Consider the following 144,179-nt stretch of genomic DNA (forward strand, 5'->3'; position numbering starts at 1 on the left):
ACAGTTGAGCCTTTAGATAGGCTGATGAAAGATGAATGTTTCACGATAAGAGAGCGGTACAATACTGTATAGGATATTAGAATACTGTTAAAATATTTCCTTATAAAAAAAAAAAAGTGTCCTGTGTTTCTAATGAAGTCTCTGCATTTAGCATTAGCCTCTGTTTTTACAGAAAGTTACATGTTGGTAATTAATCTCAAGTTCATTTCCTGCACATGTAAGACAGCACCCTTTGTTAGGGAATGATAAGACACTTCTAAGAATAGTAATACTAAGAGTGTCAGCTTTGTGAGACATTACAGGAAAAATACAGACTCCAACACCTGTTTTTCAGTTTTCACGGGCTTCAACATAATTTTATCCTTATTTACTGCCAAATTCGGACTTTGTTTATGCTCACAAAACCTAACTGAGTTCATGGGGTACAAGCGTGAGGCCATGTCTACACTTTATGGGTGATACAGCGGCCCTGCTACAGTGCTGTAGCTATGTCGCTGTAGCTCCCATATTGTAGACACTTCCTACAGCAACTGAAAGGGGTTTTCTGTCATTGTAGGAACACCATCTCCCTGAGTGATGGTAGCTAGGTCTAGCTGTGTCTACATGGGGTTAGGTCGGCATAGCTACAGCACTCAGGGGTGTGAAATTTATACCTTTGAACGCCGTAGATACTTTGACCAAACTTTTAAGTACAGACCAGGCCTCAGCGAAGGCAGGCTTTCACCTTTAGGTCCTTATCCTGCAAAGACATACATGTATGCTTAATTTTACACACTGTAAGTAGTCCCAGTGACTTCAGTGGGACTACTCACAATGCGTAACATTAAGCACCTGTAAGTCTTTGCAGTGTCAGCACACTAATGCGTAAGTTTGAAACTGAGGGTCTATTCCCTTTCCCTCAATATACCTTTGCTCCTTATCCCATTGAAATCACTGAGAATTTCCCAATGGCTGCAATGGGTACAGGATTAGGAACCATTTGTGTGTATAACAGGGAGAGTACCTGACCCTATGTGGGCCTCGGCCTGTACTCAGATCAGTATAAACTGGGAGCAACGCCAAAGAAGTCAGCTGAGTTACTCTAGTGTAAAACTGGTGCAAATGAGCGGCATATCAGACCCATGTGTTTACAATTTGCACACAATTTTTAAAATCTGTGAAAGCTTCAGTATCAGAGTATACATTCTGACAACTGGGCACAAAGAGTGGTGCAAATCTTTGGGATTAGTGTATGGTTTCTATCCACAATCACAGCCTACAGCATTCTGCAGTAAATGGTTTATACCCCTCTACCCCGATATAATGCTGTCCTCGGGAGCCAAAAAAATCTTACTGTGTTATAGGTGAAACCGCGTAATATTGAACTTGCTTTGATCAGCCAGAGTGTGCAGCTCCGCCCCCCCAAAGCGCCGCTTTACCATGTTATATCCGAATTCACGTTATATCGGGGTAGAGGTGTACTTATACCTACAGACGTTAATTTAAATTAGTCGTTCTTTTAGCAGGTTTTTTTTTTGTCTTTATATCAGAAAATTGTGGTGATGAAACCATAACAGAAAAAAAAATTCTTCTAAAGTGCTTTGAGATCTATGGCTGAAAAATGCCATAACTAGATATTATTATTATTACCAAAAATTACTTTATCACTCAGATTACACCACCCACACTCTAAGGGGCGGGGGGAATAAAAGAAAGGATGTTAATCTTTGCTGTATTTAGAGCAGATTTGCTTCTGCTTTACTGTGAACAAGGCGGTAGTTTATCCCATTGACCAGAAAACAAACATTAATCAAGAGAAATCTAGCTAATCTAATTGCTCAGGTTTGAGGAATAATGTAGACTCAATTCCACTGGGGTTTGTAATGCAAAATCTAGGGGCAGCTTTTGCAGACTGCAGCTAGTTTTGTGAGCTGATCAGTGCCCCTGCTGCGACTATTATCTTGACTGTATAATGGGGGCTTTCAACTCCCAGCTTTGTCACATTCTGTTTTCTCTTCCTTGCCTTTTTACGAATATTGAGTCATCAAAAATAGTTTCACTGACAGAGTTTCTAATCCTACCAGCTGGATGAATCAGTGGTTTATACACTGCTGCAAAACAGTCTTAGTATGCTATTTATTAAAGAAAATACTACCAAAAAAATAGATTTCCCTATTTATATGCTGTTCTCTCAAGACAGATTTCATGGGTTATTTTAGTTAGAAAATGTTAACTGAACAAAGCAAATTTAAATGCACTACCCTGGTTTGAGAGGAGAAACTGATGCTTTGAATAAGTTTGACGTCAATTTTATCATCAGTAAATTACTCCTTTTCTAAAAGCAAACAAAAAGTCCATTGCAAAAGAGCTGTGATTTTATTCTTCAGAAGACAGAGTGATTCCCCATATTACTAGGAAAAAAGCTAGCATCAGCAATCCAGAAAAAAAAATGCTGATAAACCCACGCAAATATGACAAATGATGTAAGCCATGTAAATGGCTACAAAATTATGATAGAAACATATGGTGGCATCCTTCTAGTCTAGGGAAGTGCTCTAGGGCAAGATAGATGTAAAGTGCATTACTTAAGTGAACAACACAAGGTTCCAAAAGACTGAACAATAACACGCCTGGATAAGGATTTTTCATAAACGTGCATGCAAAATGGCCCAAGATGGGTTTAAGTTTAGTGCTGTTACAAGCAATTTTTTTTTTTAAAAAGGTCATTTACTTCTGCCTGGAATGCCTTCCTTTGCAGCCCTGCAGTGATACAGTTTCCTATGTTTGTACACACACCCTTTTTTTTTTTTGCAGAAAAACAGGCAGACAGATAGAAAATGAAACAAGGGGGCCCCGTTGCTCAGAATGCCATTGCTGCTCTCCAGGCTTGGAAATCCTGGTTTGTTTTGTTCAGTCCATTTTACCTTTTGCCCATTTGGAACTTTACAGCAAGGCATCTCCTCGCACTTCTTTATGACAGGCAAAAAGTGTAGCTGAGTAAATGCAACTGGAATGTTAATTTGGTAAACAAAAATATCACAGGCATTGGCATTATCAAGTGTCATTGCCATTACATTCGCGTTTTAGCAAAACATGCCACCCTAATTCAAGCAAGGAGTTAAAAACCTTGGGACAGTAGGTTCTTCTTAGCTTCTGAACAAGATACCCCTGAGTGACTGTTACAAAACTGTTATAGTTATGGCAACATTAACTGAAATTGAGATGTGGTTTAAACCTAAGCTCTGTTGCATAACATACCATTTAAGTATTCTGACCTTGTGAGCCTCAAAGGTTCCTTTTAAAAGGCACAAAAATATTACTGAAAATTAAATTGCTTAATAAGTGCATCGACTTTTCTCTTATTGTTTTGGTCCCGACAAAAGCTTATATCCCCGACACATTTCAAAGCAAGAGTTAGACACGGAGCAGATGCAAAAATGCTCCTGGATGGAACAATATCAGGAGAGTCGCTTTACTTACATATCTCTTCAGTTTCTTCTCGGGGGGTGATTTAATGAGCCATCCAGTGCAAACAACGTCCCCCGAGCTCATCTTCCCCCCCTCTCAAAGAGAAGAGACACGGAATCCAGTGTGTGTGTATTGTTCCTTCCCAGCCAATTTGAAACTAGCAGCAATCGGCTTCCTTCAGCTGTGTTTCCAATGCTGCTACAGCGCAAGGAGGAAGTCACAACATTGATCACGGACACAGGCAGCTCTCCCCCCCCCTCCCACGGAAAACACAATGCAACACACAGAGCACGTGACGGGGCCGAGAGGACAGGGATAAACAAAAACAAGCGTGTGCAAAATACCCACACCCACTCTGATACTGACACGCCGCCGGTTATTCTAGCAGCTCCGGCGGGCAGAGCGAGCTCTCCCACGCCCCACGCCCACACTCTGGTGCAATAGTGTCCCTGCTGTTTAATCACCCCGGAGCAGGCGGCTTGGCACTGGGCTAGGCAGGGCGCTAACAAACACACACCCGGGGAAGCCGGTGCGAGCCGCCAGCACAACGTTCGGAGAAGGAACCTGCTGCGGATCAGGGCGGGTCAGGGCTCTGGCCGGGGGCGGCTCCGAATTTCGCTGCATTGATCCGCACGCTAAGCAGGGTGTGGGCTTGATACACAGCAAACACCGCCTCCCTCCCAAACCGCAGGGCACCGGGTGGCGACAAGCGGGGCGCTGGAAGCCCCCCTGCCTCGCAACGAACTGCCAGCAACGCTGACCACAAACCACCGCCCGGAGCCCTGGAGGTGTCACATTGGACAGGAAACGAGGGTGAGGGCTCTGTCGCTCTTTGAGTGAAATGAAGGGTCTCTTCTGGATTGGAAATGAAATATTCATCTATCCCTTTAATAGCGATCATCCCTGCAGCCTCCGTGTGCTTCCCTGGTCTGATCAGGTATCTAGTGGACTTCAACATAGGGGCTGGAACTAGGGGTGCTGCAGCCCCTGACTTGAAGTGGTTTCCATCATCTACAGGGTTTACAGTTTAGTTCAATGGCTCTCAACACCCCTGCTATAAAAATTGTTCCAGCATCCCTGGGCTTCAGGAGTCTTCTGCTCTTCCCCGAGACAGAGGTTCCCAAGGGCAGTGGTTTTCACATTTTTCAGGCCACGTACCCCTTTCCAAATAAAGTAGTCTAGCGTGTACCCCCAGCTGGTCATAAAAGACGTGCGTTGTCCTTTAGTACAGGATTTTTCTTATGTACCCCCTGGCAAGAGCTTGAGTATCTCCATGGTATGCATACCTCCGTTGGAAAAAAACCCAGTGCCCTAGAAATATATTCACCCGCACACTCCCCTGAGTTTGGTTCTGGTGGGAAAGAGAGGAAGGGTCTGTACTCCCTGCCTTGAAAGTGATCAGATGCTGGCGTAGTCTGAGCTTCTCTGGAAGCTCTCACCACTGCAAAGCCCACTCACCTGGCAGCGATTTGTCCCCAGCTTTCAGACTCCTGGTTCTGGATTTTGTGAGCAGAACTGACCCAGCGGCATGCAGCTGCCTTGGTGAGTCCTAGATGACATGTGGTCATTATAGCTCGGTATTTGTACATGATGATCAGGGGAGACTGCTAGGAACAGCTGAACAAGTGAAGGTGAGGTGGAAGGTGAGAATCTTTTAAAGAAGGCAAACCCCTTTTTGGTGGATTTGCCAACACGTGATCTGAATGTAGGACATGAATCTGACACAGTGGAGGAAGAAGTGAGACATGCAGTGCAGATTTTGAAGAACAGTAAGGCAGCAGGACCTGATGAAGTGACGGCACACCTGGTGAAATCTTAGGCGAGAGAGGCATAAAATGAATGAGCAGAGTGGTTAAGGCCACATGGCAAGACAAGAGAATTCCCAAAGACAAGTTCAAGTCTATGTTGGTCCCAATGCATAAGAAGGAATACCTAAAAAAGGGAAGCATGCACCCACAAATGCAGAAACTATGGAGGGATAAAGTTAGTGTCACATGGAATGAATATATTGCAAGATATCTTAGATGCTAGGAGTGGGAGAATGGTAAAAGCCCTCCTTGAACAAGAACAGTTTAGCTTTAGGAAAGGACAAGGAACCACAGATGTGATGTTTGAAATTCAGAAAGTGATAGACAAGTGACTGGAGTGCCAACAGGATAGCTTTTACAGCCCTGTAAAAGGCATACAACAAAGTGGATAGAAGGATGCTGATGCCAGTGCTGAGGAAATACAAAGTGTCTCAGAATTTAATAACTATGGTGACTGTACTATATAGATCACTTAAAACAGTGATCCAAACATGTTGTGGAATTACAAGCACCTTTGAAGTAAGAGTCGGACTGCATCAAGGGTCAGCCCTCAGTCCGCTGCTGTTTATCATGCTGATGGACTACATCAGTAGGAAGGTCCCAATGGGAAAAGGTGGGAAACTGCTATATGCAGGTGACGGTGTGATGCTTCCCGGGGATCCCAGGGTTGTAATGCACCTTTCTACCGCCTACCCTTAGTGCGAGCAAGCCTTGTCTGTGCCCACCAGGTGTCAGCTCCCCCAGACACAGGAAACATAAGCACTCCTCTTTCAGCCTACACAGGCTCTGCAGTCCTTCTGCAGGTTAGTGATAGGTGCATTCCTACCGCGGAGCACTCTGAGCCTCCCCCTGGCATGTTCAGCCCCTTTTCCACTGGACACTCACTGAATTCACAGATCTGCTACTCCAGAGGGACCGTACACAACAGGCTATCCGTTTTACCTCAGGATCACAGCTCCACTCTACTCCCAGCACCTAGATTGGTTTATAGTGAAAACAAGGGAACGTTTAACTAAGAACAGCAATTGCAGAAGCAAATAGAATTAATGGAAACAAATGGTTATATATAAAATAAAATCACAACACACTTTCTAGAGCCTAAACTTATCTAGCAAGACATTCTCCTATCTCATAAAGAATGGTTCACCCAAAGTTTTTCTCCCAGTGCTGATCAAACAGACCATCCGTTCATAATACAAGTTAGTTGAAAGCTTGTCCTCTAGGTGAAGGATACCTGTGTGTATGTTTGCACCCTCAGATATAGTTTCAACCATCCATTACTTTTACTTGTAAACAGGGTACCTACTGATGCTTGTTTTTTCCTGTATATGCTCTTCCCTGGAGACTTTGCAATCACTTGATTAGTGTTTTGCTCAGACAGTAAACAGGCATTCATTGTGACATATACAATACTCCATTTACATATAGCCTGACAGAAACCTGCTTATCACCTTCTGCTGACCAATCCCAACTCACAGACCTTAAGAGCATAATTTTCAGCATATATACACATGCAACTCCTTACATACATACATTTCACAATGATTATGATGATCAGTGGGACACAGGCTTTCATTAGAGACTTTACATGACACCTTTTGACAAACTATGGAGGCCAGACCCACGGGATCCCTGTAACCCTGTGCACCCCGGTGCCCTCTGCCAGTGTGCACCAAGAGGTCCTTGGGTCACACATGGCGATAAGAATGTCCTCAAAAGAAGATCTAGATGAAATAGTAAACTAGTGGTATGACCAGCTAAGCAGGCCTGGGGTGAAAATGAACATGACTAAGACTGAAGACATGTGGGTCAGTAGAGGTGTCATCGGGAAACTGGATATAGAGATTAATGGGGTGTGACTGAACCAGGCTGACCAGTTCAAGTACCTTGGCAGCTGGGCTATGGAAACAGCGAGCTTGTATGAGATACAGTCCATACTGGGGTGTGCTGGAAAAGTGTGGAATAACATCTCAGGTGTTGTGAATGACAAGTGTCATGAGACTAAGCCCAACAGTACTGAACAGTGCTGTGCCTCTCAAGGCTGTATGGTTCATAAGCATGGGCAGCAAAGAGGCAGCAGGTTCAAAGCATACAGGTATTTGAGCTGAGATGTCTTTGAGCAATGAACTGCCTTACAGAGTTTTGTGGTTAAGATTTTCTGCAGAATATGATGAAAATGGTTTATATTAGTCAGTAGTTTAGTCCGGTGCCTGCATCACTGTCTCAATTTACTCACTGCTTCCCTATGAATAATTTTGCTGGCCATGATTTTGAAGCTGTGATGACAATGGAGTAGAAGGCTCTCTCTCTTTCCATTACAGCAGTGGCATAGCCCTGTAAGTAGTTGGTGATCTTGGCAGATAGATTCCAAACAGGTTTACACCAACCACATTCTAGTCTACTGCCTATCCACTTCATTCAGTATAATTCATTTGTGAACCCCATTGAGCTTTCCAGTCAGTTCTAGAGAGAGGCTGTCTCAGGGACAGGCATTGGTGGCGATGGTCACTGGGAAATTATAGTGTTTATGAGCAAGTAGAAGCCTTGTATGTGAGTAGTAGGCCTGCCTAAGGTGTGCTGAAAATATATGGGATGAAGCAGTTCTTGGCTGAACCAGCTTTGTTGCTTCCTTTGCCTGGTAGAGGAAAAGGAAGGCCATAATCTTTGCCTGGATGAGTGTCCGTTGCTGTGTCCACACCCAGACTAAATGTCAGGTACAGAGTGTGTCTAACTGAATATGTGGGACTGGAAATGGTTTGCATGAATTCCATGGTTTTCATACAGGGGAGGAGTTTGGAAATTATGGCATCCTTGTATTGTCTACATGGAGGCTGTAGTCATCAGGAACAGTGAAACTGTGGGATTCCAGCACCGTGCTGCTCTGTTAGTTTCTCCTGAAGTCTGCCAGATCTTTGTCTGGAAATCTCTAAACCACTGAAAGCCCTAGATTTTTTTGTCTTTAGTCTCTGACCACATGGATGCATTCAGAAGTTTTGGTCATGTCTCTGTGTGCTTTTATACCCCCTCATCTCTGTAGTATTTTGAGTATCTTGTCTGTGGATAGAGGGCCAAACCCTACTTGCCTTATTATGGTAGTAGTCTCACTGAGTTTAGTTATACATTCAACGTATGCAGGATGTTTTGGTTCTCCCCTGAACATTACAAGCTGTATTTTGTTTGTTTTTTAAATTAGATTTATTAACTGGAACTGCTGCGTAAGTTTGATTTTTGTGAATGATCACTTCTATTGCCTATGTGTATGTTCAACAGACATAAAAATGAGAGAGAGATCCTGCAGTATAAATAAGGCATAGTTATACTTATCCATATAGGTGTGTCATATGGGTGATGGGGTGTGTGTGTGTGTGTGCAGGGAATTCAGCAATACTAGAGACCACACCAAGGGACAATCCTTAACAAACTACTTCAGAAATTCCCCTGCAGAACATTTTTGTTCAGTTTCAAGTTAATGCAGCATTTCTACTGATGGTAGACTTCTCAAAAGCATCTATGTGACTTAGGAGCCTAAGTCCCATGAGATTTAAGGGGAGGAAACACAAGAAAATAGGTCAAGGCTAAAACAAACCTAAAACCATACCACAATTATGATGTTACAGTTGGCTCACTTACTTCAGTTCCTTACAACTTAGTCATGCTTAAGCCCCTAAATCACTTAGGTGTTTTTGAGAATTTTGCCCTAAGAAACTAGTATTTGCTAGTCTCTTGCTAGTTGCTTGAAGTGAGTTTCAGTATCATTCATCAGTGGTACAATGGGCAAATTTTTTTAAACCACAATGATTTGCAACAAGGGTGAAATTCTTATAGCTGTTCCGTTATTCTGAAAGGGGAGGGGAGGGAAGCAAGCCTTATTTCAACTAAAATATCTCCACAAAACTAAACAGTCTCCAGTGACATTATGTGAGCCTCGTTCTTGGAATATACTAATGTGTAGGTAGGTGTGTGGAGGCACCAATAGATTAAAGAAGAGTTAGGGTTTGTTTTGGTTTCTTGTTTTGTTTTTTTAAAGACAAATTAATCCTAGCTAGCAAATCCATGTTTAAGGTTGCAACAGAGAGAGAATAGTGAGTGATGTTTTGACTCAAAGTGGGAAACATTTTGCTGCTACCCTTGGAAGAAGAGTTAGTCTGGTTTTAATAAATGTTTAAATGACTAATAGATTTCTGATGTATTGCATATGATAAAAGAGAAGTATATTAAGAGAGCCTGTTTTATAGATGTGGCCAGCCATCACACCACTCATGAGAAAACTGGGCCAAAATTATCCATCTGATTTTAAGAACGTCTTTCTGTATTTTTGCTGACACTAGCCAGGATGAAAATGTATCCTGTGCATGCAGGTTTCCTTTGAATTTTTGGTCTCAAGTTTATCCATATGACTAAGTTCACTCAAGGGTGAAGTTTTACCTTACCTCACTTTTCCTGATCCAAAGGAATCCTACAGAAAGCTTGGGCTCATTAGGCCTTTGTCATAGGGATTTTTTCCTTTTGTAGAGAAGTCAATAACTGGGCAGAATGTTTTCAGTGCTGTTGGTGTTTTGGTCACTAACTTGAGTGGGCACTAGTAGATCTCACTAAACTGATTTGCTGCAAATAGTACAATAACTCTTAATGTCGCAGGTATATTGTTTGGAGTAATGCTTCTTCAGCAGTGTTTCACAGCATTACTTTATTTTTATTTTTATGAAATGCATCCAGTATCAAGGTCTGAACCCATGAGCATTGTTTTGAAGATGCTGACACCCACAGAACAAGACTCTTACCCAATTCCCCTTTCCACCAGTCACAGGCCTGAGAAAAAGAAACCACAATGGTCTGAAGAGTAACCTGACAGGAATCAGTACCCTGACAGGAATCCGTCAGATGTGGAGGGGAAAAAATGAATGCCTATTGAAGGGCCCTGTGACAGAACATCCTTCCCGAAGCTCCTAGACATTCAAATCTATGGACTTGTTGGCACAGATGGCTCAGTTGATCTCAGCTGCAGTAGGATTGCCCAGATGTGGTCTCTCAGGTGACCATATAGGACTCCATAGATCAATATCTAACCCCTGGAACTGCACCAATGAGCAAATAGGAAACCAGTGCTGTTTTGAGAAAACTAATTCAGCTCACACCTCACCACAATTATTCTTATCTTTAACCCTACCTGAGTCTCAGAAATTACAGGATAAAAATAAATCATGGCAAAGTCAGATTCGGCTCCTGTATCTGGAGTCGGAAAGCAGGCTGAGCCATCTCAGAGATTCTCTCAACTCATGCTACATAGAGCAAGTCTGGAGAAAGCTGAAACTAACAAAAGGGTTAGTTACATAAACAAAGTCAAAGGCTTTACCCATGATTTAATCATGGATGGAAGATACCTTATTAGCCACCCCAGCCCTATATTTAACATGAACAGATTCCCTGTCAGCCAACTCCCACAGATTCAGAGAAAAGATCCATGGGGCAGTTGTCTAAAACCAGGGCTCTAGCTGATAAGTGGCCTCATGGGTAAAGGGAGACAAGACATGTGCCTATCACAACAAAAATGTGAGAAACCCAACTGATAGGAACATTTTTGCTCCCACACCCTCAACTGCATCTTTCCATTGTCCTCCTCTTCCTTAACCTTCTTCATATCCCCAAACTGCAGCATTGCTGTGTTATTCCAGCCTCTTAACTGACTAGGAAGGGACACAATGACCATAGCTGAGTGTCCAAGGCAGGTACATTTCCCTAAAGGTGAGTTATCAAAAATAAATACACAAATAAAATCCCATTTGGCAACATCTAGAAGTTCTGTAGAGAATAAAGTGTTTTGCAATAGCCAGAATGTATCTGTCATATTCCACCTGTACAAATCTAAACTGAGCTTATTGGAACAACGTTTGAAGTGTCTAATTACAAAGCTGCATCCTTGTTTAATTACTAACCGCCCTCACTGGATAGAGGTAGGGAGGCATGCAGAAGACAGCCAGTGCCATGCCTTTTTTGCTCAACTGGTGACTGATCCCTGTTTACATAAGGAGCTGGTGCCACACTTACGCAGCAAAATGTAACATGCTTCTGCAGCATTCCCACAGCAAGCAGAAAAACCCAGTCGCACAAAAAAGAAATGATATACTAGACATGTTCCAGCTGTCCCTGACAGTCCCCACTCTAATCCCTCCTACAGACTAAATATTTCCCTGCTTTTCCATTTGAATGAGGAAAGTTAGAGGGGATTTGTCAGCCCCTGTGCCTCCCACTTCCTTGTAGTTGTACACCCCAGCCTTAGGAATCAGGTTTGGTAGAGGGAAGCATGCAGATTAAGAGCAGCAGGATTTATTCATTGCATAAACTGGAGTGTAACCCCTGTCTGCTGGTGAGCACAGCAACACACAGCATATGTTTGCATCTCTCTGCTGGGTTAGCAGATGCATTCCTGAAAGCACAATGCCGGTGAAGAGGCATCCAGTCATTCTGTGCCAACGGCAGTGGGGCCAAATGGCCAGCTACCTGCTTTTGAAAGACGGAGCCACTGTAAAAATAAAAGATTAAAGCAGACACTTGAACTTATGTCCCCATTGTGTTTGTGCTGGGAGAAACACGTCAAGCTGGTGAGCAGCCTGTGGGTGGTGTCCATTGTTGACACAGACAGGGAAGAATCTCACTTTGCCAAAAGCTGGCTCATGCTATCATAATACACAGACATGCTTTTGTCAGTTTCTCCCCCCCAGCTCCCAGAAGTGGGAAAGCCAAAACTACGCACTTAAATACCACTGATCCTCTGGAGAGTAGCAGCAGGTCTCCCAGGTCAGACTTCCCGTTCGGAACAGAAATTTGTGACGAAGTTGGCGTTTCTTCATGTAATCAGTTTATTTACAGATGTGTGAGTCCTGTTTTCTGAAGCAGGGGTGGTAACAAACAGTGCACAGGCAACCCCCTTTGACAAAAATCTCTGACCCTGCACTTCTGTCTTGTCCCAAAAGATGGCTCTGTCTCCTCCCTCTCCCCCAGGGATCCACAAGCCAGAAACTGTCTGCTTCTCTCCAGCTTCTGATTCCTCATGCCAACTGCTTAAACACACATGGAAACAGCCCCTCCCTTCTGCTGCAGCTGTATGGCTGGCCAGGAGAACCTGGGCCTCTAGCCTTAGAACTGTCCCTTAGGTTCCCTCTGTACTGTATGTGTTTGTATGGGCTCGCCACTTTCTGTGGGGAGTTTTGCTCTGGGGTGACTATGTCAATGACCTTTGATGGGCAGGCATTACCCACTTTTATAGCAATACTGTGGTGATGGGGACCAGAAGAGGTTTTTTATTAAAACTATTCTTTGACTTGCCTTATTTTTCTTTCAGGTTTAGACATTAGATCCAAGGCTGGTTATGTCCCTCTAAGTGGTAGATGGCAAGAGTGGTCTTAGCACAGTTCTCAGGGATCCATTAATAAACCATCACAGCTGGATTTAAGTAGCACCTTTGTCAGCAAAAGTACAGTAGAGAAAGGAAAGAGATTAAGTAGGCCATGGACAATGAACTGTTTCAGCAGTTCTGGTCTGAGACATCACAAGCTCCTTTCATCATCATTCATCAGCCCCAAAATTGCCTCAAACTCCAGATGAAGTTTTTTATGTAAATATAAGACGTAACTTCTCTGGTTATTTTTTCTTTAATAAAAACATGTCTGTCCCCCAATGAATCACTTGCTATGCTTTGCTAGGGGGAGGGGGAAGGGGTGCTGCATGTATTTATAGGGCAGCAGCATTTGTTAAAATGATTGGGAGCATCCTGAGTTTAACCTATATGCATTATACACTGCGCAACAAGTGCTACAAAACAGAGGATCACCCCCATAATACTGTTATGTTGGGGGATGGGAGAAGCTGGCAGGCTTAACAGTCATTGTCCAGTCAGGCTAACTGAGGGAATAATTAAATGCCCCTTTGTTTAGAGATAGCTGAACCAATGGGAGACACCACGTAAAACAATGGCCACAGGTAAAGCTGCTTAGAAATCTGCCTTCGTGGGAAGAGAGGTTTCACAGTGGGCTGAATGGAAACACAGGGAGGGAAACTGATTTTGATCGCAGCCGCGTGTGTATGAGAGAAAGGGCAGCTACATCACAGAAGCAGACAGAGAAAGAGCGAAGCCCCAAAGGACAGGTCTACACAGCAAAAGAAAAAAAGCCAACTTGGCTTGTGGGGCTCAGGCTGCGGGGGAGGGTCGCAGAACTCGGGCTCCAGTCGGAGTCAGGAAGTCTACATAGCAGTGAAACAGTCCGAGCCCCGCAAGCCTGAGTAAGGTGGCACAAGTCAGCTGTGGATATTTCTTTGCTGTGTGGACATACCCAGAAACTGCCAGAGAAGCCCTGGTAGTATGGCTGAGAAAAAGCCTAGCAAGAACTTTTTGAGTAGAGTGCAAGCTGAAAGAGCCTTAGAAATGTCAGCTAAGAAACTTTCCTGCTGTTTGATTCCTCCTGTGTTTAAGGAAATATGACTTTGTACATTTTGTATATAAAGGATTGCATCTAAGAAATAACTGACTCCATCATCAATTTCTCCTCCTAATGGAAACAACCTGCAAGACCCCCCCAAATTAGCTAAATGTTTGGGTCAAAAAGAGGGTAACAGTATATTTAATTCATGCAATAGATTCCAGAGAAGAGATCTAAGCAAATGGTCAAATCATAACTTAAAGCTACAGAAGAAAGTCCAAATCCTTCCCTAGTATTGTTTATGACAGGAGGATTTCTAGTCTAGTCATCTTCCAGAACTGTTGTTTCTGGTCTCCCAGCCCCCTGGCATATAGGTCAATTATTGTTCTCCATATTTTTTGTAATGGAAGATTTCCATGCAAATCTTTATAAATTTTTGCAATACCTTGGAGCTATAATTTCATTGACCTTTTTCTATCTGGTTCTAGGCCTGAGATTGCTTGGAGACTGTACCAGTAGATCTCCCTCTGCATCCTATTGGGTCCTCAACTGCTTTGAGACAAAGAGAGCTTCCCACGTCTTCGTACATTCCTATGGAGTTTGTGACATTTCTTTTGGATATAATCTATGTCTGTGTTATTTTTGGACTAGACTTTGGCAATGCACCCTACTTGAAGTGACCATTACAAGCCCCTCAGTATGTCTTCACTGCAATTGGTCTGGGCTCTTACCCAGGTTTTGCCTCTAATTCCCCTCCCAGCCACACATATAGTTCTTACCAGAGCTAGTGGATTTTCAGCTCAGGCTATCTGGCATGCAGATATACTGTAGGTTAGAACCCAAGTTCCACTTTCATTTGGAGTGGTAACCCACCCTCATTGCACTGAGGATGCAGGCTGAATCACTTGAGTGTTGATAGTCCTCCAAGGCCTTCCCACAATTCCTTTATGTGCCCAGAAGGACAGATAAGTTCTCCACAATTCACTGGGAAAGAATCATAGAGCAGCTCGGGTTACTGCAGCACAAAGAATTACAGGCTATGCTCCCAGAAGTCCAGTGACATACATGGGGGAATAAGCATCAGAAGGGTGAAGAAGTGGGTTTTTTATTCATGAAAGCTTATGCCCAAATAAAGCTGTTAGTCTTTAAGGTCCCACCAGACTCCTCGTTGTTTATATCGGGGAATGCAGCACCAGTGAAGACACAGTAACTCTGTTAGTGCTTTGCAGTGTGGCTACTCATACTGGGCTAAGCTAACCTGGGTGCTGATCATCAGGAATAGTGCTGTAATGAAGATAGACCCTCAGAAATCATCTGCTTTTACAGAAAACAGTGGACCATTTACATAGCAGTACTTCTTGGGGACTGCCCTAGCTCCTGCTTTGTTCTCAGATGCTATCTGAAGTGTTAGTTTTGATCTATCAAGCTACTTATGGTTTAGGGCCTGTATATTTATAGGCCTCCTCATGGTTTAACTCCACAGCGAGAGCCCTTGAACTGATAGTCCCTAGTTCTGTACAGATAGGTGTTGGGCCACCGCATTCAGTGGAAGGCCTCTTGAATCTGGAATTTGCTCACCCCTTGGTCCAAAACCCAAGGGCTTGTCTTCATGTACAGCATTACAGCGGCATGCCACTGTAGCGCTTCAGTGAAGACGTGTCTATGCTGATGGGAGGGCTTCTCCCGTTGGCGTAGTTAATCCACCCCACTGAGAGGCGGTAGCTATGTCAGTGGGAGAAGTTCTCCTGCTGACATAGTGCTGTCTACACGGGAGGTATGATAGGGTATTCACCCCACATTTCCCTGAAAGGGTTAATGAAGACAAAGAAGCGGGGTAATTAACCCAAGAGGCCTCAGCTGAGAGGAATCAGGTGGCTAAGTAATCCCCTGACTGAGTGAGGGAGCCAGCTGAGAAGGAACAAGGTGGGTTGGGGCTATTAAGGCAGGGAATTCGCAGCAGTCACTCCCTGGGAAGACGGGGGAGGAGGATTTGGAGCTGGTTCACTCAGAAAAGCGGGGGGGGGGGGGGGGAGTGCAATGACCAAAAGTTGTAGGAAGCAGTGGGTGGGCCTTGGTTCTCTTCCTAGCCACTGAAGAAGTGGCAGCTGAGGTAGTGAATAGGAAGACTGCCTAAGAAGAAAGGACTTTGATATACCCTGGAAGGGGGGAATGCTGAGTGACCTGTCCAGAGCGCTGAGTCACGAAGAAGATGCTGCAGTTCCTGGAATCAGAGAGGGGTTGCAGAGCAGAGAGAGAGAGAAGTGATGGTGTGCAACAGCGGGACTGGGCATTGCCCTGATGAGCTAATCCCCAGAGTGGTCAGAGGCGGTGCCAGACTAGCAACGAGTGGAGCATCCTGTGATGGGGGTTAGGTCAGTTAGCTGGACCGATGCAGTTGTGCTGTAGCACGTCTGGTGAAGAGGCATGCTCTCCCGTTGGCATAATTACTCCATCTCGGTGAGAAGCAGAAGCTATGTCAGCGGGAGAGCATCTCCCGCCAACATAGTGCTGGTGTGGATAGTGTGAAAGCTGTGTTGCTTGGGGCGGGAGAGAAGGCTTTTTCACACTCCTGAGTGACATACGTTATTTTGACTTAGGCAGTAGTGTAGACATGCCCTGAGTGATGACTGCAGTACTAGTGCATTTACAGTGTATTTAGGTAAGCAATCTTTTCAGCAAGCTCTGGAGCTCAGCAGGTAAAACAGAGTTGAAGTATTGCAAATCACCACCACAAAGGCAGCTATAAGAGAGTTTACTTTGATACTAAGAGATGGAGGTCATTCTTAGCATGAAACTGGGAGTTTTATATTTAGGACCAAGTAAATAGATTATAGTATGACACTGCTATCTAGTGGCAATTGAACAAAATACTACTCAGTGCTATATTATCTAAAGTGAAGTTAGGTGCCTAATTTGCGGGTCCAAAGTTTGAAAATGTTGGCCTTAATGTACAGTTTTGCCAAACATATTTTTTGCAGTATATACTATGCATGTGCAGAGTTAACGCATGGATTAAGATAGGATATGTTTAATTGCTGGGGAGTGGGCAGCCTATCTAGTGGGTGGAGCAGGACCTTGTCTAGTAGTTGTGGTGGCAATTCAGCGTAATGGTGGGTATAGATCCAGGAGTCAGGTACTGGGCTGCGGGTAAAGCCAGAGTCAGTGTGGAGGAGCCTGTAGTGGAATGTTACTCTGTATTATACTGTTCAGCCACTTGGTGGCATGGTGCATAAGAAGTACATGACAGAGCCAAGCCAAAGATCAGAATGGGAGACAGGAATGGGAACACAAAGCCAAAGGGTAAGCCAGAGCCAGGGTCGAGGAGCCAAGCCAGTGGTCAGAACCAAAATCAGAATCAGGAGCCGGGCAGGGTGCAAAGACTAGACTGGACTGGAGTAGACAGGAGTCAAGGCTGGAATGGGACTGGAAGCAGGCTGGAGGAAGGGGCTGGAAGCAGGATCAGGGCAAGCACAGCTGCAGGCCTGGTATGCACTGGGCAGCCACTGTGCTGCTGTTGGTGCAAGGCCCAAGGCCAATCAGGGGGCACAGCCATTTGGAGAAGGCGCATTGGGCCCAGTTGAGCTTGCTGGGTTGCTTAGCAATGAGGCTGGGAGCCAGCTGTGCTCCTTACAATACAGAATAGTGTTCACACTAAATCAGAAGTTCATTCAGTGGCACTGGGCTTCTTACCAGAGCATTGTCCCAGAGCTTTGCTGGTGGAAGGGCCAGCTCAAGTGTCATATTTGCTTCTGACTAGTAGAGGTCTGGTACAGGCCTCTGTGGGGCTAACTCAGGTTAACCCGTAGAAAGAACATAGGGTTCCCTGCTGCCTCCAGAGTCCACGAGGAAGCACAGAACAGGGATACAGACTTCTACAGCGCTAGCTCAGATCAGTCCCACAGAGAATAGAGAACTCTTCACAGGCCCCAAGCGTCTAGTCATGGCCATCCTTAGGATTTATGGGGTCCTATGCAGTATTATTAAACTGGTGCCCCTATGCCCGACTTGAGGCAAGCCACCACCCCCGCCCGCGGACCCCCCAGAACCTCTCCATTGCTGACACAAACCGAGCTTCGTATGCAGCAGACGCTGCATCAGCCCAGGGACAGGGCAGAGGGAGGAGGCAGCAAAGGATACCGAGCTACCCGGCCTGCCTCATTGGGGTGGAGAGTCACAGTTCCCCACAGAGACCCCCATAACTCCTCCCTCACGCTAAATGCGCAGCGCTGGCGCATTCAGCTCTGTGAATACGGCCCCTTCCTAAGGAGACTGCAGCGCGCGCTGGGTGTGCGGGAACCGACCCACTCTTACCTGCTGTCCCGCTGGTGCCCCAAATTTTCGGGTGCCCTACGCAGCCGCGTACGCTGCATATGCCTAAGGACAGCCCTGCATCTAGTCTTTCTCTCCCTTATTTAGAGGGGAATCTGAACTGGGGCTGAACCTGGTGTTAGCAGCCTTCGAGGGTGCATCTTTGTGAGTGGGTGATATCAAGTGGGAATGGGTTCAGAGGTGGGATGTTTCTGATGGGGAAGTGTCAGGGGTAAGAAGTGGAGGGATTCTCAGCCTGGGGGCAGGGACACAGCAGTGTTTGAAAGGGTAGGTATTAGGCAAGAAAAGGTAGGGAGATGAGGTTGCTTGGGGGGTGGTGGTTCTGAGCAGTGATAGGAATAGATGGATCTGAATGTGTGTGTGGGGGGAATGGTACTGGAGCTAGACTGGATGGGGAGAGGGTGGGACTCAGTACAGGGAGATGAGGTTGCTTGGGGTGGTGGTGGTTCTGAGTTGGGATAGGAATAGATGGAGCTGAATGTGTGGGGGGAATCGTACTGGAGCTAGAGCTAGACTGGATGGGGAGAGGGTGGGACTCAGTACAGAGGGACAATCAACCTTTGAAAAGGTGGAAGTACGCATACCAATTGTAAGAGGCCAATCAACTGAGATGAGCTATCAGTAGCAGCAGAAGAAAAAACTTTTAATTTACTTTGTGTGATCTCCATAACAATAGACACGTTTATGAAATTTCACCAACTTTAAAAAATGTTTGCGAAGATTTTAGGCATAACAAAGGATTTTATATCTTACTAGGTACTGATTTTGCTGGAGGGCTCTGTTAAAACAGATAGAAGTAAAGAAAGGGAAACTCTTTGTTCAGCTATCTGGAAGGAAAGGGGTGTTGTCCCTTTATGGGCTCTCTTAAGGGGGGGCGGGGGGCGTTGAAGGGAGAAAGAGATGGAGAGAAAGGACAAGACGACTTTGGAAGCAAGTTGGGTTTTTTTTACTATCGTAATTAAAATTAAAATGTGTATTTTAGATAAGGGTGGTGTTTTAAAGGATTTATTTTAAAAACTGTATGTCTGAGGATCGAAGCACTTAAGGCTAACGATGACTGTGCATCTAAAAATCTATGCAAGGATTTTTTAGCGATGTGATTTTATAATCTTCACCAACTCACTAATGAAATATTTTAAAGCAAATTTTAAACTAAGGTCCTGTAGACTAACATGTTCTGAGTTATTATGACAGTAATGCACAACTATTTTTGACAGTAAATTCAGAAACTGACAGTGTATACCTGGTGGTTGGCAAATGCCTGTTAAATGGCTTCATTGCCACTTGAATGGCTCTTTAACAGTTTCAATGTTGTGCTAACAGGTCTGGCAGGCTGGAAGCCTTTTCACTTTTAAGTTACTAGATCCCCTCCAGAGTAAGAGCACTAGGCTGCAGCAGCCAGCTGTGGTGGGAGCCTGCAGGAAGGATCAGAACAGGGATAGGAAGAGCCGGGAGGGTGGACACTAAGACCCAGTGTTGCCCCAAATTTTCAGGTGCCCTACGCAGCCTTGTATGCTGCCTATGCCTAAGGACGGCCCTGTATATGTGCAAAAAGAAGAACAGGAGGACTTGTGGCACCTTAGAGACTAACAAATTTATTAGAGCATAAGCTTTCGTGGACTACAGCCCACTTCTTCGGATGCATATAGAATGGAACATATATTGAGGAGATATATATACACACATACAGAGAGCATAAACAGGTGGGAGTTGTCTTACCACCTCTGAGAGGCCAATTAATTAAGAGAAAAAAAACTTTTGAAGTGATAATCAAGCTAGCCTAGTACAGACAGACAGTTAGATAACAAGTGTGAGAATACTAACAAGGGGAGACAGATTCAATGTCTGTAATGGCTCAGCCATTCCCAGTCCTTATTCAAACCGGAGTTGATTGTGTCTAGTTTGCATATCAATTCTAGCTCAGCAGTTTCTCGTTGGAGTCTGTTTTTGAAGTTTTTCTGTTGTAATATAGCCACCCGCAGGTCTGTCACTGAATGACCAGACAGGTTAAAGTGTTCTCCCACTGGTTTTTGAGTATTTTGATTCCTGATGTCAGATTTGTGTCCATTAATTCTTTTGCGTAGAGACTGTCCGGTTTGGCCAATGTACATGGCAGAGGGGCATTGCTGGCACATGATGGCATATATCACATTGGTAGATGTGCAGGTGAACGAGCCCCTGATGGTATGGCTGATGTGATTAGGTCCTATGATGATGTCACTGGAATAGATATGTGGACAGAGTTGACATCGGGGTTTGTTACAAGGATAGGTTCCTGGGTTAGTGGTTTTGTTCAGTGATGTGTGGTTGCTGGTGAGTATTTGCTTTAGGTTGGGGGGTTGTCAAGCATTCTTAAAACTACAATACCCACCTGCTGAAGTGAAAAAACAGATTGACAGAGCCAGACGAGTACCCAGAAGTCACCTCCTACAAGACAGGCCCAACAAAGAAAATAACAGAACACCACTAGCTGTCACCTTCAGCCCCCAACTAAAACCTCTCCAGCGCATCATCAGATATCTACAACCTATCCTGAAAGATGATCCTTTACTCTCACAGATCTTGGGAGACAGACCTGTCCTCGCTTACAGACAACCCCCCAACCTAAAGCAAATACTCACCAGCAACCACACATCACTGAACAAAACCACTAACCCAGGAACCTATCCTTGTAACAAACCCCGATGTCAACTCTGTCCACATATCTATTCCAGTGACATCATCATAGGACCTAATCACATCAGCCATACCATCAGGGGCTCGTTCACCTGCACATCTACCAATGTGATATATGCCATCATGTGCCAGCAATGCCCCTCTGCCATGTACATTGGCCAAACCGGACAGTCTCTACGCAAAAGAATTAATGGACACAAATCTGACATCAGGAATCAAAATACTCAAAAACCAGTGGGAGAACACTTTAACCTGTCTGGTCATTCAGTGACATACCTGCGGGTGGCTATATTACAACAGAAAAACTTCAAAAACAGACTCCAACGAGAAACTGCTGAGCTAGAATTGATATGCAAACTAGACACAATCAACTCCGGTTTGAATAAGGACTGGGAATGGCTGAGCCATTACAGACATTGAATCTGTCTCCCCTTGTTAGTATTCTCACACTTGTTATCTAACTGTCTGTCTGTACTAGGCTAGCTTGATTATCACTTCAAAAGTTTTTTTTCTCTTAATTAATTGGCCTCTCAGAGGTGGTAAGACAACTCCCACCTGTTTATGCTCTCTGTATGTGTGTATATATATCTCCTCAATATATGTTCCATTCTATATGCATCCGAAGAAGTGGGCTGTAGTCCACGAAAGCTTATGCTCTAATAAATTTGTTAGTCTCTAAGGTGCCACAAGTCCTCCTGTTCTTCTTTTTGCGGATACAGACTAACACGGCTGCTACTCTGAAACCTGTATATGTGGTATCCATCTGCTGACCTGACCTGAGATCCGGAGGTGTGCTGCCTGCCTGGAGCCCACATCTGAGATGTCACAGAAAGGTTGCTGAGGCTCATCTATCCCTCTGACCACTACCCCATGGTGCTCAACCATGTTGGTATTAAGGATACTGTCGGGTATGACCCTGAGCAGATCAGTAGTGACTACAGGGCACTAGGAGCAAGGGGGAAGGAGTTGGGGGTGTGGGCAGTGTTCTTCTCATCCATCCTGCTGGTTGAGGGTAGGGGCTCAGGTAGGAACAGACACCTGGAGGTGAAGGAGAGCTTTGGCTCCCTTAACTATGAGATGAAGGACTGCTGGGAAGAGATGGGGTCTACCTGACCAAGAAGGGGAACAGCATCTTGGGACATTGACTCACCAACCTAGTGAGGAGGGCTTTAACCGAGGTTCGAAAAGGGCAGGTAACAAAAAAACACAGGTTTGCATTAAAAAAAGACCTTGTGAGAGGGGTAGATGTTGTGGCAGGAGGATGGAATGGAAAATTACAGTAGGATCCTAGGAGTAATGAGAGAAACAGTGGGGGAATCTGCTTAACATAGATGTCTGTACACAACTGCAAGGAGTATAGGGAATAAATAGGAAGAACTGGGAGTATTAGTACATAAACTAAATTATGACTTAATTGGCAACTTAATTGGCATTGTTGGGATAAATCTCATGACTGGAATATTGGTATAGAGGAGTATAACTTGTTCAGGAAGGACAAGGGAGATCTTACATTATACATCAAGAATATACACATTTGTTCTGAGGTCCAGAAGGAGGTGTGAGGCAGACCAGTTGAAAGTCTTTGAGTGAAGATAAAAGGGGAAACAACAGGGGTGGTGTCATGGTAGTGTTTGTGTATTTACATATGTATGAGTAGCGTCAATCAACGGTCCCTGTCTATGCTGTATTCTGAACATCCTAGAATTTAAATGAATTGTAAACATGGGATATCTCGGTATTTATATCTCTTTGAAATGTGCTGTGAATGGTGGAGGAACAAGCAAATTGCCTTATGTTAATTCTGTATCTAAGTACCGGTGATCGATCTCCTTCAAAGTCATCCTAATTACCTTTTGTTCCCGGAGGAAGTCCCAACTTATCAAAGAGGACATGAAATTGTATAAAAGATCCTTGGGTCCTGATTCTGTCATCTCAGATCTGCTTGAGGCTTCATACAGGGGAAGCTTAGGCCATAAAGACTGAGATCCCAGTCCTAAGCTGGAACACCCTGCAATGACATTGGACTATAACCTATGAACTATTTCTGAAATAATTCTTTGCAACTACAAAGCTCACCATCTCTGCTATGAATCTGAATCTTAAGAATTGAACGCATGTCTGTATGTATATTGATCTTTTAACCATACTCTCTCTTTTGTTTTTTAATAAACTTTAGTTTAGTTAATAAGACTTGGCTGTAGCAAGTATTTGGGTAAGATCTAGAATATTCAATAACCTGAGAGGTAATGTGTCCGATCCTTTGGGATTGGTAGAACCTTTTCTTTTATATGATGAAATAAGATTTTCAGAAATCATCATATTTGACTTAGGTAGCTGGATGGAGACCTGAGGCTGGATCACTTTAAGGAAACTGTGTTTGGACTTTTGAGTAACCAGTAAGGTAATAAAGAAGCTGCTTTAGGCTGTCTTGGTAAATCTAAGTATTGGAATATCCACCAGCTTTATGGGGATTGTCTGTCCCATTCTTTGCAGTTCACCCTAATTGAGTGACCACGACTGGCCCCCACTAGGACCCTGATCACAGACTACTATAGACCACCAAATTAGGAGGAGGAGTTGGATGAGGTATTTCTAAAGTAATAACAGAAATATCCAAAACACAAGACCTAGTTGTCATAGGGGACACTAACTACCCAGACATCTGTTGGCAAAGTAATACAGCAAAACACAAAATCTCCAATAAGTTCTTTGAATGTACTGGGGACAACTTCTTGTTTCAGAAGGTGGAGGAAGTAATCAGGGGGACAGCCATTTTAGACTTGATTCTGACTAAGGGGCAGGGGCGGCTCCAGGCACCAGCGCAGCAAGCGCGTGCCTGGGGCGGCAAGCTGCGGGGGGTGGTGTGCCGGTTGCCATGAGGGCAGCAGTCAGGCAGCCTTCGGCGGCATGCCTGCAGGAGGTCCGCCGGTCCCGCAGCTTTAGTGGCAATTTGGCGGCGGGTATGCCGAAGGCGCGGAACTGGCTGTCCACCCGCAGAAACGCCGCCAAATCCGCGTGACCAGCGGACTGGCTGCAGGCGTGCCGCCTGAGGCCACCTGACTGCCGTACTTGGGGCGGCAAAAAACATAGAGCCGCCCCACCTAACGGGAGAACTGGTTGTGAATCTGAAGGTTGAGGGCAATCTGGGTAAAAGTGACCTGGAAATGATGATTTCATGATTCTAAGGAACAGAAGGAATGAGAGCAGCAGAATAAAGATAATGGACTTTAAAAAAGCAAACTTAATAAACTCTGAGAAGTGGGAGGTAAAGTCCCATGGGAAGAAAATTTAATGGAAAAAAGGAGTTAAGGAGTCAATACTAAAGGCACAACTGCAAGCTATCCCAATGCAAAGGAAAGATAGGAAGAATAGTAAGAGACTAATCTGGCTCCATTAGGAGCTCTTTAATGACCTGAACATCATTCAAAGGAATCCTTCAAAAAGTGGACACACTGCTAAAGATGAGCACAAAAGGACAGCACAAACATGTAGGAACAAGGCTATAAAAAGCAGTAAAAAGAAAGTCTATAAGTACATTAGGAGCAAGAGAAAGATGAAGAAAGTATGGTCCTCTACTTAGTGGGGAAGGAGAGCTAAAAATGGATGACACCAAGAAGGCTGAGGTGTTTAATGCCTATTTTGCTTCAGTCTTCATTAAAAAGGTTAATTGTGACCAGATACTCAGCACAATTAATATTAATAAACAAGGGTGAAGGAATACAAGCCATAATAGAGAAAGAACACTTAAAGAATAGATAGACGTATTCAAGTCAGCAGGGCTGAATCGCTTCCCGGCTCTTTGAGCTCTGGTCAAGTGTAAAATTCCCTAAGTTCATCCAAGGGTACTTAAAAAACTAGTTGGAGCAATCTTGGAACTGTTCATAATTATCTTTGAGTACATGTTAGGTCCCAGAGGACTGAAGAAGGGTAAACATAGTACCTGTCTATAAAAAGGGAAACAAGAGGGCCTGGGGAATTATAGACCAGTCAGCTTAACTTTGATACCTGGAAAGGTACTGGAATAAAGTATTAAACAATAAATTTGTAAGGACTTAGAGGATAATAGAGTAATAAATAAGAACCCACATGGATTTGTCAAGAACAAATCCTGCAAAACCAACCTAAATTCCTTCTCTGATCATGTTACTGGCCTAGAGGATGGGGAGAAGCTGTAGATGTGATATATCTTGAGTTTACTAAGACATTTGACACAGTTCCACATGACATTCTCATAAGCATGTGGTCTAGATGAAATTACCAGAAGATGGGTGCATAACTAGTTGAAAAATTAGAATTCAAAACTACCTTGACAAATTGGAGAACTGTTCTGAAATCAACAAAATTAAATTCAATAAAAACAAAAAGTACTACACTTAGGAAAGAAAAATCAAATGCACAACTATAAAATGAAGAATATCTGGCTTGATGTTAGTACTGCAGAATAGGATTTGGGGGTTACAGTGGATAACAACATGATGCAGTTGTGAAAAACCCTAATATCATTCTGGGATGTATTAACAAGAATGTCATATGTAAGACACGGGAAGTAACTGTCCTATTCTACTCAGCAATAATGTGGCCTCAGCTGGAATAGTGTGTCCAGTTGTGGGCATCACACTTTAGGAAAGATGTAGACAAATTGGAGAGAGTCCAGAGGAGAGCTACAGAAATGACAAAAGGTTTAGAAAACCTGGAAAGGCTATGAGGAAAGGCTAAAAAAAAAGGGCATATTTAGTCTTGAGAAAAGAAGACTGCGGCGGGACCTGGTAACAGATTCCAAATACGTGAAGGGTTGTTATAAAGAGGGTGATGATCAATTGTTTTCCAAATCCACTGAAGGTAAGACAAGAAGTAATGGGCTATTCTGTAGCAGGGAGATTTAGGTTGGATATTGGGGGAAAAACTTTCTAACTATAAGGATAGTTATGCACTGGAATATCCTTCCAAGGGAGGTTGTGAAACCCCCTGGCTTTGGAGGCGGTTAAGAAGAAGTTAGACAAACACCTGTCAGGGATGGTCTAGGTTTACTTTGTCCTACCTCAGCACAGGGGGCTGGACTACATGACATCTCAAGGTCTCTTCCAGTCTGCTACATTTTTAAGATTCTCTGATTAATTTATCTTCACAATTGGGGAATTGAGGCACAGAGAGATGAACATTTTAAAAAGAAAAATATGAATGATAATTGGGAACTGTTTAAGAACTCTTTACTGGATACCTAAAAAGCCACAATTTCACAATTGAGAAAGAAGGCTACACCGGTTAATAAAACAAGTTGACTCAGAGGGGAAGTAAAAGCAACTAATAAATGACAGACACACAGACAAAACAAATGGAAAAAAGAGGAATTTGATTACTGTGAATATAAATTAGAAGCTAGGAATTGTAGAAAATTGAAACAAAAGTACATAAGGAGAAATCTATGGCCAGCAGAATTAAGGACAAGAGGAAAGAATATTTAAGTATATCAGTAAAAAGGGAATCCCAACAATGGTATTGGCCTATTATTAGAAGGTATTGGAAATGGTAGAATTTCAATAATAAGACAGTAGTGTTCTATAAATAGTTCTGTTCTGTTTGGGAAAAAGCCAGCAGATGTATTTATATCTGATGATGAAATAACTTAAATTACAAGAGTCACTCAGGAGGATGTTAAACATCAGCTATTAAAGGTAGATATTTTTAAATTAGCAGGTAAGGATAACTTGTATTCAAGAATTTTAAAAGAGCTGGCCAAGCAGCTCTCTGGACCATTAATGCTTATTGTCAGTAAGTCTTAGAACACTGTGGAAATTCCAGAGGACTAGAAGAAAACTAAAGTTGTGCCACTATTTAAAAAGGGTAAACAGGATGAGCTGAGTAATTATAAGCCTGTCAGTCTGACATCAATTGCAGGCAAATTAATGGAATATCTGATGCCAGACTCAATTAATAAAGTATAAAAGGATATAATTAATGCCAATCAACATGGATTTATGGAAAACAGATATTGTCAAACTAACTAGGTATCTTTTTTTAATGAGATTACAAGTTCTGTAAGGCATTTGACTTGGTACCACAGAACATTTTGTGTCATTCTAATTTCTTAAACAAAATCAGCATAGCACCCACTAAATAGATTAAAAACTGGCTAACTGATGGGTATCAAAATATATTTGTAAATGGGGAATCACCACTGAGAGGACATGGTCCCATTGTTGGCCCTATGCTATTTAACATCTTTATCAATGACTCAAAAGAAAACATAGAATCATTACTGATCAAATTTGCAGATGACACAAAGATTGGGGGAAATGATAAATAATGAAGATGATAGGCCACTGATACCCAACTGATCCCGATGGCTCTATAAGCTGGGTGCAAGCAAACACTATACATTTCAATATAGCCAAATGTAAAATCAGACATCTAAGAACAAAGAATGTAAGCCATACTTACAGGATAGGAAATTCTATCCTCGGAACTCTGAAAAAGACTTGGGTGGGAAGGAAAGGGTGGATCATGATGGATAATCAGTTAAATGTGAGTTCCCAGTGTGATGCTATAGCCAAAAAGGTAATATGATCCTTGGATGTATAAACAGGGGAATCTTGAGTAGGAAGGTTATATTACCTTTGTATTTAGCAGTGGTGGGACCACTACAGGAATCCAGTGTCCAGTTCTGGTGTCCACAATTCAAGAAGGATGTTAAAAATTGTAGAGAGATCAGAGTAGAGCTATGGAAATGATTAAACAATGGAAAACATGCCTTATATAGAGAGACTCAAGAAACTCAATTTGTTTATCAAAGAGAAGGGAAGGGATGACTTGACCACAGTCCACAAATACCTACATGGGGAAATTTGGTAATAGACGGCTCTTCAGTACTGCTGTCAAAGGTGTAACAAGACATGCTCTATTTCAGACAAGAATCAATTTAGGTAAGTCCAATGGCTTATGTTATGCAGGTGGTGATCACAGTGGTCCTATCTGGCCTTTTAATCTACAAATAAGGCCAAAATTATCAAAAGTGTCCACTAATTTTGGGTGCCCAACTTGAGACTTGCATTCCCAAGAAGGAGCAAGCTCAGGTTACTCTTCAGGGCGGTGCTGCACACACCCTGGTCAGCCCAGCAGAGGTGAGAGGGGATGGAGCATGCTCAGGTCACTCTGCGGGGCGGTGCTACACACACACACACACACCGGTCAGCCCAGCAGAGGTGAGAGGGGATGGAGCATGCTCAGGTCACTCTGCGGGGCGGTGCTACACACACACACACACACCCTGGTCAGCCCAGCAGAGGTGAGAGGGGATGGAGCATGCTCAGGTCACTCTGCGGGGCGGTGTTGCACACACACACACACACACACCGGTCAGCCCAGCAGAGGTGAGAGGGGATGGAGCATGCTCAGGTCACTCTGCGGGGCGGTGCTACACACACACACACACACACCGGTCAGCCCAGCAGAGGTCAGAGGGGATGGAGCATGCTCAGGTCACTCTGCGGGGCGGTGCTACACACACACACACACACCGGTCAGCCCAGCAGAGGTCAGAGGGGATGGAGCATGCTCAGGGCACTCTGGGGGGCCGTGCTGCACACACACACACACACCCTGGTCAGCCCAGCAGAGGTGAGAGGGGATGGAGCATGCTCAGGTCACTCTGCGGGGCGGTGCTACACACACACACACACCGGTCAGCCCAGCAGAGATGAGAGGGGATGGAGCATGCTCAGGTCACTCTGCGGGGCGGTGTTGCACACACACACACACACCGGTCAGCCCAGCAGAGGTTGTGCAAACCGAGATCGCTGCTGAGGTTGAGAACTGGACCCGAACTGGGTGAATGACCAGGAGGATGCACAAGGCACATCCCAGACCCCCCCCGCCACGCCCCATGTCAAGTCCCTGTTTGAAAGGACGAGCCCTGCTCCAGCGTCTCAACAAAGCTGGTGCGAGGTTGTTTTCTTAACACGGACAAAACCGATCTTCCCCAACTCTCCTGTTCAGACAGGCCAGGACTGGAGAGCGGGACCTGCTCCTCCCGCTCCCCAGTCTGGGCTCGCTGCACCCGCTTCTCGCCCCGTTCTCCGCCTCGGGCCCCGCCCCCATTCCCGGTATTTCGACTCTTCTGCTCCCGTCCGCTCCCCTCATCCCGCAGGGGACAGCGGCTTCAGCAAGCGTCACGCGCATGCCCAGTAAGGGCCGATTAGCCGGATTCCCTTTCCCGGGCTGTCCGCCGCTCTCGCAGAGCCTCTGCCTCGGAAATCTCGCGATCTCTGCTGGGAGCGGGAGAAGGGGGCGGGGCCGTGCGGTGTTTTGGGGGTGGTGGGGCCCCCACCCCGCGCCGGTACCGCCACAAGATGGACCCCGGCCCCGCCAGCTCGGACGGCGAGGAGCCATCCACCTCTGCCGCCTCCTCGCGGGAGCCCGGCGCCGAGGAGGTACCGCCTGGGGGAGCGGGCGCCAGAGTCCGCGGGGAGGGGGCGCCGGAGCCCGAGCCCTGCTCCTCTGCCAGCCCCATCCCAGTACCCCGGCCGGCTGCTGCAGCCCTCTCTGCCCCCTGCCCGCCCGGCTGCAGTCCCCAGCCCCCTCCGCCGCGCTGCCCCCGGTCCTCTTCTCCCCCCACCCCGGCCGGCTACAGACTCCTTGGGCCCCCGCCCACTCTGCGCACCCCAGCCTCCCTGTAACCCGAGTCTATCTACAGATCTAGCTACCCTCCCCCTCCCCCGCCCGTACCCCCTACCGCTAGCCCTGGCTGTGCCCTCAGCCCCATCCAGATATCCCCCACCCATCTACACCCCTTCTCCCCGGTACTGCCTGCCCCCAGCCCAGCTGCAGCCCCATCTACCTGTCCGTAACCCCCTGTGCCCCCAGCCCCATCCAGATATCCCCCACCCATCTACAGCCCTTCTCCCCGGTACTGCCTGCCCCCAGCCCAGCTGCAGCCCCATCTACCTGTCTATAACCCGCTGTGCCCCCAGCCCCATCCAGATATCCCCCACCCATCTACACCCCTTCTCCCCGGTACTGCCTGCCCCCAGCCCAGCTGCAACCCTCAGCCCCATCTATCTGTCCATAACCCCCTGTGCCCCCAGCCATCTACACCCCTTCTCCCCGATACTGCCTGCCCCCCAGCCCAGCTGCAACCCTCAGCCCCATCTATCTGTCCGTAACCCCCTGTGCCCCCAGCCCCATCCAGATATCCCCCACCCATCTACACCCCTTCTGCCCGATACTGCCTGCCCCCAGCCCAGCTGCAACCCTCAGCCCCATCTACCTGTCTATAACCCGCTGTGCCCCCAGCCCCATCCAGATATCCCCCACCCATCTACACCCCTTCTCCCCGGTACTGCCTGCCCCCAGCCCAGCTGCAGCCCCATCTACCTGTCCGTAACCCCCTGTGCCCCCAGCCCCATCCAGATATCCCCCACCCATCTACACCCCTTCTCCCCGGTACTGCCTGCCCCCAGCCCAGCTGCAACCCTCAGCCCCATCTATCTGTCCGTAACCCCCTGTGCCCCCAGCCCCATCCAGATATCCCCCACCCATCTACACCCCTTCTCCCCGGTACTGCCTGCCCCCAGCCCAGCTGCAACCCTCAGCCCCATCTATCTGTCCGTAACCCCCTGTGCCCCCAGCCCCATCCAGATATCCCCCACCCATCTACACCCCTTCTCCCCGGTACTGCCTGCCCCCAGCCCAGCTGCAACCCTGCAGCCCCATCTACACGCCAACCTGTCTGTGTCCCCAATCCTGGCTGTGCCCCCAGCCCATGTAGATATCTTCCCCCCCCCCATACTGCCAGCCCTATCCACTCCCTGTTCCCAGCCCATCTATAACTTGGTAGCTGCATCTACACCCCACCTATCCATACCCCCCTGTACCACCAGCCCTGGTTGTGCCCCTAGTCTGTCTAGTACCTTCAGCCCTATCCGTCCCCTACAGCCCACCCAAACAGCCAGCCTATTTGCTCACCCTGCCTTCCACCTCTGTGCCCTCCCACCCAACCCATCTGTTACCACTGCACACAGCCGTCAGCCCCTTCCATATCCACCTGTGCACAGTCCATCCATGCACCCTTATAGCCCCTCCCTATCTGTCAGCCTTCCCCTTGGGTACTACCAGTTCCATCCATAGTCCCCCTCCCTGCGTTAGAGCTGGGTGAAGAGCTGCAGTTGGGGAGGGGGGCCTGTCTGCCCATGTGGGAGGGGAGCAGTGATAGGTAGTTAGGGTGCTGTGTGGCATAACCAAAAGCTGGACATTTGGAGAGTGGCTGGGTTGTGGCTGGGAGAGTGAATTGCACCATTGGGTTTAATTGGAGGCGCTCAATGATAGCGATACACCAGGGTGTGAGGGAGAAGGGTCCTAGCTGGCCCCACCTGGTGGGGAGCAGGTTACTTATATGCAGAGCCATTTAGCTAAGCTTGTGTAAACAGTTAGTGCCAGGGATGTGGGGAGATTTGAGCTGTTGGGATACACTTCCTACTCCCCTTCAAAAGTGTATGATACTTCAATCCTCCCCCACTAATTGCTTAATGTATCTGGCTCAAGGGGATAGGGGGTGGATTGCCAGTGCCTAAATGCTGTTTGGAGGGGTGAAAATAGCAATAACCGACTGGCGGGAGTTTGTTTGCTGATGTCTTGGTGCTTTTAGGTTTTTCTGTTATTCCTTCACTCAGAGCTGCTCTCTTCTGCACATGCAGTTTAAATTGCTTCCATGATCCAAAACAAGATGCTCAAGAGAGCATGTGTGACTGTCTCTCTCCTCTTCCCTTCAATTTTCTGAAGAGATACTAAGCCAGGACTCTTGAGAGATCATTAGGAATGTCAAAAGTGACATTTTCAGGTGTCATTGGAAAACAGGATTTAGTCATAAGAATGAATCCCTTCAAAAGTCTTTTAGGATTAACCCTGAAGGGCCAAATCTCTGTTCCACTGAATGGTAGCAGTTTTGATTTCACTGTGACCAGAATTTAGCTCCAAATGTTGAAATTTCACCTCTGGATGTATTGGGTGAAAGAATTAGGCTGATGGAGAGAAGTGAAAAAACATGATGTAGTAGTAGTTAGTTGGCTGTGAACTGTGCAATGTGTAATTGTAGCATTAAGACTAAGGAACAGTAAAGGAGTTAGAAATGTGAGCAAGAATTACCTACAGGGTACAATTTGTGCTATAAAGTTTTCCATCTGTCAACTGGCAAAAAAAACCTGACACAATGTCTAGACGGAACAGGAGAAGTTGACATATGCTAGTGAGTGGATTAAATATTGTATTAGCATTGTGTATATGTCAGAAGGTCACACATTTCTAACAAAACAAAGCTGGTTGCTGCTGTTTAGTACTAGTTCAGCTGGAATCATGAATAGCTGAGAAATTGAAAGCTACATCTCCTACAGATTTCACTTTAGCAAAGTGCCCCCAGGGCTGGGTTGCAATTCAGATGCACAAGCGACATTATACAATGCACAGGTACATGTTAGTGTCTGGAAATCCTAGATAATGATAAGCTGTGTCACTATGCTATTACACCTTGTGTTATTTTAATGCTTTGTTGTAAACAGCCAGTTGAATGCTTGTATTAATTTGATATGTTTTCATTAGTTCCTTGGAATAGATTTTTTTTTCCTTATATATGAACTCTCTACCAAAGGGCACCTGGATGGATGCTCTTTACATATGTACATACAAAAGCTCAACATAGGAAAGACAAAGTAAAAAACAACCAAAGCAGCAGTACTTCTTACTCCCACCCATTGCGTGCCAGACATATGACTGATTCAGTTTAGGATGCACCGTTGCACTTTCCCATTAGCTGGAATGCCTTCCCATAGCCTAAAGTTAGTATCTTTGCTTAATTAGTGAGCAGAGATTGTCAGAGAAAATGTTTTGGATCCCTGGGGTTACTCAAGCTATACTGTTAAAATTGTGACTTACTTGGATAGTCCTCCGTGTTTTGGGATGCTTAAACTACACAGGCTTTGAATAGATTCTCTAAGGCAGTGTTGCTTAACCTATTTACCATTGTGGCCTGCATATGCAGCTCTCTGTGTGTTATGTGGGCCACATGCGCACAATATATATACTGCCTGAATGGCCCTGAGGATGGCACATGGGCTGTGTGCTGATTGGGCCGCAAGTGGCCTGCGGGTTGAGAACCAATGCTCTAAGGCTAATCTACAAGACCAAGCTTGCTGTTATGCTATATAGCAAACTCTCTCTGTAGAAGGTGCATGCTTGTATTGGCATTCTTTTTCTGCTATGGCTTATACCAGTTCCCTGAACGAACAGCACTTGTTTGCTAATATATTTGTGTCTACATTAGGACTTCTGCTGGTATAGAAATGTGTGTTTTTTTGTTTGTTTTTTTTTTATAAAATCAAACCTGTAATCTACGTTACTGTACCAACAAAAGTTTCTGTGTAGACTTGTAAGAATACATTCTATACGTAAGAATATAAGCTCATGTGTTTAAGTGACTGATTAGGGTATGTGCTTGGTGGTATAAGAGGAAGTATTTTTACTTGTATTCTAGTAAAATAGCAAAATATAAACTTGTATAACTCTAAATGTTACCCACAGGCAAGTACAAAATGATCCTCACCTCCACTCTCCATTTGTCTCAACAAACAAGGAGCAATATCCTTATGAGAGGTATTGCACCCTCTGCACCCTTTTAAGCTTCCAGGGAGGGAAAGGGTGTTGGAATGTTAGCAGGTACTTGTCCCATGAGTCTGCTCGGGTTCTTTATCTTCCACATCAGCTTCTGGAAGGCATAATGTGCTGTGCATTTGTTTCCAAAATTACACTCCTTACATGTTCTCCCCATTATTTCTCATCTGTCACACTTGCAACTCCCAGCTCTTGTTTTGAAGCCTACTTTCACAGTTACCCATAAGGATCCAAAGGGACACTGAAATGAGTTTGGCAAATTTCACTATGCCGGTGGAAAAGTTGAATACTACAGGCAGGTACTGGAGCCATCTGTCTTCAGATTTGGGATGGCAGTATTGCATTAGTTTTCATTTGTGGGGTTTTCTTTTACAGCCATAAAGGCTACAAGCTATTTCTAACAAAGATCTAGAATTCTTCCCTTTCCAGGAGAAGTATCCTGCTCACTGCAGGTAGATAGACAAGTCACTTGTATTTACCCATTTCATTTGTTCCTAAAAGAATTGCAGGAACATCTGACATTTGATGCTGTCATTTTCACTTTCTTCTGTTAGAAGCAGTACTCATCTTCTGTAACAAGAAGCTTGTGTCCAATATTAGTGTTGACAGTAGTCTTCTCTCCAAAGTAAAGCTGAGTAATGTTGTATTTACACTTTGTGTTTTAATAATAATAATTCTATTTTAATTTCCTTTTCCCTAAGTGAGCTGTCATGATGTTCAACTGTAAAAAGCGACAGAGTCCTGTGGCGCTTTATAGACTAACAGACGTATTGGAGCATAAGCTTTCGTGGGTGAATACTCACTTCGTCAGATGCAACTGTGTTATCTCTGGCAGGGGTTCTCAACCTTTTTCTTTCTGAGGCCCACCCAGCATATAAAAACTCCAAAGGCCACCTGTGCCACAATAACTAGTTTTCTGCATATAAAAGCCAGGGCTGGCGTTTGGGGGTAGCAAGCAGGGCAATTGCCTCAGGCCCCAAGCCACATGGGCTCTTGCAAAGCCACATCGCTCAGGCTTCGCCTTCAGCCCCGCATGATGGGGCTTCAGCTTTTTACCCTGGGCCCCAGCGAATCTAATGCTGGCCCTGCTTGGGGGCCCACTTAAACTTGCTCACAGCCCCCAGAGGGCCCCAGACCCCTGGTTCAGAACCACTGATCTATGAGACTGAAAAAAAGTAGGTCTTTTATGCTAGATAAACATGTTACAAATGACTAGCATTAAATACCTGTCTGGGCCCTGTAGCATAGAAGTCAAATGTTAGTGGTTTATGAAGCAGCATTTAAAATCTTCCTTAGCCACCCTCTACACATACTTATGGCATGCTGCACTCATGGGATTTTTGGTAAATTTAATAAAACAATAATATACCCTCCTAAGTACTGTAGCTGATATACTGAACTCAAGCATAATGAAGTAAGGCAGAGCAGTCCTACATTATGACCAAACCAAAAAAGACATCCTCTAGCGTAAATATTCTGATTCTCCGATTTGTCCCTAAAAACAGGTGGGCATGTTTAGCTAGCTAAGCTTTTTCAAGAGCTGAATAAATTACCAGGCTACCTGAAACCAAGTGAAAATGGCTCATTGAGTTCAATGTTTCATCATCTCTTAGATTTCAGTATTAAATTGGTTCCATTTACAAGTTTTAGGATTTTTTAAACTGTCAGCATAGTTTTGTCTAGTTTTAGTACCTGAACTTATAAGAATGGCTATACAAGATATGACCAGTGGTCCATCTGGCCCAGTATCCTGTTTTCTGATAGTGGCCAATGCCAAGTGCTTCAGAGAAAATCAACAGAACAAGCAATCGTTGAGGGATCCATCCCCTGTTATCCACTCCCAGCTTCTGGCAAACCAAGGCTAGGGACACTAAGAGCATGGGGTTGCATCCCTGCCCATCCTGGCTAATAGCAATTGATGGACCTATCCTCCATGAACTTATCTAGTTCTTTTTTGAGCCCTGTTATAGTTTTGGCCTTCATAACATCTCCTGGCAAAGAGTTCCACAGATTGGCTGTGTGTTGTGGGAAGAAGTACTTCCTTTTGTTTGTTTTAAAGCTGCTGCCTATTAATTTAATTGGGTGACCCCTAGTTCCTGTGTTATGTGAAGGAGTAAATAACGTTTCCTTATTCACTTTCTCCACACCAGTCATAATTTTATAGACCACTATCATATTTCCCCCTCAATCATCACTTTTCCAAGCTGAAAAGTTCCAGTTTTTTAAATCTCTTCGTACAGAAGCTGTTCTATACACCTAATCATTTTTGTTGCCCTTCTCTGTACCTTTCCCAATTCCAGTACATCATCTTTTGAGATAAGGCAATCAGATATGCACTCAGTATTCAAGATGTGCATTTACCATGGATTTATATAGAGGCATAATGATATTTTCTGTCTTATTACCGATCCCTTTCCTAATGGTTCCTAATGTTCTGTTAGCTTTTTTGACTGCTGCTGCACATTGAGTGGATGTTTTCAGAGAATTGTCCACAATGACTCCAAGATCTTTCTTGAGTGGAACAGCTAATTTAGACTCCATCATTTTGTTTGGATAGTTGGGATTATGTTTTCCAATGTGCATTACTTTGCATTTATCAACATGGAATTTCATCTGCCACTTTGTTGCCCAGTCACCTGGTTTTGTGAGATCACTTTGTAACTCTTTACAGACAGCTTTGGACTTCACTATAGTGATTAATTTTGTATCATCTAGAAATTTTGCCACCTCACTGTTTACACCTTTTTCCAGATCATTTAAGAATAAGTTGAACAGCACTGGTCCCAGTACAGATTCTTGGGGGACATCATTGTTTACCTCTTTCCATTCTGAAAACTGACCATTTATTCCTATCCTTTGTTTCCTATGTTTTAACCGGTTACCAATCCATGAGAGGACCTTTCCTCTTACCCCATGACCGCTTACTTTGCTTAAGAGCCTTTGGTGAGGGACCTTGTCCAAAGCTTTCTGAAAGTCCAAGCCACTGAATCACCCATGTCCACATGTTTGTTTGACCCCCCTGAAAAAGTATAATAGATTGGTGAGGCATGATTTCCCTTTACAAAAGCTGTGTTGACTCTTCCCCAACAAATTGTGTTCATCCATGTGTCTGATAATTCTGTCCTTTAGTATTGTTTCAACCAATTTGTCAGGTACTGAAGTTAGGCTTACTGGTCTGTAATTGCCGGGATCACCTCGGGAGCCTTTTTTAAAAAACAATAAACCTTCAGATATATTGTTTAACGTTTATATTGCAATAGTGCTTTGAGGCCAATCAGGTCAGGACTCCATTGTGCTAAGAGCTGTACAACACATGGTTAATGGGATCATTGTGCATGGAGGACATACCGCATCAAATATGAATATCTTAGCTAACTTTTTAAAAGCCTTTTTTAAGCAATTATTTGAAATGACACACGCCCTTTCAAATATACCTTTTCTAATGTTAAGACATCAAAAAGGCCAGTACTTAAACTTTTTTTGGCAGGTGAGCCCTTTGTTTCAGGAGCAAAAGACATATTTTAAAAAAGATTAAATTAAGTTGGAAAAAACCTGCCAGATAAGAATTCTTGTATCTTTTTTAAATAACAGATTGAAAGTCCATACAAGTTCCTAAATCTGCAATCTTTACTCAGGCAAAAATCTCATTGAAGTTAGTAGAAGTTTTGTGTATATAAGGATTGTCCAGTATTTTTGTGAATATCTGCAAACTGTGTGAAGCATGAAAATGAGCAGTTGCGAGTACAATGTCTTAAACTATTTGCCCTGAATTACAGACTTTTTTTCCTTACATGGGTGAATGTGTCCCATGGAGGGGAATCTATGAAATTTAATCTTTTTTTTTTTTTTTTTTTTTTTTTTATGGGTATGGTGGAGGCAAGTTAGGCCTTTATCTCAGACCTTGCACTGTTCTCTTGCGGGGGAGGGAAGGAGATCAGTGTCCAGCTGCCAAAAATGTAAACAGTTAGGAATTTTATATTTAGGAATCAGGCTGACAGTTTTGTAAGCCATGGCCTTTCCTAAGGGTAAACAAACCTCCCACTCCCAGGATGAATTGAGGAATTATTTGTGAGGTGATACATGGGAAGTGATAAGGCTAATCCTAGGTTTTTATTTGGTCATATCTGCCCTTCATTGGCTATTTCTTCATGGATTTCTGGCTCTGATTAGGGTGAGATGGTGCATTTTCTTTCAGTGCTTATTTTCTTTTTTGTTTGGCATTTGGAATTTTTTTTTTGTCAAAGAATTCTGATACTGTTTTTGAAGTCTGCACACTTTTTTCAATTTGGCAACTCTCTTGCTTCAGTAGCTCACTGTATTGATATTAATAAATGTTTAAAATTTGAATTTCAGAAAAATGATCCTCCATTTCAACTCAAACTTCCGCCCAAGGCATCTAGACCTGAAAAAGAAATTGATCCAGAATATGAAGAGAAAATGGTAAGTGTAGTTTCATAGCATAACAGATGGCTAACTTTTTGTTTGACTGAGCTTAGTAGAGACAATGGGAGGAAACAAGAAATTGCAGACAGGATGTCAGTGGGAGGGAAGGAAAATGGAATCAGGATAACAATATTAATTAAATACAATTCTTGCTCTCGAAGTACATCTCTATGTGCACAGGAATTTTCAAAGCTGGGAGATAGTGAATCATGAAACTGACTTGTTTGCCGAGGATTGAGGTATACACTTTGGGTGGGGTTTAACTTTCCACAAATCCATCCAAGATATTGCCCTCTCTGTATACTTTGGTTACTACTATGTACGTGGACATGTATGCATCCTTAAGGATTTTTGAAAGAAAGCTGGGATACATGAGATGGCAGCTAGAGTGTGTTTGTGACCTAGGGTGACACATGGGCACCGCTTACCCACACTGATGTGAACATCCAGAATCTAACAAGGGCACATGGAGGATGGACAAGACAAATGAAATGCTTGGCACGTTTTTAAACTAGGCCCAGAATCTAAAATGCACATGACAAAGGGGAGTTAGGTTTGGGAGAGAGAGAGAAAAGATATTAGCAGCATATATAATATATATTTATTTCTTTTTGATTTTGCGTGGCCTGAGTCCATGCAAGAATTTTGTACTGCTTTCAGAATGCAAAGCAAATAACTTCATAGCTCTGCATTCTTTATACACAAATTGAGAGTTTTCACTTCTTAAATGGGAGAAAAACAAGAAGCTGGTGTTTGCACACTACGTCTCCGAAAACACCACATAATTCTAAATCTGCGCAGCCTCCACAACATACCACGGCAAACTATGATCCATCAGGTCAGGTTTCGGGAACAGAGAATGCTCTACAGGAAAGGGAGAAACCCATAGCAGAACACACAAGGCCCACTCTTGAATGTCACTCACAGGGTCAGATTTTGGTGGATGCCAGTGACCAATGGCCCGCTACATTTTCATTAATGCTCTTCTAGAGAGTGGTGGAATCTGATGGAAATGCCAGATGAGATAGGAACAGGGACAGAGGTCCATTGCCAGAGAGGCTTAAGGAAATGATTGCTTGGCTGAGTGAATGCTTCATTTTAAATGCTAAGCACAGGTCAATGGTTAGAAAGAAAATCAATGTGCTATGGTAATACAAATAACTGATCCCCAAAAGTGCCACCTGTGTTTTGCAAGGATATGTGGTCCGGATCCAGGCTTCCCTAAATAGTACCCTTCTGCTGCTTGGAAGCAGAGAGGGAATAGGCATCAAATAGCCTGTATTTTCAGCAGTCAGGCAATAAAGCAATAGAACTGTGATATTATTTTCCAGGGTTCACTCCTTAATATCCTCCTAACCCAGGGGTCTCAAACACGCGGCCTGCAGGGTTATCTTCTGTGGCCCGCGAGCCCCTCACAGCCCCCCCGCCCTCCCCCAGTGTTTACCTAGAGCGGCTCTGGCTGGACCTGCACCAGGGGCAGGGCATGCTCCCTGCTTGCTTGCCCAGCCCTGCGCCGCTCCAGGAAGAGGCTGGAATGTGGGGAAGGGGGGGCAGAGGGGCTGTGTGTTGCTGTTGCTTTTCAGGCAGCGCCCCCAGCAGCTCCCATTGGCCGGGAACGGGGAATCGCGACCAATGGGAGCTGCTGGGGCCGGTGCCTGAAGCAACAGTAACACACAGCCCCTCCCCCCCCCCTTACCCATGTTCCAGCCTCTTCCTGGAGCAGCGCAGGGCAAGGCAGGCAGGCAGGGAGCCTGCCCTGCCCCCGGTACGTGCCGGGCCAGATCTTGCCCCCCGAACTCCTCCTGCAGCCGAACCCCCTGCCCTGAGCCCCTTGCCGCACCCTGTACCCTGACCCCCTTCCCTGAACCCCCTGCCTCACCCTGCACCCCTCCTGCATCCCAACCCACTGCCCTGAGCCCCATGCAACACCCCTCCTGCACCCTGACCCCCTGCCGTACCCTGCACCCCTCCTGCATCCCAACCCACTGCCCTGGGCCCCTGCCGCACCCTGCACTCCTCTTGCACCCCAAACCACTGCCCTGATCCCCCTGCCGCACCCTGACCCGCTGCTGTACCCCTCACCCCTCCTGCACCTCACACCCCAATTCCCTGCCCTGAGCCCCTGCCACACCTCTCCTGCAACCCCTGGGGGCAGGGAGGGGGAGAGTTGGGGTGGGTATTTCGGGGAAGGGGTTGGAATGGGGGCGGGGCCTCATGGAAGGGGTGGAGTGGGGGCAGGACCGAGGGCGGCGGGGGGAAGGTGTCAATAATGCGGCCCTCGGGCCAACGTACTAGTCCTCATGTGGCCCTCATGGTCATTTGAGTTTGAGACCCCTGCTCTAACCTGTAAAATTGTTGCCTATAAATCAGGTGTGGCTGGCTATAAATCCGGTGTGGCTGGCTTTGTTCCCAGTCAGCATCGTCATCTGTCAGTTTGATTTAGACCTCCTGACCCTGGACTGCTTTATTTCCCTCTCCTCTGTTGGAGGTGTTATCTGAGTTCATTGGAGGTTCATTTGGCCCCTCAGACAAGGATACTCCACTGGAGGTGATAGTATGGTGCAGCTTACTTCCCTCTGCCTGTCTGACCAGCTTTTCTGGTTAGTGTTAGGCTGAACATACATAGCCATGGCCCTATCTCTCTTCCTGACCTCCCCTCCCTTGGGGCACCATGTTACAGCTCCCCCAAAGACAATAGGGAGGAAGCCGTCTCAGATCCCTGAACCCAGGCAGGCATTCTGATTGGCTTTTATGTAGGCTGCATGAACTGGGGCGGAGTATCGTTGTGCCCTCTTCCTCTGTGTAGGAGGCAGGCAGAATCTAGCCCTTAGTAATATATTGTCTTATCTCTACTTAGGCAACGTTTTCAGGCATGTTAGAAGTTTATAACTGTATTTACTCACAGGACAGGCATGGGCAGCAGTAATACAAGTTTATCTACATCATTCCCACAGAGAGTCCCAACCCTGTTCTGGAGAGACCACCTCTAGAGGTTGAGATGGTAATATAATCTCTGTTCAGTTTTTAGCTTGCTCCGGGTGCCAAGTAAGCAGTTTCCCAGCCCAGTTGGGCTATTTCTAACTGACAGTTTCAGATTATTTTTGCAGCTGTGGGTTGTGGTATTTTGGGCTATTTCGCTGCCCTGCTGCTGCTGGCCACGCCCACTGTCAGTGTCTCACTTGCACTATGTCTCACTTGCACTGTCTCACTTGCAGCATGCACAGAAAATACTGCTGCTGTTGCCCCTTAGTCCCTTAGCACCACTGCCCTGCTCCTCTCCGCTGTCATCAGCTCTGCAGTTGTGTTGTGCTGCCCTGTTCTCTGAGACTGTCAACAAAGAGGCCAAAAGTTGTTATAGTTATAACAGGCAGCTGATCCCTTTTGTTACCGGCTCATTTTTCCAAAGTCACCAAGGGTACGTCCACACAGCCCACAGTAGCAAGCCTCCCAGCCTGGATCCATTGGGTTAGTAGGGCTCTTCCTATTGGTCTAAAAACAGCTGAGATGGGGATGAATCACTTTGACTGCACGTTGAAGTTGTGGCTTGGGCTGGAGCTCGGTCCCTGAAGCCTAGGCAGGGTTTTGGTCTTGAAGCCTGAGCTTCACCACAAGCCACGACTTCAAAGCACTAACTGCATGGCTATTTTTAAGAGCGCTCTTGTGAGCCCTACAAACGCAAGTCTGTTGACCCATGCTGGGAGGCTTGTTGCCCCAGGCTGTGTAGGCATATCCCAAATGTCCATGCTAATATCACTGCTGACCTGGGCTGGATTTGAACCAGCAAATAGTCTGTATCACGTTTTTCATCCTCTGAGTTGTCCAGCCTCCCACAAATGTGATGTTTCAATGAATTGGGGAGAGGAGAATGGAAGCATACATTTGGGGTCAGTACATTTATATGCCTTTTGTGTGTCATGTACTGTTTATAAAACACATCTCTTTAGAAAGGTTTCAGAGTAGCAGCCGTGTTAGTCTGTATCCACAAAAAGAAGAACAGGAGGACTTGTGGCACCTTAGAGACTAACAAATTTAGAAAGAAATCATAAAGTCAGTAAGAGAAACTGTCAGAACAAACATCTAAAAACCTTAATTTGATTTTTTTTATTTGTTGGGAACAAATACTTGTGGTTAGTTATAAAGTGGCGTTATTGTTGTTTGCACATTGTTCATGCAGTGCAGAATAATATTGTATGTGTATTTTTTTTTCTTTAAAAGAGGTTATATGAAAGTAAGCCATATGTATATGAAAACTACTAAAATTGTATAGGCCAGCAATAATAAAGACCTTTATACAAAAACAATTCAGTAGCTATAAATTCAAGGGGGAATAATAACTGACTATAATGGTATCTGTACTGAGTTTTTTTAGAAAGACTTGTTCTTATGTGATTGTTAAACTGTGCTTGCCATTGAGATTTGAAGAGTTTGTGTGAAACTTATATTGCCCTCATGTGGCAAAAAGGATGTATCAGCATCTTTTCAGCTTAATCTTTGAATCTTGCTGTCTTGCCACGGATAGACTGCTGTTGTTTGCATCTAACAGTTACCCAGCTCTTCTTTAGAGGAATCTTCTGTAGTTTATGTATTGCTTAAGAAAGTTATGATACTAATTTATGTTTTTACTTTAGTGTTTGAAACAAACACATATTGAGAGGTTAACTTAAAACAATTTCTTTGTGAAATCCTTTATGTAATATTGCACAAGGTTGTGTAAACACTGTTTAAGAACTGACAGGAAAATAATATGGTGTTTTTAAAGAAGACAGCAACTAACTGTTATAGCTGTTATTTATAGTCTATTAAAGACAGTGTAGCAGGTATGACTCATGGACTTAAGAAACATTTAGAGCCTGAGCCTGCTCCAGTGGAAGTCCAACAGAAAAATTCATTCACTTCAGTGGGAGCAGGACTGTGTATTAGTTGCTTTAGTTTTTGAAACAGCAACATATTACTAGTCAATGTAAACACTTCTCAGGTGGAATCTTGTCCACAATAACTTAAATGGGGAGTGTTGCCGTTGACTTTAGTGGGGCCAGGATTTCATCCCTCACTGTAAATTACATTTTTTTTTGTCAATCTCCTGTATGTAACGTTTGTATGGAGTTCTCCTGCAAAGTTCACCTGCTCAGATTGCAGGATCAGTACTGCAGTATGTAAGTTGCTTGTTTTAACATAAATAAAATTATTGTTGGTGGGGAAAAGATGCACATTTCTTCTTTTTTGTTTTGTAACTTAGAAAACAGATCGGGCAAAAAGATTTGAATTTCTCCTGAAGCAGACGGAACTTTTTGCACATTTTATTCAGCCTGCAGCACAGAAATCGCCAACATCACCACTGAAAGTCAAATTGGGACGACCACGGATAAAGAAAGATGAAAAACAGAGTTTACTTTCAGCTGGGGAGTATGTTTTCGTATCTCTATTCTTATCTCAAAGTTCAAACCTTTTATTTTTTCAACCAAAATTATGTATTTTTATTATCTATCTTTAAATTGCAGTTGAAAAATTGTGCCTTAAGTATGCCAGAACTCCTTGAAAAAGTAATGTTGTAGTACTAAACAGGAGAAAGTGTGTGTGTGTGTATGAGAGAGAGACTTTCCTCCTAATTTGGGTTTTTTTTTATATGAGGCACTTAAATGCTATTTTTTGGAATTTTTTTTTTAAATTGGAATAATTTTTAGTAATCATCCAAGCAAATATTCTTGGAATTGAACATTCAACTGAAAATTTTCTCCTATCCTTCTGAATGGTATATACTGATCAAGTGGCAGATTGTGTGGCCGTTGTCCGTGTGTACCTTTATGCCCCTCTGCCTCACTCCCCGCACAGCCACCTGCAGAATTTTTGCTTACTCCTTGCACAGTACAAGCATGGCTGAGGAGGAAAGGGCTGGATGTTAGCTAAATAATTCAGAGCTGGAATGACTATCTGGGAATAATTACTTAACGGTGAACTGGTTCTGTGGAAGAGCAGGTGATAGAATATAGATTAGCTGGATCAATGGTGATTTCTATTATAATTTACTGTGTTTTCTCAAAAATGTAGTCAGGGTATATTCCATTAGCTCTGTTGATGAAAAGATTTAGAATCCAAACTCATGTGCAAACTTTCTTCCTTCAGTTATCGTCACAGACGCACTGAGCAAGAGGAAGATGAAGAGCTGCTGTCTGAGAGTCGAAAAACATCTAATGTGTGTGTTCGATTCGAGGAGTCGCCTTCATGTGAGTATCCATGTTGGAAGTTTTCTGTTTGTTTTGATTGGTTTAAGTAAGATCTCATAAGTAGATCACAATAAAATTAAAAATTTTCTAGTTAGAGGAATCTTGCATTTGCAGATGTGAAAGGAGGAACGCTAAGAGATTACCAGGTTAGAGGGTTGAACTGGATGATCTCCTTGTATGAGAATGGTGTTAATGGAATTCTGGCAGATGAAATGGTAAGCAGCAAGCTTTTGGAATTTATGTAGAGTAATCATTCTATTTTGATTTTTTGTGTACATGTGTGACCTGCATTAGTCCAAGGACTTTCTTCATGGATTTAAATTGCATGCTCTGTGCACTATTTTACTCTAACAGGAAGAAATACATGGAATGATAAACTTACTGAAGCAGGATATCGCTTTGTAGCCTTTTGACTAGTTATTGCATACATAGTTATAAGCTGTTGCCTATATTTGAACATAACACATGCATAGTTGACACAGTTAATTATCAGAGGGGTAGCCGTGTTAGTCTGGATCCGTAAAAAGCAACAGAGGGTCCTGTGGCACCTTTAAGACTAACAGATGTATTGGAGCATAAGCTTTCGTGGGTGAATTCCCACTTTGTCGGATGCTCCAATACATCTGTTAGTCTTAAAGGTGCCACAGGACTCTCTGTTGCTATATACTGTTAATATGTCTTAAATGAAAATGGGAATTATTCTCATGATGCTTTCCAGAAAGAAAATGCCATATAAAATTTGTTAGCTAACTTAGGATGCTGCTAAATAAATAAATATTTTTTTTCTTTGTGTCTGGCATTTCTGATGCTCTATTTCAATATTGAAAAATTGTTATGCTTGATATATTTTATTTTGTGGAATGGAATTAACTTTTTTATACTAGATCTTTAAAAAAACAAGTCCTCGTTGAAGTTGTTGACCGCAAAAGTCTATGTATAATATAGGGCAGGGGCGGGCAAACTTTTTGGCCCGAGGGCCACATCGGGTTTCGGAAATTGTATGGAGAGTCGGGGAGGGGTCATGGCCAGGCCCCCACCTCCTATCTGGCCCTCTCCTCCCCCCCAGGACCCCTGCCCCATCCACACTCCCCCGCTCCCTCTCCCCTGACCGCCCCCGGACCCCTGCCACCCCATCCAACCCCTCCTCTCATTCCTGACGGCCCCCCCCCCGGGACCCCTGCCCCATCCAACCATCCCTTCTCCCTGTCTCCTGACGTGCGCGCCCCCCCCTCCCGGGACCCCCGCCCCATCCAACCCCCCCCTCCTACTTGACTGCCCGCCTGGGACCCCTACCTCCATACAACCCCCTATTTCCCCCTTCCCCAACTGCCTGACCCCTATCCACACCCCTGCCCCCTGACTACCACCCTGACCTCCCCTGCCCTCTATCCACCCCCGCCCCCCCCCCTTACCGTGCCCCCTTACCGTGCTGTCTGGAGCACCAGTGGCTGGATCCGGGCCACGCTGCCGCCACTGCGCAGCACAGAGCACTGGGTCAGGCCCCAGCTCTGCAACTGCACTGCCCCCCGGAGCTCACAGCTCCGCTGCCCAGAACATTGCGCCGGTGGTGGAGTGAGTGAGCTGAGGCTGCAGGGGAGAGGGGATAGCAGGGAAGTGGCTGGGGGCTAGCCTCCTGGGCCATAGTTTGGCCACCCCTGATATAGGGCCAAATCTAGCTCATTTTAATCACATGAATTTCCCTATTAGCTGAGTTTCTCCTGTGATTAGGGCAAACAGGATCTGGGCCATAATATGCTTGTTTTGGATATTGATTACAGAGGCAAACATTTTTCCTGGATAGGTCCTCTTGGAGTTTGCCATCTGTCCCAGTGATCTTCTTTCCCATTAACACATGCATAAGTTACTAAAGTTAGTGTTACACATGTGCATAGAAGAAAGAATAGATTTCTCTGGTGCTGATCTGACTCCCATTAAAGTCCATGAGTCTTTCCATTGACTTAAATGACAATTGGATTGGGCTGTAGGAGAGGATATGTTATGTTCTAGCTTCAGCAAATGAGGTCCCTTTTTGCTCTTTCCACCCTTTCTGTGTAAATAAAAAAAAATCATAATGCAGTTTCATTAATGGTGAAATAACAGTTTTGTGTAATTCAAACGAGATGCATAATATTATAGGGACTTGAATTTTTTATTAAACTTCGCTCTGAGCCATCCTGTAATTTAACATTGAAGTCCCTATAATTCATTTATATACAGTGGAACTCTCTTATAATAAAACAATTTTTTTCTTTGCACAAAATGGCTGTATTCAGAATTGTAATTTGGATATTATAATACATTGAAGCAACATGAGTTTTTAATTCATCTCCATTGTAGACTTGCATGTTATGCATTTCACTATAAGCAGTTTCAGCAGCAGCATTAAATAGCTGGAAAATAGTTTTGATGTCCTTAATGTTATGATGACACTTCATTTCAATTTTTTTCTTTACTAACGTAGGGTCTTGGTAAAACTTTGCAAACAATAGCATTGCTAGGCTATCTGAAGCATTACCGAAACATTCCTGGACCACACATGGTCCTGGTTCCAAAATCAACTTTACACAATTGGATGAACGAATTTAAACGCTGGGTTCCATCTTTACGTGCGGTTTGTCTTATTGGAGACAAGGATGCCAGAGTAAGTGAACAACTGAACGGTATTGTACTTTGCATGTCAGAAACCTGGTGATCCAGGAAATACAATTGTTTGAAGTAGTTTCCTTGGCTGCAGGAAAAAATACTGTAGCTTTTAACCATCTTACTATGGGGAGGTGTTCGGACGCTATGCCAATAGGTGCTATAGGAAATGCTGAAGTAGAATAACAGACAGGGATTTAACTGTAAAGAAATTGATGAACAATATAGCCCACTTGCCAAACTCCTTCCTCGGTTGGTTTCACCTTTCTCTGGTGACTACTGCACTTTTGTATTCCCTTTGTCCCTTCTACTGATTATATTCTTTACTTCTCAGCCTTGTTGTCACCTTCCCTTTGTCTCCTTTCTCTAGTGGTTGCTCTCCCCACCTTTTCTGAGCTTCCATTATTCCTTGAACCTAATTGTAATGGGATGATATAAAGAGGAAAACTTTGGCTAATAAAGATGGAAAGATGTCTTATTTCTGTTTGACTGGTACTCAACACATGTTGATGGGCACAATAGAGATACTTGATTATAGAATCTCTGAAGGGAACTGGTGGAAGAGCCATTATTTGTGTAATTTAAAACCTATACTGGCCAGAGTGAATTGGGTGAATTATAACAGCAGCAGCTCTGCTATAGTTGAGGTTGAGAGCTTGCTTACCGTTTAAAAGACAAATAAGTGCTCTAAAAGCCACATGCTGACTTAGATGGTCTTGAAATTCACTGCGCTTCATGCAGCGTGGCTTAGTTAACGCTCCAAATTTGGGGACATTTGAGCCAGGGGTTCCCAAGATAGAATCATTCTAAAAACTACCATTTTATAAAATTGTCTGGTTCTTCTAATGTGCACACAGACAAATACCCAGGGTTCAAGCTATGGCTCTTGTCTTCCCGACGTGGATCTCAGCTACTTGGGATTTATTTTAGCTACTGCATGGCAGCCACTCCACTCTGCCTCTGGGCATGGGGGGTGATTATGCTGAAGAAATTATTCAAGATAAGTTTAAAACTACAGGTCAGCATGTTAATAGCTCAAGCCAAGGGGAATGAAATGCCCATGTTCAGCAAGACTCGGGGTCTGTTAACACCTAAAGGGTTTCCAGGCAGTCTGTCCCCACAGTGACTACTGGTATGTCTGAACTTCAACGTAAGCCTGTGCTAGAGCCCTGGTTCAAGCCTAACTCCCCTTGTGTCTACATTTCAAATGCACTGACCCAGAATCCCAGAACCTGAAAGGATAGAGGTCTGAGCTCAAGTTAGGCAGGGACCCAGGGTCTGAGCCCCTGTTGCTTTGCATATAGGCACAGTCCTGCTTGGCTCAGATCCTGAGAGTCATCTGGAAGTGTCTTACAATTCCATGTGACCACTTTTAGTCTTTTCTATCCCAACAACTTCAGTCCACTCTGTTGAAAATGGAAGTGCCCCCTCCTCTCGCCCCCTTTGAAAACTGCAGCTGCTCAGGTCAGCCTATTTTCTTTTGAGCTCTGATCTGCGAGCACACTCGGAGAGCCTCCTGGGTTTGTAATGGAGAGCGAATCATGACATTATAAAAAAAGATAATATTGTGGGTTTTTTGGTCACTCTTGATTTTTTTGAACTCCCTCTGCCCATCCCCAGGATGTGTGCATGTGACAGTTGGTGTTGCCCACTTGCCCACATGTACTGGATAAATGCAATATTTTAAAGTGCTCTAAAATCTACATGCAGACTCTGATTTTACTTGAGAAGTATTTTCAAAGAAACTAACAGTTAACCAGAGTGAAAATGAAAGACTGGGAAGTAATTGGGATAATGTAAATATTCTGAGCAAGACCCAAGAAAAACAAGTTGCTTGCAGTGTTTTAGCTGTACTGGTCCCAGGGTATGAGAGACACAAGGTGGGTGAGGTAACAGCTTTTAATGGATCAGCTTCTGCTGGTGGAAAAGCTCTGCATCTCGAAAGCTTCTTTTCCACCAACAGAAGTGGGTCTATTAAAGCGAATACTTTTCTGTGAGAGACAAGGTGGGTGAGGTAAGTTCTGGGTCACTTGTTCCAGATACATAGCCCCCTAACTTGAGCTGTTCATAATACTTCCATAGTCTTGTAAGATTTTTGGCTCAGAGCCTAAAGAATATGGGTAGTTGCAGCTGTGGAGGTGCTGTTGGAGTGGTGCAGGGGATGTGGGGTTTGACAGCCTGCAGAGTGGAGGCTTTATGTCATTGCTGACACTTGCTCCTTAGGGGTGTGCTCTGGCACAGCTACTGAGGATCCAGGACATCGCCAGATAACGACCCTTCACAACCATTGTGCTTATGACAGAGCTTTGATAAAGAATTGGATTTCTAAAAAAGATTTTGTGTGTGTGGTTTTTAAGATCCCTCGATGAATAGAGGATTGTCCTCAAAAAAGGACCCTTGATCTCTGGAAGCTCAGAAGCAGCGACAAAGCAGATCCATAAGGGGGGAACTTAAGCATTTTCTCCTATAGTGACATACTTAAGGGGAAGAGAAGTGGAGCCACCTGGTCCCTCCCCCACAATTCCTCCGGGGTGCTCTATGGCTCCCCTTTCCTCTACTGCATCCCAACTGGCAAATTAACCCAGAAATGATAATCTTCCCTATGCTGCTTCCAGCAGTGGGGAAGGGGCATCAATCTCATCCTTCCCCTAATGCCATTGCCTCTAGAGGAAAAGGGCAGGCCAGAGCTGTGCAGAAAGGAGAGGAGTTTAGATCTGGGTATGGGGTATCTCCCAACCCTTCCCACATTCATACCACCTATTTCTGTCCCCCCTTCAAAACATGGCCCACAGTGCTTAGACTGGAATGGGGAGCTGAGAATAAGCATGTTGAGTGCATGGCATGGGATCAGTACTGAGATAGAATGGGGAGCTGAGAACAGGCATGCTTGAACATGCTCCCGGCATGCACTGCTAAGACCAGAGTCAGGACTCGGGAGCTGAGACTAGGCAAACTCGGTGCATGGCACAGACCCACGAGCGCTGAAACGGGGGAAAACAGGGATGAGAATACCCACTCTCATGAATTGGAGCAATTCATACCTCTGACACTATTGTTGTCGGTTGTATTCACTTCTATTTGAAGTTCTTATTCAGCTGAGAATGTTTCAGTGAATGAAAGGACTGTTTCATATCTCTCTCCGCCTCCTGTGCTGCAGATGCATGTGGACAGCCCCTTCCCCATACATTAGGCCCAGATGTGGGGTAGGGACTCTGCATCTCCACTTTTTGGCTCTTTCCTACCTCCAGCTGCTGCAGGCACTCTTCACAGCCCCACCACCATGCCACCTCCCCATCATGCCTCCAAGCTTACCAGGGACCTAGAATGGTGAGCAGGAGGGCAGAGCATTTGTGTGTTTAGGGGTGGGGTCTTGGAATAGGGGAGCTCAGAACAGCATGAGGTGTGGTGTTGGTCAGAGCAATGAATATGATGTAGGACTTGGGGCAGCATCAGAATAGTGCTAGGAGAATCTGAGGAGTTAAGGGGGGATGTGGAGAATTGTAGTAGAGTGTGTGTGGTGGTGGTGGGGGGAGTGTTGTAGCAGCACAGGGTAGAGGGGTGGGAAGGAGAGGGTCTGAGCTCATCCTGTGTGTGTGTGGGGGGGAACTGCATCTGTGCCCTCCTGAATCTATCCCTCCTTTCAAAAAAAAAAAAAAAAAAAAGTCTCCATGGATTCATGCTAATGTCCCTGCACTGTACCTGCATCCTTCCCTAGCTCTTCAACCAGCAGATCCCATGTGGACACCTGACTCTGAGGGGAAGAGGGCTGCGGAGGAAGAACTGAGCTATGCTGGAGAGGCAAAAAGATGAGATGGTGCAGGGGCAGTAAAGGAGCTATCATGCAGCCAGTGCATTCTGTGGCAGGGTTAATGGTGGCTAAGGAGCCAGACCGGGGTGGGGTGGAGGGAGAATTATGGGTGGGCGGAGGCTGCTGAGAAATTAAATGTTCCAAAGTTTCACTAATGCAGTGTTAAGGTTGTCCAGTGGTGCTTGGTGCCCTTCCAGAATACGGAGTGTGACTCAACTTAAATTCTCTGAAAGCCTAGAAATACAAAGATAACGTACATGCCACCCCTGCAGTGCAACTTCTTTGGCAGTGCCCAACATGTCACTAACACACATGCTAGCACTCCTACCTTTACAAATGTCATGGAAAACCTTGGGAGTAGAGCACATGAGCACTGCAGGGCAAAGTTTGCTATGCTTGACATTAGACAGGAGCTGCCTACACTCAAATACTGAGTCTACTCCACACAAACTACCCCATGCTTCTACAATATTACCACCATTTTGCTCTTGGTCTGCAGATTGCTTTTGAAACAGTATCTATATTTTGCATTGCTTTCACCTAATTCTCCTAAACCCTGGAGACCACTGTATGCTACCAGACTGCTGGCAGTCCCCATGACAAGAAGACCCTATGTACCTCTGCAGATACAACCTCCAAAATTCAGTGGGGCATGCTTGGTGTCTCAAGGTACACATGTGCCTCTTGTCATGAACCAGTCACAGCTTTGCATACTAGCGCCAACCAATCGCTCCACCACTAAATGCAGCTGCACCTAACAGTGAATGCAGGTGGAGTGTGTGTAGACAGTGCTGTAATTCAGATCTCTAGAACATAATACAAACATAGCACATTTTTAGTCCTTCCTCATGTCTTTGTATTATAGCTTTTAAGGATACAGGGGACCATTAGATCTTCTAGTCTGACCTTATTAACACAGGCCATAGAATTTCATCCAGCTCTTTCTGTATTGAGTCCAATAACTTGTTTGACTAAAGCAGATCTTCCAGAAAGGCATCCAGTCTTGATCCGAAGACTGCAAGAGATAGAGAATCCCCATTTGCCTTGGCAATTTGTTAATCTTTGCACCACCATAATGGGACCATGACTATTGCCAGCCCCAAAGTGTGTGTATCGGGGCAGGGGGTATAGTTAAAACTGCAGGTAGCTAAGGTTGCATTGTAGGGTGGCATGTATCTTAACTGTGTGTCCTGGTTTACATTTGTGTTGCCTTACCTCTTTTTATTTCCTGGTTTTCAGGGGTTTAAGTTTAGCTTCCACATTCTAGAAATGCACAAGGCATCACTGGGCAACCTTAGCTCTACATTAACCCAATAGTTGGGCATTTGATATACAGCGTTGTAGAAAACACTCCTTCACATGCCACTGAAGGGATGGACTAGATGACCTAGTAGGCTTTTCCCCTCTTCTATAATATCAAAGCACACTGAATAGTTGCATGTGTCTCATTTAACTATTTCACTGCTGATCACTTAACAGGAAATATTTCTTTTAAAAATACATAGTTCTGCTTAAGAATAAACATCCACTGAGGTGAATGGGGACAATTTATGCCCTTCATCTTAACTCCAGCTGTTGATCAGTTTATGCCCTGAAACACAAAGATTGAAAGCCTTTGTTGTTTAACTTGAATTAGTGTAACTCCAGGTATTTTTTCATATGTGCTTAATCTTTTATTTTTTTTAAATCTTGTTAATCTTTTGTTTCAATAATATTGGCAGACATAAGTGACCGCTCCAAATAAGTTACGCATGTTGTTGTTACTTAAGTATCTATTAATTAATAGATATTATTTTACATTAGGCTGCTTTTATCCGTGATGTTATGATGCCTGGAGAGTGGGATGTTTGCGTTACCTCATATGAAATGGTAATTAAGGAGAAATCTGTTTTCAAAAAGTTTAACTGGAGATACTTGGTGATAGATGAAGCCCACAGAATAAAGAATGAAAAATCTAAGGTAAACTTCAATTTCAGTTTTTTTCCTAACCTTTGCTTGAGCATTTTGTAGCAAAATATTTTCAGATTTTAAATGTTAGATTATATTTTAGTCATGTTCAAATACTTCCTGAAGGTCATTTTTTGAAAATAATAGCTTGATCTTTTGGGGCTTGAATTTCAGAGGTACCGAGCACATGGTGCTCTCAATGACTTCAGTTGAAGTGATGGGTGCTCAGGATTTTTGAAAATCTGGCCCTTTGTGTTTAAGCCACAGATAACAAATGCTGTTCGTTATTTTTCCTAGCTATCTGAGATTGTACGTGAGTTCAAGACAACAAATCGGTTGCTGCTGACAGGAACTCCTTTACAGAACAACCTTCATGAACTGTGGGCATTACTCAACTTTCTTTTACCTGATGTCTTCAATTCTGCAGATGTAAGCTGGTGTCTGATATATTTTTCCTAGCGTAATTCTGATGATATATTCTGCAGAGAGGATGGATTACCCAGTGGTTAGAGTGGCCTTGGACTTGAGATATGCAGTTTCAATCCTTCGTTTCATCATAGGCTTCCTGTGTAACCATATGCAAATCTTAGTCATTTTGTGCATCAGTTCCCTAATTCCCAGTGGCGTTAAGAAGATAAATACGTTGAAGATTATGAGGTGCTCAGACACTATGGTAATGGGTGCCATATAAATTTATAAGATAAATATTTTTAAAAATCATGGATACCATGTGTCTCTTCTACCTATCATTTCAATTCTGGGTAGAGCCAGTTGAAATTCTTCCACACAGAAAGTTTTCATATGGTAAAATACAGTTCCCTCCTTATCCTTAGAGGGAACACACTGAATTTTTCATGCCAGCTTAGTAATGTTGAAATCCACATTTTGGTAGTTCACTTTCAAACTGAGGGCTTAATTCTGCAAATGCTCAGCTGTTGGCTAGACTGGGATTTAAAGGCGTGATGTTGGCTAACACATATGAATCAGCACATTTTAAAACTGCCTTGTCTGCACTAGACTTGTAAGACGTTTCAGTTAGCATGTGTTAGCTAACACGTTTAAATCATAGTCTAGACAAGGCTTTAGGGCCTGTTTTCCTAGGATTTTGCTTTTTGAGTAACACACCTGTGCAAAGTGGGTGTAAAATGCTGCTAAATTAAAGTGGATAAACTTAAACTGATTTTAATCTTTGCTTATATCACTGTTGCTTACAAACGTGAGTTAAACCAAGTTGTGACATATAATTTGCACAGTAAACTTTATGCTTTTTCACTTAGAATTATCACTCTTTTTCCTTTCACCATCCCTTCCCTTTGCTTTTTTTCCTGTCACTCTACTCGTCTTCCTGTTGCGTTGGTTCAGTTACTCCCATTCTTCTTGCTTCATGTCTCTATCTGATCTCACTTTTTATGGTCCCATTTTCTTCTCTCCCCCTGCTTTTCATTATGCATCCTGACTTGATACACTGTGATAGGCACTCAGATGTTACAGTGGTAGGCCTGGAATAAATTCCTAGATGGAACAGAGTAGGCATTTCTATTAAAAAGAGGTTCTACGTGTTACCAGTGGAGTTATTCAATTGGCTTGAAAGTTTATGGATGCTGTTAAACTTGCCGAGAACAATGGCCTGTGTCTTCTCTCACTGGTGTAACTCCATTGACTTCATTTTTACATCACAGTGAGAGAATGTCAACCATAATGTAATGAGATTTAACACCCTTGTAGGGGAAAAATGCCAAAGGGAACCCCCTCTTCCTCCCCTCCCAGTAGCACTGAACTTCTAAAAGGGGAACTGCACAAAAATGAGGAAGCTGGTTAAACGAAAATTTAAAAGACCGTCACAAGTGCGAAATGCTTGCAGACTGCAAGGAGACTATTTAAAGAACACCATAATAGAGGCTCAAATTAAACATATACCCCAAATAAAAGAAAGAAAAAAAAACAGTAAGAGGACTAAAAAAATGCCACCATAGCTAAACAGCAGAGTAAAACATGATGAGAGGTAAAAAAGCATTTTTAAAAATTGGAAGTCCAATCCTAATGAGGAAAATAGAAAGGAGCATAAACTCTGGCAAACCAAGTAATGCACATTGGAAAACCTTGTTCCTGACTATATGTACAAAATGATGAGGTCTAAATTAGCTGTTACCACTCAAGACAGATATTGGAGTCTTCATGGGTATTTCCCTGAAAACATCTGTTCGATGTCCAGCAGCAGTCAAAAAAGCTAACCAAATGTTAGGAACCTTTAAGAAAGGGATAGATAATAAACAGAAAATATAATACCACTATATAAATCCATGGTATGTCCATACCTTGAATACAGCATGCAGTGCTGGTGGACTTATCTTATAAAAGTTATTAAAATTGGAAAAGGTGCAGAGAAGGGCAACAAAAATTATTAGGGGCATGGAACAGCTTCCATGTGAGGAGATATTTGCTTAAAAAGAGATTTGGGGGGCGGCGGGCATGGTAGAGGTCTATAAAACATGAATGACATGAAGAAAGTGAATAGGAAGTGTGTTTGGCCCTTCACGTAACACAAGAACCAAGTGTCAACCAATGAAATTAATACTAGCTTTAAAGTGAACATAAGGAAGTACTTCTTCATTCAACACATAGTCAATCTGTGGAACTTATGGCCATTGGATATCGTGAAAGCCAAAAACCTAACTGGGTTAAAAAAAAAATTGGATAAGTTCATGGACGATAGGTCCATCAAGGGCTATTAGCTAAGCAGGTCAGGGACGCAACCCCAGACTCTGGGTGTCCCAAAACCTACAACTGCTAGGCGCTAGGACTAGACGACAGGGGATGGATCGCTGAAATTGTCCTTGTTCTGCTGAGAGAGGAGACTGGTCTATATGGACTATTGGTCTGACCGAGTATGGGTGTTCGTATGTTAACGTGTGTGTCTGTTATTGAAAGTAAAGATGAAACTGTACCTACTAACAATGATTTGTTTTTTCTACAGGACTTTGACTCATGGTTTGATACTAAAAATTGTCTTGGTGATCAAAAGCTTGTAGAAAGACTTCATGCAGTAAGTAATAGCTGTGATGGTAATATATTATTGCTATAAAATAATTTTAAAACAAAAATCTGATTCTTGTCTGTTATTTCTCCTCAAATTACTATAAAATGTGTTGTGGCAAATGTATATAAATGTTTGTATTCTCGTTAATTTTAGAATTAGCGTATATTGTTTTTATAGTAGTATCTGCCATTATATATATATATATATAAAAATATCTATCAGCATTTCTGTTACTTTTTCCAAATTTTTCTTTTATAACATTACTGTCTGCAATAGAAACATCAAAACTTATTAATCCATAAATAAACTAAGAATTGCAAGGAGTTTTGAAACTATTTAATTATATTGAATTACATTTTTAACATTTTCTTTAGTGTATTAATAGAGGATGTTAAAAAGAGGAAAAGTTCACAACACTTATTTATTTTTGAAATTCTGTAGTAAGAAATCTTGCTCTTCGGCTCTATTACAGTTATAATGGTACGGTATTTTTATTTTATTGGATCTGAGTAACTAGATGTTTAAAAACCCATGTCTCAGATCATTGAAGGTAGGGTCATCCGCTCAAAGGCTTTGTGCTTCTTCATTGGCTCAGGGCCTTGGTGCCCCATCCTCTTCTCCCCCCTCCGATGTTGGAGCTGAGTTACCAAAGACTCACCCTGGTTGCAGTTGGACCAAAAGTCTGTAGGGGAGGATCTGGAGGAGGGGGAAATAATATAACCCGAGGGGTCTCTTGGGGAGCCAAAATGAGGAGGACCGTGTTCATCTTCCCTCACCTCTGTCCTTGTCCGCATCCCACCCACTCTTCTCCCTGACCTGTCCAGTACCTGCTCTGTCCCTAAATGTAAACCTTGAATCCAGAAAGAGGCATCTGCAGTGTTTATCTGTGTGGACGATCTGAACTGATATGTTAGGAAGCATAAGTTCCAGTGCAACGCCTGGGCTGTCGTAACTTGTGTATTTCTGATTTAGAGTAGTGTATTTTTGGATGTGCCTATCTAGTTGAAAAGAGCAGCCCCTTATTACATTTTATGCACTCCTTAGATACATAATTCCTAATAAAATAGAGCCTCACCCGTCAGCACTTGAAGGGAGCCAGCAGAATAAATTAGTCACATCAGCATGTCTGTGAATGTTGGAGCGATCACTGTGGGGTAACATTGACTGCATGGGCCAGTCTACTCTTGGCCCTCTCCCTCTCACTACCTAAGCCATGAGAAAAGGCTACTTCAATTGCTGCTCTTTTCTGCTGCCTGTGGCTACATGGATGAATGTGGGGCCAGATTCCCTCTGTGGCTATGGGAGTAAAGAGGAACTATCTAACAACTTGATCCAGAGAGGCCTATAGAAATGATGATGCCCTCTCTTCTGCTTAACAGCATTTCTTAAGACCGTTATCACCTGTGCCGTCTATACTTTTTGTGGTGATTAAGTTATCTCTGAAGAGATAGGAGGGGTGGTTCCCACTTTGCTGTTCTGTGGAGAGATAGGGCAGCCATCTGCTCCACATCAGCTGACCTAAATGTCATAGGGAGCATGTAGGTGGCCTCTTTCTGAAGAGGTACCCTTGGGAAACTCTACAGCAGCCTTTCTAAAGTCCTTCCCACTCTCTGCATGAACTTAGCTGGCTGTTGGAACCAGTGGACTGCTTAATTTTTTCACTCGGACGGTGGCTGCAGCAGAGCTGGTCTGATGGGGTCACTGTGGGAGCAATATGAGTTGCTCAGAATTTGAGCTGAGCAAATGCGGCAGGATCAAGCCAACTAATCTCACATTTGAAGCAGTCTTGTATTTATAAATAGTTTACACAGACATCTTATTTTGTAGGTTTTGAAGCCTTTTTTGTTACGTCGTATAAAAGCTGAAGTAGAAAAGAGCTTGCCTCCGAAAAAGGAAGTAAAGATTTACCTTGGGCTCAGTAAAATGCAGAGAGAATGGTGAGTTATTTACATTCATGTAAAAGTGCTCTAAATTATAACTAATAATCAAGTACTTTATATTAGACTCAATATATTTTTCTTCTATTTTTGTACCCATGTCTCTACGATAGGTCTGAACAGCATATAAAGGGACTTGGTTAATTAGAAAAGCACATTTCCACCTGAAATATTTGTATCTGCTAGTTAAAAAAACCACAATACTACTGAAACTAAAAGGAACTAGAGAAAAATTGGATTTTTCTCTATTTTGTCAAGTTTTTTTTTTTAAGAACTTGTGCATTTAATAAAATGTGTTTAGTCAGTTTCATTCTTTTGTTGATGCACAGTGGGACTATCTGAATTATGTGCTAACATGCTGACTTGATTCTCCTTCCCTGTTTTTAGGGGGCAGCTTACATGAATGTTTTTCCCCAGTACCTGCCAAAAGTGTATTTACAGTAACAGGAGTAGAACTAAATCTAAAATAGAAGCATGATGCAATTGTGCAGAGGTGTGAAATGGAAAAAGGATTTTGATAATTTTTGTTCTTGTTTGTTTTGTTTTGTTTTTTTAAAAAAGAAGTTTTTCATACATCTCTTTTTATGTAGCTTTCAAACATAGTGATGGGAAAACAAGAATTTCTCAAGATCGGACCCAGTGGTCCATCTAATCCCAAAGCTGACAGACAGTGGCCTTAACTGGATGCTTCAGAAGAAATGAAAGAAACCCAATGGCTAATAATTATGGAATAACCTGTTTGTAAGGGAAACTTTTTTTAGTCAGATGTTGACTTGCATACTGGAGCATAAGAATTTGTCTCTTCTCATTTTTGTCAAATCCTGCATAATGTAACGGTGGATGTTTTAATTATCCAGCTTAAAAAACAAACAAACAAAGCACAGTAACCTCAGGACATTTGAGAGACTTATTTTTGTTTTAAATGTGCACAAACTAGATGCTGTAAATGCCTTATTTATTGTCTGTAAAACTTCAGGTATACAAGGATCCTGATGAAAGATATTGACATTCTAAATTCCGCTGGGAAAATGGATAAGATGCGGCTGTTGAATATTTTGATGCAGTTGCGAAAGTGCTGTAACCATCCATACCTATTTGATGGTGCTGAACCTGGACCTCCTTATACTACTGACATGCATCTTGTCAATAACAGTGGTAAAATGGTAGCTCTGGATAAACTGCTAGCAAAACTCAAAGAACAGGGTGAGTGGAAGCTATAGGACAATAGCTATATGAAGAGTATTAATAACAAATAAAATGGTCCAGTTTAAAAATCGTTCCCACCTATAAAGTCTTACTTGTTACAAACTAAAAGGTTTTTGTGGAGTTTCTAAGTGGAAGGCAAGGCATAGAGGGAGAACTTCATAATGATGAAGAGGGGTAAGGTGGGAGGGGAAAAAAATGAAGAGTTAAGAAAAAATAAAAAATAAGGTGGAATAGGAAGCCATTAAGAGGGAAGTTTGGGAGATGAGAAGGGGATATGTCAGGAGAGACCAGACCTTCTGACCACCTGTCAGGTTAATGTTTGATATGGCTTGTAGGCCAATAGGCTTCCATGGGAGTTGAGGACAAGAATTGGAAAGCCAGGTCCTGTTCAGAGTGCTGGTGTTTGTGGTTGTATGGACTGGCTGGCGCCATAGTAGGTTTGAATAAACTTCTGTATATTAGATTGTTTGTTTGTTCAAGCTCCAAACATTTTGGGTCTCTTCCGCCACTGCTTTTACATATATTGACAATGGAATTTTGTGTGCTGTTGTACTGTATGTTTTTGTCACGTGATATTTTTGTGATTAAAAAAACATCACTTAACTGATGGAATGTCAGTACAATATGTGGGGTAGAGAATGTAGAATTTAATGGATTTTAAGTTTGGAAGAAGTCCTATTTAAAAAAACCAAACAAACTAAAATTCCCCATAATGCATGCACTGGCAGGTGGGGGGGGACTAGTGATCTCCATCTTTTGAAAAATGGTTCTTTTAGGGGGGGAATCTAGTGTTACTGTCTTTAAGAATGGTCTTTTATTTCTTCAGTTGATATCAGAATACTGTTGTATAAATAGTAAAAATGACCCTTATTGGAAAAAATTGCAGAATAGGTGTTTAAAATTAATTACTGAAAAATAAACTTACAAAAGAAAATAGAACCATTTGAATAAACTGATCATCAGTTAGGGAGGAATATTATGTAAATATGGTACTGTATTTCACATTAATTCTCTCTGTGCACTTAACCTATTTCTGTTTGGTTCTGTGATAAGATTTATATTAAAATTACTTTGTTTTCTGTACCAACCTGTCAGGCTCCAGAGTTCTCATTTTTAGTCAGATGACCCGCTTACTGGATATTTTGGAGGATTATTGCATGTGGCGTGGTTATGAGTACTGCCGACTAGATGGACAGACGCCTCATGAAGAAAGAGAGGTGAGAGATGTGTTAGCAAGGACTGCTTCATTATTTAAGCCAGTTATTTAGAGTTGGACAAACTCTGCCATTGGATACCTGCGTGCAATTTGAAAGTAAAGTCTCTAGATTTGCCTAAGGACAAATATACGGTCTGCTACAGTACTACTAACTCTTCTTTGGAAAATCTGAGGCAATATTAATATACCCTGAATATGTTTAACTTTTAGAAATTTAGAAAAGTGGGCTGAAATTGAATAAGTAACCTGAGGTACTTAACAGTAATTGGTTGGGAATGTAGGTCCAAATCCTATAATTTTACAGTGTGCAGTAGGCTATTATGACTGTGCACAGCCCTGCTGACTTCTGGGGCTCCATCTGTGTTAGTGGTGTGCTTGTATTGTAAATTGCAAGGTCAGTGCCACAGTGTAGGACTTGTGGGGGCTTTACTTTTTTACGATGAAACATTTCATTATAGTGACTGAGAAATTATTTGGTTTGCCTATGCAACCCTGGCCTTTTAAAGTTGTTGGTATGGTATATGGACACCAAATAAAGTCACTAATAAAATCATTTATTTGAGGATTCTGCTGTCTTAATGAGTTTCTATTTTCTTTTAGGAAGCAATAGACACCTTTAATGCTCCCAACAGTAGCAAATTCATTTTTATGCTCAGTACCAGGGCAGGAGGTCTGGGGATTAATCTGGCAACTGCTGATGTGGTTATTCTCTATGATTCAGACTGGAATCCACAAGTGGATCTGCAGGCTATGGTGAGTATCCATATAAAATAATACATATGATAGAACTCAAAGGCTTATGAAGGAATATAGTGGTAGTACTTTTCCAGCGTTACAGCTTTGTTAAAGTGGTAGTGTGGATTAAAGGGAGTGGGGAAAGAAAAGCAGGTTCCGGGTTGAGTTATGCCATTTTCAAGTACCTATTAACAAAAGGGAGGGGGGAACCCTTAAATCCTCGTTCTGATTCGAAAGTGCAGTTTTGGAAAAATCTTCTCCTGTAAAAATGGCTGTTGGCAAAGAGTTTTCCACTTTAGTATTTATAGATAATTCCAAAAAGTGTGCAGTTTGATGAAAAAGTTGTAACCTGAATTATGGAAGAAATGGCAAATTTCTTGCCCCCCCCCAAAATATCCATCTAAGAGAAAATACTGAAATTGTGTCTCATAAATTATTACGTTCCTCATCATAGTCCAGCAGTATTGTTTTGTCACACAAACATTGACAATAGTCATTCCAGTAAATGCAGAATTCAGTGACTGTAAAAACGCATTGCAATAAACGATGAAAGGCACATACAGTTTTAGGGGCAGATTGGCTTCGAGACACATCAGAAGAGGCGTAGCCAGAATTCTGACTTGGGTTCTAGGAAAATCACATGCTGGACCAACATCTCCACCACCTTTTTACAGGGTGAAATGAAGCATTTACCTCTGTTCTAGGACAGCACATCCTGTTTTTGCCCTTCCTGGGAGCCTAGTATTATAGGTGCACTAGGCTAGGGTAGTTCCTCTATTGCCCAGTTGGATTGTGCCCAGCTCCTGTATAGGGACAGAGATCCAGGCATAATCTTACCATTGGGGAAAAAAGATCAGCTCTGATCTTAAAAAAATGTTATCCTCTTTTGGGTGATATGTTACAACCAAGGCCTCTAGTTTGTTTCACATGGAAGTTAAAGATCATATAGTGCTACCTATATGTTTTGTTTTGGTGGCCTTAGGCCTGGTCCCCACTAAGCCCCCACTTCGGACTAAGGTATGCAAATTCAGCTACGTTAATAACGTAGCTGAATTCGAAGTACCTTAGTCTGAACTTACCGCGGGTCCAGACGCGGCAGGAAGGCTCCCCCGTCGATGCCGCGTACTCCTCTCGGCGAGCTGGAGTACCGGCGTCGACGGCGAGCACTTCCGGGATCGATCCCAGAACATCGATTGCCTGCCGCCGGACCCTCCGGTAAGTGAAGACGTACCCTTAGTGAAAATATCTTTTCACCATGTTGTTGTGAAGCATGTTGACTACTGCATTGTGCTGCAGATGTAGGCTAAATTTCTGTGGTGCAATGTGTGCATAGTTTGTGAGGTATTTTGAGATTATTCAGAAAGAAGGCTGCTATATTAGTGTTATGCAGGAGAGCATAAGAGCTGAGAATGGAGGCATTAAAAGGAATCAAATGTAAAATAATACAGTACAACATAGACTAACATAATAATTCTATCTTAGGTATTTCTAAGTTCTCTAATCACTCTACTATTTAACCACAAGTAGAAAAACCATGTCTAAATCTCTCTGGCATTGGAGTTGGGATTTGCCATTTTTCTATTGTATGATACTCTAATTTATTATTTATTACAATCCTTTTCTGCATTTGGGACCTGACCCTAAAAAAATATTGAACAGCTCCAAGTATCAGGGATTTAGTGTAACACAATCCAGAATTCTTGTACCAATGATTTATGGACCACTAGAAAGCAGATTGTTTTGTTTTGTTTTTTGTTTTTTAAATCGAACAGAAGAACAAATTCCTTCATATTTGTTTTCTTGTCATATTTGTTTGTAACTTGTGTAAATTTTCTATACGAGTCACCACAATATTTGCTAGATTAGATAAAATACAACACTCAGTTACACTGTTGTAAATCCAGAGTAATTCTGATTTTCAGTTCATCTGCTCTAGATTTACACTGGTGTATCTGAGATCAGTCAATCTTTGTATGTTGGGATTGGTATAAATATTACACTAATAGTGATTTAAAAAAAAAATCAGTTCTGTAGACGTAATACTTATTCAATAGTAAAGAGGAAACCAAGAAAATAATCTAGAATAATTTGAAGTTAGACAGTTTCTTCTGATGCTTGTGCTAAGGTATTTCAGCCAAATTGCTGCTATGTTGCTATTAACTAAAAGGTTTTTTTTTAATTTAATTTTATTTAGGATCGTGCACACCGTATTGGTCAAAAGAAGCCAGTTCGTGTATTCCGACTTATCACTGACAATACTGTTGAAGACAGGATTGTAGAAAGAGCTGAGATAAAACTGAGATTGGACTCTATAGTTATACAGCAAGGTATCAAATACTGTATACAAATTTGAGGGCAGAATTTGGTTCATTCACTTTGCACAGGATTAAATAACCATACAAAGTGCAAGGCACTGAAGAATTAGGCCCGATGTCTGTAATAGTGGAATATTAATTGAACCTAAAATAGCAAGCTTCCGTTTAAAGGCCTGATTCTTTACTTCTTACTCAGATCGAGCTTTCTTTGACATTAATGGGAGTTTTGCCTGAGTAAAGAGTGCAGGACAGAGCACCTACTCCTAAGAAACTGAATTAGTAAAAGCAAAGTAGCTATTGAATGGGGCTTCTCTGAATACGCATGCTATAAAAAAAGGATGTGTTCCATGACAGTTACAGTTCAGTAGGTACTGCATTTATTTACATTTCTGTAATATATTGAACTATAAAATTGCACTGCAATTTCAGTTTAAGCTCAGTGTCAGACTCCCCTGTCCTTCCTGTGTTGCTAAATGGGAAGCTGGTCCTCACTAGATGGAAAGGGTGTTTTCAGGTTGGGCTTGGCATGGGAAAGGTTGACCATTTTGATTTAAAGCCTTCAATATATTTCTAATGCTAGGAAGACTCATAGATCAGCAGTCTAACAAACTAGCAAAAGATGAAATGCTGCAGATGATCCGGCATGGAGCCACACATGTTTTTGCTTCCAAGGACAGTGAACTGACAGAGGAAGATATTACCACTATTTTAGAAAGAGGTGAAAAGAAGGTGAGAACATAGTTTCATTTGGAACATAATTGTAAAAGAAAAGAGTTAAGAATCACCAAATCCGTTTAAATTGTAAATCTTGTTTTGTTGCTTATCTACCAAAAAAAAAATCAGACAGAATTTGTATTTATTGTACTAGCAGCTATCTGCCATTTCTCTATATAATAGGAAACATCTTTGAAGGGAAAAAGCTGTAGATCTGTTTAGTTGTGCTCTCATTTCCTGCGTCTCAGTAAGTTACCTGAATATGTTACAATCTAATTTTTCATAAGAGGTTTTTTTTTTAAGGTCTCCCAAAAGCAGCAGTTATTTTTTTTTTCAAGTCTAAAAAAATTAATAAAATGTTAGTTTTAGCACTGTTTCATTAAATAAGCTTTTAGAAGTGTGTATTGTTAAACTATTGGTCAGAAATCCTATGACAGTTTTTTTTTAATAGATGTAAGATCTTTTTGAAGCAATAGGTAGCTTAGTGGGCTAATGAACTACCTTTTCAGCTCAGAAGAGTTGTACATAAATTTTGTTGAAATTATTTGGTACCAGCATAATGTATAGGAGATGTTGGGCCACATTATAACAGCATACTAAACTTTAGCTTAATAGGAAGTCTCAGTGCACGAGACCAAAGGACTGGAATAAAAGGTGTGCTTCAGATCCTAATGAAGGAGATGGGTACTACTAGTCATGAAAGATGGGTACTAATACGCATGAAAGTAAAAAAGAAGGGAGAAAACTTAAGTGAGCGATGCTGATTTATTTTTAGAAACTTAATACAGAATTTAAAACATCTCAGATGCATTGATAAAGGTAACTTTTTTTTTTATTATCTTTGTACCTGATTTTAGACAGCTGAAATGAATGAACGTTTGCAAAAAATGGGAGAGAGCTCTTTAAGGAACTTCACTATGGATACAGAGATGAGTTTATACAACTTTGAAGGTGAAGATTATAGAGAAAAACAAAAGGTAACTTTATTTTCTCATACATGTAACAATGTGTTTACTTTAACTCGTCTTGTGAAAATCTGATTAATTACAATCATAAGCATAAAAACATTTAATTAGGAATGCCATAACTGTAAATAAGAAGCTAGGAATTCACTTGACAATTTTTACTTCGCTCTTCTAAAATTTCGCTTTATCTGTGGTACTATTTAAAAAGAAAAATTGATCAGGTTCATCTATCAAAAAACTTACTCTTTACAAACATCCATTTCAAAAGACGAAAGCTGCTGTTGTCCAAATCTTGTAGTTCTGATTGAGGCAAAACTTCCATTATGCCTCATTCTTCTTGGAAGTCTTTGGAGTTACACTGATTTTATTCCTGTGTAACTGAGATAAAAATTACACCCATTGTCTTCAAAAGAACACTGGCCAGATTCTCCTTGGCATTAGGGTGGTTTTGCACCACTCCAGTAGTTTATAGGTTTCCTACAACTGCTTAGCTGGCCATGGGAGGATCACCCCAGCATAAGGGTGTTGTCCAGTAGTGTGTGGAGCCACCGTAGCAGCTCTGATGCCACTTCCCTTCTTGTGGCTGGTGCAGGGGACGTGACCAAAGTTTTCCCTGCACCTCCACAATTCCCGTCTGTTGTTAACAGCCTCTTAAGCATCCATTGCAGATTGGGTATGAGACTAAGGTGGCTTTGTGCCCCTTACCGAATTTTGTCGAGTGCTCCTTAGCAGGAACCAAAAATAAGGGCCCTTGACTTTTTTAAATTACACTCCAAAGCAAATATCTTTTTATAGCGAGGCACCACGGGAGGAACGTCATATATTTATTCTCACCTTAAGTTTCCTTGCTTACCAATCCAGACAGTGGGGGTAGGGGAAACCATTTTGGAAATCTTTTCAGCTTTATATTTTCCTCCTGCTAGTATCTTCTATTCTGTGTTGGAACGAGCCAGCTTAACCAGCACTAATAGTGGTATTGATCTTGTAGAACCTGTTTGTATGATTTACGGTTAATTCAGCATTGTCAAATACTTTTGTTATACCAACACTGGTGATTACTGAAGAGCTTGGCCATGATACATATGTGGAGATATACACTAACAAATTCTTGAATGCAGCCTGAGGCTCTGATGCTGCAAAAAATATTGGTACGGATAGAATCTTGCCTTCTCACAGAGCTTCATTGATGTTGGTGGAGCTTTGTAAAACTGCAGGAGTCTATCCATGCAGATGTCATTGAAGGTTCAGAGCCTTAAATGGTAATTAATATTTCAGATCTCTTTGAAGCCGTGTTCATAACTTTTTGAAAATATGGTAGAAAAATGCGCCTTGCTAATTAAGGTTCTGTCGTGCTCTCAGTTGCATGTGCAGTGGGGATAAATAACATTTTCTTCTGAAAAGTCCCTTAAAAAGCACAGGGAGGGAACAAAGCTAGCACAACATTGTACCTCTCTTCTGTGTTAGGTGGTGTATCAGACAATAGTGGATGGAGTTGAGCTGTAGCCTTAGTATACGGTGCTATCCCCTGGATATCTGTGGTGTTTCTGGCAGATTTCCATTCAATAACTAATATTGCTTAGAATATAGCATGTGCGTGAGTAAAGCTGCCAGAGGTAAGAGTAGGGCCGGAAGTAGGGCATATGTACAACCCTCCATGTAGATTTTCTAGCATGTCTTGGCAGAGGTAGTGGTGGAATGAAGGGCCATATCCCTTGTCTTCTCCACATGGCTACTTACCTATTCAACCCCCACCTCCATACCCCTTTGAGATCCTCTTTGTATGTTTGTTTAAAATGCTTTAATCAGAATTTGCCTCTTAGTGATGAACCTTGTAGTAGCATGAATTCTGTTGAAACATAAGCTTTAACTAGTGCTCACAATAGAAATACTATTTGTCTATTGGTGGACACTGTCTTAATTAGTTCAACCCAAACTGACTACTATAATTGCTTTTTTGTGATTTCAGGAAGATATTTGGAGTTATTTAAACTGTTCTGTTTGTTTGTGTGTAGATGAGTATGATGGAATGGATAGAGCCTCCAAAACGAGAGCGCAAAGCAAACTATGCAGTGGATGCATATTTTAGAGAAGCCCTGCGTGTTAGTGAACCGAAAGTTCCCAAGGTAAAAGAATATAGATTTTTAATCTGTACCACTCTTTTCAACTTGTAGTAAAATCAATATGTGTTATACAGTGTAAAATGTTGCTACTGTCTGGACTATGGCAACTGAAAGTAATAGAAAATTACGTAATGGTCATATATATGTATTTTTAAAGGCTCCACGACCCCCCAAACAGCCAAATATTCAAGATTTCCAGTTTTTTCCACCACGATTGTTTGAGCTTCTGGAAAAAGAAATTCTTTATTATCGCAAGACTATAGGCTATAAGGTAATAATGACTTTTCTTTATTTCAAATGATTGAAATATATTGGCATCAGTGTATCCAGATTTGTTGTAATAGTGAGAATTGCTAAATTCTTAAGGCAAATAAAAGTACTAAAGTCATGTTAATAGGTAATTTAGAGGCTTTCTAGCAATCTTGACTTGTGTTGACTTGCTGTAGATTTGATTACTCATCATTTTCTTGGACCTCCTGTGATGTGGAGTTAACAAGATCCAGGAAATGTAACCAAGAGAACAGTCTCCTGTTTTACAAAATAACAATCCTACTTCATTAATACTAAGAAAAGACTAAAACAGACACCAACAACGTTTGGTTCCCCTTATTGAGCCCTAGCAACTGGATTCATGCCTAATGCAGGCCTTAGGACTTGCATCTCCCCTATTCAGCTGCTGAATTCTCGTCTCTCTTGCACTTGCACTAACTAGTTTTATACTGATGTGACTCCATTGACTCCAGTGGAGTTACTCTTTTATTCACACAGGTATAACTAAGTGCAGAAATCAGGCCAATTGTGACAAAATGAGAGTCACAGGAAAGAGATTTGTCCAGGAAAAGATATAGTTGGAACATGAAATTACAAAGTGATCTATAAATGTAATGCAGGAGAAGTCGGAAGATGGGATTATATGGCAACAAATATGATGTTGAAATGACAAGGGCAAAATGATGTAGTATTAGCAAAATTTGGTTTTAATAAAAAAAAATGCAGGAAATGTTTGACAGGAGGGGGGTAGCTACTTAGGAGCAAAAAGTATGGAGGAAAATGTAGGACTACTGTTAAATAAGGAGTGAGCACAATTAGAGGAGGAAAAGGTAATTTCCCAATGCATGTGCTTAACACTTTCAGCAAAAAGAATGAAAAAAGCAAGAGGCTTAGTGATATAAGTATAAACTAGAACTAGAATATCAACTAGAGGCAGGTAAAAGAACACTTAGGTAACATTCCACTTACAATATTACAGGCCCTCTTTACCTCGTATCTCCCCTGTGTGTATGATTTAGAAAAGGGGATACAATGGGATTCTCCTCTAGAGTTAAATACAATTAAAAATATATTAGGTGGCATAGATTGTAGAGTCTTTTGGGGCAGCGACCATGTCATCTCATCATTGTTGTGAAGTACCTACCACAGTTATGAACAGTGTAAAATAAATAGCAATAATGAAAGTGTTTTTATTTACTATTGACAGAGGGCAGTTTGCAGAGTTCTAAGCTAAAATGAGCCTAGAAGTTTTAGCAAATTAGAAACTTCCTAACCATGTGCTAATTATATAGTCAGCTTCAGTTGCATTGTAGGTAAAAATCAGTGTATCTTTTCACTTTACTAAGCCTGATTGATGTCTCTCAAGATTAGCGGACCTCACAGTTTGAGAGACACTAAGCACCTTGAGCACAATGGTATAACTATAGTGTTGGTTGCTTGAATGGGAGGGAAACGCATTGTCAGCTTTCTCTATTTAATAACAGACCTTACTGGAACAGGTCAGTGAAAAGAGGTATAGTCCTTTATCCTGTCTTCAGATTTAGCAGCCTATGTTGGACTCTTCAGAGTAAGGTGGGAAAACTCCCAGCATGCACTGCAATTTGCCACTTGTGCAATACTGTAATATGCCACAGCAAGAAATGCCTTGCTGACTTCAGCTGGTTATTACCTTACCATATGCCCAGAAGTATGAGGATGATACAGTTTGTAATTTTGTCATAGCTTGTGCAACTGCTGTTTCTTAGTTATATGTAAGTGCAACTGCATTTTGACTCTTACAATGCTATAGTTGAATAATATCCTATAGAAGTGACTTTTACATATTTATGTACTTTGTGTAATTAAAGAAAAAAAAATGGCCTTTTCTCCATTCAACTTGATTGTCTTTAATTTCATAGTTCTACTTTGAATTATAAGAGAGGGCAGGAAGGAGTGGCCCATTTGCTTAGTATGTCATTCTTAATTTAAGACATCTTTATCCTATCTCCTCTTAAGTTTTCTTTCAATTTCTTATTCCTTTGTTCTTTTGAGCTAATGAACTCTGATGTGGGAATTCAGTGGGCAGAATTATTAATTTCCTTACAGGCTTTTCTGTGATGCTCAGCACTACAGTGTTTGAAATTTTCATGGATATTTAAGAATTTACCTCCACGATACCTTGCCTAGCATCACATGGGAACTCTGTGGTAAAAGCAGGGATAGAATCCAGTTCTCCAAAGAAGCATTTAATTGCCTTAGCTCATGAGACTGTCCTTTCTCTCCCTGTGATTTTTCTCTCTGCCACTCCATACCATCCATCTTCTACAACCAAACTTTTCGCAGCCCAGAGCTGCAATTGTAGGGAAAGACCTGCTTAGCCATGAGCTGGAGCATGCCCAGTGTAAATGGAATCTTTGGGGAATTCAGCTACTAAAATCTACAAATGAGCATGTGCAAGTTGCAGTTTTTCAAAGGTTTATAATTTTGGCCAGGTTTTCATGGGGACAGCAAAAAAGCACGTCCTTGACACAAAGCCCACCTGCTGCCAAACTTCAAGTCCTTGGTCCAGCATATGTGGACACTAGAGCTTTTCAAAGACAAGGTCACCAGAATTTCACACCGCTAAAATGTGTATTTTTTAAAATAGCCTTGTTCTGAAAAACTGCTGAATTGTTTTGGTTGAAGTTTTCCCAAAAAAAATGTAGCCCGAGGCAGCCCCCTGGCATGGAGGATTTGAACATGAATGGTTAAGTTCAGCAAAGTTATAAGCAACAGAAAATAGGGTCTTATAATCGGAAGTGTTGGGCAGCCTTAATGTGAGGCAGTACTTGGCTTAGCTGACCACTGAATCGTCATTGAGGGTGCCCTTTTGGTGACATAGAGCTGGCATAATTGCTCATATGCCACAGCCTTCTGCCTAGATGTTTGATCAAAGAAAAGAAGGTGTGACCAGGACATCCTTGCACCCAGCTGATCCCTTGTTGCTATAACAGCCCGTAGGGGTAATTAGCAGCTTTCAGGGGTCTGACCATCTGGTCAGCCACAGAATTGAAGGAGCACAAAAATGGCATAAAGCCACCTTTTGCCTCCCCCTTTCTGGACTTGTGCCAAGTGAGCCTTGGCTGGAATTGAGACTTGGGTTCTAAGTCTGTTCTCTTTCAATCAGATCCATATATGGTATTTTAATAATGAGTCTCCTAACTGTTGCTTTACTTCAGATTACATCATATTCAAAGAGATTTTATCAACCGGATTGATCTCTGATCATAAATGTCCTGGATCTAGGTTTCTAAGGAAATAGTGTGGTACCTTGTGTCCTTGGTTATTAGTAGTGGGCCAAATTCTAACCTGTTAAGCTCAAGCTTGTTCTTTGAAACTCCTGTGTGCTATAGCATGGAACTTGTTCCAATATGTCTAACTTGGGGGTCTTAAGTGAGAAGGGCTTGCTTTATACATGGCTGAGGAAAATACGAAAGCTTCCTGGCTTTTTGAAATATTAATAATCTATTAAGGAGAAAAATAGCAAGTTGATAAATACAGGTGACTTGTTAAGCTTGAATTTTGGTAATGCATCATTGTAGGCAACTAACTTTGCAGCAGTAGAACTAAATTTGTGTGTGATGAACTCACTATCACATTCAATAAACCACTCTGTGTTTCTGTAAAAAGCTTGCTAAAATCTCAGCCAGGAAGAAGGACAAAATGTGCCCTCTTTCCACTCTTTTACAGACTGTTAGTTATTGCAGAATATTACTACATTTTTCAAATATAAAATAACTCTTCAAAAGTTTTCTTATGAAAGTTACTTTTATATACATCATTAGTTCATTGTATTACTTGGGGACCAAAGTTTTGGGATGCAGATTATGAGTAGCAGCAGAATGGGGCACATACTTTTTTTTAAACTTACCTATTCACTATGGAATAACGATCAGTTTGCTTAAGTTAAACCTGCGAACTGGTTAACTTCCAAATATAGTGCAATTATTAATGAGAGTAAGAGTAACAAATATGACATTGATAGTAATTTTGTTCTGTTGGAAAAGAAATAAAGAATACATTTTATATTTCATAATTTGAAGTAAAGGGAAATTTAAAATCACTGTTACTTAACTTTGCTTTTGTGACTCTTGAAGTTCAAATGGAGATGTTCAGTAGCTGGCATTTCTACATAGTCCTATATATTGCAAGCCATAAAATCAGTTGTTTTCTCTTGCAGATTATTTTGATAGTCCTAAATCGTGCCACACTGAACTCCTGTAAAGAAACTGTTTTCATATTAAAGGCCCAAATCACCATTCCTTTACTCCAATATTATGCCAGCATAACTCCATTGAAATCAATGGAGTGTCATTTGTTTACTATCCATATAACAGAGCAGTATATAAGTATATATCATCTCTTTGATATTGTTACGCAGCTGATGCAATGTGCTTGACAACCTGAGATTTTCTTGAAGATGCTTGATGTAAAAATCTTTATTATAAAGATGCATTCTCTCAGTTTAAGGCAAAACTAGTATTAAAACTGAGATCTATTTAAAAAACAAATGTCAGAGGGGTGAATTTGTGCTGATCATATTATAGTTCATATTAAATCACAACAAACGATAGAAGTTATGTTTCAACTTAAAAACAACAAAAGAGAGAAGATTCTTAGCTAAGGCTTAAATTTTATTCTTTATTTATCCCTTTGTGCCTTGCCATCACAGAATATGTGGTATGCAAGATCACTACTTAGCAATGAGGGAAAGGCCCAGAACAAAGTTCTGTGTGCCATAGATCTCCAGCAGTACCCTGTGCAGGAAAGACATGGGTGGAGTGGCTGCAGAGGAGGTGTGAAGGATCTTACTTGTGTCAGGAAGGAGATTTTTTGCTGGCTTCAGACGTACTGAAGCACACTGGAGTGTTGCAGTGAGAAGGGAACAAGCCCCTGAGTCCACATGCGTGGATCCAATAGGTGGGAACTTTTTAATAGGTCGACAGGGTAGTAGATGCTGTTCCACCACATAGGCATGTTTTAAGAACTTCACCTGCATGCATGTAGAATTCCTTTTTGATACTGATGAGTATGAAGGGAAGAAACTCTTGCTTGCATGTTCAACAGTCACATTCAAGTCAGATTTCAAGTATGTGCTTTGGAATGTAATACCCAGTACAGAGGTCACAAAATTCGAAACCTGCTGCAGTCTGGGCAGGGACATAAAAAGATACCTGCCTTGCTCTACCTAAATGCTGTAATCTCCTATCTTTAAATCAGCAAAACTTCTTTTTGTAACTAGGGTGCAGTGTACATGTATTTTGAGTACACCTGTGGTATATACAGTGGGGCAGACACACAGCTGGTTTACATTGTTCCACTGACTTGAATGGAAGTGTGACAATTTACACCAGCTGAGATCTGTTCCTTTCATTGTTTGCAGGTCTGGCCCAAGATGTGCTTGGCACAGGACCTGGCACTGTGCAAAGCAGACCTAATATTTTTCAGGATCAGGCCCTCTTGTGTGAGAGGGTTGCGCAATAACATTTTTTTTAAAAACATTTGTCTCTTAGGCAACAATGGTGGAAAAAATAACGTTTAAATTGTTCTATTCACAGTGGAAAGATAATAGTTATAAAAGTCATTGTCTGCTTTAGTTCCTAATCACTGGAGAAATATACCTTTATCATTTTTATGGGATCTAACAGCACTTATCATAGAGAGGAATTGCTTCACCCTTAAGGAACTTAATTAACTTAGATCCTTTGGTTGCTTACCAGTGAGGTTTAACATTACACTTCAATGAAACAAGAGCCTGTAAGCCAAGAAAAAGCAAATGTCGATGAATGACTTATGATTTGAGATATACACCTTGCCTGAAAGGATAATATTTTCAACCTCAACATTTCTGTAAACTGTAAATCCAGCTGAAAAAAAAAATGTTCCAGTAGCTATGTGGCATGTTTTAATTTTTTTTCCCTACCAGTATATCAAGGCGTCAGAAACATTTCCTTTTGTAACAAATACTCAGTGGTGAGGACTGCATCAATCCTGTCAAATTTAACTTGTGTTTATAGAGTAAATTGTGAAGTGAGATTGATATGAATATGTACAGTACCCTTAATAACACTGTTCTTTTACTCCTTGCTCATCCTATTATTGCTGATCTCAGGTCCCTAGGAATCCTGACCTCCCAAACGCAGCTCAGGTACAAAAAGAGGAACAAAAGAAGATTGATGAGTCTGCACCTCACACTCCAGAAGAAACTGAAGAAAAAGAAAAGCTGCTCACACAAGTAAAATGATAAAAGTAGCTGAAGTATTTAGTGCCTAGCGTTTCATCAAAAGATGACTATTAAAATATACATGGCAGACTGCAGTGTGTTTATAAAAATGGCAGTTCACATTTTTCATTCACTATTGTATACAGTAAAACAAAACTATTAAAAGGTTATGAAAGTTAAAAAAAAACAACACATGCACAAAATGTTTAGGTGTAATGAAAAATATCCCTCCAGTCTAAATGCAGTGATGCTTTACCCTAAAGATAGTTAAATGGAGCTTTGATTTATCCAGCCATCTTGTCAGTTGTATTTGACTAGAAATTCATCAGGTGTGGGAGAGGGAAAGGAGACTAAAGACTCAAGAAAGGAAACCAAATCCACAGAATAGGGAAGAGGAGACAGGATAAAAGAAACGGGGTAAAGAGTGAGGAGAAAGAGTCCAAACTGATCATCAGATTAAGCAATGTAAGGACATTTTTAGCATGTCTTGTATTACTTGTTTAAAAGAAATATACTTCCAAAGTGTGTGTGCTGTATATCTGTAATTCCAACTTAGGTTTCTGGTGGTATAAATAAAATCAGAATCCTTTGATATTGTAGCTTTTGTGTCCCTATCAGGGGCCAAATCTGCCTTACTCAGTGCCTCTTTAGCCCTGACTGAAGCCAACGTGTCATTAAAATGTGTTTAGTTTTGCTTGATTAAATACCAGGAAAGTGCTTCAGGAATTTGATGCAGAGGTTTCTAGCTTTTAATCTGTTAACTTGATCTATGTGTTAGGTAGTATGCAGTAGTGATGCCATGAGTTAATATCTGAGTTTCAGCACGATATACAATAACTTTAGATACTTTCTAATTTCTGCACAGGACTAAATACCATGAGATTTTTATGTGACCTCTCTTAGAATCAGGGAGATGCCTGTGTTTTGGAAAAGATGGCCTTTGGTTCTCTTCCCTAGGATTTCTTGATGTAGTCCTATATTAAGGTCAGAAGGGACCATTCTGGTGATCTAGTTGACTTCCTACACAAGCTATAGGACTTCCATGAATTAATTACTGTTTGAAGTCCAGTAGCTGAGATTGAATTAGAGTATATTTACTCATAGACTCATAGACTTTAAGGTCAGAAGGGACCATTATGATCATCTGGTCTGACCCCCTGCATGCTGCAGGCCACAAAACCCTTCCCTGGACTCTGCCGTTGAAGTCCCCAATCCTGTGTTTTAGTGACTTCAGTCGGCAGAGACCCTCCTGCTAGTGATCCCTGCCCCATGCTGCGGAGGAAGGCGAAAAACCTCCAGAGGCTCAGCCAATTTACCCTGGAGGAAAATTCCTTCCCGACTCCAAATATGGCGATCAGTAAGACCCCGAGCATGTAGGCAAGAGTCTCTAGTCTGACCCCTGTTGGCCATTATACTATTTACGTACCATTGCTTGGTTTTCCTTGGCTACTATGTTTTACCATTAAACCATTCCCTCCATAAACTTATCTAACTTAATCTTAAAACCAGACAGGTCCGTCGCCCCCACCATTTCCCTAAAGCATCCAATCTTGATTTTATAATGTTCAGTGATGGAGAATCCACCCTAACCCTTGGAAGTTGTTCCAATGGTTAATTACCCTCACTATAAAAAAAAAAGCGCTTTATTTCTAGTCTGCATTTGTCTATCTTCAATTTACAGCCATTGAATCTTGTTATACCTTTGTCTGCTGGATTGAAGATCTGTTGATCAAATTTCTGTTTTCCCCCATTATGTATATACTTCTGACAACCTCAAATGCGCGTGGAAGGGGCTGTGTTTGAGTTAGGAGCTTTAGCTGTCATTTCCCATGGTTATCCCATTCTCAAATTGAATTTGCCTGTGATACATTATGTATTAAATTAAGGCCATCCTGCTTGTCTAATGTGCTCTTGATGAAATCAGTGGAAATATTTGTGTGAATAAAAGAAGCTGGATTTGGCCCATAGAGGTTAACTTATGTTACCCACTTCAGGGGGTTTTTTTTGTTTTTTTTTTAAACAAGATACTTTTCCTCCCCCTTCATTACATTTAAGGTAGAAAGTGTAACACTCTTTAAAAAACTATATAATAGACCAAGATTAGTTATTAACATACTTGAACCATGCTATTATACAGATACTGTCATATATACTATCTCTGAAAATACTTCACTCTGATCTTTGATCACAATCCCACAAACGGTGAGGTGTATTTTCCCTGAGTTTTTTGGGTCCTCAGGTCTCAATGGATTCTCTTATCCAACTGCCATTCTCTTGAATATCTGCAAGTGGTACCACAACTTATATAGTGGATGCATTCCCAGTCCTGTGGGTTTCCAGTATGTTTCTACCCTACCCACTCTTACCAAAGATTTCTAAAAAAGAAGTCACATAGGACAGGCAAATGTTATCACATGGCCAGATAAGACATGGTCTAAAATCTCATTCATCTTAACCAAACGTCATTGGATAGGTTTGGTTTCTGCAGGTACCTGACACTATCATTGGATGAGACCAATTCCCTGATATCTGAATGCTGGTCCTGATGATTTGGCATATTAACAATTAATTATTGAGGAGGAGAACTTGTCTGAAAGAGTAGTAGTTGTATAATCTAGAAACCCTTCCTCTGTAGAGAAATGGACATATTGTACCAAAGGTGCTGCAATCTAATGGACAGAGAAACCATGCTGCTTTAGTTGTTTGCAGTGTGTAGCCGTGTTGGTCCCGGGATATTCGAGAGACAAGGTGGGAGAGGTAATCTTTTATTATTTATCTTTTACCTTTTTTTAGAAAAGATTTGCAAGGCCACAGTTTTTGTTGACCACTCTCAACTTCATCAGGTACAGCAGGGTAAAAACATATGCCTCTACTGTTGTAACCATCAGTACTAGCTTCATTGATTAAAAAAAGAATCCTGTATTGTGATCATAGGACTATTTTTATACAGATACCATTAAGTTTGTAGGCTGAGCCTGTTCACTTGGAGAATCCGCAATTTTTATTACTTGTGAATGGTATTTCTCTGATTAAACAAGTGCAGTGCAGTACAACTGCTCTTCAGGCTTGTGGTTTTTTTGCTTGTTCTTGATTCTTTTAGTATCTGAGGGGTAGCCGTGTTAGTCTGGATCTGTAAAAGCAGCAAAGAGTCCTGTGGCACCTTATAGACCAACAGACGTATTGGAGCATGAGCTTTCGTGGGTGAATATACATCCGACGAAGTGGGTATTCACGCACAAAAACTCATGCTCCAATACATCTGTTAGTCTATAAGGTGCCACAGGACTCTTTTGCTGCTTTGATTCTTTTAGTTGCCCCTGTCCTAACAACCAATGCATCATCTTGGATGATGATCTTGTGCACTGTATCTCATTTAGCTGTTTTGTAGTTTTGGTTCCATTTCTACAATGCATAACTGGCTTGCTGTTTGACAGTGCTATGGAGAGTTTCCATTTGATTGCATCATGTCAGAACAGAGATCTTTCCTTGGTACACTTTTGCTTCCATCCAGGTGTGTCTTATTCATAGTTTGTAAGTATTCTAAATAAGTGCTATTACATTTAGTGTTTGCTTGGTTAGGTGACTTTCAAGGGCACCAGGACTGGTGCTCCCCAAACTCCTGTCATTTTATTTGTTTCTTGTGCCTGTTGAAGTGTGAGCTAAATGAAAATCCATTAGGATGTGGATTGAGCTTGTTTCGTTGGAGAAATACCATTTACAGGTAAGAAAAAAAATTGTTCTTACTGATGCATGAGGGGTTATGCACAAAAATAACTCACTAGAGATTTTTATGACTGAGTAATAAACCCTGGATAATAGAAATGTATGGAAATCCTGAAAGACCATTAACCACTCTAATTGTTATGTGACACTGTACTGAAGCATTAACAATTGGAGCAAATGGTACATTCTAAGACAAAAGTTCTAGCAAAATATTTCCACCTGATAGTGACGTCTTTATCTCTCTGCTTTCAGGGTTTTACAAACTGGAACAAAAGAGACTTTAATCAGTTTATTAAAGCTAATGAGAAATATGGACGTGATGATATAGATAATATTGCCCGTGAGGTGGAAGGAAAGTCACCAGAGGAAGTCATAGAGTATTCAGGTTTGTTAAATTCAAGTACATCTTTTAACAGTCATATCTATATAACACTATTTTGTCATATGACTTTTGAAATTACAGGGTTCGGAGCTTGGAAGAATGTGAAAGGTTAAAAGAATGTGTTCCCTCTTAGAAAGCGTGAAGTCCTGGGGGGGATTATGCTGCGATTATGTATTCTTTATTCTGCACTAGCTGATTTTTAGTTCATGACTTGCTTCATCTACATTTGACAGTGTCATTGTACAAGGGGCTGACTTGTTTATTTTTCAGTATGGGACTCCAGTTTTCTTGGCAGTGATTATAGAGCTGACATTGCCTATTACGGGTATATGGACATAATAGACAGCCAAATACAGCTCTGATGTAAACAAAGGCTATTCTGTTGAAGCAAATTAAATTGTGCCCATTTACTTCAGGGTTGAATTTGGCCCACAGTCAGGACATTTTCGACGTTGGTGTAAGCAAAGTAGGTGCACATGTCAGAACTGGATGAAACAAACCAAAAAGAACACATTATTTAATTTACACTATTAGTAGAATTACTCAACCCGTACAATACATATGAATCAAACCAAACTATGATGCAAATATTCAATGAGCAAAGACACCCATATTATGAAATCTCAAAATTATCTGAGGGCCAGATCCATCCCTCGTGTAAGTCTCTTGAAGTCACTGGGTTACACCAGGGATGAATTTAACACGTAAACTTTCACATCTCAGTCCAGTCCAATACTAATATAGATGGATGTGATTTCTTTTTTTATTTTATTCCGGGATTTTTGCTGATTTTTACATCCTGATCCTGCAAAGCAACATGCTTTATTTTGTGTAAAGTGAAGCACATGCACAATTCTTTGCGGGATTGGAGCCGTAACTTGAAGTAGCTTTCTGGACTTGTATAATAGCCATTAATAAAAATAAATATTTGTGGTATTAACATCAGAACCGGAGTGAATATGCAGTAGCAATAAGCAAACTGAGTGCTTTGAGGAAAATATAAATGCAGGTCAATGGCTCTGTGAAATTTTTCCTCGAAATGGCAACACCACATAAATTGATGTACTAAATCAGGCCCTCTGCTTGTGGCGAAGTACACAATAGTTTTTCAGAGTGGTAGCTGTGTTAGTTTGTATCAGCAAAAACAACGAGGCGTCCTTGTGGCACTTTAGAGACTAACAAATTTATTTGGGCATAAGCTTTCGTAGGCTAAAACCCACTTCATCAGATGCATGGACTGGAACATACAGTAGTGAGGTATAAATACACAGCATATGAAAAGATGGGAGCTGCCTTACCAAGTGGGGGTCAATAGTTTTTTACTTTATTTCCTTGAGCATCCCTCTATTCTATTGCACCAGGCAACCTCTCCTAACATCTTATGTTTGTGTGTTCTTCCCGTAGTCAAAGAAGGCTGGACTCAAGTCTCTCCAGAGCTTATTTAAATTGTTTTTGGGTCTGCGGATGTCACTTAGAGGACTCCAAGAATGAGTTGGTTTGCTTAGACCCTGCTGACCTAAGACAGAGCACAAGTGAAAGACCAAAAATTGGTTCCTTCACATGGCAGAATGTTGCACTGTCACTAGACTACAAGCCTTGTCTTGTCTCCACTATTATTGATGTAATATGTACTCCCTTTAAATATACAGAGTTGTGCAGGATTTTATCCACACAGACCTCATTAAAGTAAATAAACTGAAGTCAGTGTAATTTGAGTTATTTGTAGCTCACCTCTAAAGATACTGATAAACACGAATGTGTCTTAATTTGTTTTTCACATAGCCTAGTGAAATAGTGTTTGGTAAATCTTCAAATATCACGAACAGAAAATTTGGCATTGTTTAATATTACACTGTTGTTTTGCTATAGAATTCTTCAATCAAACAAGGACATAATGAAAATATTATTTTACAGATTTAATGTTTTGTTCCTTTAGCTGTTTTTTGGGAACGTTGCAATGAACTGCAGGACATTGAGAGGATTATGGCTCAGATTGAACGAGGAGAGGCAAGAATCCAACGAAGGATCAGTATCAAGAAAGCTCTGGATGCCAAAGTAACAGTTGCAATTTTTGTTCTTTTAATTAGTCTTACCATTAATTTTCTAGTACTAAATTCTGCCTGCCGTTTATAGTTGGATGAGGTGTCCTTCAGGTCCCTTTAGAAAGAAAGCAGTTGGGAAGCGTTGGTATTTACCACACCAAAATTGGCTACTTTTCAGTGGGAGAGGGAAGTGATCCCTGTGTATAGTTTGAATAGTGGTTTAAATTTATAAACCCTTTTGGTTGAAAAGCAGAATAAAAATATAAAATATCGTTTGTTGTCATAAACAACTCATACTGCTTGTAACAATGAAGTGGTAAAGCCTTAATTTAGTGTTATACGTCCACCAATAAAAAGTCTTATTTTTGTTTTGCATTCAGATTGCAAGGTATAAAGCCCCTTTTCATCAACTGCGTATTCAGTATGGAACAAACAAAGGCAAAAACTACACAGAAGAAGAAGATAGATTCTTGATATGCATGTTACACAAGATGGGCTTTGACAAAGAAAATGTCTATGAAGAACTAAGGCAGTGTGTGCGCAATGCTCCCCAGTTCAGATTTGACTGGTTTATCAAATCGAGAACTGCTATGGTATGTTCAAGCATCAATTACATGAGGCTTAGATTTTTGAAGATAATGTTTTATGTTTCTTTAAGCAAATTATGTGGAATTTGGACCTGTACCAGAACACTGGAGTGAGGGAAACAGTTAGGTATGAGAGTGGTCATTTTGGTCTATGTTCTCACCACCAGTTCCTAGCATAAGATGTGGTGGCCTTTTTCTCAGCACAGCTAAACAATGCTTTACAATGAAATCGAAACAGATTACAAAACCTGGCAAGTCTGAGTCTCATGTAAGCCAAAGAGATTAATGCAAAGATAGACTGCCCTTACAAATTGGTTGTTTGTTCACTCCACACTAAAAATAAATAATCCAAACAGCGTGTCTGTAACTGGTCTTGAATTGAATCACTTTTTAGAATTAGCTGACAGGCTATCAAAAGATGAACAGAATTTGATAAAATATAAAGTAACATTTGAATTTTCTTTTACAATACTTTCTCTCTTGTATTTATATTTCAGGACTAAAATGAGAAGTCTAGTAGCTGAGTGTTTCTACAAAAACCAGTTATTGTGGCAGGTGACTTAGTGTATGTTATAGTAGGTAAAACTTAAAATTAAAGAAGGATTCTCCTGTATAATGTAGTCATTTTAAAAAAGTCATGACACTTTACCTAGATCATATTACAGTAGACTATTTTGTGAACAGTTGGATCATAAATAAGACACAGTACCAATTTGACTAAGGTATCAGTCAAATTAATACCTTGCATTTCAGCTGCATTCTTTCTTCAGTCTGGAGAATATAGCCATTCTAATGGAATTTATCCACTGACTAACTAGTAGCAATGCTAGGGGAAGACATGCTGAGTACAAATATTAAAATACCCATCAACCTCAGAGTAGGACAGTATAATCTTCTTGTGCAACTGTAGTCTCAGTCCTGCAGTCTTCACTTGGGCACAACTGGCAATGACTTCAGTGAGAGGTTTACCTGAGTAAATATTGCAGGACAGAGCCCAATATAAAGAGAAAACATAACATTATTTTAGTGAAAGTGTTTGTTACAAAGTTGAGGACACAACTTTTAAAATAATTTTCATATTTTAGTTGTTTGCAAAAAGAGCTTGGGAAGTTTGGACACAACAGTTCCTTTGTAACAGGCCATATTGTCCTTGGCACTAGTGTAGTTGTTAGGAGGGAGGGAGGAAGAAGTAAGGGATCACTGGTATCTATCCCCTCACAAAGGCTCCTTGAATTGAACCCTCCCCCTGCCCAAAAAAGGGGGAGGGGGGACAGGGAGCAGAGCTCCTTGATAACAGAGAAAGGAGCACATCACACAGTCTATGCCTGGCCACCATACCCTGTTGTCCAAAGCAGATCAGTGACTAGATGCTACAAGATGTCCAGATGAGATTGGTACCGTTCCATATGCAAACCTGGATATTTCTTTCTCTTTTTTTTTTTAACCTGTTGTTCTAGTGATCGCAAACCTAGCCTCCCATGTTCATGCAGCACCATCAGGGTTTATTTATTTATAAAATACCCATCCAGGGCTTTGAACACGGCTTTGAGCAGTACGTTTCAATAGGAAAAAGGCCATAAATGCCCTCTGACTGCTCCCACAGCTGCTGATAATTACACAGCAAAGATGGTCTGCTTGAGATACCAACTACCAGCAACATTTTCTATCCCTGTATTCCTCATCCCCTCAACCATCCCCCTCACCCCTTGATTACCTTCCAGATCTGCCCTTACTGCTGGAAGCTACCATTTTTACTAACTTAAATTTCCTTTTCAGGTAGTGTTGGATTTTAAAACTATAAACATACAGGGTCACATATATGGTATCTAATTTAGTCAGCTAAATTATTTCTACATGCCTGTTAATCTCCTGTGGGTAAATTTATCAGGGTAAAGCATAGGCCAGAATGGCACAAGTTTTATTATATACTAGTTGTTCTCCTGGCCACACAAGGGGGTGGAAATGTGGTGAGTGGTTAGAAATTGAGGGACCCAAAATGTAGTGAATATTTTGGTTTAAGTAGTCTTTTTCAAACTTAGTCTATTAAAATTAGTTTATTTATTAAGCTGATTATTCTACTATTATAATACTTACAGTAATGCATGAGTATACAGGCTATAAAGGAGTAGTAACAATACATATTGAACACAGATAAAATCAGAGGTAATGTTTGGGCTGCAAGCCCCCTTCCAGTTACAGACCATTCATAACCTTCTAATATTTTTAAACTAAACCTTCTTAGAGGTAATTATTAGTTTTAATGTTTGTTATTTTCATTTTTCTTAATCTCTCAAAACTCTATCAGACTCATGATGAAATACTTAGGGTTTCATTAGTGATGTAGTTTCTGTTTGCATATGAAAATCCTGATTTTTGTTGAAGTGGTGCTGGTGATTATTTTATTTTGCATTTTATAGCCAAAACTTGTGTTAAATAGAGTAGGCAAGGCAGTTTAATTCTGAAAAGGACTTGTTATATATTGGTCCAAGAAAAACTTCACTGTATCTTACCAGCCACTAGATGTCTCTTGAATTCCATCTAAACAGCCTAATTTTCCTCCATCTTCTTTCCTATTCATTTCCTTCTGAAGATTTCTCTTCAGAAAACAAATATAAATTCTGCTGCATTTCTTTATTCCCTAAGCAAATGGCCTACCCAGGTTAAGCTCACAAACAGAGTGAGAGCTTCTATAAAACAATAGTTTTTCTTAACTGCATAAAGACTTATTTAAGTGTTCAGGATTAGTAATTATTATCTTCCTCTTTATTTTATTTGTGTGCATGCTTCAGGAATGGAAAATACCATGACCTACTGAATCATAGTTATTCTCACCAAGCCATAATTTGTGCCTGTTCTGTGAATCTTTTTTTCTGCATTTCTCCAGAGGAAGAGCTCTCTGCCAGTCCAAGACCTTTGGACTGACAGAGAGCCTGTTTTCTGTAAATATAGGAGATAGTCCAGACTTGTCCCCACAACTTTTGGCTTGACTATGTCCTTTTACTCTCATGATAGATTCTCTATCTTCAGTGATGCAAACAGTGATGATTCAGTGCTCCTCCTTTCTCTGTTGCAATCCTAGTTTTTGTAGCTATGACAAGAGCGAACAAAATTCTTTTTGCTCTTTCTAACCTGGACAAGAAATATCAAATGACCTTGAAAGAAATGACCAAGGGGCGGTAGAGCCTTTCCCTCAAGAATTGACTCCCTGTAAGAAAAATACAATATATGGATTATTCCATCTTAGAGCGCATGAGGTTGAAGACAAAATTCATGATGGAGATTCTGGCTTCTAGTAGAAGCATCTAATATCCTGGCAGAAGCTTATCTGCATGGGCCAATCAGATTCTCCCATCAACAATTTCTAAGGCCACATCTACACTACAAACTTTGGTCAATGCAAGTTACATAGGCATAAAGCTGTTGCAATTAGTATATCTCTTTTGCACCTGCATACTTGGCTCCTTGTATTGGCACTGCATGTACTCACCAGGAGTGCTGTACTGATGCACAGTACAATGCAGTGCACCATGAGTAAGTATACCAATTTTCAACTTGCCATCGTCCAGCGCATTGTCTTTTGCGAAGTTTTGGCAACATACGGTGGGGGAGAAATGAGTCACGCAGGGGGTGACTGGGAGCAAGGGGTTAACTTCCCCAGGTGCAACCATGTCCATCCCATAATGTCATCTATATACCATAATTTTCTTGCCTTTAAAAAAAATTCCGAATGGCCGTCTTTGCTGTCAGAAACGTGGAGCCTGCACAGCTCAGCACTATTGTCATAAACGTTGCAAACACAGGACGCATGCTCCTCCAGTATTTGAAGAGGCATAAGAAGAACTGAATCAGTGGGGAACCTGAGGATTTCTTGGAGGACAGATTGCTGTGGGACATAGTGAGAGTCAATTCAAGGCTGGTTGGTGGGATTCACTGAGCAGCTGCAGATGGAGTGCTGCTTCTGGGCCCAAGAAACGAGCGCTGACTGGTGGGCTTGTATTGTGATGCAGGCTTGGGATGACTAGCAGTGGCTGCAGAACTTTCAGATGCGCAAGGCTACATTCCTGGATCTATCTGTCTGAGCTCACCCCATCCCTCCAGCGCAGGGACACCAGGATGAGAGCTGCACTGCCAGTGGAGAAGCCAGTAACGATTGCACAGTGGAAACTTGCAATGCCAGATTGCTACTGGTCAGTGGAAAATCAAATTGGAGTTGGATATTCCACTGCTGGGGCCATTGCCATGCAAGTGTGTCTCCTGCTATGCAGGACTGTGACTCAGCAATGTGCAGGATGTAGTGGTTGGATTTGCAGCAATGGGGTTCCTGAATTGTGGTGGAGCAATAGATGGCATACATATCCCTATTTTGGCATTAGACAACCTTGCCCCACATAGTGCATCAACAGAAAGGGCTACTTTTCTATGGTTATGCAGGCGTTGATACACTGGGGACACTTCACCAACATTGGTGTTGGCTGGTCAGGGAAGATACCTGACACTTGCATCTTTAAGAACGGAGGAATATTCAGAAAACTACAAGCAGAGACTTTCTTTCATGACTCATGAATTACTATTGGTGATGTTGAAGTGCCAATAGTGAACCTGGGGGCACTCCTTGCTCCCCTGGCTCATGAAGCTATACACCAGACACCTAACAGCACCAAGGAAAGATTCAGCTACCCTCTCACCAGAGGCAGAATGACAGTTAAATGTACTTTTTGGTAGATGCTGGTGGTGTTTACTCACAAGACTGGATCTCAGTGGGGGGAAAAATCCCAATAGTTGTAGCTGCCTGTTATAATATCCCTGAAGCAAAAGGGAACAAGCTGCTGCAGGAGTGGAGATGGAGTGGCTGTCTACTGAGTTTGAAAAGCCAGACACAAGGGCTATTAGAAGCACTAACACAGAGCTATCTGTCTCAGGTAGGCTTTGAAAGAGCTCTTTAACAGTGAGCCACAGTAATGTGTTCTGATGGACTGTGCTCTACCTGGCCCAGCTATTTTGGGGCCTATTAGGAATTTGTGTGGTGCTATGCATGAATAGAACACTGTCAATGCACCTATTAATTTTGTGGCGTTTGCTACACACTTATGCTTATTATGCTGTCATTGATCCTATGAGTTGTCACACTATATATTAAGGAGTCAGTGGGTGCTTTCAAAACTGCTAGGCACCCTGCAGCATCTTTGTGAATTAATAAAGATGAATGATTTTCCAAATAGTAGAATTTTATTCGGTAACAAAATGAGTGCAAAGAAAAATCTGTGTAGTTTAAAAACTTAATAAATGACTGGAACAGAACTTAACAAGGGGAAAGAACTCTTTTATGTACATTTTACATACAGTGACCTGTGAAAGCCACAGGTTCGGTATGTGTATTACTTCTGGGGGAATTCTGTGCCAAAAAGTTGTAAAATTCTGTGCACGGTATTTTAAAATTCTGCATATTTTATTTGTCAAAATAACACAATATAATCACACCAATTTTAATTATTTTGGTAATTTATTTCAAAATACCCTGTCAGCAAGTAGGTCTGTAACCACACCGACGACAAAAAAGATTCAGGAAATGTGTTTTGACAAATACATTCCTTACTAGGCATCTTAATACAGAACTTTAAGTAATTAATTTAAACTACAGTGCAGAAACTTATTTCCTGCACCCCTCAGAAGTAGTGCAAAGGCTTGGGGGGGACTCGGGTAATGGAGGAGCTGAGGGAAGGGAAGTAATTGCTGGGAAGGAGACTGGATGTGAACTTGGAGGGTTGTTGGGTGGGAAAGGTATGGAACAGGCGTGTGTTTTGGTTTTTGGGGGGGGGGGAGGGGAGTTGGTTAGTGAGCCTCCCCTATGCAGACCCTGGCTGACCCCTAGCCTTTCTCATTTAGTCAGGCACATCTGCCCCATCCCCATGTGTCCCTGCACCACCCTGTCCTCATGTGGCTCTGTGCCCCCACTCAGCCACTCTCCTGCCCCCGTTCCCATGTGTTCCTGTGCCCCCACTTGGCCACCTGCCTCCAGTAGCTGAGAGGGCAGCAACTTATACCCTTCATTCTGTCCTTCCCACAGGACCTGTTGGGTGGGTGTGAAGCAGTGGAGGCAGCTGAGTCCCTTTTCTTCTCTTGAATAGGTGGAAGAAGATGCACACATGGAAGGATACCTTCCCTGCACAGATTGGGTGGGAGGGAACAAGCCCCCAACCCCAGTATTTTGAATCCGTGGTAGGGCCTGATGCTACTGGCCAACCTGCCACTGATTACAGTGGTGTTAGGTTGGGAAAATACTGCTGAATGCTGTTTTTAAAGTCTCCATCTCTCTCCTTTAGCATTTTAACTTGACCGTCTCAACAGAAACCCACCTCCTTGGAGCCAGGGACGATTATACATAACTTAGACCATCTATGAGATTGCTATAAATAACAGGATTCTGGAGCCGTAAAGGTGGCATAAGCAACACCCCCATTTGTGCTGAGGGTTTGTTTTATGGATAGAAGTGAGAGGCAGCTCACCCTCCCTTATGTGCACATCTGGAAACTCTGGGAGGGATTTATGCCTATTTGAGTGTAAATGTTCTAGAAGCTCCCTCTGGGGAGCGTATCCCAATGTTGAACATTTACTCACAGTTACACCAATGGCACAACGTAGCCCAAAGATAGCACGTAACAAAGAACTGGTGGTCAGAAGATTTTTCTTCTGATTGTATGAATTCTGGTGGGTTTTTTTACCTATCTTTCTAGTCAAATATTTAATTTTCCCCTCTTGTAACCTTTATATATGAACAGTTTATACTAAGTAAATGTTTGTGTTTGATACCCACAAAGTAAAAGTGATTAAATGGTAACAATTTAACGTTGGCAGCTCAGTAGAATGTAACTCTTTCCATTGCAGTATCAAAGAGGGTAGAAGTCCAAATGAAGTGATTCCCCCTTGGGATTATGAACATTGCTTTGAAGTATCTCACTTCAATGCAGTTCTTAGCAGGAGCTTGATTCAATGTCTGACGTTGAGGTTGTATCGTCTGTTAAAGTCAGGTTGAGGCACACAAATGTGGTATGCAATTCCTTTGCCCTTTGTCATTCACTTGACCCTGACTTTCATAGAGAAGTTATTCAGGCCTTCTGTCACTCAGACTTAGGCAGTCTTAGTGTCTAGGATTTTCAGTGCACAGGAAATGTAATGTGGAGTCTTTAATCTCTTTGAATAAGTCTCCCAAGTTTACTGATATTTTCTGTGCTTGTTGTATTGCAGCTTTATGACTACTGATAGATATAGAAAGGGGGGTATTGCTTATATTAATAGTGACCTATCTACTACAAAAAGTTCAAAAAGTAGTGCTCAGTCCAAGCATAATGACATGCACTGAAGTTGGCATAGTCTTTTTAAGTTTCCTATTGTCTGTACATGTTTAAAAGATTATTTAGCTGCCTTTTCTGGGTAGACTGAAGAAACTGCAAAAGAGGCTATGTGACAGAAAAAGTACTATAAGTGGTCCAAACCCCTTCCCAAATGCTTATCTTCATGTATTTCCTACTTGATAATTGAGTTTGTTCAATAAAAGCCATGTGCACAGGTCTGCAGACTCCAGTTAGTTCTGCCATATGAGAGCAGTAAGGCAATGTAGTATCATGGCATACTTTTAAAAATAACTCAAAATACCTACATAGATACTGCATTGCAGAAAGATTCCCAGATCGGTAGATCTATTTTGTGTACATTATTTCTAAGATGAGGCTTCAGTTCTTTTCCCATTTTTCTTGTTTTGTATTTAAAAATTGTGAATGAATGTAATGCCCTCAAAATGAGGGATTCATCATGCTGGTTTGAGGCAGGCATAGCATGGGCAGGACTGTGCATAATTACCCATAGCTTAAATCCCCACTCCCCAGATATACCATACCATACCATTGCAATTCCACTCCTGTGCCAGTCATGTAAAATCTAGCAGTTTAGTGATAGGAACATCCAGAGATTTGACTAATAAACCCCCATGTCCCTTGAGAGCTGGGTTGTTTTCCTATGTTTAGAATAATTAGCACAATAATCTGCAGCTTCTTTTCAATTGTATAAACCACTGGAGGTAATTTGCATTGCTGTATATGAGGACTTTGAGAAAGTACTAGTTTCTGCAGGAGGTAATGAGATTCCTCTCCCCCACCCCACCAAATGATTGATAAACAGATGAATAAGCAGTAACTACTTTCGGTGCACACAGAATCCAGTCACTGCTCCTCTGTGAGGAACGAAAGCTGACCAGCAGCACTCTTCTTAGGAGAATCTTTTTGCTTCAGAAGATACCACCAAGTACAGAGAACCTTCCTCCACCAGAAGAATAGGAGGGTTGTTACAAATTGCTCTGTCTGAAATGGCTATCTATTGGATACAGAAGGCCTTGGGAAGTGCTGGGAGCCAGGATGCTGCTGCAGAGGCTAAAATGGGGGGTTTCCCTCCCTTTTTCATAAATCAGCAGGCTTCCACAAACTTCTGACAGTATCCACAGGAAAAAGGTAAAACCCTCAGTGTTGGCTGCTTCACATTCTGATACCACAGATATACTCAAATGTTGTTGGCCTCTCTTCTGCCATCTGACCGTATCCGTTGTTGCCTTGCATCTGGAGCTGGCAAGCTACCTCAACAAGATCTTCAGTGAAGCCATTTCCTCTGCAGTTGCTATTGGCCTCGGCCCCCTTCTGCTCAGCCTAACCACAGAAGTCAGTTCCCCTGTAGACACAGGAAGGCCAAAAACAGTTCTTCACCATGGGAAATGCCCTGTTCTTATGTTAAGAAACTTGACGAGCTGCTTTCTCCCTTTCCATGGAGTGGCTGCCTTCAGGAACTCTGTTCTGAACATTGGGTTATCAGTCTCCCATTCAGGGAGGCAGCTTTCCTGCTGATGATATGAAAAACCCCCCACAGTAAATATTAAAACTAAAAGTAAAGTCAGCAAGACTCTTTTAGGCTTTGTCAGAAGATCATATATAATTTTTTTAAATCTAATTCTTGTGGGTCTATGTATTACATTAATTACTAATTGGGCCGGGAAGATCTTTGGGAGGCCTGTATTCCAGAACATGCAAACCTCTGATTGTCCCTTACCCCACTTATTCATTGGGGGCAGAATGACCTCTTTCACCCCAACTTTTTTTTTTTTGAGTGGGAAATCGAGACATCAGAGAATAGATTATTTCCATCGTTAGTATAGAATTTCTCTCTCCTCTGTGAAGCTTAAGAAATGTTTTCACCTTATCTGTCGGATTCTTCCCCATCCCCCACAAATGTAATAAACAAGAGCATCCAGCTCCTCCGAGAAAGTGTAGACAGGTATTTTTTGTCTATTTTTAGTGCCAAAGCGTTCAAGAGGCTTCAGGGCAGTCTTACATCTCAAATGGCTAAACTGCTTTTAGAAGAACAAACAATTCCATTTAGAATAGCTTGAGTCTGAGTAACAGCTGTAAAAAAGGGAGCTTTATTTTTAGCATCCATAGGTCTTGTAGACACATCTCCATATCCCCATGCCTCATATCTTTTTTTGTTTGTTTGATAGTTCTGATCAACAGCCAGTGCGTTTTTGTACAGAGACCATCCTTTCAGTCTTGCCACAGCTCTGTGAATTTAAAGATTCTAACCAAAGTAGCAGCTACCATCCATAAGGATTCAAGGGGTTCATGGTGTGTTATATTTAGATAATTGGCTGGTAAAATCCAAATCTCTGATGAAAGCCCAGATTGAGGCTGTGTGCGCTCTCTGGGTTTACTGTTGCAGTAAACTGACTTTACTGTCTCAAATCTTCACATGAGTGCTGTAGATCTATCTGGGAGCTCAGTTCAGTACTGGAGAAGGCTATGTGCATTGTCTACAGAAAGCTTTAGAAAATTTGCAGTAACAATTAGAATGTTCTTTGACATACAGGAGACTAAATCAGATACATCTTTAGCTATTTGGCTTAATTGCTCCTTTTGCTAAATTTAGTACATTAGTTCTAGCTTAGTGAATCTTTGCTTTTTCTCTCCACTTTCACACTGAAACCAAAACTTGGCTTTGCAGGAGAACCTAGCTTTCCATTGCAGGGAATGTCAGAAAATCTCTGGTGTGAGTCCTCCACTCTTCCTCTAGGAAGTTTCACTAACAGATCACAATTTGACCTTGTAACCCAGTATCTTTTGTATGGGGAACCCTCATGAACTAGACGTTTGCGCAGGTCAAGGGGCCAAAGAGAAATTAACACTGTGATCTGTAAAATGGGGATAATAATGCTTGCTTTTCCCCACGCTTTGGCTATTTAGACTGTAATCTCTTGCCACAACAGCCCCCTCCTTACTTCACTTAATGAGCTGGCTTTCCTGTCTCTTACCATATCACCTCACCTTCAAAAACCTACATACATAATTCCCTTATTCCTGCATCTTTCAGCTGATGTCATGTTTTTCATAAGTTTGGAACAGTGTCTTGCTTCCTATCTTGGAAGCCCCCAATCAAATCTTCTGTCTTAACCTTCCTTGGACCCATTTCTGTTATGAATCCTTCATTCCTTTCTCCTCTTACCAGAAATCTCTTCGCTGTTATAAATGACGTCCTGTTTCTTGTCTCCTGTTTACCTTCTCTGTTTTAAACTGTAAGCCCTTAAGAGCAGGGGACACGGTGTCATATAAACTTATTACATAAACTTTTTAATAATAATCAATTAGTACTTCTGCTCAGATATTCTACCACTGCTTAATGTCAGTTAATATTTTTCATTTCCTAACCCCTTGTGCTAATGCTTACAGAGCACTGTACTGCTGATATGGGAACATATAGCAAGAAACTGCCACATTCATGTATGTGAGACACATAGGGACACATTACTTCTTGGGTATCTATAGAAATACTGTTCAAATCACAACCATGACCAGCACCTTTTGCTGTATCTAGATGCTTTTAAATGAACAATAAAGGGTGAGGGTATCAAAACTGCTCACTCCCATTTAGGCACTTAAATGAAGTGGCCAGATATTCAAGAATGCTCAGGACCCAGCAACTCCCATAATTGATGGGACCTGAGCACTTCGGATAATCTGGTTCATATTGTTGGAATCGAGCACCTTTGAAAGTGCCTCAGGATGGTTTGAAATCCGTAGTGACTTTCAGTGTATATAGTGATGCAGTCTCTGCTGCAGAATTTAATGTTTGATTATTACCCTTCTTAGGAATTCCAAAGACGCTGCAATACTCTCATATCATTGATAGAAAAAGAAAATATGGAAATTGAGGAAAAAGAGAGAGCTGAAAAGAAGAAAAGGGGAACAAAAGTTCCAGCGGTAAATTTATCAGCATTTACTTACCTCTTAATGGGGCATGATTCAACATTTTTATTGATTTGTCTAGTTAAAATGAAGTGCAAAGTAAGGTAATTGTAACCTCCGATTTCTTCAAAACGAAAGTGTTAGTTGGCCGAGAAAGAGATTACATGCATACCATAGGTGTCCATCTCTGTCTCCCTGGAGATGTGGGTAATAACTCTCTTGAAGATCAGAACTTCAACTCTTTGATTCCCTTTAAAGGGTTTCCATATAGGTAGCATAGAGATACCTGTCTTCTGAGTGTGATGAATTCCTTGAGAAAATATTCCCCCTCCCGACACCCCAACAAGATGTAAGTAGATAGTGTTACATAAACTTTAACCTCACATTGTTATCCAGCCTCTAAAACAGCATTTTTCAAACTTTGGGTCTCGACCCAGTTCTCGGTCGCAGCATGTCAGGCACTGGGTCGCTCTGGTCAGCACCGCCGATCGGGATGTTAAAAGTCCCATCAGCAGTACTGACCAGCTAAGGCAGGCTAGTGCCTACCTGTTTCGACACCGCGCTGCGGCCAGGAAGCAGCCAGCAGCGGGTCCGTCTTATAGGCGGGGGGCCACAGGGCTCTGCACGCTACCCCTGCCCCGAGCACAGACTCCACACTCCCACGGGGGAGGGGAGGCGGTGCTGTGGGCAAGAGTCGTGCAAAGCCGCTTGCATGCTTCTGCCAAGGAGCCAGATTTGCTGCTGGTCACTTCAAGGGCGCAGCACGGTCCGCGGTGCCAGGACAGGCGGGAAGCCTGCCTCTGCACCGCTGACCGGGAGCTGCCGGAGGTAAGTCTGCACCCCAAGCCCATGCCCTAATCCCTTGCCACAGCCCTGAGCCCCCCAAAACCTGGAACCCCTTCCTGCACCCCAACCCCTCAGCCCCACCCCACAGTGTGCATCCCCAGCCCAGAGCCCCCCTCCCAAACCCAGAGCCCCTCATTTCTGGCACCACCACCACACCCCCAACCCTGTGCCCCAGTCCTGAACCCCTTCCACACCCCAGACCCCTCATCCCCGCTCCGTTGGGTCATGGGCATCAACAATTTTCTTCAACTGGGTCCCCAGAGAAAATGTTTGAAAACCACTACTCTAAAATACTAGTTACGGGAGGAAGATACTTGATAAGTAATGAATTAAATAGTTCTTCAGATGAATTAAATAGAACAAGCAAAGCCACATACACAAACCAGGGGCCTAATCCTGCTACCTTTGTTCATGATGTGTAATACTGAACCAATAAAACTCTTTGTGGAGTAAGATACTGCTGATCATGAAAAAGTGTGGCAGAATCAGGCCCTTGTGCTTATTTTAACTTTAACTTTTTTTTTCAGGGGGTTCTCTTTTGCCCTCTGTTGTGCACTATGAATATGAATGGTTGAAATATACATTGCATAGTAAATTAGAACCTCTGTCTTCAGATTGAATAGTCATGTCCTTCATATTTTCCAACATTTGAAAAACTGTTTGTTTTTCTTTAGTCACAGAAAAGAAAAGCAGATTCAGCAACAGAGAGCTCTGGGAAGAAGGATGCTAAGAAAGTGAAGTCGTAAAGTGGAGAAACTGAATGCTAAATATAAAACTGCCAGTTTTTCTTTCTATCTACAAATGTTAATTGCCAGCTTCTGTGTTCATGGTACTCTCAGAAAAATCTCATGGTTTAATTTTTGCAAATTTTGTATATTATACAATGCCTTTCTTTACTTAAATAATGTGTAGCTTTATATTTTATGCATTCCAGTACGTTAGTGCTGTGGTTTTCAACCTGTGGTCCGCAGCCCCTTGGGGTCTCCAGACTAAGGGGTCTTTGAAAGTTTGTCTTTACCATAGAACAGTGGTTTTCAATCTGTGGTCCACGGAGCTCGGGGAGCAGACTTCCAAAGGGGTCCGCACCTCCATTCAAAATTTTTTCGGGGTCCGCAAATGAAAGAAGGTTGAAAACCACTGCTTTAGTGTATCGTATTTTGTGAATTACATGTCTTCAGCAAAATTCACTCAGTCCTTGTTCTTTGAAGCTCGTGCTGAGCTTTTAGCTTTTATATGTTTTATATGCTGCTGCTTTAAAAGAGAACCTAGATTCTATAGCTGTATTGTTGTTTCATACTTTAAATTTATATGGCTGTGGGAAATTAAAGTGATTTGAGGAGAAATATACTCTTACCCTTTTTGTTTGTGTGTTTTGCATTGTGTATCAGCTCCACCTGCTTTGTAGTATGTGAACATTAGCGTAACAACTGGTCAGCCAGATACTTGTTTCTAAAGTATTAGGATAGGATCAAGATATGGAGCAGGAAAAATTATAAAAACTAGCATTTATGCTTGCTGTCAACATTACATTTAAATTGTTGTCTGAAATATTCAGGAGGGAAGACATGGCAGAAAAATATCGGTAAAAAATATTTTTCTGTGTGCTCAGGCCCTGATTCAGCAAGGTACTTAAGAGCATGCATAACTTTAAGCATGTGAGTAATCCCACAGATTCCTGTGGGACTACAAGCATGCTTATGTGCGTTGCTGGATCAAGGTCTATTGCAGTAATTCTTTTCTACTAAGCTGTACTGGTTACTACATTAAGGACTTGTTCAGGAATGAAGTAACTCAGCTGCATGTTGGTGGGCTGGTTTGCTGTCCAGCTGCAGAATCAAGCTGACAAATCCTGTTTATGATAAAGCAGTTGCTTGCGCCCTCTACCCTAGTTTCAACACATCAGGCACTAGGAAACAACAGGGGTAACACTCCTCTTCAGCGTTTCCATTTGGATGAATGGGCAAGAGTCCTGAACACACTTTCTGTGGTGTATATGCCTGGCCTTTTTCAAGATGGCTCACAGTCTCTGGTCATATTGGATTCCTTTGTCATTCCTAGATTAGCAGAGAGCAATGGGAGTTAGGCACCTAAAGATCTTTGAGGCTCTGGGCCTACTGCCTTTCTTTAATTTCCCAAAGGCTGTCACTGTTTGGTTTCTAATATGGACTCAGTGTAGTGAGAGATGCCCGTATAACTTTGTCTTGATTAAGGCAATGTACTTTACTCAGTGCTACTTTAGAAGAGGACTACTAAGTGTAGAATGCAGCAGCTTCACTCTTGCGTGGGTGGAGCCAATAGACATTTGAACTGATTGGTTTTGTTTATGGGTAAAATTCAGGGTTTGTAAAGTTCTGTGATACAGGACACAGTTGTGTAAAGATACTGATTCTCCACCCATATGCCTTTGTGGAATTTACGATCAACTGGGTTGCCCTTGCTGTCAGTTCATCTCTCCAAGGCTGATGACAAGGACTTCTCAGCAAAGGCACAGCACCTCTCTCTGCCACAACCTGAGTTTGAGACAATTCAGGATAAAATGTGTGTTGTTTTTTGGTTAAGCTTTTGGAAGTTTATTGGTTTCATTCATGTTTGGGAGCAGGACATGAGTCAATTACTGAGTCTTGTATGTTGTAAGATTTGCACTTTTTAAATCTATTTATTGATGTAAAATGCCCAGATCATCACCTCATTATTATGATGAGGCGTTAATACCAAAGACAGCTTTGTGATGGTTGTCAATCTATATTTGTAATGTAACCCAAATGGGCCCCATAAGATAAGGGCTCTAAGACAAGGAGAATAGCTTTTCAAATAAACTTCGCTTTATGCTAGACAGCTAGAGCAACTAACATCCTACTTCCACCAGCTTTTTTCCCCAGGCCAGGAATGAACAAGGTGGGCTGAAAAATGGTTATGTAACAACATACAAATAATCTTGAGGCATCACTATGAACAGTCTTAGGGAGCAAGACACCTCCTTTACATTAGCTCTCCAGCTCCCATGTCACAACTTTATTGCCTCAAGCTATAAAAACAAGTAGACAACGGGGAGGGAGGGGAAGGAAATGATCTGAAGAATCAATTGAATCTTTGGTGAATTAAGTGCCTAATTAATGTTTTTAGTCTTGCAAGGAGAAAGATATACTTTTTCTTCATTTTATTGCATAGAGTCATAGACTTTAAGGTCAGAAGGGACCATTATGATCATCTAGTCTGACCTCCTGCACAACGCAGACCTCAGAATCTCACCCACCCACTCCCGCAACAAGCCCTTAACCTATGTCTGAGCCACTGAAGTTCTCAAATCATGGTTTAACGACTTCAAGGTGCAGAGAATCCTCCAGCAAGTGACCCCTGCCCCATGCTGCAGAGGAAGGTGAAAAACCCCCAGGGCCTCTGCCAATCTGCCCTGGAGGAAAATTCCTTCCCGACCCCAAATATGGCGATCAGCTAAACCCTGAGCATGTGGGCAAGACTCACCAGCCAGACACGCAGGAAAGAATTCTCTGTAGTAACTCAGATCCCACCCCATCTAACATCCCATCACAGGCCATTAGGCATATTTACCTCTAATAATCAAAGATCAATTCATTGCCAAAATTAGGCTATCACATATACCATCCCCTCCATAAACTTATCAAGCTTAGTCTTGAAGCCAGATATGTCTTTTGCCCCCACTGCTCCCCTTGGAAGGCTGTTCCAGAACTGCACTCCTCTGATGGTTAGAAACCTTCGTCTAATTTCAAGTCTAAACTTCCTGATGGCCAGTTTATATCCATTTGTTCTTGTGTCCGCATTGGTACTGAGCTCAAATAATTCCTCTCCCTCCCTGGTATTTATCCCTCAGGATTGCTCTCTATAAATATATCAATCTCCCCTCAGCCTTCTTTTGCTTAGGCTAAACAAGCCAAGCTCTTTGAGTCTCCTTTCATAATACAGGTTTTCCATTGCTCGGATCATCCTAGTAGCCCTTCCCTGTACCTGTTCCAGTTTGAATTCAGCCTTCTTAAACATGGGAGACCAGAACTGCACACACTATTCCAGATGAGGTCTCACCAGTGTCTTGTATAAAGGTACTAACACCTCCTTATCTCTACTGGAAATACCTCGCCTAATGCATCCCAAGACGGCATTTGGTTTTTTCACAGCCATATCACATTGACGACTCGTAGTCATCCTGTGATCAACCAATACTCTGAGGTCCTTCTCCTCCTCTGTTGCTTCTAATTGATGAGTCCCTAGTTTATAACAAAAAATCTTGTTGTTAATCCCTAAATACATGTCCTTGCACTTTTTACTATTAAATTTCATCCTGTTACTATTACTCCAGTTTACAAGGTCATCCAGATCTTCCTGTATGATATCCCGGTCCTTCTCTGTATTGGCAATATCTCCCAGCTTTGTGTCATCTACAAACTTTATTAGCACACTCCCACTTTTTGTGCCAAGGTCAGTAATTAAAAGATTTAAATAAGATTGGTCCCAAAACCGATCCCTGAGGAACTCCACAAGTAACCTCCCTCCAGCCTAACAGTTCACCTTTCAGTATGACCCATTGTAGTCTCCCCTTTAACCAGTTCCTTATCCACCTTTCAATTTTCATATTTTCAGATTTGTTACCTTCTCAAAGAAGGAGATCAGGTTGGTTTGGCATGATCTACCTTTTGTAAAACCATGTTGTATTTTGTCCCAATTACCGTGGACCTCAATGTCCTTAACTACTTTCTCCTTCAAAAATTTTTCCAAGACCTTGCATACTACAGATGTCAAACTGACAGGCCTGTCGTTACCTGGATCACTTTCCCCCCCCCTTTCTTAAAAATAGGAACTATGTTAGCAATTCTCCAGTCATACGGTACAACTCCTGAGTTTACAGATTCATTAAAAATATTTGCTAATGGGCTTGCATTTTCATGTGCCAGTTCCTTTAATATTCTTGGATGAAGATTATCTGGGCCTCCCAATTTAGTCCCATTAAGCTGTTCGAGTTTGGCTTCTACCTTGGATGTGGTAATATCTACCTCCATATCCTCATTCCCATTTGTCATCCTGCCATTATCCCTAAGCTCCTCATTAAAGACTGAGGCAAAGTATTTGTTTAGATATTGGGCCATACCTAGATTATCCTTAACCTCCACTCCATCCTCAGTGTTTAGCGGTTCCACTTCTTCTTTCTTTGTTTTCTTCTTATTTATATGGCTATATAACCTTTTACTATTGGTTTTAATTCCCTTTGCAAGGTCCAACTCTACATGGCTTTTGGTCTTTCTCGCTTTATCCCTACATATTCTGACTTCAAGACGGTAGCTTTCCTTGCTGATCCCTTCCATCTTCCACTCCTTATAGGCTTTCTGCTTTTTCTTAATCATCTCTCTGAGATGCTTGCTCATCCAGCTTGGTCTACAACTCCTGCCTATGAATTTTTTTCCCCTTTCTTGGGATGCAGGCTTCTGACAGTTTCTGCAACTTTGACTTGAAATAATTCCAGGTCTCCTCCGCCTTTAGATCCACAAGTTCTTCAGTCCAATCCACTTCCCTAACTAATTTCCTTAATTTTTTCTTAAATTAACCCTTTCGAAATCAAAAACCCTAGTCACAGATCTATTTTTGTTTATCCTTCCATTTAGTTTGAACTGAATTAGCTCATGATCGCTCGAACCAAGGTTGTCCCCTACAACCATTTCTTGTATGAGGTCTTCACTACTCACCAAAACCGAATCTAAAATGGCATCTCCTCTTGTTGGTTCAACAACTACTTGGTGAAGGAATCCATCAGCTATCGCATCCAGGAAAATCTGAGCCCTATTATTATTACTAGCACTTGTCCTCCAGTCTATATCTGGGAAGTTAGTCTCCCATGATCATACAATTCCCATTAGTATTTACTTCATTAAAAACGTTAAAGAGATTTCTATCCATATGCAAATCAGATCGCGGTGGTCTGTAGCACACCCCAAGCACTATCCCAGGGGAGGTTCTAGTACAGAGGTGGGCAAACAACGGCCCGCAATGTTCTGGGCGGCGGGAGCTCCTGGGGCAGCGCCGCTGCAGAGACCGGCCTGACCCGGTGCTCTGAGCTGTGCGGTGTGTGGCTGTGCCGCTAGCCACTGGTGCTCCATTCCATCACTTCTTATTTCTTTACTCATCATTGATATACAATGCTACTCCACCACCTTTGCCTTTATTTCTGTCTTTCCTAAACAGCACATACCCTTCAATACCTGTACTCCAATTATGACTGCTATTCCACCATGTTTGTTATCCCTCTAATATCTGGTTTCACTTCCTGCACCAGTAACTCTAGTTCCTCCATTTTGTTACCTAGGCTCCTTGCATTAGTGTACAAACATCTTGATTTTTGCTGTTTGGCTTAGCTCACATTCTTTACCCGATTAGGCACAGACATTCTACTGCCAGTGTCACCTATTAGACTGGTATCTACAGTACCCTTCCTTCTTATGTCCATTCTCCTACCCATGTCTGTTTCCTTTTTTACTTCATTTTCTTCCCTCTCAATGTTAAAATCAGGCGTGGAGATTACCTGGACATCTCCCAACCATCTCCCCCAAATTCCTAGTTTAAAGCTCTCTTAATCAGTTGTGCCAGCCTGCATCCTAGAAGTCTATTTCCCTCCCTACTCAGGTGAAGTCCATCCTGAGAGAACAGTCCTCTGTCCATGAATGCCTCCCAATGGCCATACATCCCAAAGCCCTCCTTATAGCACCACTGCCTGAGCCATCTACTGATCATCATAATCTTTTCACACCTTTGTTGCCTTCTCTAGGAACAGGCAGAATCCCACTGAAGATCACCTGAGCCTTGATTTCCTTGAGTGTCTTCCACAGCCTGGCATAGTCTCCCTTGATATGTTCCAGCGAGACTCTAGTCGTATCATTTGTTCCCAAATGAAGGACAATCAGTGGATTCTTTCCCGCTCCTGTTAAGATCCTCTTCAGCCTCAGGTCCACATCCCGTATCTTAGCACCCGGCAGACAACACACCCTTCTGTTCTCTGGATCAGCTCTGGTTACAGGCCTGTCTATTCTTCTCATTAAGAGGTCCCCAATCATGTAGACCTGCCTTTTCCTGGTGATGGTGCGATTCTCCAGTCTATCCCGTTTCCGTTGGCTGCAAGTCCTCTTGATTCCTCTCGATCTGCTTTGTTTCATTTATATATATTTTTGCATGGCCAGTTTCATGGTGCATTATTGGTTGGCAAACTGTCAGGCACTTGAGATAATACTAATATCTGGAACTCTTCTCGCTCCTTTATATCGTGGTCTTGACATCACTTGCCACATGAGGCGAGGCTATGCACTCTTTTTTGACTGATGTAGTATACCAGCTGAATGGCCCAAGATCGTGCAGTTGTTCTAGAGATTATCTTCCTGATCAGACAACACAGTTTCTCTGAAGAATGATAGTTGCTCCAAGGAAGGAACTTTGTTCTCTATTGTGTTTTGTAGTTCCTGGTTAGACTAAATGTGCTGTTGAACCACAGTCCTTGAGAACACTTGCGTATTATAAACTAGTTCCTCAGCAAACTGAGTGTCCCATCCATCATGTCCCACAGTGATAACTAAAGAAAATTGCTAACAGCTGCTGGTCAGGATTAAAGTAAAATGGATCCTTTTTTTTTTCTTCTTTTGTTGTAGTTGCAGAGGTGTACACAATATGCACCTAGCAATATCTAAATCATGTGCTGCAGGGACTCAAATTTAGATGGACCGAATTAAAGGAATCTTCCTACTTTTAACTAGTATTTTCTTAAGAAAAAAAATACTGAATATGAATAACTTGCATTACATCCAGTTCTTACGAGGAGCATTTGAAAATTCTGAGCCCTTAGATCAAATTAAATAAGTGGTGTAATAGAGAAACGAGGCAGTGCCATATGAGGTGTTTCAGGAATGACTTCAGGTCTCCCACTGAGCAGGCATCTGGAGTGAGTTTGTGTGTGTGTGTGTGTGTGTGTTACGGAGGTGCTAGTCTTTGGGAAAGGAATATAAATGCTGCAATTTTTAGCACCTTCTACAGCTCAGGTTATTCATGTGACATGGGAGAGTGGAGCACAGGAAAGGTCCAGCACGTATATTTCTGGAAGGGAAAAGAACAGACCTAATGTTTTAAACTGGGTATACTGAATCCTTGAGTTCGTTTTGCTTTTGGTCTTAGGTTAGGGATTTCAACAACAAAAATGTCACCCAACCAATAAATACATCATGTGAAAATTCAAGCTTTTGTATTACTGCAAAACAAAGAAAGAAGAAATAGCATTCCTTCTGTACTGACAATTTTATAGTATTGTGAATTCTTGCTATCCCTATTTGCATTAGTAGATATACGTATCAGCTAGGAAGTTTCTCTTGTGATGAATTAGCATTGCTGGTCTGATTTGGTGTTGATGCTACATAGAACGACAAAAGAATCCAGTTCTCCTTGAAATGTGGAGTGAGTGGTACAGTATAAGCAAATTAATCAGAACCCCTTCAGTGCCGTGATGGAAGTAACCTTTGGGCAACATGCTGTGGCAATTTTTCATTTCCTGCAGTGCTTTGTCAAGATGGACAGTGTCTATTCACAGGATTGTACAAAGGCTCTTTCTGCAGATATATGCTGCTTGTCCATGTGCAATGAAAGGATTAAGTAAATTCACTGATCACTAAATAATTCCAAAGCTATAAAAAAGACATGGACCTTACATGCTGATAAGGCATCTGAAATTTTGCAGCCTGCAGTGGATTCTGCAGAATGCAAAATCACAGCTACATATTGGTTTAGACATTGGTCCTGGTTTTCCACAGACTATGGGCTTGCACCTGCTAGGAGCTGAGCACTCTGGTCCCCATCCAGGAAAACACTGAAGCATGTGAATAGTCACAATGACATTAATGAATTTACTCATGCTTAAAGATAAGCATGTACAGAAGTGTTTTGCCAGATTGGGGCCAGAGTGTTCAGTGTTTTGCAGAGTCAAACTCTAAAGAAGGGACCCATTCCTGACGAAAGACATAAGGCTTGTCTCCATGGTGTGGCAATGCTCACCAGAACGGTGTAAATTTTAGAGTACTGTAAAGTGTTACTCTCTAATGGTCCCTTGTAGACCCTGTTGACATGTTAAAAGGTACCTCATGCGACTTGATGTAGTCCAGTACTATGTTAATATGCAGCTAGGACCTTTTAGAGCAGTGGTTCTCAAAGCCAGTCTGCCACTTGTTCAGGGAAAGCCCCTGGTGGGCCGAGCCGGTTTGTGTACCTGCCACGTCTGCAGGTTCGGCCAATCGTGGCTCCCAGTAGTCGCAGTTCGCCGCTCCAGGCCAATGGGGGCTGTGGGAAGCGGCTCTGGCTGACGGACATACTGGCCGCTGCTTCCCGCAGCCCCATTGGCCTGGAGCGGCGAACCATGGCCAGTGGGAGCCGCGATTGGCCAAACCTGCGGACGCAGCAGGTAGACAAATTGGCCTGGCCCGCCAGGGGCTTTCCCTGAACAAGCAGCGGACCGGCTTTGAGAACCACTCTTTTAGAGTGCATCAGGGTCTACGTGGGGCAGTCAGCGCACAAAACTTAGGAGTGCTCTACGGTTGACGCCCTTCTGGTGTGCACTGCTGCACTATATAGATAAGCCCTTGTGCTGAACTCAGTTTATCTGTTCTGATGTGCACCATATTCTTTGAGTACACATGCATAATATCCATACTTTCATATTAGAATTAATAGGAGGAATATGCTGCAATGTTGACTCAGATATTTCTATGTACAGAGTAGTTCCAATTCAGGTTTGTCTCCTAAAATGTTTATAGTATCTGATATTTTTTGTTTATATGAAATCTGAAGTTCCACTATATATACCACTAGGGGCTTTCAGCCAGAGTTCTAAGAATGACTAAATATTTTAAATCTATTTTTTTAATTAATGTATTAACACGAATACAAGTACTTGTGATAGATGCTGGTTTGCCAGCCTTTGAAAATGAAGTACCTGCTTTATTCATTGAACAGATCCAGTTTCCTCAAAGGCAATTCAAGACAAGCTTTCCTATGTGTCCTTTTCAATGCTCCTCTTCTGAATGAGCGCGCCTCTAGAGAGCAGTAAGTGATTAATGCGTTTAGCCTCCACTAATATCATTTCAGGAGAAAGCAAATCGTACTCATTCAAGGACTGATCCCAAAGCTCATTGAATCAAAGGCAGGACTCCGATTTTAGAAGATGACACCGTACATGGTGCCTTTTTGGATTTACAAATATATTTTTATTTTTGCTACTTTCAGTTATTGGAAATGTCTCCCCTACATAATAAATACCCTTATTTATTTTGAATCAGTGGATATTTTAATTCATTAAAGTAACCCTAAGAACATCACACTATTTAATATAGGTGCTGACCTTTCAGTCTTTACAGCAATGGGAATTTTGCCTAAAGTTTAGGCCTTAAATCCTCACAGCAAAAGTTGTGAACTGTTGAGTTTATATAACCAGATGAGGCAAAATATGGCACGTACAGATTGCCATCAGATTTCATGCAACTTCTCCAAGGGTATTTCCATGTCTTTAATAAATGATCAGTCTATGGTTTTAAATAATCATAACATTTAGTCTCTCTTGCTGAAGCACTGACTCTAACATAATTTGGGGTCCTTGAAGAAGTTTAATCTAGTAAATTTTTAATGAGGTGTCAGTCAAATTGAGGGACGGTTATAAAGCATTCTCATTTTATAGTAAAGTCCTCAACATAGTAAATGATAGCACTGGTAAACCGTATGCTTTCTGTACATATTTATCTGTATGTTAATAGGTAGTTTCATTATGTACTGGGTCTAAAATTTGACCATTTAGCTAGTATTATCCTGTATTCTTTTATTAAATTAGGAGAATACTTGGGGACTGGGGCTGCTGATTAGCACCTTTCACAAGGCCAAAGTGGAATATTTAATTTTAGGCACCTAAATCCATATTTTGATAAAGAGGTGATCAGATTTTCAGAGGTGTTGAACACTTAGAGCCCCCATTAGCTTCCATGCAAGTGAAGAACAGTTATCAAAATGCATCTGTGAAAACAGACCACTTTTTCAAGTGCTAAAAATTGGCTTGATGCTCCCAGGTTTGAAAATTTATGTCCCTAGGGCATGATCTAGCCCAGGGGTGGGCAAACTATGGCCTGCAGGCCACATCGAGCCTGTCAGACCATTTAATCTGTCTCTCAGCTCCCGCCGGGGACCTGGGTTGGGGGTTTGCCCCGCTTCTGTCCTCCAGCCGGGGAGCTGGGTCAGGGGTTTGCCCCGCTCTGTGCAGCTCTCAGGAAGCAGCTGGCATGACCTCCCCTTCTAGAATGACCAGGCAGCAAGTGTGAAAAATTGGGATGGGGTGAGGGGTAATAGGAGCCCATACTTTATATTAAAAAAAAAAAAGCCCCAAATATCGGGACATCTGGTCACCCTATCCCTTCTGTCTCTTATGTTGTACGCGGCAGCGTGGCCAGGTGGCTCTGCACGCTGCCCTGTCCGCAGGCACCGCCCCCGCAGCTCCCATTGGCCATTGTTCCCAGCCAATGGGAGCTGAAGGGGTGGCGTCTGAGGACGGGGCAGTGCGCAGAGCCGCCTGGCCATGCCTTGGAACTGGAGAGGGGACATGCTTCCGGGAGCTGCCCAGAGCCTCCACCCCTGAGGCGCCCCCCCCCCACGCCTCAATCCCCTACCACAGCCCTGATCCGCCCCCCCCCCACTGCTCTCCACCTCAATTCTAGCCCAGAGCCCCCTCTTGTACCCAAGCCCCTTATCCTCAGCTCCACCCCAGAGCCCTCACCCCACCCCGTGCCCCAACAGCCAGTCCCATCCCTGATCCCTCTCCCGTCCTCTGAATCCCTCGGTCCCAGCCTAGAGCCCCCTCCTGTACCCCAAACCCATCATTCCGAGCCCTCAACCCCCCCCCCCCGCACCCCAACCCGGAGCCGCCTCCTGCACCCTGAACTCCTCATTTCTGCCCCCACCCCAAAGCCTGCACCCCCAGCTGGAGCCCTCACCCTCCTCCCACACTCCTACCCCCAATTTCGTGAGCGTTCATGGCCTGCCATACCCTGCTGTGGCCCGCAGGCCAAAAAGTTTGCCAACCCCTGATCTAGCCTATTAAAGTCTATAGGAATCTCTCCATTTCCTTTAATAGGCTGTAGAGCAGACTTTTTTTGTTTTTAAATACTAAGTACAAAAGGAGCAGGAGCCCTCACTGAAATAATGGGTTGGTCTCAATGCAGGTCCTATTCATTACACAGAAACCGCCACAAGTGGTACCTTCGTTGGCATTTTGAGCAGAAGGGCAAAAGGTTGAAACTGGGAAACAATTACTCATCCCCAGGTCAGGGCTGGGGCACACATGGGGAAACGTGCTGTGTGACTGCCTGTGCTCTAGTTGGTCTGTGGAGTGAGGACTTCACGCTGTATTTTTAAAGAGCACTAAATTCAACTGAAATTTAAAGTACTTAAAACGAAAGTACTTTGCTTCAGATAAGTGCAGCTACTGTTGAAGACACTGAGAGAGGCGTCCATTCATATCTTAAGGCAGAATCTAGCCCTTAAACTTCAAGACCATGGTGGTTTGTTTAGACAATTAAATACATTTTTGCTTTTTTTGGGTAAGCTGCTGTAGTTTCTCTTTTACCAGTGCAGGCCTGAGGATGTGACTGGTTTTCATGACACTGCTGGATTTGGGCATAGGGAATATGTTCAACACCCACATCACATCACAGCACAATTTCTCCTCAAAATCTGCAAGTCGCTTTCACTAGGGAATGGTAACTTCCAATGTCTACTTACCAGAGCTCATACAAAACCCTAAAATAGATAGATGTGACATAAGGAGTGAATTTGACTCTTCTAGGCAGTTATACCAAAAATCAGCATCACATTTCATTCGTTACAAAGATCTGTGCATAGTTTCAATTTCAAGTTGTTAGCTGATATGACGCCTCTGTAAAATGCTCCAAACTTCTCCACAGCCAGCCTCTAGTGATTTCTCTCACTCTATATTCATGTCAGCTTAATTGACACTTGACAACAGGATTCTGTGTGTACAGCAGAGGCTGATATAAACATCACCGGAACATTTTAGCCCCTATAGAATTTTGGGTTTGTAAGACTTACTTTTGGAATAATGTCCTCAGAATCCTGCAAAAGTGTGAATAAATAAAAACAATATTTCAAAACAAAATATTTCAGCAACACTTTGCAGCCCATATAAGCAGCTATCACTGAAATAATTTTACCTGTTTCCCTTACAAAGCGATTTTACTAGACTCTTAAATTCACCTTGTGCTTTTGTGCAATGTGAATCATGGCATCTAGTAGAAGTACAAGAAATTCTGGTGTTAAACCCCATTGAACTTAGTCAGACTCTATTTTCATATTCAGAGAGGTTTTTTAGTTTTTGTGATATTTGCTGATAATGAAGTGCTTTTTTTGCACTAAGACTTATTGATGCATTATTCCACGGGTCTGCAGATTTTCTCTTGAAAACAAAAGGGAAATCAATTTCAGCAAATACAGTTGTTGCCTTTTTATTAGGTTAAGGTACTCAGTGTAAATTAGTGTTCTGACTTTGTCCTGGATCGATAGGTGTAATTATTGATTTGGGTCGCACAAGGCAAAAAATGAAAAAATTAGTCTTTCCCGACTTTGTTTTTTTTAATGGCATAAAAACATATCACAAAGCCTATTCAGGGCAAGTTATTTGCTCATAAACCTGAAAGGCAGAAATACAAACACAAGGCCAAAGTTACCTTATGTGCTTCTTGTACGGTAATAAGATTTTCTTAGAAAGCAAGATTCCCTAGATTGCTCATTGGCAGGCCTATGAGATTAGAAACTCTCCTAGAAAAATAATCGAGGGGGCCTAGAAGGCTGAAACGTTCGTTGTCTGGACACGGGACCAGATTCTACATTGTCTTGCACTACAACTGGTGAAAAATGGGAACATTTTAGGGAAAAATAAGTCCCCTTTTTTCATTGAAAAATGTTGACTAGCTCCACATTGCACCGCATCTAGGCATTTACACTGGTGTAAAGTGGCCTCAACCCTGGGCCACGCTCTGGCCATGCCAGTGATGCAAACCTAGTGGATTTGTCCCTGTTGTTTGCACGGTGTGTAATGTTAATATTCTGATTTGGTAGCATTTGGTATTCTCTGTGCTCAGGTGGAAATGCAGGGCAGTGGGGAATCAGAGCCAGCTTCAACAATGTGTTCCAGTTGCTTGGCACCCCTCTGGTTACATAAAGCCGATGTAAAGCCCAGCTCACTGCCAGAGGAGCCAGGTCTGTGGCTGCTTGGCATCACCGGAGCAGCACAACATAGCCACAGCCTACCAGCTTTCTGGCTTTCTAGCTCTAAGGCAGCAATATGAAGATAATGGGCCTGGTTCTTATGCCTATTTTACACTAGTGTAACTCTCTCTTACGCTGGTCTAAATAAGTGACTCTGCTAAGAGGCATAACAAAGAGACGGTTCCAAAGCAGTATAAAGGCGAATTAGGCCAGGTCTGCACTACCACTTACTTCGGTATAACTTACGTTGTTCAGGAGCGTGAAGAAAGCCACCCTCTTGAGTGACGTAAATTATACCAACCTAAGCGCCAGTGTGGACAGCGCTATGTCGGCAGAAGAGCCTCTCCCACTGGCATAGCTACTGCCTCTCACAGAGATTTATTATGCCAATGGAAAAGCTCTCTGCCCTTGGCATAAAGAGCGTCTTCACCAGATGCGCTACAGTGGCGTAGCTGGTGTGCTAGGTAAGGAAAGTGTTTGAATACTAATCTTTGCCTTGATTGCAGAGCTTGATATCAGGGGTTTAGGGGCCAACGAAGCTCAGAAAGCAGCCCCACAAGCTGTGCACCTGAAGTGCAGGAAGTAGTATTTGTGACTAAGGTTCTGACCACAGGTGATAATTAGAACTCCCATGACACTTTTTGTAAAACTGAGGTGTTAAACTTAATTCCAAGCCAGCGGATACATTATCTCTTTCTAAACTCCCCCAGTAGTTGTAACTGGATATGGTATCTTGGGCCCTTCCTGCTCAGAACCCCATGATGTAGTTTTGCTGTGAGCTATGTAACAGCTGCTATATGCCACCCTAAAGGGGGCTACATTTCATTTATGGGTGATGTGATTCTTTTATACCCGTCTCCTTCTTCAGTGGTAGGTTGTGAAGCTTTATTGGCTGCCTGTTACTTTCCAGGTGAAATTTAAGGGATTAATTTTACCCTGTAAGTGGTCTGGGAGCATCTTACCAGTGAGATTGTCTCTCCCCCAGTGCCATGCAGCTTCAGCTGAGCCTTGCAGAATTGCTCATATGGGAGGAGGAGGCTGGCAACAGAGTGCAGTTTTGGAATTCAGATCCCCACCGCTGGTCCAAACAGTTTGAATCTTCGGACTCCTGAAAATGTTGCAAGACCGATATATTTGAATGGGCTTTTGGGGAGGCCCAGGGCGAGATCTGCTTTGGGAATCATCATCAATCTCTTAAGGTGGAGAATGATTTCTTTCACAGGTTGTATGGTGAGCTTGGTTTCAAATATATTCCGATTAAAACTGATAGTATGTTGTGAGGATGAGCAGCTGCCTTCTGTGTGTGTGTGTGTGTGTGTATATATGTATGTATGTATGTATGTATGTATATTGGTTTTAGAGTAGTGAGGGTGCTTAGAACCTGGAATCCGCACTTTTGTAGGATTTTCTAAACCCAATAAATAAGTTTGTAAAGAGTTCTGAGACCTCCAGTGGAGAGTTGCTACAGAAAGTGTTGCTATTATTAGTCATTAGTACTTGTAATAAAAGTTGAGGAATTACAGTATTTTACCCCTTTCATTGGCCTGGCTCAGTGCTCTTAAAAATAAAGCAAAATAAGGATACTAATTGATTAAAGACATATTGCCCTTGATCAAAAAGAGAGAGAGCCCAGCTGGCAGGAAACCTATCAAAATAAAAGACAAAGCACAAGAGTCAGTTTTGTCAGATGGGGTCTGTGTTCTTGCTGGAGATCAGAGGGTTCCACATCAATCACAGCAGCCGTCTGTACGGGTTATAAATAGCAGGTGCTACACAAAGGCTGCTTACTGTGTCTCTGTGTGTGTAGCTGAATCTCTGATATAGATAGATAGCTCTCATGATGTGTGTCAGAGATTCAATGATATCGAAGGGAAAGGTGTATGTGAACCAGCCAATGGAATATGAAAGTATTCATGTCAATGGGAATCGCTAAACATAGCTCAGTGTGAAGGTGACCATATTTTCAACGTAGAAAAACTGCGACAGTTTGTGTTGAGACCTCTTAGGGTCACACAATAGTCCATACAAAAGACAAGAGTGTCCTTAAAACAATGCGAGGAGGTGGTGTTGCTGCCACGTTCTGATTCTGCGGCAACACGGGCACATTTCTCAGTGACAGAATTCCTCCAAGAACTGAAATTCGTTGGCAGTACTGTCATGGAACACTGCACTAGTATTGGGAGTTGACTTTCACTTTGTGCAAAAGAACAGCTTTGAAAGTGTCTGAACCCAATAAACTGTAAGCTCTTTGGGGCTGGGATTGTGTGCTGCTCTGTTTGCACAGTGCCTCCCAGCATGGGGCCCCAATCTTGGCTAGTTCCTAGGAGTTACTGTAATAAACATGTCTAACCGTTCATTTTTTCTTTGTTGCAATCACTTTTCCTACTGAACTCTTGTTCCACTGCCTATTTCCACCTAGTAAACAGAGTGAATTCGAATCAGTGCAGCAATCCATCTCAGACAAAAAAAAATATTGAGTTATAAAAGGCAAACATGACGGTTGATAAAAATGAAAACCTGTGATGTGTCAGGTGTCTCAAACCAAGTTCCTGGAACAATAGGACATCACAGAAAAATCCAGGACCGTCCCATTACTATTGGTACAGATGATCATGCTACTGCCTTGGAGCTGTATAACATACACTTCCGTATCTTGATTCTATGTTGGCCGGTTCATGTGCAGCTTTTCCTTGCACCCTCACTGTATTGCAGCACCATGCAAGGAAGCTCATTCCTCGGCCTGCTTCATAATGAAAGCTGGAGATAGTTTTATGTTGCAGTAGATTCGTCTCAAAATGAAATCAGAGCTGTGCTGCTGGATTTTCAGAGTCTTCAGCGCTCTTCTGCCTCTTCCCCAGCATGAAGATGTACAAGTTGCAGACATAGCATTTATTATTATGGGAGAGTCCAGTAGGCTCAGAATAAGGTAAGGCCTGGATTCTGGGCTGCAGCTAAGGAGTGATTGGTGCAACTCAGGAGGAGTGTGTCCAAAAGAGGAGTTTAACCTCTTTTCCGTGTACCAGTCCAGGAGCTGTCTATGGGCTGCTCCAGTTCCCTGTGAAACTTAGAGAAGTCTCCAGGCTCCTGTAAATTGTTCCAGCTGCCAATGATCACAAGAGATTTATAGTGACAACTGGAGATGTACGGGATGCCCCAGCCATATCCTGGCCATGAGTCCTGCACAGGAGATGGCACAGGTTCCACTCTGGTAGCTGTTTATCGTCCTGGAGCCCCATATCGGACCTGGCTAAGTAAGTTTGAGTACATCTTTGCGCTTCTGGAACAGCACATAGCAGACTTGACAATCCAGAGAGCTGGGCCCAATATCTTCAGAATGATCAGCTGCTATAGGTACATTATCAAATGTAGTGGCATATGAGATTAAGACAATTATAACCAAGATGGAGCCAAGTAAAACCACAGCTCCTAACACACCTCTACTTTGAGAAAATTTGGAATTGGATACAAACCTGGAGCATCGTCATACTATGAGATTTTAAGCATAACTTCTCAGTGAAGCCAATAGTGTATTTTGATTAAAATCTGATGGCATGATATAGCGTGTGAATCCAGACTTTACAGCTGGCCCCATTTCTGATGGACTGAACCAAAACCTTGGAGCCAACCCCCCCGAAAGTGCAGATACAGCTCGAGATTTCAAGTGTGAGCCTGATTTTCTGCTCTGTTGTGTTAGCTTTATGCCTGAGTTCAGTGGAGTACCACTGTTTTAAAACTGGTGTAACTGAAATGGAGAATTAGGCCCTTTATGTCCTGGGTCCAGCTCTAAATGATACAATTGTCGGGCTTGACCTCAAATAAAAACTTTAAATGTTAATCCATCATCTCAGCGCCAGGGCCCATGTGCACCTGAGTTGAATAAAACCACATGGAAGCAGCCAAGAACATAGGGCTGCAGATGTGTAAGACTGGCACTGTATCCTCGGTGATGCACAGGAAACGGGTTTTGTTGCAACTGGCTGTGGGCGTAGTTACAGAAAATCTCACAGCCCTGGCAAAGGTGAGGAACTATACGAATGAAATCAGTGACGCTGCACCTGGTGATGGCACAGTGGGATTTGGCCCTCAGTTTTTACTTATGCCCTGATTCTACAAGCTGCTATTCACCACCCTCATGCCCCATGTTCTAGTGCACAGGACATTGCATTGGGAATCAGGAGAGCTGGGTTGTATTTCCAGTTCTGCAACTAAACTGCTGGATGATCTTGATAAATTACTTTCTCTGTCTGTTCCTCTGTTTTCTCTCCAACTCTTACACTGTAAATGAACAGGCAAAAGAAAGTTCCTTGGGGCAGAGACTTAGGGCTGGTCTACACTAAGCCCCCAGTTCGAACTAAGATACACAACTTCAGCTACGTGAATAACGTAGCTGAAGTCGAAATATCTTAGTTCGAACTTAAAGGTACTTACCGCGGGTCCACATGCGGCAGGCAGGCTCCCCCATTGACTCCGCCTACTTCTCTCGCGGAGCAGGATTACCGGCGTCGACGGCGAGCACTTCCGGGATCGATTTATTAAGTCTAGACAAGACACGATGAATCAATCCCAGAAGATCGATTGCTTGCCACCGAACCAGCGGGTAAGTATAAACGTACCCTAAGTCTCACTATGTGTTTGTACTGTGCCTTGTACAATGGGACCCATATCTCATTGGGGGGCCTCTAGGCTGTACTGGAATATCAGTAATATAATAAGCTTATCTGCAGGCAGACCTGGCACTGAACAATTTGCAGGATTGGGATCTGAGGTACTAATCCCAAGGGGGGTAATTAACAGTTTTCCCTGTTGAATAGATGATGTTTCAATAGAATTATTAGTGAATTAGAATCTAAATGAAGAATTAGTGAATGTCACAAAAAGACACAACTGAATCCTCATTCCAGTAAAAAAAAGCCCTTAGTTGGATTTTATAGCTTTCCAAAGGGAAGGAAAGATTGTTTCACTAATTTGCTTAACAAAATCACTCCATAAACAACTCATCATTTTCGATTACTTCTGTTAGAGAGCACTGTATTTAAATGCTGAGAACTGACACTTGAAAATGAAACAAGGTTGCAAATAATGGGAAAATTGCAGATGTATTTTATACCTCTCTTCCAAAAATCATAAGGTCTCATAAATACAGTCTCTAAAAATGTCTGTGGAAGAGTTAACAGAACTGTACAAGCAATAAGCCTGATCTTTCAGTGTAATTTATTTTAGATTTGCTCAATCCTTTTTTATTAAAACTAGCACATCTGAAGCAGAATTAAATCCTATTATACCAGCTCTGTGATCATATCATTTTTTCTTTGCCATCGGTGCACTTTATTAAAAGTTACTTTATTCCATCTAGGCTAACACAATCAGGGTAGTAGTTCACCTTTTGTAGTCTGGTAAAGAAGCATATAGCTGCTGTCCTGGGCAGTGATGGAAGTTTCTATAAGTTGCGGCTGGTTTTGAACCTAAAATACCCATGTGAGACTTTGTGCAATTTGGGAAGAAAAAAGATTTATGCCTCGACTTATGCAGTTGCAGCATCTGGTTTTGCTGTGATGAAAGCAAAATTGTCCTACAAACCAAGGACCAGATCCTGTGTGGTGCTGACTGCCTCCTGCAGGGGGCCAAGACTCTCTGTTCCCAGGAGATGCAAAGGCTCAATCTTAAAATGAAAAACCCCTCTCATTTCCACCTGGCAGATAGACAGGCCTGGCTCCAGGCACCAGCGAACCAAGCAGGTGGTTGGGGCGGCCAATGGAAAGGGGCGGCACGTCTGGGTCTTCGGCAGCAATTCGGGAGTGGGTCCCTCAGTCCCTGTCCTCCTCATTGAGCTGCAGCTGAAGTGCCGCCGACTGGCTTTTTTCCCCCCTGCTTCGCTGCTTGGGACAGCGAAAAAGCTGGAGCCGGCCCTGCAGATAGACTCTGATACTTTGGTGTCCCTATGCACGTGGATCTGAGATACACGAGTGGATCTATTGGCCTAACTACACTCTGGTTATTTGTACCAGTATAGCTACACTACAATAGTGCAAACTCTAATGTAAATACTCTGCGCTGGCGTAAAACGGTGCTGCGGTGGCTTAGCCCAGTGTCAAATATATCTAGTATAAAAAGGTCCTGAGAGCAGACATGGCCTAGGTTACAATTATACATGTAAATGATGTACATGCTTCCAGTGAGCTTGATGTGTTGTGGTTGGATGTCAGGAGTTCAGGGTTACCCTTGCTGGATTCAACCATGTCTACACTACAGGTGTGAATTTTTCACACCCCTGAATGATGTAGCTATGTCGATTTAACTTTAAGTGTAAACCAAACCTTAGTCTCCTGGCTACAATGTCTGTCACAATTCCTCTAAAAAGCAAAGTGTAAGTAACACGAAACAGCCAGTGCAGTTTAATGTGAGTGGGAAACAATCTGTGCTGGTAATGATCAAGGAAGAACCCAAATATTAGTGGCCTGAAGGAATGAGGGTGAAGGCTCCCTTACTTCAGTCATTTAAAGCTAAACACTAGTCCAAAGCAGACAAGGTAGTGCAGAGCACAGAAATGATGACCTAATCAGTGTTTTTAATCCCTAATTTCTATGCAGTTTAGTGAGGCTACTTGGCCTGTTGAGAAGTTCATCACCTTCCAGAAACACGGAGCTGTCAATCTAGTGGTGTCCTTAGAATCTCAGTGGACGTCCATGTGATCAGGTAAAATCTCCAAAGCAGCTGCTGTGTTCTCTCTTAGCTTCCAGGAGAGGCTGGAAGCAGTGTTTACAAAGCCTTCAGGCAGTGCCCTGGGAGAGCAGATTTTTTTGTGACCACTTTTTTATAACACGTCTGGAGGGAGAAAACTATGAGGAGTCCTGAGGAGTGCTTAGAAATCAGCAGTTTAAAGAGACAGAAGCCTTGTTTTGTGATTCCTAAAACGAACAGGAGCAGAACACAGGCGACTCGTTTGGGTAAATATTTTTTATATATACCGATGGTTCTCAACCGGTGGTCTGCGGACTACGTCTAAGAGGTCCGAGAATAGATTTCCAAAGGGGTCCATTCAAAATTTTGTAGAGGGCCGTAAATACAAAAATATATACTATTCACCACCCATGGATTGCCCTGTGTCAGGGGAATCAACTGCCCCACCCAGGGCTGCTTTGCGCTGCTGCCGTAGAATCTGGCCCATATACATTCATCCCCATCTAAACTGGCAGCACAGTCTCTATGTCCACTCCAACCACAACACCACTTGTGCCATGAAGAGTACTTTTAAGCAAAGCCTTCCATCTTAATAATATAGTACAAATAATAACTTTTCTCTCTCCCATCCCAGGTATATTCTCTTACTGTAGTTTAACCATTCCCCTGCCCCTCTGCTCAGTGACTTCTAGCTCAGTCATTGTTTTGGTGGCTTGCTCTGGATGCGAGTTGCTAAATACTAGTGGCTGTGTTGCTCTGGTGTAATTTTTACAGGGCTACTTTCTCATCATCTGTTTGCAGGATTTCGAATTGGGGATTTAGACTGAGTTGAGTATCTTCCAGGTTTAGAGTCCGTCTGGTACTTTAAAACCGACCAAGATCGAGTACATTTTGTAGCGTTTACTGTTTCTATTTAATGACCTGTTTACTGCTGCAGTATATCCGTCTCTGTAGTTTTACTGGGCATATCTCCACCCATATCTGACAAGTTTACAGTGAATAATAAGAACTGACATATTTTGTGTGTAGAAGTTAATGCTCCCAAATAAAGCCCCACAAATTGTTATGGGACCATAGTGCAGAACAGAATCACTTCACCAACTGGTTACTTAGAATATCAGGGTTGGACGGGATCTCAGCTAGTCAAACCCCTCTGCTCAAAGCAGGGCCAATCCCCAGACACATTTTTGCCCTAGATCCCTATAACGGCCCCTTCAGGGATTGAGCTCACAGCCTTGGGTTTAGCAGGCCAATGCTCAAACCACTGAGCTATCCCTCCTCTGGGTGTCTGTTTTATAAAACACAGGGGCAGGATCCACCACACACAGTTTGTTTACAAGTCATCAAAACACATAGGGCTAGATCCAGCCCCACCTTTCCCCTCAGCTATGGCTGCTTTACACTGTTCTGGTGCAAAGTTGGTCTCTCCACCCTCCTTTCCCAGTCCCTCTACATAGTGAAAAGGGGTGTTGCTAGGGTCTAGGGCATAGGGCACCCTAGCTGCTTGAATTACCCCTTACAGCAGGGAAAAATAGAGTAGCCTTGAACTGCTCTTACTTACTTCTCAGGACCAGACTGGCATCTGGTGGCCCAAGAATTAGGGAGCCACAAAGATGGATTTCAGCTACCTTAGTGATACCAATCTCTGTCCTTTTCTGCTCCCTCCTAGCTGCACTGGGTTTCACCTAGCTGTGCCTGAGTGTTTGGCTCAGGTGTTTTTATCTGCTTTGGGCTGTTGCTGAACCTCACTGGGACTCAGACAAAGAGCAACTATTTCCCCCTAGGATCGCTAGGACAACTATGAATTCTGTCCTCAAAAACAGTTTCCAGCTCAAATTGGGAAACCTCAGACAATAAATATATTAAATATTGAAGTAAGTGGGATTACTTATGTGAGTAAATGTGACTCAATAAGTGAATGGGATGCAGAATCAGACATTAATGCAGCATTATTGTTAGTTGCAGGAATATGCTAAGCAAAACCGTACGGTGGTGTTTTTATTTTGGTTTCTACCTGTGGCTGACCCTTTCAGGTAGAATTTGTCTTTTCTAGCTCATGTGGAAAGTGACGAGACTTGTCTGCAGTCTACAATACATATTTCTTTAAAACAACACAGTTATTTATAGATATGAGAGATTTGAGATGGAAAAGACTTGTTGGCAGAGAATCAGGCTTTGTTTCTGGCAGGTGTTCTTGGGTGGTAGCTGCCTATGTGAACATTCATTTTAAAAATGGATTTAATGCTGGTGAGAAATGCTGAGTTGACAAACTCTGAAGCCTGAAATCATCTGTTTAACCACAGGTCAGGTACAATACTGCCAGCAGAAGGGGAAGTTTCCCCACCTGACAACGTGCCTCAATGCTATCCTGAAAAGAACCTCTCTAAAATGGAGAAGATTCATCACTCACATTACTTATTCATTCCTTGGCCTAACAGCTAAGAGGCTCAATAAGGTTGCCTGTTGCAATGTAGACACAACCACAGAAACTCATATTACACAGACCATTGAACAGCCATTAGATGTTAACAGTTTTCAGTTACTACCAATCGAGGCTGGATTTGAACCAGTGACCTAGAGGTGCAATGCACTATACAATATTTCATTACCACTTCCCCTGAGCTCTGTCTCCAGAATGTTTACTTTCTTCTTGAAGAGTACTTTCCTTCAACAAAGAGCAAATTAATCTTCCACTGAGACTAATGTTCTGTCTCATAAGCAAACACAATCTTCAAATGTAGAAGGAATGTTTGAGAATGCTTTTTTTGCACCCATCGTTTCAAGTGATAGTAAGAATAATTCTTTGCACTTACACAATTAAATTTTCCATATGCAAAGATCCAAACGTGTACTGTCAGCCTAGGTAACTTTAAGTTAAATGAAGGAAAACAAAAAAAGAAATAACAAATATAATGTCTGGGAGATAGAAAGCAGGGATTCTCTTTGACTCTATAGGACCCTTCACCTGGAATTCCCTCAAAGACCTGCCCCCTTAAACAGGCAGGCTGACTTTTTATATGTAAAGGTGTGGCAGATGGAAAACAGAATTATGCCTACTTATACCACGTCTAGCCCTTTACATGCTCAAAACACTATACAAACACATTAACTAACGAATCTAGTAAGCCTCATCAGTAATCCTTACCATTGTAAGGTCTGCTCATCTCTGGTTCACAATTCAGTACTCAGTCCGAGAAGAGTTCAGAAAAACAGAGACGGTGGGCTGATTCGAGTAGTGTCTGTAAAACAGCAGAAGACTGATATTCAGCATTAAGAGTCAGATTCTCAGCTGGCGTAAATTGGCAAAGCGCCATTAAAGTCAATGGAGCCACATCAATTTATTATATCAGATACACATCTTGTTCTACACTGGTAAGGTCCTAAAAATGGTAGAATCATAGGGCTGGAAGAGACCTTGAGAAGTCATCTAATGAGCCCCGGGACAGGTCTATGTCCAACCTGTTCTTAAAAATTTCCCAGTGATGGGGATTCCACAACCTCCCTTGGAAGCCTATTCCTGTGCTTAACTATCCTTACTTTTAAAAAGTTTTTTCCTAATATCTAACCCAAATCTCTCTTGCTGCTGATTAAGCCAATTACTTCTTGTTTTACCTCCAGTGGACATGGAGAACAATTGATCATTGTCCTTTTTGTAACAGCCTTTAACACATTTGAAGATTGTGATTAGGTCCCCCTTAGTCTTTTCTCAAGGCTAAACATGCACAGGTTTTTTTTAACCTTTCTTCTTAGGCCAGGTTTTCTAAACCTTTTTATCATTTTAGAGTCTCTCCAATTTGTCCACAGCTTTTGTAAAGTGTGGCACCCAGAACTGGACACACAACTCCAGCTGAGGCCTCACCAGTGCTGAGGAGAGAGGGATAAATACCTCCTGTGTCTTACCATTGGCACTGCTGTGACACTCCAGAATACCAGCCTTTTTCACAACTGCATCGCATTGTTGACTCATATCAATTTGTGATCCATTATAACTCCCAGTTTCAGTTTCTGTCTGATCATCCTATTCAGTAGTGTGTTCTTGGCTGCAGAACTTGCTCTCATGGATGGAGCCCTACTTTACTGACCTTGAGATCCAATATCTTTTAAATCAAATATTTGTTTGACTGTGGATTATTGCGGAGGAGGGTTATCTTATGGTGTTTGGGGGCAGTATAGGAACTGGGAGCTGCTTGTATCTCTGTGCTATTTTGTCATATACCCAGAGTCCATGATGATGGGTGCATTAAAATAATAAAATAAATCCCTATGTCAATGCGCAGGGAGGAGGTCGTTGAGGGAATTATCTGCATGCACTGGAACCTGTTTATCATTGGTGGGCAATGTTGAACTTTTCTTAATCAATGTCAAATCCACCCTCACAATGGATTTGGTCATAATTAGTTTGGGTGAAGACCAAAAGCTGTTAAGAGAAATGATAGATGGAAGCACAGCCTTCAGTTCAACAGGCAGAAAAGTCCCTCAAAGGTATTTGGAGATGGGGTCATAGCCTCATGCATCGATTAAATGGCTATAAACATTAGCACTGCCTGGATTTTTTGCTGTGTTTGTTCTTTAACTGGGCAAGATCCTGTGTTACCGTGATTCTATTCACATTCTGTTCCATGGGAGCATTATTCTACTAGCCTGTTTGCTGCTGTTATTTTTGGAGAGTTCTGTACTGAAACAACTTTCCTTTCCTGTTTCATTGTTATATATTTTGTGTGTTTCCTTCATGTACGGTTTAAGATTGGCTTTGTTTTTGGATCTGCTGCTGGCTTTTGAATTCTTGCATAGCTGCACCGCAACCATGCTTAACTCTTTTGCATCTGGCTCAGAACTACTCTATAACTTCTCTGTATCTCTCTCTCCACAGCTGGGCGCAGTCTCTAGCTATTTTCCCTCTATGCTATGGAACAAGCTTTCCCGGAATTCCATGGCCTTTCACCTTATTGGTCCTTTACACAGTGCAAAGTGATTGCTAAGTGGGTGTAATATGCTACTGTAACCCACTGGTACATGTGTGTGATAGGTCGCCTCTAGCCCTGATCCACAGAGGACTCTGTTTACAGCCTAGCTACAGAGCCTTGACTCTTTGCTGTAGCAGTTCATAGGTTTAGTCCCCAGTTCAGTCCCTGGTGCCAGCCAAGATGGTGGCTGTCATGGTACCATGCTGACTTGGCTGTAGGACGACCATTTTGCTCTGTTGTAATTGGCTACACGAGGTGCAAGGCAACAGAGCATCAGGCCCAATTTTTTCCCCTTTAACATTTTTTCCAAGTGAATTTAATGCTGGTAAAATGTTTAAAATTAGTGAGTGATGTCCTTAATTTATCCACTGTAATTTAGGCAGTACAATCTTCCCATATACTGCCCCAGTTGTTTTCAACCTTTTTTCATTTGTGGACCCCTCAAATGGAGGAGCAGACCTCTTTGGAAATCTTAGACATAGTCTGCAGACCCCGAGGGATCCTCAGACCCAGGTTGAAAACCACTGTATACCCCATCTGATAGGATCATTGCAGAGAATTGCTATTCTTTAGGCAGTACAGTGGTGAACTTCTAGTGCCTCATTCTGATCTTGCTTCCATCAGGAGTGTAATCAGGAATAACTCCATTGAAGTCAGAGTAGGTACCCAAGTGTAAAATGGGTGTAACTGAAATAAGACCTAACACAGTTTGTCATGATAGTTTGAAGGGGAGAGAACAACTGATAACAGCCCAGAGCAAGGGCACTGGCTGTGCTGAAAGTGAGTGGGACAGAGAAAGACGAAGGGGAAGGGTTCAGAGGGTATCAGGAAAATGCAGTTGAAAAGCAAGGTGAATGTAATTATCATTCATCTTCAGTCTAGTTGAGCACCTGATCCCACTTGGACCTGGCATGTGCTCCACGGTGTGTGGAATATCCTACACTCCTTGGAGAACATTCTGGGGCAGATCCTTAGCCCATGTAACTGTCATGGCTCCCCATCAGCTGAGGATCTGCCCCTGGGTTTGGCTTGGTTTTGATCAGGCTAGTGGACATATTGAATGCCCTGATGAGGGATGATTCGGGAGGGTCAGAAGAAACATCCCAGTGAAAAAAGGGACAGGTCATATTTCCAGGCAGCAGCAGCGTAATAGGAAGCAATATGTGGAATGGCCACAATTTCATGTAAGACATTGCAGATGAATGTCAGCAGGCTGAAAAATATATTGAAACCGACTGGCTGAGTGATCTCCTCTTAGGGCCTTTGGGGAGAGGAACAATGGACGTCAGAGAGCAATGTTACAATGTGAAAAGTAGCAAACACAAGTGGGAAATGACCACTGAAGTATGCGAGCACAGCCGAGCAGCATACCTCAGCACTTCAGATAATGTGGCCCCTGCAAAGAGATGGCAGTGGCTAGTTCCCCCATCTTTGCTGAGATATTTCTATTCATAATAGAAGCTCATCCATTGATTTCAGACTTATCAGCGTCACCGCTTTGTAGGCTGCATAAATTTAACATGGCCTTTTATTCCTTCTTACAGCCACCTTTGCAATGAACACCTCTTTAGGAGAATAAATGCCATAGGGACAGCACAGCTCAAAGCCAGGAGGAGGAGTGTCTACACGGATAATCTGCCCAGGATTTAGAGCTAGAGAGTTGAGAAAGATCTTTCCATTCATTTACCAGACCCAGAACTATGATCTTTGAAATCATGGTCAATGTCCCAGATCCTCAATGGCTGTAGAGCAGCGAAGCACCACTCAAGCCAGTGAAAATAGGCCAATTTATGCCTGCTGAGATCTGGGCCATGTAGATTTCCAATTAAATTTCCATTTTCCTGTATTTTTTAGTGAAAATACATAGGGCCTTCGGAGAGAGGAACAATGGCCCACCTCAACAAATCTCTCCCTGCCCCCCCCCCTCTTTTCCACCCCTTCTTTTCTGGATCTTTAATAAAAGGTTTTAATTGTGTATTTGCCATGGTACTAAGCAGGCTGAGGTCTCTCTGAAACCCCAAACCTTGTTTAAAGCTGATTACCGGTGGACAGTGACAGGGTCATGTTAACACCGCTAACTCTTTTGGGGCACATTTATTCCATCAAAATTAGTACAACACCTTGGGCACAGCCAAGAATCTGGGACACAACTTTTCTGATAGATTTCTTGGGAAACCATTTGCTCTCTAAGGGAAAGAGAGAGCAGCACAGCATGCTGCTTTCACTCACACACATGCTCAGAATTTTGTAGGCCAAGTTGAAAAGAAGTTAAATGGGGAAAACAACAAAAGCACAATCATGTTCTTGAGGCACAGAAAGTGTTCTAATACCTAGCCGTAACTAAGCAAATACAAACAGCACTCTATGGGCTTGTCTATACATGAAAAATAATCCAAAATAAGGAAGTTTGAATTTAAAGTGGATTAACTATTCCTGATTAACTCCATGTATGAATGCTTTTATTCCAGAATAAGAGTGCCTTATTCTGAATTAGTTTAATTCAAGTGGATTAAGAGAATTTGTAATAAGGCATTTTCATTTTGGAATAAGAGCATCCACACATGGAGTTAATCAGGATTAACTATTCTGGAATAACTCCCCATGCAAACAAGCCCTATACAGTATCCTGTCTACCAACAGTGGCCAATGCCAGGTGCCCCAGAGGGAGTGAACCTAACAGGTAATGATCAAGTGATCTCTCTCCTGCCATCCATCTCCACCCTCTGACAAAAAGAGGCTAGGGACCATTCCTTACCTATCTTGGCTAATAGCCATTAATGGACTTAACCTTCATGAATTTATCCAGTTCTCTTTTAAACCCTATCATAGTCCTAGCCTTCACAACTTCCTCAGGCAAGGAGTTCCACAGGTTGACTGTGCGCTGTGTGAAGAAGAACTTCCTTTTATTTGTTTTAAACCTGCTGCCCATTAATTTCATTTGGTGGCCCCTAGTTCTTATATTATGGGAACAAGTAAATAACTTTTCCTTATTCACTTTCTCCACACCACTCATGATTTTATATACCTCTATCATATCCCCCCCTCAGTTTCCTCTTTTCCAAGCTGAAAAGTTCTAGCCTTTTTAATCTCTCCTCATATGGGACCTGTTCCAAACCCCTAATCATTTAACTTCCCCTTCTCTGAACCTTTTCTAATGCCAGTATATCTTTTTTGAGATGAGAAGACCACATCTGTATGCAGTATTCAAGATGTGGGTGTACCATGGATTTTTATAAGGGCAATAAGATATTTTCCATCTTAATCTCTAACCCTTTTGGAATGATTCCTAACATCCTGTTTGCTTTTTTGACTGCTGCTGCACACTGTGTGGACATCTTCAGAGAATTATCCACAATGACTCCAAGATCTCCTTCCTGATTAGTTGTAGCTAAATTAGCCCCCGTCATATTGTATGCATAGTTGGGGTTATTTTTTCCAATGTGTATTACTTTACATTTATCCACATTAAATTTCATTTGCCATTTTGTTGCCCAATCACTTAGTTTTATACGATCTTTTTGAAGTTCTTCACAATCTGCTTTGGTCTTAACTATCTTGAGCAGTTTAGTATCATCTGCAAATTTTGCCACCTCACTGTTTACCCCTTTCTCCAGATCATTTATGAATAAGTTGAATAGGATTGGTCTAGGACTGACCATTGGGGAGCACCACTAGTTACCCCTCTCCATTCTGAAAATTTACCATTTATTCCTACCCTTAGCATGGATTATAGGAAATGAAAACAAATGTTATTTACAATAAGAAGGTATAAATTAACTAAGAGAGAAGGAAATAAAGTATATTGAAAGCAGATTACTATAGAGAACTGTGGATGCTTGGATTGCTTTACCAACTAGTCAATTAGAGTCAATTATTGTCCTTAGACTCCTGGCACCATCTTTAGTATGCATGCAGTGTGTCCAATTTAGTTTGCACTGTTCCTGGGTTTAAAATTTTTTCTCTGTGTCTGAAATGTTCTAGCTAGAGACACCATGAAAGTGCCAGGCATTAAGTATATCACAATTGCAATTCTTTTGACTGGAACCTGGTTTGATTCAGTTGAAAATGACTTTAGAGTATTGGATTTACGGTTCATTTAACAAGTGCTGTAGATGTCAATACATTAGTGTAAATCTGATGCAGGTTGTAATTTGGTTTCTAATGAGGTTCCCAAGCAGTATCCTACTATGAAAAATGGGACATTCTTCAGTGGAGCACAAAGTACACCTGTCTGATCACAGATGTTATCAGAGGTCTTATCACTTAACTTCCTGGGAGGAGAGCAGTGTTATGTCTTGCAATGGGCTTTAAAAATACCTCAGCCTGACAGAAAGGTAGAAGCACAGATTGAGAGGTATAAAAGTTTGCAGTTTAGGAGCTTTATTTTAATTACAGATTTAAATTACAGCTTATCCTCTAAGGTCCTGGTTGGGCTGTTGTTCTGGACACAGAACACCAGCTGAATTCAATAGAACTGCCGTATCAGGTGTCATTAGAGCAACAGCTCTCCAGCCTTTTTATGCACTTTGCAAGATTTTCACCCTATTTGAACATCCTTGCTACTTGGCTCTCAAAGGGTTCATTTCTCACACCACCAGGATGGGCTCCACAGAACACTCTCATTCATGGACTACTCTTTGAGAAGCAGTATGCTAGAGAGAAGCTAGGAGAGAAAAGACCACACAATCTTACAGTTATCACCAAAATACGTGCTCTGCCTTGGTATTCTCTAAACCAGGGGACCATCCTGGAGGAATGAGTGTGGAAGGTGAGATTTGTGGGGATAATCCATTGGGTGAAAGGCACTGCGACTGAGTGGCTAACACACTGATCTTGGTTCTATTCACGCTGCTACCACAGAACTACTGTGTGAACTTAGGTGAGGGGCTTTACTACTCTATGCTTCAGTTTCCCCTCCCACCTTTTATCTATTGGACAATAAACTTCTTGGGTCAGGGACTGTCTCTTACTATGTGTTTTGTACGGATGGGTCCCTAGACCCCGCTATAATAATAAGTAGTTACATTTGCCAAGGTCTCTGTTTTACAAACACTTGGATATATGCTTAACTTTAAGCTTATGAGTGGTACCAGTGATTGAATGGGATCACTCATGTACCTAAAGTTAAGCACATACATAAGGGGTTGAAGGATCAGGGGCCTAAATCTTAGCTTTTACTCATATGATCAGTCCTAGTGATATCACGGAGTAGAATTACTTGTGTGGAAGTGTTTACAGGACCAGGCCCTTAAACCGAGAGCTGGTTGAAATTTTTCTAAATTCTATTTGCCAATCTTTTTATGTCAAAATTTTGAGGGGGGAGAGGATGAATTTTTCACAGAAGTGGTGATGCAAAATTCCCCATTTTTAGAAAGGCAGTATTATCCAATGGTTAGGGAGCTGGCCTGGGCCTGGGGTAGCATGGGTGCCATTCCCTGTTCTGCCACAGACTTCTTGCATGACCTTGGGCAAGTCACTTAGCCTCTCTGTGCCTCAGTTCCCATCTATAAAATGGGGCTAATGGGACATCCCTACCTCTCAGAGGTGTTTTGAGGCTAAATACATTAAAGTTTGTTAGGCAATCAGATACTGTGGGGATGGGGGCCATATAAGTACTGTAGATAGCCAATTTTAACCATTAATGTTTGGTCCTTGAAAAATAAGTATTGTTTCTCATCATGTCCAACTTTGTTGAAAGGTGGTTTGAGGAGACCAGTGACCCAAAACCTCTCTTTACAGAGTTTTGTTCTTCTCTATCTTCACCACAGACAACGAAGAAGACAGAACCCAGTGGTTTCTCTTCTTTAAAAAATTCTGTACCAGTGAGCATTTCCCAGGAGAAATTAAATATGGTGGGATTGTATGGCATGTACATATATAATGCAGACCTCCCCTCTCCCAATGAGGACTTTCCTTAGTGACTGCTTGGTCTGCACTAATTGTACCACTGCATGGTTCCTCTCTTATGGGGACATTTTTTTCAGCATGCCTTTCTGGGTACTAGGCCTTTAAATTTGTGTAACATTAGTGCCCTTGTGGCCAAGATGGAGTCTGCTCTGCCAGCAGGTCTGGCCAAGAGAAGGCACTCTCAGGAACACAGCAGGGAAAGTTCCTTCCACCTGTTCTAAGCTCCCCACTGTGACCATATACCCTCGCCAGATGAGTACAATGAATATAAGAAAGGGAAATATTTATTTACAGAGGGATGAATGGAGAAAAACAGGGGGAAAGCGGGGGGTGCGGTAAAACGGTTGCATTCAACACAAGGCTTCACAGGCCCAGTGGAACCACAGTCTGAAAGGACAGGCACCCAGCAACGTGTCTGCACACAGAGTTCAGGGGTCCTGGGCAACGTTTCAGGCCAGTGGTGAGTCTTGGGTGTTCCTGGTCATCTTTGGCATCAGTAAACTTTCCCCAGCAAACCCCTCCAGTGCCCTCTTCTGCCGCTTTCTGCAAAGCCACACAGCGTGACCACCTCCCCACTTAACTAGTTAACAGTATCCCTCCTTATTCCCAATGCAAAGTCACCAGCCCCAGTATTCACGGCCCCAAGCCCATGCAGCTCTGACCAGCAGTGCTACTGGGTCCAGCTCCGGTTTGTCCTTCTCAGGCGATTCCTCCCTGGCACGGTGTGACTTCTGACTCCTGTCCTGGGGTGTCCGCTCTGTCCCTCCCAGGCTTCAGGCAGGTTCTTGGCTGCTTCACACTGTGAGGGCCGGCTTGCTGCAGCCCTTCTGTCTGGAGCTCCAGACACCCCCTGTTCCCACCCCCCAATGTCCTCTCCCTTCTCTCTCTGCTCCCCCTCCCCCAACAGCACTTCCTCCTTCTGAAACAATCTACACTTCTCCCCTCAGGAAAAAGATTTAAAGGGGGCCACGCTTTCTAAACCCCAGTGGGATTACATTTGGAAGACCAAAGCAGCTGCAGCCCTAAAGTGGACATTTTGCAAGTGGTTGCTGCTACCAGCATCTCTTTCTTCCCAGCCAGTGAGTATTCTTGTTCCAGTTATGTTTACCCTTCCATATGGGTTCAGTGTCAGATCACTGTTATGAACAGCATGGTGTAGCTAGTACTACGCAAATTATTTCAGAAGGTGCAGATTAGCAAAATAATAGATTAGTAATTAATGGTGGTTAATAGGTTGCAGGTCATGGATATATTCTTAGCTTGAAAAACAATTAAGCAAAAGAGTCTTCTGTGGTTAATAATGAGAAGTAATGGCTCATGATTATATGCAGCAAAGATAAAGTTGTACCAAATGTCATACTCAAAGAAGTAACGCGCAGGTGTCTAGAACTCAGATAAGAGAATGTCCTGATCACAGTGGTCATCTGTATCTGTATGCCTTCATGCTACAACACAAGGGTCAAGTTTTAAAAACTCTTCTGGCGTCCTGATTATCCATCTAGCTATCTCACTTTCTGTGGAGACTTGCAGAGCTGATGGAAAATAGGAGGGAGGAGAATTTTGTGGAAAATTTAAAAACCCCGCCCTCCCATTTTTTGGGTTGAAATTTAGAATTTTGATGACAATTTTCATCAGAATTCCCAAAATTTCAACTAGCCCTCTACGTGGGTGAAAAGCAGGAAGAAATAGTCACAGAAATAGTCTTAACATTTTCCTCTTTTTTTTGTGGTGGTCAAAATGCAAGATCTCACCAAAAATGTATGTTGCCAATTTGGAGAATGTTGACCAGCCCCATTGGCTTTCAGATATTCTCACTTCCGGCTTCCCAGAGCCTGGGTCAGGGCACTTTTAGGATTTCTAGTGGATATTTTTTTTCCAAGTAACTGCAGTTTATTGCTTTCTGAATTGTTTACATGTTTTGGGGAGATGAGACAATAAAGTTTCCAGAGCTGACTGTTATAAAACAAAACCTAAGCAGCAGAAATTTCTCATTTACAATAAAAGCTTGTAGCTAACTGGTAACTGTAGTTCCTGTATTAGGCTGATATCAGTGGGACCACAGATGGGGCAAGGTACTGATCAACATAAGTAAAGGTATCAGAATGTGGCCCCATAGAATATATACAGATGGCTAAGGATTTTTCAGGATCAGGCCCTCAATTGTTTCATTCTTCTGCCTGCTCCTCTAGCACTGCCATCTAGAACAGCCTTCCACTTCCTCCCAATTAATTTCAAATTTCAACTGAAAATATAATTGTTTTCCCTTCTCTTAATGTCCTCCTTTGCTGTTACGTAACTGTGTTAGTGGCTCTGCGTTGCAGCCACTGTGAAAGACGCCCTTCAGAATGAAGTGATAGGGCGTGGCATGCCCATTCGTGCACTCAGTAAAATAAAGATGAACTTTCATCACATTTACTCTCACCCACTGCTGTTGTTTTTCTGATTTGATTAATTGTTGACCTCAAATGACAGTAAATTGGGAGTGTTGTGCTTGTATTGTACCCAGATATTAACTTGAGTGGTTTTGCTTAACTCAGCCACTCCACTGGCTAGGGACTCCTTGAAAAATGTATCTCCACAATCTGTCATGGTGAAAAACTAAATTGAATTCACTTACTGTCTGAAGATGGCTACAGATCTCAGGGAATGAGATGATGGGCATGCCTCAGAAGTTACAGTTGTGTGATCTCCAGAAATGTCTGCTTCTTGCTGCCAGCACAGGCAGCGGGACGAAGGACAAAAAAAAAATCTCTTTCCGCAGTAGCTGCAGATTAATTTTTTGAATGGGGCACACTTGTCTGCATAGTGTACACCACAAACCCTGAATCTATGGTGGTTTTATAAGTGCTCTTCTGTTTCATAGACACTGTCTGTCTTCTCCATTGTAACATAAGGCCAGAAGCTTCAAAGGGAGGTGGCAAATAATGGCTGAGCCACAATTCTTGAAATAAATTACTGCTGTTTGACCTTCATTTTAATTTGACCTTCAGGTGTACTGGGTAGATGGAAAAAGTTGGATGACATATTTTAAGCAATTATTCGGACTGGGCTGTAGAACATAGAAAAGTGTAAAACTACCTTGACTTTGAGAATGTATTAAATATTAAGCTTAAAATATCAGCACTACTTATCATACTTTGCTACCATGAAAGACAGTATGTATTTATAGCTCCCCCAAGTCAACTGAGCCAACAGAATCTCAATCTGTTTATATTCTGGTGTCACAGTTGAACAGTTGTGTTATCTATAGCCATCTCCAAAGGAATCAATTTAGAGGCAGCAGCAAAAGCACTGGGAAATCAATATGATCATTGGGAGTGGCTATGCCATAGAACAATTTCTATGCAAATTTCTGTGCCTGGACCTAATGTCATTAACAGCTGCTAATGAGTGATATTTAATGTGAGAAAGTGATTCTCTTCAGCTAAATAAGAGGCTCAGTTTGCCCCTGGAATCTGTTTTAGCTGATGGAGACAGCGTAAGATGGAAAAACAGTATAAGCTGATGGACAAATACTGTTCCTTATCGCGAGGCGCTTGGACTAAGGGTACATCTACATTTAGGGTGACCAGATGTCCTGATTTTATAGAGACAGTCCCGATTTTTGGGTCTTTTTCTTATATAGGCTCCTATTACCCTCCACCCCCCTGTCCCGATTTTTCACACTTGCTGTCTGGTCACCCTATCTACACTGCCAGTGAAGGTGTGATCGTAGTGCTGGTAGGCATCTCCATGCTCGCAGTAATCTAGCTAGTGTGGTAACAATAACAGTGAAGATATAGTGGCACAGACTTCAGCGTGGGCTAGTGGCCACAGTGCAAGCCTGCTGAGGATGAACTTGGGCAACTACCCCGTGCTGAAGTCTGTGCCACTGCGTCTTCACTGCTATGCTAGACAAAAGCTTGCACGGGTCTACCTGCTAATGCTCCGATCACACCATCACTTTGCAGTGTAGATGTGCCTATCGACAGACACTGTGGAACAGATTCTGATCTGATTACACTGATATGAATTCAGGTCACTTCGCCTCATGTTACTATAGGGGACTAGAATCTGGCCCTGACTGGGCAGGGTTTTCACTGATATGTTTTGCAGACTCTTGAAATGAGTTAGTGCTCCCACTTGCCATTATTGTTTGTTGCCTTTCTCTCCAAGTGTGGCTTAAATGTCAGTGTATTTACAAATTGTTTGTCATAAACCTTCAAAATGACAAGGCACTCTAGAAGGATGGCTTAATTGCCTTTCGTATGGCAGCTTGATGCAATTAAAGGAAGACACTGCAAATTTGAGTATCTTCTTTTCCCAAGGAACAGAATCCCTAAGAACTCTGCATGCAGCTTGTGAGCATTAGCTTTATTATCTTATTGTATTTTCATGTTTCGTGAATGCAGCAGTAGTTTGCAATAAATATAATTTTAAAAAATCCTCCCTGTTTGATCTTCAGAATATTGTAGATAGATTTCCCCCATAATAAATTAATTTGGCGCATTTCTGGACTTCTCAGTTCTGCCTGGGAAGGCAAGTACTGCAATACTTCAGTAAAAGGGGGTTCTGGATATATTTAAGGCTTGATTGTCAATTTGTCCCAGCTCCTGTGGCGACACAGTGCCTCCATAGCATCCTGTCGGGGTACTGGATTAGTACCAGCTCAAGAGGGAAGACTGTCACCTACACTAATCAGCCAGGTGACTTTCTGCAGCACTTGGAGGTTGTAGATCCACATACTGATGATCTGGCCTAACCCGAGGTAGCTGGACAGGGAATCCGTAGCAACACTGCCAACCCCAAACGTGCAAAAATCACAAGGCAAGCACAAAAAAAAAAGTGTTTTTTTTCTCAAAACAATAAAACCCCAAACATATTGAGTTCTTCCTATTTGCCTTCTTGTTTTTGAGTCTTTTGGGTTCACATTTTCAAACTTTTCTATGCAATCATGAGTGAGATTTGGTTTTGTAAAATGAAAGTGCATAAGCTAACTTAATCACATGATTCCAGGAGCTGGGACTTCAAGAAAAATAACAAATATATTGAGCCTGGTAATAAAATTGTGATTTAGCATCATTGGCTTCCCTGCTTATTGTCCTTTCCATAAACCAGATTGACAGCAATATTTGGTTTGTTAAGCAAGTGTATGTTAAAAGTTTATTTTTTTTCTTGTAAAGCTCATGTGTCTCAGTGTTTCATTAGGAATTCTGCTTTGTTGTTCTGTGAAACAAGTTTCTGTTTACAGGTACATCTACTTTCTATTCTAGAGCTTCGAGAAAGTCATAAGAAAAATCTTAAAACTTACTTAATGAAGCCTTTTAAATGCTCATCTTGCACTTTTGAGTGAAGTGCAATTTATATTTCATAAAAGTAGAAGCTGAGCAGCAAGCTGTAAGTAATTATCATATAATTAAATGTCTACTACGAAAGAAATGAAAACTCAGGCTACTTGCTGGCTTCCGTGACTGGGTTATGCAATCACAAATTAAATTACATTTCCTTGCCTCATGAATGCTCAGGAGGCCATTACCCCAGTTTGAAGAGAGACGTCTGAGAGTGTCAGTAACATTGGATTGGAGATGAGGTTGATCATACTAGTGAACTCTACATTCCAAGGAACAGACCATGTGAAAATCTGTCAGGCCTTCAGTTCAGCAAATGCAAACAGCCCTACCTGCATCTTTATTTGAAGTGCTTATGAAATTAACATGGTCCTGTGTTAGTGGTGAAGAAATCGTCTAATATGAACAATTGCAAGAAACAGAGAGAAATAAGCTGCACAAACAGATGAATAGGTCCAATCCTATAACATGCTTTTCATAGATAATAGATCATGTACATATACAAAACATCATAGACTATAGTTGGACTCTGTCCTGGCATGATAGGTGGAATCAATCTTTCTTAAACAGGCAGGCCTTTATTAAAAGCCAAACAAATACAACTCTAGACCTGAACAGGTTTCTACAAAGCTTTAGTCCCAGCATTGTCTCTTTTATTTACCAGGGTCCATGCCGAGCCTAGAGCTCTGTATAGCACACAGAGACAGCTAGTGGCTCAGTAGTATATTTATTATTGTACACATTGAAGGAGGAGTCTTAACTGCATGGCTTGCTGGAGCAGGGATATGGGGCATGAAAAGTTCTTTCATTGTTCTCCAGGGTCCCAGCTTTCTTTTTGTTGTTGTTAGTCTTTAGCTGTTATAGTAGCAAAGAAGCCCTTCAGAACATGACCTGAGTTTTCAGAGTGCCTGAAACACTAGCTTTGCAGCATGAAATACTTCATTCATTTCACTGGGGATTAACTCAGGTGCTGTTGATGATGATTTTAAATGTCAACATGGTTAACTGTTAACTGTTAACTATTTCACTGCTATCAAAGCAGAAGGGAGGACAGGGCAATGAATATCTGCACAATGTACTTTGGTTACTCACTTTGCCATTTAGGGCTGGAGGGGGCATGACTTATTTAATTTTTTCTGAGGGGGGGAGGGAAAGAAGCAGTCCATTATTAGAAGCTGGGAAACACTAGCTCAAGCAATACTAGGCTTCACTCACTTAAAACAAAAATGAATGTACTTTTTGTGATGAATGAAACATTTTTCTTCCGCTCACTGTATTAAGAGCTGTTCCTTCGCTAATTGGCTTAGAGAGTTGGCTAAAGAGTGAACACTTCTGCAGTATTAATGCATGTTTTACCTTGATAGACTTTGTGTGTAAAATGTACTCCTTCGCAACTCACTGTTAAGCAGGAGCTTTGCACCATGCTGAATTTAGATGAATTCCATGTCCAGTTACTGGATAGAATGTCAGACCTAGGCAAGAGTCCGTGATATAAGCCCTAATATTGTCACTGCTAAAGGGGATTCTCTTACGGATCAAGCATTCGGGGACTGTGCTTCTAGAACCAACCAGCCAAAATTTTATCTACACTTATATCATTGTAACTCCTGGATGCCTCCCGTGTGCAGTATAGCGACAGCCATAAATCCTAATTGGCTGTGGTATATAGGATAATGATGACAGTATAGTAGTTTCCTTTTATGTTATGTCAAGGGGACATATAACTGAAGTTGTCTTTCCTCTCTCTCTCTCTCTCTCTCTCTCTCTCTCTTTTTTAAAGTTAGCTATTTAACCTTGACTTCTGACTGTATTTTTTTCTATCTCATTACAGTTCTCCATTATACATTATTTGGTTTGGTTACAGTCACTAGACTTTAACTGCTCTGACATATTAATTTTAAGGGCATAAATGACTTCATTAAAATAATGTCCTTCAAATAAATGCACTTGGCACTGCTATTGGAAGTGAACAAAGACACACACATGAAACATCAGATCCTTTACACTAATAATATATTGTGGAAACAACACACTAAAGTAAAAGCTTCTTAGCTTTCAGAAGTGAAATGTATGCCCAGATGTTTTGGATGCTAGTGTTATCTGGAAAGCAGCTCAGTGATTTGCACAAGCATCAGCGACTTCATTTGCAATTTGGTTCTAATAAAAACCTCATTTTATTTACCTTAGGATCTGTCTTAACTTGTGTGATTTTTAGAATCTCTAATTAGCGCATGTTGATTGCATGCAATAAATGCGTTCCTGTCACAAATCTGGATGTTGTCTTGCAGATTTTGATGTTTGAAACGACAAGGATAGGGGAGATAGACATGGTTAGAACAGGTGACTGGAAGTTACAGCTTTTGCGTTCTGTTCTCAGTTCTGCCCCTGACTCAGTCACTACATGATCTTGAGCAAGTCCTGTTAAATTCTTCGAGTGATTGCTCATGTGTATTCCACAACAGGTGTGCATGCTCGCCACATGCACCGGTGTCGGAAGTTTTTCCCCTAGCAGTACCCGTAGGGGAGCGCCCCAGCGACCCCTGGAGTGGTGCCTCCATGGCGCGGTATAAGGGGCGCTGCGCGCTCCCCCCTCCCTCAGTTCCTTCTTGCCACCAGTGAAGGTGCTTCAGAACTGCTCTGCTCCAGCTTTGCTGTAGCTCGTCCCCAAAACTGCTTGTTCGTTCAGTGTATGGTACCTGTAGTTAGTTAGTTGTTTAATTTAGCTAGAGTGCCCGGGCTGGGACATGCCCCGTACCCTGGGTTTTAAGTTGTGCGACACTTGTAGGCGATCTGTGCCACTGAGTGATCCGCACGCGGACTGTCTACGCTGTTTGGGGGAAACCCATCTCAGTGATTGTTGCAAGATTTGCAAGTCGTTTAAGCCTCGAACCAAGAGAGAAAGGGACATTAGGCTCCGGGCTATCCTGATGGAGTTGGCGCTGATCCCGGCTCTGGCTTGCGGCTCTGAGTTGGCACCGGGCACTGCGGTGTCGGTACGCTGTGACCCTCTGGTGCCATCAACTTGTCGGCGCCACTCCCCATCCATGGGGCACGCCAAGAGGGCTAGGAAGAGGCCGCCTTCGCCGTGGCACCGGAGTAAACCCGGGACAGAGGCTAGGCCCATGTTGGGCAGTCCTCAATCCCCACTGGCCTCTAGGACTCCAACTCAAGTCGAGCAGAGTAGCCCGGCCCATTCAGAGCAGGCCTCCCCGGATGTCCGGATGCCCTCCACACCAGAGTCTCTGCAGGCGGCCCAGGATGTTATGTCCATGCCGGTACCAGGAGCACCGCCAATGTCGGCCCCGTGCTCCAGAGGCAAGCTGCCGCTGGGAGCTCTGCAGTCGCTCCCGGCTTGGTACCAGTCTCGGTCGAGGGAATGTTCCCAACGCCGTTTGCCACCCAGCATCCATTCAGGGCAAAGTCCACATGGATCGCCCTCGACGTCCATCAGGTTGTCTGGTTGGGTTCCGTGTGACTGAGACTCCTGGCACCGCTTCGCCTCAAGGAGTGAACACCCACGGGACCGAGGCAGACATTGCCAAAGGTCCTCATCTCATAAAGATAAGGTCCAACTCTGTCCACACCCTGCGTTTCTCCTGAAGGTGGTCTCCGACTATCACATGGGTCAGAACATTTTTCTGCCGGTCCTCTGCCCCAAGCCCCATGCATCTAGTGAGGAACGCCGCCTCCACACACTGGATGTGAGATGGGCTCTGCCTTTTTACCTGGAGCAGATTAAGCCATTTAGAAAGTCCTCGCAACTGTTCATTGCCTTGGCCGAGCGCATGAAAGGTTGGCCGATCTCTGCTCAGCGGCTCTCCAACTGGATCACCTCGTGCATCTGTACCTGTTATGACCTGGCGGGAATCCCTCCACCACCAATTGTGAAGGCACACTCGACTTGGGCGCAGGCCTCGTCGGCTGCCTTTTTGGCTCATGTACCCATTCAGGACATTTGTAGGGCTGCCACGTGGTCTTAAGTTCACACGTTCACCTCGCACTATGCAATCTTTTCCCACACCAGGGATGGCGTCGGGTTCGGCAGGGCTGTGCTCCATCCTGAGACTTTGTGAGCTCCTTCCCACCTCCAACAGATATAGCTTGGAACCACCTATTGTGGAATACACATGAGCAATCACTCAAAGAAGAAAAGACAGTTACCTTTTCCGTAACTGGTGTTCTTTGAGATGTGTTGCTCATTTCTATTCCACATCCTGCCCTCCTTCCCCTCTGTTGGAGTTGTCTGGCAAGAAGGAACTGAGGGTGGGGGGAGCGCGCAGCGCCTCTTATACCGCGCCATGGAGGCACCACTCCAGGAGTTGCTGGGGTGCTCCCCTATGGGTACTGCTAGGGGAAAAACTTCTGACACTGATGCACATGGTGAGCACACACACCTATTGTGGAATAGACCTGAGCAACACATCTCAAAGAACACCAGTTACGGAAAAGGTAACTGTCTTCTCTTTCAGTTACTCAGTGGGCATAATCCCTAGCTGGCTTCTTGGCATTGTGAGGGGTGGGGAGGAAAAGGTGGTCAGTGCAAGTCAAAGCTGTTGTAACTTGTGCTGGTTTGGCTGGTTTCCCAGTCATTGTTCTATCTCTAGGGCTATTTACTTAGTGTCCCTTGTCTGAGCACCTCACACTCACTAACGGATTTAGCCTCACAAAACCCTTTGACATAGGGAAGTACTATCCCCATATTACAGATAGAAAACTGAGGCACAGGGAAGATCTATTGAGTTGCTCACAGTCATACAGGGAGTTTGTGCCTGAGCTGGGAATTGAATCCACATCTTTTGAGTCCCAGTTCAATGTCCTGTCCGCTAGACCATTTTCCCTTCTCTTCCATCAACTGAGAAGCATGTTATCTTCTGGCTCCACCTCCTTTATTTTTACCTCCAGCCAACGCACAGCAGAGAAGGATGACAGGGTCTGGGATAAAGCTGTGTCACCATCACAAAAAGACCTGAACAGGTCCCAAAGATCAGATGAGATAGTCCAGATTTACACTAGTGTAACTCAGAGAATTTGATTGATGGAATATTTCTGTTTACTCTTCTAGATGGGTTTACTAACATCTCTCAGAAGGCCTCAGAGTGTCTTCTTTAATCAGCCAATTTATATTGGTAAAGTGTTTTGAGATCCTCAGATGGAAGGTGCAACAAAATACTAGTCACTGTTGGTGCAATGTATCCAAGGGTGTGTCTGCACTAGGGAGAGAGGTGCGTTTTTACAGGGTGATAGCTAACACTTTATAAAATCCTCGTGTAGACAGGGCAAGTTGTAGTTTGACCTCAGTGTATCTGATTGAGGTGAACCCAGGATACAACCAGAACTTGCCCTGTCTATACTAGGATTTTAGTCTATTGGCTAGCACAACAGTTTTTCTTAGTACAGAAAAGGCCTAAATAGCATATTCAGAAGCATAGATGCATAACGAGAGGTATACATGTCATTCTGCTGCAGGATAACAACCATTTCCTCAAAAAATAAAGTTTAAAATTGAAGCTAACCCAAATAGAAAAGTAATTTCCTGAGCTTGTAAAAGTGTAAAGGAAAGTGTGTGAACATTATCTGAAACGGGGACTATGAATGTGGGAGGTAGACAGTGTTAATAGAAGGACACACTTCAGTGTGGTGTTGTGAATATACCAGATTAGTAGACAGTCCTAGAATCATACGCTGGAAACAAGTTTCAATTAAACGAGCATACTCCATAGAACTATTGAATCCTAGCTGGATAAATGGGTTTTAGAGGAATATATGTGTTTTGTTTTTACCATGAAGTCACTTGATAAGGTGGTAATAAAACTGTCAGAGTTTCCACTTCGACTGAAGCTGAGCTGTAATAGGGGATTCATTTCAATTTTTGAATCTATTTTGGGGATGGGGAGAGAGATCTGTGCCTTTGCCGGCTCCGGAATTAGACTTCTGTTCAGTGGGTTTTATGTTCTTGACCCTACGTCTCTGCCCTTGAGAAGCTGCGGTACCTAAAATCCACTGTAATGCAATAAGTCTGAGTTTCAGTTTAGTGTCTGCGGTGCTTGATAGCCATTATTATGCCGTGCTGATGGTGGTCCCTGTTAAAGAAATGAACATATGTGATGTAAACACTGACATGTGGGGGGGCATTATTAAAATTTTACCCTGGTGAAGTGGAGGTTATTTTTCATTTATCCCAACTATCTTTGATTTTCAGCTGTGGTCCAGAGTAGCTGGTGTCTTTTCCTTTCTCCCTACTCATCCATACAGGTTGCCTTTATAGTAAACTCTTTCAGCAAAGATCTGCTGTTTCTTTCCAGAGACTGCAATTATTTCTGCAAGAAATAAAAACTAACTCTTACTATAAACACCACCATCTACTAGTACAGACCAGCTTTAACACGCAGGCATGATGGGTAGCTGTCCATCCCTAGTAGTTGGCATGGCTGATATGAGCTACACCTAATCTGTGGGATAGAACAGCTCGCGCAGGATCGAAGTCGCTGTGAGTGTGCGAGTAAAAACTGCAACTGAGGGCAACTGTGATGAATTCATAAGCACGGCCATACTGAGTCAGACCAAAAGTCCATCTAGCCCGTATCTTGCTTTTTGACAGTGGCCAATGCCAGGTATCCCAGAGGGAATGAACAGATAATCATCAAGTGATTCATCCCCAGCCATGCATTCCCAGCTTCTGGCAAACAGAGGCTAGGGCCAGCATCCCTGCCCATCGTGGCTAATAGCCATTGATGGACCCTATCCTCCAAGAATTTATCTAGTTCTTTTTTTTAACTCTAATAGTCTTGACCTTCACAACATCCTCTGGCAAGGTTGACTTGCGATGTGTGAAAAAATACTTCCTTTTGTTTGTTTTAAACCTGCTGCCTATTAATCATTTGGTGGCCCCTAGTTCTTGTGTTATGAGAAGGAGTAAATAACACTTCCTTATTTACTTTTTCCACACCACTTGTGATTTTGCGGACCTCTATCATATCCCCCCTTAGTCATCTCTTTTCCCAGCTTAAAAGTCCCAGTCTTTTAAATCTCTCTTCGTACAGAAGCTGTTCTATACCCCTAACCATCTCTGTACCTTTCCCAATTCCAGTACATCATCTTTTGAGATAAGGCAACCAGATATGAACTCTGTATTCAAGATGTGGACATACCATGAATTTATATAGAGGCCAGCATGTCCCTGTGGCCCGCGCCGCTTCCTGCAGCTCCCATTGACCAGGAACCGCGAACCGTGGCCACTGGGAGCTGCAGGCGGCCGTGCCTGCAGACGGTCAATGTAAACAAACTGTCTCGCGGCTCACCAGCAGATTAGCCCACCTCTCGTGTGTAGTATATAGAGCAGTATAAACAAGTTGTTGTCTGTATGAAATTGTATTTTGTACTGACTTCACTAGTGCATTTTATATAGCCTGTTGTAAAACTAGACAAACGTCTAGATGAGTTGCTGTACCCCCTGGAAGACCTCTGCATACCCACAGGCTACAAAACCCTTGGTTGAGAAACACTGCCTTAGATAAACACACCATCTTTCAGATAAGCTGTACTGCACTGAATCCCTTGTACACAGGACCAGGTCCAGAACATGTACAGGAAAAAACCCAAAAGTGCAGGTGGAGGAGGGCAACCTGGAGACTAGAAAGGGGGTGCCAAAAGCAATGGGAATACAGAAAGGAAACTGGGTGAGGAATTGTCTAGAGGGGTTATGATGATGACTAATGGGATAAAACTTAAGGAAGTGAGGAAGAGGCTGAATATCAGGAAAGAACTATTAATGGTGAGATCAGCTAGACTCTTCAAAGGAAGTGGTAGCAGCCCTATTGCTTGATTTAGTTTCTGCTAAGGAGAGGTCAGGGCCACCTCTAACTTTTTTGCCGCCCCAAGCAAAAAAAAAAAAAGAGTGCTGCCCTCCATAGCGCCGCCCCCCCCCCCGTAGAGTGTCGCGCCGCCGAACCCCCCAATCCCCTCCGTGGAGCATCACGCCGCTGAACACTCCCCCGGCAGAGCGTCACCGAACACTGCGCTGCTGAACCCCCCCAACCCCCCGCGGAGCTCCGCACCGCCGAACCCTCCAGCCCCCTGCGGAGCACCACACCGCCGAACCCCCCCAGCCCCCTGTGGAGCGCTGCGCCACTGAACCCCCCCCCCGGTGGAGCGCCGCCAAACCCCGCTCCGCTGAACCCTCCCCGCCGAACACCCCAGCCCCCCGTGGAGCGCCACACAGTCGAATCCCCCCCCCGCGGAGCGCTGCCGAACACCCCCCCCCACGGCCCCGCGGAGGGCCGTGCAGCTGAACCTCCCCCCCCACGCGGAGTGCCGCCGAACCCACCAGTCCCCCGTGAAGTGCAGTGCAGCCGAACACCCCCATCCCGCGTCTCGCTGCTGAACCGAGCGCCGCGCTGCCGAACCTCCCCCGCCGAGCGCCGCGCCACCAAACACCCCCACCGCCGAGCCACGCTGCCGAACAACCCCCCCCGTGCGCCCAGCTGCTGCCAAATACCCCCCCCTGCGCGCCCAGCCGCTGAAACAAAAACAACCCACCCCACCTCCAGCGCCGCCTGACTGAACCCCAAAAAAACCCTGAACGCCCCCCCTGCCACTCCAAGATTGGCCGCCCCTTACCAGGTGCCGCCCCAAGCACGTGCTTGGTCGGCTGGTGCCTGGAGCCGGCCCTGGGAGAGGTCCAGAACTGAAGACTCAGAACTGAGCCGCCTTGGCTTGTGCCGGACAGGACTGGGAAGCAGGGAACGCTGCAGATTGAGTGTGTGGAGGGCTAGATCTGGATTAGGAGGGATTGAGGAGCATTGCAGAACTGTGGGGAGGGAGGTGAGCCAGCGCTGTGCCCGACTCATAGCAACGTTAGTCCCAGTTAGTCCTCCTCTGACATGAATGCACATTTTCTCACAAACAGTAATAATGCAATCAAACGGATTATTTGGGGGAAAATTTGTTTTTTTGTTTTAAAAAAGCTGTGTCTTCTAGCAGCACCTTGTACATTGCAGCAAAGAGGGTGAAATTCAGCGCTGTGCAGAGAAATGGAACAGGGCAGTTCTTGGATATCGGAGGTGAGGATTTAGGGTCTGTGTAGGCTGCAGTAAAAGACCTGTAACTGACCGGGGTCAGCAGACTCAGGCTCACGAGGCTCTGGCAGAAGGGCTATAAAATTTCAGTGTGTCTGTACCATAAAGGCCACGATGAAGGTTGTGACCAGTAGAGCTGATTGGAAATGTTTTGATAACACAACTTTTTGATGAAAAATGTCATTTTTGTTGGAATCGAAATATTTAAAACCCATGTTGATTTGGACAGTTTCATTTTGAACAAGCCCCCAGGTACAGCATTGCAATCACGTAACACCCCGGTTTGATATTTTCAGAACAGAACAATTCCATGTCTTTGTTTCAAAATGACTTTTCGAAATGAAGTTATTGTTTTGTATAACACACGTGAAAGTTTTAAAAAAGTGGAAATTGGAATGAAACGTCTCGATTTTAATGAAATGTTTTGGTGGATTCAAAATGAAACTTTTTCAGAATTTAATTCTGTGAGAAATTTCAAATGTTTGTTCTATTTTCGAATGAAGATTTTTTTTCTAAATTGCACAATGGAAAATCCGTTTTTTCCTACCCAGCTCTAGTGATGAGAGTTGAAACCAAGGACCTTGGGAGTTAGAAGCATGGGTTTCTACAGCTTGAGCTAAAGGCCCTGGCTGTGTACAAAAGGGAACTAGCAACACTCATTGTATTAGGGTATGTCTACACTATGAAATTAGGTCGAATTTATAGAAGCCGGTTTTATAGATATTGGTTTTATACAGTCGATTGTGTGTCCCCCCACATAAAATGCTCTAAGTGCATTAAGTCGGCGGACCGCATCCACGATACCGAGGCTAGCGTCGACTTCCAGAGCGTTGCACTGTGGGTAGCTATCCCACAGTTCCCACAGTCTCCGCCGCCCATTGGAATTCTGCGTTGAGATCCCAATGCCTGATGATGCAAAAACAGTGTCGCGGGGGGTTCTGGGTACATGTTGTCAGGCCCCTCCCCCTCTGTCAGAGCAACAGCAGACAATCGATTTGCGCCTTTTTACCTGGGTTATCTGGATTACCTGTGCAGACAACATACCATGGCAAGCATGGAGCCCGCTCAGCTCAGCTCAGCTCACCGTCACCATATGTCATCTGGGTGCCGGCAGACGTGGTACTGCATTGCTACACAGCAGCAGCTCCTTGCCTTTTGGCAGTGGATGGTGTATTACGATTGGTATCCGTCGTTGTCGTACTCCTCAGTGAGTTCAATCAGAGGCACCCGGGAAAGTTCTTCAGCAGATTCCTCTAAGAAATACTGAACCACCAAACTTTCCACTCTGGGCATCTGATTCTTGACGATGATGGCTATCAGTTGTAGTACATCATTTTCTGCCAAGCATCCAGAAGATGCCGATGGCTATCAGTCATGCTGCACCGTCTGCTGCCAGCTTAAGATGTAAAAAATAGATGGACCAGATTTGTTCTGTATTCATTTGCTTCCCCCCCCCTCCATGAAATCAACGGCCTGCTAAACCCAGGGTTTTGAGTTCAAACTTTGGGGAGGCCATTCTGTGTGCCAGTTGTTTGTGTTTCTCCCTGATGCACAGCCACCTTTGTTGATTTTAATTCCCTGTACCTGTACGCCATGTCGTCAGTCGACCCTCCCTTCCTCCGTCAGACACTAGTTTCGCGCCTTTTTTCAGACCAGACACTATAGCACTGGGATCATGGAGCCCGCTCAGATCACCGCGGCAATTATGAGCACTATGAACACCACATGCATTGGTCCTGGAGTATATGCAGAGCCAGGACATGCCAAAGCAAAACCAGGACCAGCCGAGGAGGTTATTTCAGCGCAGCGACGAGAGTAATGAGGAAATTGACATGGACATAGACCTCTCACAAAGTACGGGCCCCAGCAATGTGCAAATCATGGTGTTACTGGGGCAGGTTCATGGCGTGGAACGCCGATTCTGGGCCCGGGAAACAAGCACAGACTGGTGGGACCGCATTGTGTTGCAGGTGTGGGACAATTCCCAGTGGCTGCGAAACTTTCGCATGCGTAAGGGCACTTTCATGGAACTTTGACTTGCTTTCCCCTGCCCTGAAGCGCCAGAATACAAGGATGAGAGCAGCCCTCACAGTTGAGAAACGAGTGGCAATAGCCCTGTGGAAGCTTGCAACGCCAGACAGCTACCTGTCAGTCGGGAATCAATTTGGAGTGGGCAAATCTACTGTGGGGAGTGCTGTGATCCAAGTTGCCAGGGCAATCAAAGACCTGCTGATATCAAGGGTAGAGACTCTGGGAAACATGCAGGTCATAGTGGATGGCTTTGCTGCAATGGGATTCCCAAACTATGGTGGGGCGATAGACGGAACCCATATCCCTATCTTGTCACCGGAGCACCAAGCCACCGAGTACATAAACCACAAAGGGTACTTTTCAATGCTGCTGCAAGCCCTGGTGGATCACAAGGGACGTTTCACCAACATCAACATGGGATGGCCGGGAAAGGTACATGATGCTCGCGTCTTCAGGCACTCTGGTCTGTTTCGAAAGCTGGAGGAAGGGACTTTCGTCCCGGACCAGAAAATAACTGTTGGAGATGTTGAAATGCCTGTCGTTATCCTTGGGGACCCAGCCTACCCCTTAATGTCATGGCTCATGAAGCCGTACACAGGCAGCCTGGACAGTAGTCAGTACCTGTTCAACTATAGGCTGTGCAAGTACCGAATGGTGGTGGAATGTGCATTTGGATGTTTAAAAGCACGCTGGCGCAGCTTACTGACTCGGATAGACCTCAGCGAAACCAATATCCCCATTGTTATTGCTGCTTGCTATGCGCTCCACAATATCTGTGAGAGTAAGGGGGAGACATTTATGGCAGGGTGGGAGGTTGAGGCACATCGCCTGGCCGCTGATTACGCACAGCCAGACACCAGGGCAGTTAGAAGAGTACAGCAGGGTGCGGTGCGCATCAGAGAAGCTTTGAAAACCAGTTTTGTGACTGGCCAGGCTATAGTGTGAAACTTCTGTTTGTTTCTCCTTGATGAACCCTCTGCACCCCCGTTCACTCTACTTACCTGTAAACCAACCACCCCACCCTCCCCTCCCCCCTTCGAGCACCGCTTGCAGAGATAGTAAAGTCATTGTTACTTCTCATTCATGCATTCTTTATTAATTCATCACACAACTAGGGGGATAATTGCCAAGGTAGCCCGGGATGGGTGGGGGAGGAGGGAAGGAAAAGGACACATGGCAGTTTAAAACTATAACACTTATTGAAGGCCAGCCTTCCGATGCTCGGGCAATCATCTGGGGTGGAGTGACTGGGTGGCTGGAGGCCCCCCCACCGTGTTCTTGGGCGTCTGGGTGAGGAGGCAATGGGACTTGGGGAGGAGGGCTGTTGGTTACATAGGGGCTGTAGCGGCGGTCTCTGCTCCTGCTGCCTTTCCGGCAGCTCAGCTATACACTGGAACATATCAGTTTGATGCTCCAGCAGCCGGAGCATCGACTCTTGCCTTCTGTCAGCAAGCTGACGCCACCTATCCTCTTCAGCCCACCACTTGCTCTGTTCAGCCCATGATTCAGCCCACCACCTCTCCTCTCGTTCATATTGTGCTTTTTTGTACTCTGACATCGACTGCCTCCACGCATTCTGCTGTGCTCTGTCAGCATGGGAGGACATCTGGACCTCCGTGAACATATCATCCCGAGTCCGCCATTTTCTCCTTCTAATCTTCGCTAGCCTCTGCGAAGGAGAAACATTTGCAGCTGGTGGAGGAGAAGGGAGAGGTGGTTAAAAAAGACACATTTTAGAGAACAATGGGTACACTCTTTCACGTTAAATTTTGCTGTTCACATTACACAGCACATGTGCTTTCGTTACAAGGTCACATTTTTCCTCTTATATTGAGGGCCTGCCGGTTTGGTGTAAGAGATCACTCACGCAATGCCAGGCAACAGAATTCGGCTTGCAGGCAGCCATGGTAAGCCACAGTCTTTTGGCTTTTTTAACCTTCATAACGTGGGAATGGTTTCAAACAGTAGCGCTTTCATTTCCCATACCAAGGACCCATTGGGTTGGCCATTTAAAATGGGTTTGCTATGTAAAAGGAGGGGCTGGGGTTTCCGGGTTAACATGCAGCACAAACCAAACTAACCCCCCTTCCCCCCACAAACACCCAATTCTCTGGGATGATCACTTCACCCCTCCCCCCCATCGTGTGGCTAACAGCGGGGAACATTTCTGTTCAGCCGAGCAGGAACGGGCACCTCTGAATGTCCCCTTAATAAAATCACCCCATTTCAACCAGGTGACCGTGAATGATATCACTCTCCTGAGGATAACAAAGAGAGATAAGGAGTCTGCATGCCAGCAAACACGAGGACCATACGCTGCCATGCTTTGTTATGCAATGATTCCAGACTACGTGCTACTGGCCTGGCGTGGTAAAGTGTCCTACCATGGCGGACGGGATAAGGCAGTCCTCCCCAGAAACCTTTTGCAAAGTCTTTGGGAGTATATGAAGGAGAGCTTTCTGGAGATGTCCCTGGAGGATTTCCGCTCCATCCCCATACACGTTAACAGACTTTTCCAGTAGCTGTACTGGCCGCGATTGCCAGGGCAAATTAATCATTAATGATTAAACACGCTTGCTTTTAAACCCATGTGTAATATTTACAAAGGTACACTCACCAGAGGTCCCTTGTGTGCCCTCAGAGTCTGGGAGCACGCCTTGGGTGAGTTCGGGGATTACTGGTTCCAGGTCCAGGGTGACAAATATATCCTGGCTGTTGGGGAAACCGGTTTCTCCGCTTCCTTGCTGTGAGCTCTCTTCATTGTCTTCATCATCATCTTCCTCGTACCCCGAACCCGCTTCCCTGTTGCGTGTTTCTCCATTGACTGAGTCAAAGCACACGGTTGGGGTAGTGGTGGCTGCACCCCCTAGCATCGCATGCAGCTCCGCGTAGAAGCGGCATGTTTGTGGCTGTGCCCCGGACCTTCCGTTTGCCTCTCTGGCTTTGTGGTAGGCTTGCCTTAGCTCCTTAATTTTCACGCAGCACTGCTGTGCGTCCCTCTTATGGCCTCTGTCCTTCATGGCCTTTGACACCTTTTCTAATATTTTGCCATTTCGTTTACTGCTACGGAGTTCAGCTAGCACTGATTCGTCTCCCCATATGGCGAGCAGATCCTGTACCTCCCGTTCGGTCAATGATGGAGCTCTTTTGTGATCCTGGGACTCCATCATGCTTACCTGGGCTGATGAGCTCTGCGTGGTCACCTGTGCTCTCCATGCTGGGCAAACAGGAAATGAAATTCAAAAGTTCGCAGGGCTTTTCCTGTCTACCTGGTCAGTGCATCTGAGTTGAGAGTGCTGTCCAGAGCGGTCACAATGAAGCACTGTGGGATAGCTCCCGGAGGCCAATAACGTCGAATTCTGTCCACACTACCCCAAATCCGACCCGCAAAGGCGCTAATCCCCTCATCGGAGGTGGAGTAAAGAAACCAGTTTAAAGGGCCCTTTAAGTTGAGGCTTCGTCGTGTGGACGTATCCAGGCTTAATTCGATTTAATGCTGCTAAAGTCGACCTAAACTCGTAGTGTAGACCAGGCCTCAGACACTCAACTACTAGGGTGATAAGTGGTAGTATAAAATCCTTAGGATACTATCACCCATCACCCTAGTATCTGAGTGCCTGAACAGAGAATTACACATAGGCCTTGTGTTTGCTGTCTGCATGGAAGTGAAAATTTCAGTCAGACTGAATTTTAAGGAAAAGCTATACACTGAAATCAATGGAATTACCCCAGCCTAAAAATGGAGTAGCAAAGTGAGGGAACCAGACCAGGACTTTTTTTTTTAATACTGCAGCATGCAAACACTATTGTTTCTGGAAGGCATTACTATACATTTATTGTTTAACACCAGGAAAATTATTTTTGTCTACAGTAAGAATTACTGTAAATACACAAG

The 144,179-nt window shown here is 42.9% G+C and overlaps 2 protein-coding genes and 1 long non-coding RNA gene across 9 annotated transcripts in view; 1 reads left to right on the forward strand and 2 right to left on the reverse strand.

Moving 5' to 3' along the window:
• Positions 1 to 3,671, reverse strand: part of GAB3 (GRB2 associated binding protein 3) — a 109,323-nt gene extending 105,652 nt beyond the window's left edge. For 2 of the 3 annotated variants that reach the window (XM_008170064.4, XM_065557299.1), the window contains exon 1: positions 3,460 to 3,671. In XM_008170064.4, coding sequence (XP_008168286.2) covers positions 3,460 to 3,531 — 72 coding nt within the window. In that variant the 5' untranslated portion in view covers positions 3,532 to 3,671. The remainder of the gene's footprint in view (positions 1 to 3,459) is intronic. The other variant, XM_065557300.1, reaches the window with a different exon arrangement.
• Positions 3,672 to 27,035: 23,364 nt separating this feature from the next.
• Positions 27,036 to 27,640, reverse strand: LOC135973450 (uncharacterized). Its single transcript, XR_010590286.1, has 3 exons — positions 27,507 to 27,640; positions 27,287 to 27,390; positions 27,036 to 27,149 (listed from the first exon to the last, which is right to left on the reverse strand). It is a non-coding gene; the product is annotated as an uncharacterized LOC135973450 (long non-coding RNA).
• Positions 27,641 to 28,157: 517 nt separating this feature from the next.
• On the forward strand, positions 28,158 to 93,339 carry SMARCA1 (SWI/SNF related, matrix associated, actin dependent regulator of chromatin, subfamily a, member 1). 5 transcript variants are annotated; one of them, XM_065556618.1, is made up of 24 exons: positions 28,158 to 28,288; positions 37,682 to 37,768; positions 43,008 to 43,174; positions 43,892 to 43,992; positions 44,107 to 44,207; positions 46,454 to 46,633; positions 52,244 to 52,399; positions 52,685 to 52,816; positions 55,362 to 55,430; positions 57,252 to 57,361; positions 58,338 to 58,564; positions 59,663 to 59,784; positions 60,384 to 60,536; positions 62,713 to 62,845; positions 63,414 to 63,562; positions 64,405 to 64,524; positions 66,525 to 66,635; positions 66,790 to 66,903; positions 73,033 to 73,155; positions 77,119 to 77,251; positions 79,185 to 79,303; positions 79,671 to 79,883; positions 91,055 to 91,165; positions 92,671 to 93,339. In XM_065556618.1, exons 1-24 carry the CDS (start codon positions 28,223 to 28,225, stop codon positions 92,740 to 92,742), a joined length of 3,069 nt encoding a protein of 1,022 aa, XP_065412690.1. In that variant the 5' UTR covers positions 28,158 to 28,222; the 3' UTR covers positions 92,743 to 93,339. The 5 variants fall into 5 exon arrangements, with proteins under 5 accessions (XP_065412690.1, XP_065412689.1, XP_065412692.1 ...); XM_065556617.1 differs by lacking the exon at positions 28,158 to 28,288 and adding an exon at positions 28,843 to 29,100; XM_065556620.1 differs by lacking the exons at positions 28,158 to 28,288; positions 44,107 to 44,207 and adding an exon at positions 28,869 to 29,100.
• The last annotated feature ends 50,840 nt before the right edge of the window (positions 93,340 to 144,179 follow it).

Source organism: Chrysemys picta, chromosome 9 (assembly GCF_011386835.1).
Source record: "Chrysemys picta bellii isolate R12L10 chromosome 9, ASM1138683v2, whole genome shotgun sequence".
In the NCBI taxonomy this organism is placed as follows: Eukaryota; Metazoa; Chordata; order Testudines; family Emydidae; genus Chrysemys; species Chrysemys picta.

Bases quoted from the DNA above. Each gene is read 5' to 3' on its own strand.
- SMARCA1 (XM_065556617.1), top strand. From the start codon at position 29,020: ATGGACCCCGGCCCCGCCAGCTCGGACGGCGAGGAGCCATCCACCTCT. The intron at 46,634-52,243 runs GTAAGTGAACAA...ATTTTACATTAG, and splicing joins TTGGAGACAAGGATGCCAGA to GCTGCTTTTATCCGTGATGT. The intron at 64,525-66,524 runs GTAACTTTATTT...GTTTGTGTGTAG, and splicing joins ATTATAGAGAAAAACAAAAG to ATGAGTATGATGGAATGGAT.